General features: G+C 39.7%; 1 protein-coding gene across 1 annotated transcript; it reads left to right on the top strand.

The window, feature by feature from the left end:
* Positions 1 to 18,367: 18,367 nt before the first annotated feature.
* GABRB3 (gamma-aminobutyric acid type A receptor subunit beta3) lies at positions 18,368 to 105,222 on the top strand. Its single transcript, XM_053455183.1, has 9 exons — positions 18,368 to 18,512; positions 18,851 to 18,942; positions 19,200 to 19,267; positions 78,957 to 79,177; positions 83,207 to 83,289; positions 85,543 to 85,680; positions 102,541 to 102,693; positions 103,471 to 103,715; positions 104,114 to 105,222. The coding sequence occupies exons 1-9, from the start codon at positions 18,421 to 18,423 to the stop codon at positions 104,462 to 104,464; spliced, it is 1,443 nt and encodes a 480-aa protein (XP_053311158.1). The 5' UTR covers positions 18,368 to 18,420; the 3' UTR covers positions 104,465 to 105,222.
* The last annotated feature ends 15,654 nt before the right edge of the window (positions 105,223 to 120,876 follow it).

Genomic DNA, 120,876 nt, shown 5'->3' with positions numbered 1-120,876 from the left:
CAAAATTGATTGGTTGGAAGTTGCAAAGAGCCCTTATTAGGAAAACTGCTAATTAATACATCTTTGCAAGAACTGGGGACACTTATTAACAAAAACATCGTTTTAAGTTAATTAATAAAGTAGATGAAATTATGGTTAATCTTCTCGCAATTTGTATGTGGGTAATTTAATAATCTTGGTTATGCCACATTATGTAAATATTTTATGTGAGTAACTACATGGACAGAATGCTTTCACTCTATTAACCACACTGAATTTTAAACACACTAATAATTTCAGAGGAACTCTGAATATTTAAAGTTCCAATAATCTGAAACTTCTACAGTTAATGAAAAAAATCCATATTTATTTCATTACTTTTAGGGGAACAGTAAAGAGAATAATGTATAATCTGAAGCCCTGGGGTCTTGTAATATAATTCTAAATATTTTTGTAGTTGTTAAATGTCCCCCTTAAGGACATACGTTTCTAATAAATATTAATAGTAAAAAAATAGAATCAAAGATCATTTCCAGGCATACATCAAACGTGAAGACTATAATTTTAGGAAAAAGTACTAGAAATATGCATTAGACAGCAGAATAGGATATCAAATATCAGTGTGATTTCCTTATGTGGGAGTGCAGTACAATTTATTATTAAACACAAATCTCATGTCAGCATTTTCTATCCTTTGGATAATTTTTTAAAGGAAAGCAATATGATAATACACCAGTAGAGGGCACTGCGGTTACACGAGGAAATTGAATGATACAGTCAATGGTTTGAAAGGTTGTCGTTTCTATTTGAAAATGTTAATACCTTGTCAGCTGGTGGAGCAATCAGACTATAGCATTAAATATAAAGTGGTAGGATTTCCAATCCTGTCTGTTACAACCTTTGACCTCTGAGGTGTGACATGCAAGAATGTAAAATGAACATTACCACAGCACAAAACATAGGTTTTAGGAAATTCTGCCATATTTCAATCACCTACCTAATATGCAATATTCATGGTTGGGATCAAAATATTACATTTTCCCCCAAATCAACTTCTGATTTATTAGACCCCGAGATTATGAAATACACTGTTAATTAATTAACTGACCTTGGGCTAGAGCTGGATTACCCTACAAGTCTAAAAAAATTGGTTCTCTAAGTGACTTTGCAAAGACAAAATGAGGACCCACTGATGGACCTCAGCTTTGGTTTCGATTTTATCTTTGTAAGAAGTGCTAAAGCAGTCACCAGTCTTCAGCCTACCTGATTTCATCCAAACTTATTTTTCACATCCAGGTTTCACTTTATATTAAGTAAGTAATGACTTAAATACCCTACTGGAACCATGAGGTCTAAATCCTTGAATAATAAATGGTTAAAAATAACAACTGTAATTTCAGTTCAGGAGAGCAAGAGTACAGAATAAAAGCACATTCCAAGTGTTTCATTTCCTCAACTTGAGTTCTCTATGGATTTTAACCATTCAGAGGCTGGTAAAGCCTTGGTGCATTGAGATGTACTGATTTGATTTTTGTTGAATCAAATAGAAGGTCACAATAAAACAATAAAGGGTTAAGCACTGTTCATAAAACTGTGTACATGGTCACAGGCAAGAGGGAAAGATAGCAAAAAAAAATCAAAAAGATTATGGCCCCACTCCTAATTCACATCAGGAATCCAATCAGCACAAATGTCAAGAGTCACTAGGGCTACAAGATCTAAGCTCCAGGGCATACTTAGTGATTTTTTATTTTACGGGAGCTGATGTCAATCTTCTGTTACAGGTGATTTGTGCATACTTCAATTGATTATCTCATAGTTTATTGATACACACTATTGAAGGCTAAAATTTACAGTCCAGGAAAATCACACTGAAGCCTCTGAATAGTCACACGCAACAATAAACCATAGTGTTTGTTAATTATAGCACGCAAAAAAGCGTGTACACTCAATGATTATAAATGTTTGGATTTTACTGAGCAGGCATACACTATTGTTTTTTTTTTAAAATACTGTTTACAGTAATGTTATTGTAACCATTACATTGTGACAACCTTCTAATGGTTGGAATCAAAGTATTTATATTCAAAGAAAGGTATCTTGTTTCATTCATTTATTCTAATACAATGTATTTCACATTAAGAAATCTGCAAAATATTATCTTTTCCCTGTCAACGATCAAAAAAAAAAACCACGCAAAGCACAATAGAGTAAAGTAGAAATGTATAGATAGTTGTTTTGAGCTGGTGGGACAACAATTCTAGAATTCATGTTCATTCAGTTGCTTTACTCCAATCAAAGTAAGTGTCTAGATCCGAAAAACATTCCACCTATGTCCCTCTTGGAGGATTACCTTCCTGAAGACAAATACAATCAATAATCATAAATTTGACAATTTGTCGTCTATGCTGACTATACAAGATGATTTAGCCTCTTTAGATTTTCTAAAACAAAAAAGTCCCATGTCTTCTGAATATGAGTTGTTAGAAGATGTTTAGGCAGAGACAAATGTACCTGGTCCGGTCTAAGTTTCCGCACTCACAGCCACCATCATCACTCCTGAGCGCCAGGAAATGACATCATAACCTGGCCCTTCATACATTCACTGCTTCTTATGGGGGCTATGTTGGCTTGGCACGGTCCTTCATTGTGTAAATGGGCCAGTTGGGAATAGTTTTGTGGCAGAGGAAACAAATAAAATTATATATATAAACTCATTAGGAAAAAATATAACCAGCAAATGTCTATAAATAAATTCAGTTCATTTGTTCAAATGTTCTGGTGCAAATAAAATATTATATTGTTTTAATCTACTGTTATTGTGGATAAAATTGTTTCTTGAAGTAGTTACCTAACTTACAGGTAGCATACACCAGGAGTTTTTTCTTTACAAAAAGCTGTCATCTAACATATAAACACTTGGTTGCCCAATACATACTTCTACGGGAACAAGGAGAACATGACAATTACATTATCTAGCACACGGAGATTTGCTTTTGATCATTATGGCTATATTACATGGCGCTAAATATCTCATTCTTAGATATAAATAGGGTCTATATATATATATATATCTATATATATATATATATATATATATATATAGATATATATATATATATCTATATATATATATATATATATATATATATATATATATATAGTGTCAGGAAAGAAGGGATGTGACATAATTATTTTTATACATTCCTCTTGTTACATTGACTAACTTTTAATATTTCCTCTGTAGCGCCCATCATTGGTCACGGGTCCACAAATGTAATGGGTTTAGGAAGACAAAAAGGATAGGCTTTAACCAGTAGGATTTTTGTTGTTGCTACAAAATACAGCCCTAACTAATTGTTTCATGTCTTACTAGTGTATTAGTAGAGAGTCAGTAATGCAACAGCCATCTTTTGACCTATGTTTATTTTTTACTTATACATCTTCCTTAAAATGTAGTCTATCAAACAAGCCAAGTCAGCAAAACTGACTCTAGGATTCAGCTAAACATTGTACTTATATAAGACTATCATACAGTTGACATATATAACAGAAAGCATTTCCAAGACAGATTCCCTTCTGGTGTTTCTGCCAACACAGCATTATCCCGACACAGTGTAGAATCTTTGCATTGTCAATCAGAGTTCTGTACTTTGACTCTTAACGTGTTGTAACTCTCTTAGGATGCCGTTGAATAAAAAAGATGCTTAAGGTAGAATCCCCATGTTCATTGAACAGCATTTTCTTTTCTCTAATGCTTTTTGATGTAACACATTACATACTGCTTCCAGTCTTGCAAATCCAAATGTAATTTAGGAACATCAAATTCCATGAATAAGAGGCTTGAGAGTTTAGTCAACACACTTAGCAAAATGATTGGATTATTGGATTATAGTTCATTATTTATAATATGTCATGATTAACAATGGAGTAGTTCCTCTGGTACAAGACTAAATGTGACAACAGAGACAGCAAATCCTCAGGCTATGTGAGTGAGTGGCCAAATTACCTGAAGTAAAAAATCTACATGACAAGTGTATCTTTGTCTTACAACATCACACACATATTCATTTTGTGGCAAGGACCCTCTCAGTAGTCATCATTTTTGTGTCAATAGGACAGGTCTTCATAATTCGTTTTAATGTGATATGTTAAGTTAAATGGTTTCTTTACACATACATTATGTGTATATTTCAGCATTTTGTTTCCTTGCCAGAATGCTAGATTTTTTTTATGTTTGTCTTAAACCACCAAACTGATACAGATAACATCTTTTCATCATGGAATGTTCAAGCATGGGGCGATCCACCCCTTGTGTTTTTTCCAGGCAAAAACCAACTAAATTACAAGAAAAACTCTGTGAAGAATTGCCAAATGAACATTTATAGACTATTTATAATCATATGCTCCTCACAGGGAAGATAGATGGTTAAGTCTTCAAAGTTTGTGCCCCTAGAGACATGGAAGTGGCTGAAGCCTGAAGGCATTAACACTGAATGCCAGAAGGGTAAGCATAGGGTTACAACATATTTTTATATATATATATATATATATATATATATATATATATATATATATATATATACAGGTGGTTAGGCATTTAATTTTTTCATGGCTGAAACATTTTAATTTATATTCGGTTACCTTAAAAATGTAACATTTCTAGTAAATGGCAGCGTCTGTGTTTTCATTTTATTGCAAATTTAGCATATGTTGCTATGGCACATTCCCTGCACTGTTAGAACATCAACATCAAAACAGTGCACAATAATTCAATATGAACCAAATTCTTAAATTTGGATTGGTAATTAAAAAAATCCAACACATTTGTTAAGATGCTTTAAAGCTATTTCAGGACAGTACTAACACAAAGCTTAGCAACCCTTAAGATATCCTGCAAAAATAAAGAATACTCTTATTGACATAGGTTACATTTTGGTTTATTTTATTTTTATGTGTTTATGAACAGATTAGTGGCACATATTGGACACACTGAACTATATGTCTGCATTTAAATGGATGTCATCTAGATAAGTGGTTCTTATGTTTTGTGTATGGGGTCCACTAGAAAAATACAAAGCAAAACGTAATATGCCACCTCATATTCTGCTTAGCAATTAATTTCTTATGCATCTGTATCTTTGATCACACTTTCTACATATAATCACAAGAGCCAGCTGGGTTCTTGCTGTAAACTGGCTGAAAGTATAGTTTCATTTCGTATCTCATTTTGTATTTACTCACTAAAGGAGTACCTATGGGGGCTTCCATCCTAGGGCTGACACAGGGTAGCACCCCCATTCCTACCATCCTGAGGGGCTCATTCCCTCTGCCCTTGTCCTTCTTCAACATGTTGAGTGTGTTGGATATGATAAAAAAAATCCTTATGCTCTGCCTTGAGGTACTGCACAGAACTCCATGGTATAAATGGGGCAGTTTCAAGAGGGATCCCTGGTCTGCCCAACCAGCCCATTTAGAGCTGCAGTATGCTAGGGAGGATAGTCATTGCAGTAAGGCATCTGTCACTGGTTAAGCAGCTCAGGCTATGGTGTGCCCCAGACCTGCTGCCCTAGGCCTACGTCTAGACACCCACTCAACAATATGCCTCTGGGTGAAGCAACACACATTTTGTGCAAAAGTCCACCGAATGATCTGACATAACCTAAATCCAATATATAAAAAGGCATATTTCATGAAAGGTGATGCACTTTATTGGGTGAACAGAAATATGTAGATTTACATAAACGTTTACAAATGTAATGTCTCTTTTTTATGCAAAACAACTTATATGGATGCCAACTGGCAGATAAGAGACCAACAATTTTGTCTTTTTGATGGCCTACCTATATTTGTGTGTGTGATGCTGGCAACGGAGACAGGTTTCCAAATTGCTTCAAATCTATCTTCTTCATTATCTATGTTTATGTTATTTTTATTTGCCTCTTATTAGCCTAATGAGCCCTGCCCCCCCTTGTGTTGTCCATCCCACTCATCTGCATTACTGAAAGTTGAGGTCATATGTCAATCTATGCGAGCAATTTCATCGGGAGTCGTGCATTTCTTGTGAGATCTTTCTAGGAGAGGAAAGTGCCAATTTCTGTCCTTAATCGGATATGTGCAAAAGAACATCTGATCTCTATAAGTGGAGTGTTTCACGCCACCTAACTGTTGTTGGACTAGGTGACGTGAGAGTGAAGTGAGTGGTTTATTTTTTTAGTCTCCCTTGCTGTGAGTGAAAAGGACTTTTGCATAAACTCATGCACCAATTTACCTCTATGCAAGGGACATAAGTAGCATTAAGAGTGCAAAGATAATCCAGTATTTAATAAAGCATATGTTTCCAGCAGTTTTTCTGTGTCCGTTTATTATATTTACTGTAACATTTTTAAAAGTCCCTTCACATTCTCTTCTGCTTGTTTTCTTTGAAAGAAATATGACATGAGACATATTGTGAGCACTAACAAGCAGCACAAATGGTAATTAATCCATTGAGGCTTTCAAATTCCACCTGAAAAATGTTGCTGTCATTCAGAATAGTCGGTGTCTTCCAAACAGGCCTTTATTTGATGAAAAATAAAAAGACTCATTTTTCAGGGGTGCTATGCGTTACTTCAGTGTACAAAAACATTTTTCAAAAAGTAACTTAAAATAGAGCATATTATTTGTTTTATTGTTATTTGTTTTATTGTTCTGCATACAATATATACAAAGTGATTTTATGTATGAAAAAGAACTGAAAACAACGTTGTTTTTACAGGGTTCATAGAACATTGAGTTTTTAAAAAAAAAGAATGAATACCTTTGTGTTTGTTTTATGAGTTTTAGAAAAGAATATCACTGGACAGGCTTGATATCAATCATGGAAGGTGCATGTGACACAGGGAGATAAATAGCAAGAAATCAAAACTATATATTGGATGTATGACCAGTACTACACAGCATAAGACGACTAAATAGCCCCAAATAGCATTCAATTGGTTAAAAGTAGTGGGCACAACTAAACCCGTGCCCCATAGAAAGAGTGACCCGGAGGGCAGGGAAAGCAGTGCTTCGCCCAGAGACTCTGGCTTAAACCAAAAGAGTTACCAGGAATGCATATAGTATACATCCGGTCTGAAATACATTTTGTCTAAATACTTTAGATAAATAAATATATATATTACTCCATCACTAACGCAAATCTTTTTTTATGCCTTTTGTTCTTAGGTCATATGTTTTTTAGTCTGACTCAGTTCTTTATTCTCTCTTTCCAACTTTTTTCCAGGAATGCCGTTGAAGAAAACAAAAGACTCTATGCAATTTATGACACAAGGTAGGACTTATACACTAACTAATATATATATATATATACGTATATTCCATTAGACACTAAAAGAATCTGTATGTATGTAGCTAATTCGCTAAAGCCATGCTGTTCTAAGGTGAGACGAAGTCTAATGCTTTAACATAATAAAGCCATTAGGAGTTCTGGAGCAGATTGTCAGCCCAAGAAAAGTGTTTCCTAACTGAATTATTTAAACTATTTCCCAGCATAAATACATTGATATCATAAAAACAGCACATCCTCTGTTGTACAATTACTTAGTCAATTAGAACTACTGCATATACTGCTAGCCTTAAAAAAGGAACTGTTATATAATAGTGATAATGTTCCATAAAACATAAATTGTCTATGTTATGTTAATAGCAATGGTTCAGTAATTTTCCAGATAGGTTTAATAAAAGATTGATGTCAACATTTCCATCGCACAATAGAACCCCTGTTGTTAACTGGTCTTTTATGTAGAATATTTGTCGATATATTTGTAATTTGTATGACAACTGATACATTCAGAAGAGTTGATGTGTACCTCTTGTGCCTTTGTATAATGTGGTGGTACAATGTATTAATAACATTAAAACATTTAGTACAGAGGTTATAGCTTGTTGTGTTTGTTTGTATTACACATTTTAAGACAAGATCTAAACTTTGAGTGTGTTCTTTGGTGGATGTCAAGTGCTTATAGATGACATTTATTCTTTAAAGCGATAGCCTACTGCCCCAAACAACACAAATCAACAATGAATGCATATTGAAGTACCAGTACCTAGTATATATATATATATATATATATATATATGTATTATACTAAATATATTGCTTACCTGCAGTGGCGTCGGCAGGGGGGGGCCAGAGGGGGCCATGGCCCCCCCTACATTATGCTGTGCCCCCCAGTGTGCCCCCCCAATTGACCCGGCTCACCGCCGGGAAACCGGGACATTTCCCGGTGTGCCGGCACATTGAGCTGCTGTAAAACCGAAGGGGGGGGACCGATAATAGAGAAATCCCCCCCAGGGCTGTAAGTGGTGCTGCCCGATCAGCAGCTGCAGCGTGCAGGACTGGTTGGGGAGATCCGTGTGCTCTCTGTCACTGAGCGCCGGGCGATGGGATATGACGTTTATATCCCAGCCCCGGCGCTCAGCATAAACAGAGTGAGCGGCAAACCAGAAGATGGAGGAAGAGAAAGCAGAAAGGAAGAAGAGAAAGCAGAAAGGAAGAAGAGAAAGGTAAGAGATGTGAAGAACGAGGGGGGGGGTTTGAAGTGGAAAACGAGGGGGGGTCTGATGTGCAAAACGAGGGGGGGTCTGATGTGCAAAACGAGGGGGGGTCTGATGTGCAAAACGAGGCGGGGTCTGATGTGCAAAACGAGGGGGGGTCTGATGTGCAAAACGAGGGGGGGTCTGATGGTAGATATGTGTGTGTGCATATACAAATGGTGAGGCATGTATTCGGGCAATGTTTATGAATGTGTATGGGCACTTGGGCAGGTGTGTATATGTGCATGTATGGGCACGCGCATATATGGGCACTGTATGTGCATACGTGTGTATGGGCAGTGTATATGTGTACGTCTGTATAGGCAGTGTATATGTGTACGTCTGTATGGGCTGTGTATATGTGTACGTCTGTATGGGCAGTGTATATGTGTACGTGTGTATGGGCAGTGTGTATGGGTACGTCTGTATGGGCAGTGTATATGTGTACGTCTGTATGGGCAGTGTATATGTGTATGTGTGTATGGGCAGTGTATATGTGTACGTGTGTATAGGCAGTGTGTATGGGTACGTCTGTATGGGCAGTGTATATGTGTGTATGGGCAGTGTGTATGTGTGTATATAAGGAGTGTATTTGTCTTATAGTGTATATGTCTGTGTAAGTATGTGCAAGGGCAGTGTATATTTATGGGGAGGCGTGTGTGTGTGAGCAGATTATGTATGTTTGGGCAGGCGTGTATAAGGGTAGTGCATATGTGTGAGTACTGGCAAGTGTGTATGTGCAGGCAATTGCAGCGTATACGTGTGTTTTTGTGGGCAGGCATGCGTAAGAGCAGTGCATATGTGTGTATGAGCAGGCATGTCGTACTTAAAGGGAAGATTATGATTCCCTGTAACACGTTTAACCCATTGTGTTTGTGTACGTAAGTGTGTGCATGCGTGTGCGTGTTATTCAAGTGTCTAAGTGTGTGGATATGTTCCTGTGTGCATGACGTGTTAGGAGTCTTAGATGGTTCCTTCAATACATCATAGTAGTCTCTGTGGCCGTGTCCAGCGGGGTCCATCTGTGGTTGTAAGATTTTTCTGTTTCTGTGGGAATTTTCTCCCATTCATCTAGTAGAACGTTTCATGAGCTGAAGGTGATAAACCAAGACATTTTGGACAACACTATGCTTCTAACTTTGTGGGAACAGTTTTGGGGAAGGTCCTTTTCTATTCCATCATGACTGTGCCCCAGTGTGCAAAACAAGGTCCATAAAGGCATGGTTGCAAAAATTCCCCACAGAAACTCTCCAAAATCTTGTGGAAATCGTTCCCAGAAGAGTGGAAGCCGTTATATCTGCAAAGGGGGACCAACGACATATTAATCTCTATGTATTTATAATGCAATGTCATAAAAGTCCCTGTTGGTGAAATGGTCAGGTATACCCTACCAGTAAAAATGCTACCCCCCCCCAGATTTTTAGGGGTTCCTACGCCCATGCATGCTAGGGAGCGTTGAGCGGGGCCCAAGAAAATGCTTGGGTAGGGTCCAATATTTTCACTATAAAATATATTGGCAGCAGGGTAAATATCTATATATGTTTTGGCAGCAGGGTCTAATATTAATATATATTTGCTGCAGGGGCTAATATTAATATATATCGGAAGCCGGGACTAATAATATATACCGGCAGCAGGGTCTAATATTAATATATATCAGCAGCAGGAGCTAATATTAATATATATCGGAAGCAGGGGCTAATATTTATATATATATATATATATATATATATATATATATTGGCAGCAGGGTCTAGTATTTATATTCATATTGGCTGCAGGGCCTATTATCAATAAATATTGGTTGCAGGGGCTAATATTTATATATATTGGCTGCAGGGACTAATAATATATATCAGCAGTAGGGGCTAATATTAATATATGTTGGCAGCAGGGTATAATTTTTATGTATATCGGCAGCAGGGTATAATATAAGTATGTATCCGCAGCAGGGGCTAATATTAATATATATCCACAGCAGGGGTTAATATTAATATATATCGGAAGCAGGGTCTAATATTTATATATATTGTCAGCAGGGGCTAATATTAAAGAATGAGAAATAACTGTCACTTTAGCTGTTATTTTGAAATCATATTTCAATCACGGTCTTTACTTCAAAGTGATAAGTGCATATTATGTAGTTAAAAATGCACGTCTAACGTGTGTGTGTGTATATATGTATATATATATATATATATGTGTGTAAATGTACTGTTTTATAATTGGCCCCCCTACTTTGGTCCCAGGCCCCCCATGTGCCCCCCCTAAATATGAAAGCTGGAGACGCCACTGCTTACCTGAAAAGTAAGCTTGGAGTCATATTAGTAGTAGAAAAATATGATATTTGATATACTAGATATTTAACTACTGAGTACTGGTACTTCAATATACAATATGTTGTTTGGGGCAGTAGGCTATTGCTTTAAATAATAAATGTCATCTATAAGCACTTGACATTAACCAAAGTACTCAAACTTTAGATTTTGTGCTAAGGTTTGTACAGAAAGGTTTAAATGTTATTAATACAATATATTTGCATTTTCACCATAAACTCTTTATTGATTCTGTCTTTTTGAGTGAACTGACCTTTTAGTTTTCTCAACCTTTTTGTTTTAGTAAGGCATCACTTTATGTTTTAATTAGGTAAATAATCAAATATTCACAATGTAATTATGCTGTATGAAAGCCACCATTAGGTGATATCTGATTTACCAAGCACAAAAGTGAAAAAATGCAACGTTAATTTAGAGTAATGCAACGCTATCTCTGTTTTGTCCATTGTCACCAAAATTGGGAACATTAGTTTACATCCAGTACCAAAGACAAGGCTAGGACAGTACAGTCCAAGTTGAAAAACAACAGCAACTATGGGATCTAGTAACTCCTTAGTCACTTAAAAGTTGTAGTGTTGGAAATGTGAGTTTTACCACCGTTATTCAATTCCTCAATAGGAGCCCCAGGAAAACGCAAGGCAGCTCTCATTTTTCACATTAAAAAATTATTTTGTATGCAAATGCAAATTGCAGGTAGCTGGAAGTAACAGGAGCTGAATTAATGAATATACAAGTGCATGAAAGGTAAGTTATGCCAGTTGAGTTAACACCTTAAAGCTACTGATGACTACACATTTTAGTGACCACACCAAAGAGGGACAAAATGTACACTATATGACCAAAAGTATGTGGACATCTATATAACCTTGTTGGACATCCCCTTCAAAAACCATAGGCATTAATATGGAGTTGTCCCCCCCCTATGTGGCTATAACAGCCTCCACTCTTCTGATTTTGGAGAGTGTCTGTGGGAATTTGTGCCCATAGAGAATTTGTGAGGTCAGGCACTGATGTTTGACCAGAAGGCCTGGCAAACTTTCCGATCGGTAGCATTTTCCTGGCACTTGCCAAAGCCAGATTTAACTATCACACTTCCTTATAGTGCTGCTCCGTGGCATCATGCTTTACATCACTTCACTTCATCCACTACATCCACTTCACAATAATAGCCAACAATGTCACATTTAACGTTTTGGAGCTCTTCAGTATGACACATTCTACTGCCAATATTTGCCTATGGAGATGGATCTAAACTGAATAATTAAATGAAACTCAATAAGTAGGAGGAGTGTCCACATAGTTTTGGCCATATAGTGCAGTGCTCCTCAGCCCTCTCCTCAAGGAGTTAGGTATTACTCAGGTGTGTCTAAGGTGTTGCAATTTTTTTTAAAACACCTTAAACACTTTTGACACACCAGAGTTATACCTAAATTCTGAACAAAAAGCAGAGGCTCAGCACTCAAATAGTAAGGTGATTTTATTTCACACGGGCCTTACTATTTGAGTGCTGAGCTTCTGCTTGTTTTTTTCGATATATTGAAGGGCTTGGTGGTGCCCTGGCTCGTGCATCATCTTACAACTGAGTGCTGTATCCCAACCTTTGTTTCTGTGTATACCTAAATTCTGGACTGTTAGGTGTGCCTTGAGGAGAGCGTTGAGGAGCATTGATATAATGTGTATGGGTATAAATAACATAATGGAAACATTTTTTCCAGCCTAAACATTTTAACATAGGACATATGTATTATTATTATTATTATTATACTTTATTTATAAAGCGCCAACAGATTCTGCCGCGCTATGTATTCATTATTAAACATTTTATATTTTAGACGTTACACTAAATTACACATTGGCCTTAGGGAGTATTTAAGCTACTTTATAGTTGTAAAATATTACGTTTAAGATTACCAATTGAACATTTGTCACACTCAGTTTGTTTAAAATATTTATATTATGATCTATGGATCTCAACAGTGATACACTTATTTTGGATGAACTCTGATCGCAGCTAGCCAATTATTAGAATTCTGCAGGTTATAAATCAATGGCTATGTTATGCAAAGTTATATTTGTTAAGTATAGTTTTAGTAAGCAAAACATGTCTGTATTTTAATGTTAAACCACTACTCTAGCATTATTTTTGTTAACCCCTTAAGGACAATGGGCGGTCCCAAAACCCATTGAAAACAGTGCATTTGAGCCCATACACGGATGGGCTTTGTCATTAAGGGGTTAAATTTATATTGGAGCATTTAGCATGGACTCCAGTGCATTTTACTGCATGAACATTGGAGCGGGCATTCTTTAGTTATTAGAACTCAAAGAAATTATTGAACACTTTGCTAGCATACATGCATTTGGCTGCTTATTATATGACTTCAATTAGCATCCTATTAAACATGTACAATTAGTGCACGTTAACTCTTCCTGATTTAAATAAAGGTAGCCGGCGGATGACATAAATGAGATTGAAATCTCATTTTTTAACTCCAGTAATTAAACATTGCACGTCCTGTTATGCAGCAAAATACATTAAAGGCCATGTAAAATAGATTCCCAAAACATATACAAATATAACATATTGAAGAATAGATCATCATTTTTTTATTTTAGTTTTTTTGGTTTATTTCCAAATTTGGTTTTAAAAATGTCTTAAATAAGAAAGCGGGAAATTACTCATATTTGACAAGCTATAACAAAAGAAGCTACAACCATCTTCTTTCTATCCTGCCCTTATGGTTACCATTTTGTACCTCTCCTGGCCTGTGACATAAACTTATACTCTTAAATTTAACCTGAACACATAAACCTAAAAAGTATGTAAAGCTCCAGTGGTCTCCCCGGCCAAGTTACACCAAGTTAACCCCTGACGGTGAACCTATGGATTTCCGCTCCCGTTATCTATGCAGCATTGCAGGGGTGAACGGGAGCGGAAATCTGTAGGTTCGCCGTCAGGAGTTAAAAAGGCTGTGCAAGTGAACCTATTGGTTGCCTGCAGAGTCGTTCGCATAGCCCCTTGACCCCTGACGGCGAACCTATGGATTTCCGCTTCCATGAACCCCTGCGATGCTGCGTAGATAAGGTAGGCCAGATGGGGAAGGGACCAGGGAGATTAGTGTGTCTTCGTCTACGTTTTGCCGCCGCCACCGATTGGCATTGTGCATAGAGATCTTCGGGTTGTGTGCAGATACTTGGCCATTTTATAACATACATAGAAATACATTTTGGACAATGCTTTGCTTTCAACTTTGTGGGAACAGTTTGGGGAAAGCCCTTTTCTATTACAGCGTGACTGTGACCCAGTTCACAAAGCAAGATCCATAAAGACACGGATGGATGAGTTTGGTGTGGAAGAACCAGAAACACTAAAAACTCTTGCGGAAAGCCTTCCCAGAAGAGTGGAAGCTGTTATAGCTGCAAACGGGGGGCCAACTTCTTATTAATGTCTATGTATTTAGAATGCGATGTCGTAAATCTCCCTGTTAGTTTAATGGTGTGGTGTCCCAATACTTTTGTCCATATAGTGTATGTAGGATACAGAACAATAATACTAAGGGGGGATCTGAGATTGGTAGACACTGGTAGACACTACATAATGAGCAAATTACAATATGCTACTCTTGTTTATTTTTAATTAGGCTCAGACAAACATTGGTTGATTTGTCAACAATGTTATTAGACTAAAGCTGGCTTCATTTCTGTCACTAGTCTTATTTTTTGTGTATTTTAGGATGTATTAATAATTAATGTGCAGTACGGACAGTCCAAGTGTCAGTATTCCTACTGTAACAAAAATGCTTACCAAATAAAAGTCACTGAACCATCCTTCAAACCCATTTCACTGGTAGACTGCATTCAACAGAGTAAACCCCTATGGGAGAATGACGAGATAAAGCCAGAGGTACCTTTTTTTATAGGTAATAGCATCCGGCCCATAATGAGATTTCATTAGGAAAATCTCCCAGGAATATATTATCCAGTGTTTGAAAATACGCTATCCTAGCAAAAGAGAGGTCAATAGTTACAATGTAATGATCACTGGCAGAGAGAATCCGCCTGACTTGTCAGGTTTTTTACATATCTATCCATTTCTCTAACTCTATCCTGAAAAGTGAAAAAAGACATAAATCAGTAAAAGATACAGTTTTCGCGATCCAGGATGTGGGTTTTAACATGCCTTGAAAAGTGGCCAGGGGCGAAATATCATCTTCAATAATCACAGCTGTGTGTCACTAACAAGTAAGTCTCTACATGCAGGTGCACGTGACACATTATCTGTATAATATTACTATGAGTGCATGCAGTACTGTTTAAACTTAATGAACAAGCAAATAATATTCAATTATTGTAGAACTGGTAGGCATTGCTGATTTTGCAATATCTATTTTTTTCCTGTTCTTTAAATACAAAGATTTAGGATAGGACATTTTTAAATGTCTTAAAATGGGTTTTCCCACTTATATAGAGGAAGGCTACACCTGACTGAAAATGACCTTTCACCATTAGTGAACTGTAAAAGAAGCCATATGTGCATCTCCTCACCTTGCAGAAAGGTATGGGAGGATTTGTTAGGAATGAACTAATACAACATTGAAATACTTTCACTTTGGTGCCTAGTGCGCCTTATGTGGAACACAAACATGAGTAGCGATTTTGCAAAATTTTGCATCCTCTTCTATCATAGAACCAACACCAACCCCCATATTATCTAACTTCCACCAGATCACCCTGCAGTATCCTCTGTATTGTTCCCAATTTGCCCCAGTCATGATCCCCTAAGCCTCTACCATGTCCCCATCAGACTCTGCCATGTCCACCCCTGCCACATCCACCCCAGCTCCTGCCATGTCCACTCCAGCTTCTGCCATGTCCACCCCCAGCTTCTGCCATGTCCACTCCAGCTTCTGTCACCCCCCCTCGGGCCCTGTCAACTCCCTCCCAGCCCCATGTCATGTGCCCCACTAGCCTCTGTCATGTCCCCATTTTCCCCTGCCATGTCTCCACCAGCCCATTTAGTCCCCATCAGCACCTAGAACCCCACCCACACTTGTCTACCTTTTTTCCGTGAGAGGGGTGCCATTCCTTGGTCACCATAGTCTGGTGTGAAATCACTTTAGGCGCATCTAATATATAGCCATGCAGGACCTGCTGGGGCCTAGCAGATTTGCACTTCTAAAATAAAGTGTGTAGGTTAATGGAGATCTCATGCTCACCTGGCCTCTTGGGGGGCTGCGGGTTCTGTAGTGCACCCTTGCTAAGTGAATGTCTGGGTGCAGTGCACCCGCCATAGCATGCCCCTGGAACTGGGCACTGTCCTCTGTCTGTACCAATATGTCTTACAGTGACTTAATGTGATTACCTATTGTGTATATTGCCAATTTTAACATTGTTAGTTTTCACTTTTATAATGGCATCATGTAATCTACTGGCACTCCATAAATAAAATTAAGTGCATACAATAATTAAAAAAGACTACATAGCAATAAGCAAGAAATAATGGCTTATAAACAAAAGTGTAAAATATGTGTCACTTTATTAATGCACGTCGTTCCAGGACCATGAATAAATTGACAAAATATACAAGCCCATGGCATAAACTCCATTTTAGGATACTGTGCATTGTAGTTGACCATCCTCTGCACTTTAGAAGCAAGCGATTAAGAAAATTGTACAGAAGTATTTCATTCAGGCCACAGACTCATGGCATAACACAGCAGTAATATGTTCCAGAAAGGCAGACTGTGCTGAGGTCAGTCATACTACAGAATATAGGAAGATTAGCCATCTTCAATTAGGAAAATCCTTCTTGATCTGTACACAGATTTATCTTGTGGGTTTTTAAGGAAGGCAGCGGTAATAGACATAAATCCTATACAAATGCGTTGGGTACCATGGAACTGGTGGTTAGCCATCCTGCTTATTTTTCAGATTAACCTTTTTTTCTCCAAATACCAAAATGAACACGCTCTAAAAATAATGTAACATTTTTGTAACAACAAAATACAACTTCCTTCCGTTTCTAAAAATATTATGGTTACAAAAACAATTCTGCTGACATATTTTCCAGAGTGCTTCTGTTCGATTTGTTTCAATTTGTTCCCATCTGATACGGAGATTGATTCCATGTCTGCCTGTGAATTGTGTTGTCCTTGTTGCCGTTGTCTTATCTCCATGGTATCTCTAATAGTATATGGTCATGGTGGGTTAATAGAATCCAATTCGCAGCGTTCAAGATACTGCAGCCCCCCTCTGGTTCTCTATAGAATAAGCAGCTCGATGTTCCTGCTACTGCATCCCAGCTCCAGATGGCCTCTTCATTAGTATTTCAGCCGTTTTAGCAGCCAATTGAACACAGATCTGCAGAAGATAATGCCGCCAGAGGTCCTGCACTCTCTGCCCCTTGTGCCATGTGGACAGTTAGGTTAAGCCCTGCACCTATTTGTTAGATTTTATTCAGTAGCTTTGCTACGTGTATACCAGATGCAGAGCCCCGGGTGCTTCTGAGGGAGGGAGATCCTGGGTTTCCCAGCCGTCACTTACACACGTGTTGTCCTCAGCGCCAGCACTCTGTCAGAGGAAGCCTTGACAGACAAGGAGATGGATAAGGAGTGCGCATAGGATAAGCAGGATTATTTATCCAGTCGAAGACGCTGCCCAGGTTGTCCTGATCCTCAATCCCACAAGGGGGAGGGTGCAGATCATCAAGGGTTACCGCAGCCCCCCATCTGGTTTGTGATGACTATGAGCCGCTTCCATCAGAGCGTAAGCTTCTCCATCATGGTCACAGATGGGCTATGTGATCTGCACCGCTGTGGGTAGCCGCTGCCATGCTGCAGATCTCCTCTTCTCCAAAAGGACTTCCGAGAGCCAGGGGACCCCGTTATTCTCTGCCACGCACTGTTACATTCCAGTCAGCGCTCGTTATGCTCTAAAACTTGCCGCACGGTAGCTGGATGCTGATTGCAGATCTTCCCCCATCCATCCCTGGTACTCGGTGTTGACTGCTGCTGCAGGGATGAAGCAGGAGCCAGCAAGAAGAAAGGATCACGCGAGCAGCCCCTTTATTTCTTCACGTAAGACCTATCTCCACGGTGCGATCTTAGGAGAGGAAATCCAGATCTAGCAGCTGGACTGAGGAAGACTGGATCGGAACGTTTAATGGTGGTAAAGGCACGCTATGATTTGCATTTTACACCTGCTGTGCAAACGTTACCATACTGGACAGAAAGGGTCACCCCACTCCCCCTCCCCCATCCATATTTACACCCTAATTGCCCTCCTCTTTGCATAGTTATCTCCTCCCTCGGCACGCTCTCAGCGCTCCCCGGCTGCTCTCTTCTGGTGGGATAGTAGGGAGTCCCCATGACCGCCGTCTGATGCCGCTTCAGGAAATCTGGTCTCATCTCTAAACCCTGTTTTGGATGTAAGGAACAAAGTGGGGAGAACGATTTGTATTTAAGGGGTGGGTGCAGTTGGTGATTTTTCACCATTTGCCCCCAGCCGGTGCCGCTTCTTGCTGCGAAGCATGTCTGGAGGAATGTGGAGCTCTCTGGGACGACGCCTGCTGAGGTTGATCTCTGCTCCCGTGCTGGTGGCTGTGATGTGCTGCGCTCAGAGGTAAGTCTGCGGCTCACTTCAACATCTCCAGAAGCCCTTTCTCTCTATGTGGTCCTCTTACCGCAGTCATAAAGACCTGCCAAAATAAGTAAGGATTGCATGGAGTCTTATGCGATTTCTAGGACAATGCGAAGCTCTGCCAAAGACGCCTAGCTAGAAAGTTCCTGTGTCATGAGTGCAGACTACTGCAAAATGTCATGGTGGTGGTGTCATGGAGAAGGCTGGTTGTGTTACCCTCTTGTCCCAAAATCAAACTTCAAATATGTGTTTGATTTCTATAATGTCAAATGTGAGGATGAAGATGTGATCTTTTCCTCTTTCTTTTAATGTCTCAACAGTGTGAATGACCCTGGTAACATGTCCTTTGTGAAAGAAACGGTGGACAAATTGTTAAAAGGCTATGATATTCGTCTTCGACCAGACTTTGGAGGTACATTATCTTTATTTTATAGATGTGTAACTGTTTCCTCCATCCCCATCTTACCTTTCTTGTTATGTTTGGTACTTCTCAATTACCTATAATGATAAGGAAGATAATGTGTAGAGCCTGCTTTTTTTGTAGTATGGCTGCTTAATAATTGGCAGCTTTTAGTAGACTAAGAGAATTATTTATAGGCTCCCTGGATTTCCCGGACATACATTTTTCAGAATAAAGCCTCACACTGATCTCTATTGATTTCTTTTCAGGTTCTCCTGTGTCTGTTGGCATGAACATAGACATTGCTAGCATTGACATGGTGTCTGAGGTCAACATGGTGAGTTTTCACATACTTCTTTGTTTTTTACCATGAGCAGATCCTGGCTCCTTTTACTATTTATGTTCAGATATAAGCGGTCAATTTCTTTACTGCATAGTTGTGTTCTAGAGTTTGGCAAGTGTAACTATTGGTTTGAAAACATTATGGGATTTGTTCACTAAAGAAAGAGTTGTCAGGACAGTTTGCAAGACACTTATGGATTCAACCCCATGACTTCACTATAAATGATGAAGGTACAAAGCCTTACACGTTGAATTGTGTATTATACAGGGCCAGCTTAGCCCTTCACAACTTAGGCAGTGTTTGGCAGTGTTTGCCCTTTTGTAATGAATAGCTAAGGTAGGATGTTAAAATCACTACTGTCCTACAAACTCTGTGACAACTTTTTTATTTGTAAATAAACCCTTGAAAATATGAGAATGTAGCTGTCCCTGGTGCTGAAACCCTTCGGCTTGTTGTCAGTGTTCCTGTTTTTGCTGATATTTGACAGTGTTCCAAAAAGCAGAATAGCAAGCTTGCCCATACCAGTGCCAGTTCTAGCATTACTATTTAGCATCATTTCAAAGCAATCACAAAGTGCTCCATGGGTTAAACATAATTTTGGTCTGAAACTAATGATGAGGTCATGCTAGTGAATTAACCTTTTTCTCATTGCCATTCATGGTATGTTTTTGTTAATTTTACCTAAAATACATATTCATAAACTTTCTCACTGTTTCAAAATGGATTTCTACTTTTCATGAATAAATTAACACTTGGAGTGTATGAGTGATGTGATTTGTTGTGAATGTACTAAATAATTTAAGCAGGTTTACAAAATGTTTAGTGTTAGCCAACCAGTATATGGCGTTATTTACAGTTGTAAATAGTTTTTTTTTATGTCCTGCTAACCTATTATGTCACAATAAAAAGCAAGATCAAAGGTTACTAGTAATCAATCATGTAATAAGCTATAAAATAAAAGTGAATCATAGACATTACTCGCACATGGTTAGTAACCTGTGAAAAACGCGAATATAATTTGTTTCCTTTTTTTAGAAGATACACTGTTATTTATGAATCATCCTTACATAGTAACATAGTAACATAGTTCATAAGGTTGAAAAAAGACCAAAGTCCATCAAGTTCAACCTATATACATATTGTGTCCCTACTGTGTTGATCCAGAGGAAGGCAAAAAACCCTTATGAAGCAGATGCCAATTGCCCCATACCAGGGGGAAAATTCCTTCCCGACTCCAAATATGGCAATCAGAATAAATCCCTGGATCAACGTTCTGTCCCTATTAATCTAATATCCATAACTTGTGATATTATTGCTTTCAAGAAACACGTCCAGGCTCCTTTTAAACTCTTTTATTGAGTTTACCATTACCACTTCCTCTGGCAGATTGTGATTATATGTGGATTAAGATATTTTCAAGTGCAAAATTGTCCTATCACTAATGAGCTAGCAAGAAGAAGAAAAATGCTCAGATTTCTTGAAATCCTTTTTTTTGTATTTCATATTTGAAATATGTCATTTAATAAATATAGGAATAGGGAGACTAAGGCATATAAGTGGTACATTCCTTTATAATGTATGTCATTACATATGTTGACCAAAACTCCACTCATTATAAAGTATAGGTACCCTATGTGTTTTCACAGAACATTTTATTCCTATTCATAATTTTTTATATTTATATGGTAAAGTAGCACATCTTGATAATATATTTACTTTTTAGTACATCACAAAAATGCTGAAATGGCTTGGGATTGTATTAAGTATGATTTGAGTTGTATATGTTTTAACAGCTTTTTTTAAAAAAATATTGGGAAATAGTAATTTTGACACTCTTATGTTCTAGTTTTCTTCGTTTGTGCTTTTTATACTCAGATATCATGATGATAAATGTATGTTTTTCCTTTGTGTTTATTGTATTTAATTTACTTTAGTGACTTTCTTTCAGTTGATTCAAAGTTCATTGTTGAGAACTACAACAAAAACTTTTTTAGGATATGTAGTGTAAACCTTGCAGTTTTTTTTTGAAGTATCAAAAGTGATCTTATTACCATAGCAACTAATGGAATGTTTTTCTGATTGGTCCATTCCATTGGTTGCTTTGGGGTGATTGGTCCATTCTATTGGCTGCTTTGGGGATAAGATTCCTTTTTTTTTCTTTGCAACAGCACACAATTTTACACACACAGCTAAATATATATGCGGAGCCTGTTTTTCATTAAGTAGGTACTTCAGATTTTTACATATTACAAAAATACCCCCACATCATTGCTTATTCCCTTTTATCATGCTGCACATTGACTTACTTTTATACCATCATCGCTCACAGTTTTCATAGCTTATATATTCACAAATGCAGTAGGAAACCCACATAAACCCAAGCTTACGTATATTTTATAAAGTATTGCTTAACTGCACTTGCGGTAAATTGAAGATCATTCGCTGATTGCGCTTCTCAACTTGTCATATCTGACAATATAATAATTTTAGGGAAAATAGTTTTACAAAATGATTTACTAGAAATGGCACTGGTACTGAATGTGCTTCTCTCCTGATGTATTACTCTTGATATTATTTACCAAATTAGGTTCAAGCATGTGCAGCATGGCAAGATTTGCCTAGGTTTGCCAGTGCCAGTGTGCATGGTTCAGTGATACTTTGCATCTTTTTACTTGCTCAATGTAATCGTAATGTTGAAGAGATGGGCGTTACAGCTCTAAGCTAACTTAGTTTAACAAAGTCTGATATACAGCATAAAAGAAAATAGAACATTTCTAGTATCCAATTTGCTATTGGCTACTATTTCATATCACAAGAAGAAGGATGAGAGGCTTATAGTTCACAAAGTAAAAATAATATTTATATGAATATTTAGTAAATGTGTATTTAAATATATATATATATATATATATATATATATATATATATATATATATATACATACACACTGTATATAGCAGAATATTAGAAACATATGATAGAAGGCCTATTACTATTTAACACATTATCATAGTGGCACTAGGCAGTTTGCATCTGTTTACATGTTTTACAACTGGAAAAACATGGGCTGAAGGGTTCTTTTCTGCTTTCAAATTATGTATTTCTATGAAATAGTTGCTTTATAATTAGCTTTGGTGTTATAAAAAATATCTGCTTTCCAAAGGTTAAATCCATATTTGTTTAATTTGTTCTTTTATTAAATGTGGTTAAACTATTTTAATTTTTACCCTCAAAACAGCTCTTCATTGTTTCATATTCAACATATAACCATTAAGGCTTGCTATCAAGTATACAACAATTCATTTTTTAAAAAATCAATGCTTTTTGGGCCCAAATTAGAATCAATTAAACCAGTACCATATTGTATAAAGTATTTATTTTATATAAATACAGTGAAGGAATGAACTTGATAGATTTGTATACATTTCATTGTAATTATAAAATGTATCAAGCAGGGATTGCTGAATAAGTTTTTATTTTGCAAATGTTTATTCAAAATAAATAACCAAAACCATTGTAAGAAGGCCTGTCATTCTTTATAAAGCTACCAAAGTGGCACAAGGCAGTTTGTACATTTATGCTAGAACACAACTTCTTATGCAAGAATCAATGCAGTCCTGTTCCAGAATACACTCCTGATCCAGTAGATTGATTATTCTTTACCATGTTACAAACTTTAACATACAGTTACAAAACCTCCCACAGCTATGTGTACCGGCACATTAGCAGCATTATCAGGAAATAGTTTCAGTCTGTAACCAGAATGCAGAAAAAACTGTGAAAACCCCCAAATTGCATATCTCGATGAAATAGACAGCCAAATAGTGACATTTACCCATGACAAATGCCATTATATACCAAGTTATGAGAACAATGATGCTTTCATAGATTTACAAATAAATATATAAACCACTTAAAGTATTATTAAATAAATTAATATGGTAATATTATTGCATTGCTCGACCTGTGCCTACCTGGTTGAGGCACAAATGTATAACCTGTTATTTTACCCTCTAGAGTGAAAAGTTAAGTGCTCCTGTGTCCATTGAAGACTAATGCATTATAAGGGCATTAAGATATTTATTGCGTCAAAAAAGATTTCATGCAAATGCCTGTAAATGTATATGTGATATATCTTAAAAAGGAAATAAAACAATAACGATCTGCTTTTTTCAAGTTATTTTTAATGGAAAAAACATCAATTTTGGAACAACATCCTGACACTTTTTTTGCTGTAATATTAATGTAAGTTTCTTTGATTTAAAATTGTATTTTGTTGGCACCTTTTACTTTATTGGCTTCTTAGATTGCAGAATAGATTAAGATAACATTACTGAAACATTTGTAGCTTGGAGGACAAATAGAGACCAGGATGTCTTGAAGGATGTCAAGGGGAGGAAGGCCATATGGTTTACTAATATCTCTAACTACTTCAGCCCACACTCAACTGTTCAGCCATGATAGCACCAATTCATGAACACGACTCAAACATCTTTGTGAAAGCACTTCTCAGTTCTTGTCTGTGACCAATGTTAAAGGTTTTATGTATTTGAAAGATTTTTCAGGGACATCAATAATCTTCTGCCTCGGCACAACTGTGATAGAAATCTGACCAAGTGACCTTTGAAAAAGAGGCCAATATTTTATATTCTTGCCTCTAAAATGAACTCAAGTACTCTATAGGCATCTTTTTGCCTTTTGACTCAGTATAGGTGTGATGTAATTACCTAAACAAGCTACCATTTGACAGTCATGTCAAATATATATTTATAAACACGCAGAGCAATGCAACTGTACATCATAAATGAAATAATATAGCCACGACTTGCTATGCCACGCTATACCTTCATACTCTACAGCTCCCAGGAGTGACTTCTCAATGGGCATTGCCAGCTCAGGGATTTATTTTAAATCGCTGACTATGTTGTGCACATATCGCTTGGATGCTCATATTATAAACCATCTGCTGAAAGTTTTCCAGTGGTGGGATCATTTGTTTATTTTTTTCTGAAAAGACAAATAACTGCGTTAGAGTTATGGAATGCGAAGACCCTCCTTTTTAGGTGATCCTTGGGAGGTTTGTTAGCCTTTTTTCTTACTTGACGGATATTTAGGGCATGTTTTGCTGATTGGTTTTTATTATTCCTCACAAGTGGATTTAAATTTGAAGTATTGTGAGATTATTCTATTTGCTGTTTTAATTCATTGATGGCAATGTAGAGCAATTAGCAGGTATTTGAATTAAGGTGATCCTGGTATTAGCTTTTTTTCAGTAGAATTTGTTAATTCAATAAAATATTAAAAGTATCATTTGGAGTTCATCTTATTAATTTTAGAACCTAATACTTGTATTTGCTTTAGTAGTAGAAAAGTACAATAATAACTGGAGCATCAATGGAATGTCTCTTGTCTGACTGCACCTCATTAGGCATTTTATTGATGAACTGCTTGGATTGTACCTTGAGAATTATGTCCCAATGCATTTTTTGGAGATTTTGGCTGTGGAAAAAGACAGAATATTTAAGACTTGTTTTGGAACAGCAAACAAAAAACAATGTTTTGTTTTATTTCTGCTGACTTGTGATTTATGTTCATTTGTTTTTTAATCAGTGGTGCAATTATCTCAGACATTCTCAAGGAACAACTTAAAAAGTAGATTTCAACATAAAGGAGGATTTCTATAAACTGGTAATAGCTTATTACAACTCCGAGTAAATTTTTATATAGCAGTATAAGTCAGAATTTAAGTATCCTTTTAATAATATTATATATAAAGATTCTGTCTTATTCCATATTTTCCAAATTTCAGCTATATTATTTAAAAATAACATATCAGCAGCAACGTTATGTTACTAAGCAGTTACTTATAGCCCCCATTGATCTGACGACCTTTCCTCATGGGATCTAGGAGGGATGAGTTACAGATTTATCACTAGGCAATATAACTGATATAAAACAAGCTTGTATTTTATTTAGTACATTATGTACAATCATTGGTATTATTTTGCTTAGGGCTTCTAAAAAACTAGATTTGCCCCTGTTACAACAGCAAAAGGGCAGAAAAATCTGTTCCTATGTATAATATTATATTACAATAAAGTACTGTATGTTGATCATATTCTTGCAAGGTATAGCAGCAAAATGCATTTTATCCTTTAGGGTCTCACCATACACATGACAAGGGGTAACAGTAGTATATCCTTGGATAATAACCATCTGGCCATTTTATTAGGCTCTAATTTGTTGTGCCCAGCAGTGCCTTCCCTCTACTTTAGCATTCATCCACGCTATGACTCTGTCTTCAATAGTGAGATGAAAGCTGCATGTCTGAAAAAAAAAGATTTTAATTATTGCATATCAACAAGAAGGTTGTTCTGTTTAGACTCATTTGCTAAAAGAACGCTGTATTTTATTGACAGGCTATACAAACTATTGCTCACATTCAGTGTTTTAGAGTCATCACTAAGTATTGCACCTCTATGGAGTTTTCTTCACTTGTCTCCCTGTTCCTTTTTATACCCAGACAGGTCTCTATATAATACCCAGACATGTCTTTATATTAAATTGCACTGCACATTTTGGTGTCACAGAATGCAATGTCATGGAATTCCATGATCACAAAAGATACTTTGTTTTTTTGTGGTTGTGTCCTTAGCATAGTCAAACATATATTTTTATATACACACACATTTCAGGAAACCAGCTAAAAATCTAAATATTTTCTTAATGAAATATATATATACACTAGGATCAGAAGTTCTGTTCATCAACAGAGTCTAGCTAGACTGTGAAAAGTAGAGAATTGTTCAAATGTATGTGTTTTGTAAACCCTATTATAAATTGTACTAATAAAGTAAAACAGGTCATAACGTTTGAACAACATATGAACAACAATGGGCCTTTACTATAGAATTTTGTAGTAATAGAGATGCTTATTATATTAGGTTTTGAATTACATGTCTTGCTTCATGATGCTCACATCATGAAGCAAGGCTCAAGGAGTTTAAGGGGAAAGGGAGAGTAATATCCAAAGGGATCAATAAAAAAACGTTAGATGTTAACAATAAAAGTAATAGCCACCTGTACAACCTTATTCAAAAAGAAAATGTGGAAGTAAAGTCCAGGGCTGAACTGGCATACTAGGATAACGTGAAATTTTGTGGTAGGCCGCCAGCTCCGGGGCTTCTCTTGAGGCTGTCCATCCATTGGCAGGCTGACCCATAAAGCGCTCCTGGTGGTGGGACTGCGGGGATGCATGGCTACAAAGTGCAGCTGCTCATACACAATGTATGAGGAGCTGAAAGAAACCCTGGGAAGCTAAATAGGAAGAGAGGAGGGAGGTGTTGGGTATGCATATGTGTTAGAGTGAATGTGCATGCATTAGGATGAGTATGGAAGTGTTTATGTGTTAGCATGAGTGTGTATGTATAAGGATATTTGTTAGCATGAGGGAGAGTGTGTTAGCCTGAATGTATTCTGAACAACAAAATTATTAGGACTGTGACCCCACACAGGGGTGTAACTAAAACCCACAGGGGCCCGGGGCCCCCCAACTTCACACCTAGCCTGTGCCATCATTGCCCCCAAACAATTGTCTGTGCCCCCCCCCGCTTCCAACATACACTCTGGCACACATATGTAAACACACTTACTCATACTCACTAACACACACGTACACATTCATTCTAACACACACGCCAACTCACCCACCTAGGCATCCATGCTCAGACATTACACATACATGCTCACACACACAATTACACATACATACTCACACACACAATTACACATACATGCTCACACAATTACACTTCCATGCACACACACAGTTACACATCAATGCTCTTACACACACACGTCCAGGCTCACATACATGCATACATACACATATACAACCACATATACCTACATAACCCACCTCCCGCCTGCCTACGCTTACCTCTCACCGCTCCTGCAGCTTTCTCTCCGGCCGGTTCAAAATAGTTTAGTAAGGGCCCTCCCAACCTAAACCAACCCCTGTAGTTACACCGCTGACCCCACATATGTGTTGTGTGCACAATAATGGCACCATGAAACATTGAACTTGTATTCCGTTATTTCTGGTGCTGCTATTCAGTTATTTCCAGGGCTGGTTTTTATTCCCTGTGTGGCAGCGGCTATGTATGTGCAAATTAATACTTTTCTTATGTCATATTATTTTTTTCCCCAACCTTTTGTAAACTAAGGTAAGTCTAGCCACAATATATAGGTTTTTGACAGAGAAACGCACTGTGCAGTACAGGTTGCAACAGCAATATATAACAAATTACAACAATTACAAGTCAAATAATGTTCATTGAATTCATTATCATCATTAACCCCTTAAGGACAATGGGCGGTCCCTAAACCAATTGAAAACAATGCATTTTGAGCCCGTACATGTACGGGCTTTGTCATGAAGGGGTTAATTGTAAAGCACAGGGACATATTTATTATCAACGTACAACGCGGTACAATTGTGCTTGCTAGTTAGGTTTCTTTCTAAAGCTTCATTTTCCGTATCACTCTTTATCTTTTTTCCAATCCCCCATTACGTGGGGTATGTTTGTTTTCAGATGAATAGACTAAATTAAATATAAGAAGATTATAAGATTAGCACCATTTCAATGCAGTAATAAAAGAAAGGCAAACCATATGCAATCTTGTAAAATATCTAAATAAATTACCAGTATTTTCTTAAACTTGCACTCGGCAATCAATCATTATCTAGTGGAAGTCTGGTAATGTTTAGTATTAAGGATGTCTGCTGACCTTAAAGAGCAAATCTATATTTTTCCCCAACATGCCACTGTATTTAAGAATTCAATAAGCGAACAGATAATCAATCTTTTTAATCAAGTTTCACACTTTTGGATTAATTTGTTGCTGGAAAATACGATTAATAATTATATTTCTACAAAACACTGTGAAGCCATTATTCATGGGGAAATGTGTTTATCCGCCAATGACCAACGTGTTTTTGATGCTATTTTTGGTTTTGAATTAAATTTAGAATATTTTTTTGGAAGATGAGCAGAGGGAAACAGCTGTGGCTAGATTAAGTTTTTGGCTTTTGTAATTGACATTTTTGTTACTTAATTACAGTGTTTATTTTTGTTAAGGAAGAATTGACACAGGCTAATTTAGTGAAAATTCTTTTGGCTGATGTATATCAAGAATTTACATATGGTTATCTTGCGCATGAATTCCCTATAGTACTAAGCAGTAACATGAAATAGTTACAGACTACAAGGATAATGTCTTAATGTATATATATATATATATATATATATATATATATATATATATATATATATATATATATATATACATAAATGGGTTTAGCAGTATAAGTCCAGTAGCAATACTCTTCAGACCTGATGAAGAGAGGATAACTCTCGAAAGCTTGTCTTTTAATTATTATGTTAACATAATATAAATGAGAGGTTTTGGTTATATGAATTGGCCAAAGCATAATTAAGCTCACCCGCCACGTCAAGGCACACTCTCAATAGGGTGAGAACCTACTCTCACCTCCTACATAGTGGGCACACAAAGCAGTTTATACTGCTACCAAAACCTTATTAATGTGTTGGGGGAGGTGCAATTAAACCTCCTCCCTATTAACCCCTGGACAGCAAGCTGCAACCAGACTGATGAGGAGCCAACAACCTCAAATATGTGCAAACAGGGAAAAGAAAAAATGTCGGTGCGCTAAGCTAGTCACAGGCTCAAATAATACAAATGTGTAATACGAGGCCTTCCAAACAGGTGTAAGCATGCTGCAAGAAACAGTGTATTGGCTGTACAATGTATACAAGAAACAAAAACTGTCTGCGCTTCTTACCCTAATAAAGTTGGCAACGAATATATAAACATAATATAAATGAGAGGTTTTGGTTATATGAATTGGCCAAAGCATAATTAAGCTCACCCGCCACGTCAAGGCACACTCTCAATAGGGTGAGAACCTACTCTCACCTCCTACATAGTGGGCACACAAAGCAGTTTATACTGCTACCAAAACCTTATTAATGTGTTGGGGGAGGTGCAATTAAACCTCCTCCCTATTAACCCCTGGACAGCAAGCTGCAACCAGACTGATGAGGAGCCAACAACCTCAAATATGTGCAAACAGGGAAAAGAAAAAATGTCGGTGCGCTAAGCTAGTCACAGGCTCAAATAATACAAATGTGTAATACGAGGCCTTCCAAACAGGTGTAAGCATGCTGCAAGAAACAGTGTATTGGCTGTACAATGTATACAAGAAACAAAAACTGTCTGCGCTTCTTACCCTAATAAAGTTGGCAACGAATATATAAACATAATATAAATGAGAGGTTTTGGTTATATGAATTGGCCAAAGCATAATTAAGCTCACCCGCCACGTCAAGGCACACTCTCAATAGGGTGAGAACCTACTCTCACCTCCTACATAGTGGGCACACAAAGCAGTTTATACTGCTACCAAAACCTTATTAATGTGTTGGGGGAGGTGCAATTAAACCTCCTCCCTATTAACCCCTGGACAGCAAGCTGCAACCAGACTGATGAGGAGCCAACAACCTCAAATATGTGCAAACAGGGAAAAGAAAAAATGTCGGTGCGCTAAGCTAGTCACAGGCTCAAATAATACAAATGTGTAATACGAGGCCTTCCAAACAGGTGTAAGCATGCTGCAAGAAACAGTGTATTGGCTGTACAATGTATACAAGAAACAAAAACTGTCTGCGCTTCTTACCCTAATAAAGTTGGCAACGAATATATAAACATAATATAAATGAGAGGTTTTGGTTATATGAATTGGCCAAAGCATAATTAAGCTCACCCGCCACGTCAAGGCACACTCTCAATAGGGTGAGAACCTACTCTCACCTCCTACATAGTGGGCACACAAAGCAGTTTATACTGCTACCAAAACCTTATTAATGTGTTGGGGGAGGTGCAATTAAACCTCCTCCCTATTAACCCCTGGACAGCAAGCTGCAACCAGACTGATGAGGAGCCAACAACCTCAAATATGTGCAAACAGGGAAAAGAAAAAATGTCGGTGCGCTAAGCTAGTCACAGGCTCAAATAATACAAATGTGTAATACGAGGCCTTCCAAACAGGTGTAAGCATGCTGCAAGAAACAGTGTATTGGCTGTACAATGTATACAAGAAACAAAAACTGTCTGCGCTTCTTACCCTAATAAAGTTGGCAACGAATATATAAACATAATATAAATGAGAGGTTTTGGTTATATGAATTGGCCAAAGCATAATTAAGCTCACCCGCCACGTCAAGGCACACTCTCAATAGGGTGAGAACCTACTCTCACCTCCTACATAGTGGGCACACAAAGCAGTTTATACTGCTACCAAAACCTTATTAATGTGTTGGGGGAGGTGCAATTAAACCTCCTCCCTATTAACCCCTGGACAGCAAGCTGCAACCAGACTGATGAGGAGCCAACAACCTCAAATATGTGCAAACAGGGAAAAGAAAAAATGTCGGTGCGCTAAGCTAGTCACAGGCTCAAATAATACAAATGTGTAATACGAGGCCTTCCAAACAGGTGTAAGCATGCTGCAAGAAACAGTGTATTGGCTGTACAATGTATACAAGAAACAAAAACTGTCTGCGCTTCTTACCCTAATAAAGTTGGCAACGAATATATAAACATAATATAAATGAGAGGTTTTGGTTATATGAATTGGCCAAAGCATAATTAAGCTCACCCGCCACGTCAAGGCACACTCTCAATAGGGTGAGAACCTACTCTCACCTCCTACATAGTGGGCACACAAAGCAGTTTATACTGCTACCAAAACCTTATTAATGTGTTGGGGGAGGTGCAATTAAACCTCCTCCCTATTAACCCCTGGACAGCAAGCTGCAACCAGACTGATGAGGAGCCAACAACCTCAAATATGTGCAAACAGGGAAAAGAAAAAATGTCGGTGCGCTAAGCTAGTCACAGGCTCAAATTAATTATTATAAAAGCTTAATTATGCTTTGGCCAATTCATATAACCAAAACCTCTCATTTATATTATGTTTATATATTCGTTGCCAACTTTATTAGGGTAAGAAGCGCAGACAGTTTTTGTTTCTTGTATACATTGTACAGCCAATACACTGTTTCTTGCAGCATGCTTACACCTGTTTGGAAGGCCTCGTATTACACATTTGTATTTTTTGAGCCTGTGACTAGCTTAGCGCACCGACATTTTTTCTTTTCCCTGTTTGCACATATTTGAGGTTGTTGGCTCCTCATCAGTCTGGTTGCAGCTTGCTGTCCAGGGGTTAATAGGGAGGAGGTTTAATTGCACCTCCCCCAACACATTAATAAGGTTTTGGTAGCAGTATAAACTGCTTTGTGTGCCCACTATGTAGGAGGTGAGAGTAGGTTCTCACCCTATTGAGAGTGTGCCTTGACGTGGCGGGTGAGCTTAATTATGCTTTGGCCAATTCATATAACCAAAACCTCTCATTTATATTATGTTTATATATTCGTTGCCAACTTTATTAGGGTAAGAAGCGCAGACAGTTTTTGTTTCTTGTATACATTGTACAGCCAATACACTGTTTCTTGCAGCATGCTTACACCTGTTTGGAAGGCCTCGTATTACACATTTGTATTATTTGAGCCTGTGACTAGCTTAGCGCACCGACATTTTTTCTTTTCCCTAATTATTATGTTAGTCCAATAAAAAAGCATACTGCAATGCTTTTTTGACATCATATATATATATATATATTATATAAAATATATATGCTGAACTATACTATTTATAGTAACTGAAGAGCAGAGGTGGGCTAGTTGGCCAGTTGCACAACATGATCTGAGAAGGGGCAATCACAACCCAAGGCTTGGCATATTGAATCAGATTCATACAATCAGGGACCAAAATATTAAATGGAAGGAAGAGTGTGAGCTGGCCCAGCGCTTGCTTGCACTTTTCTATTCTTGACAGACTGTCAGTGGTGATGCAAGCCTGTGCCTCCTTGTCAAGCTATAATGGAAAGCAAACATGTCTGCTTTCAAATGGTGAATGCAAATACTTCATAGAGCAGATACACTATATGGACTAAAGTATTGGGACAAGTGACTATTACACCACCAGGGACTTTGATGACATTGCATTCTAAATACATTGATATGAAGTTGTTCCCTCCTTTGCAGCTATAACAGCTACAACTCTTCTGGGGAGGCTTTTTACAAGTCTTTGAAGTGTTTTTGTGGGAATTTGTCCCCATTCATCCAGTACAGCATTTGTGAGGTCAGGCACTGATGTATAACAAAGGTGCACCACACTAAACTCATCTGACCATATCTTTAATTCAAAAATGAAATTTGTAAATTTGTTGTCTCTCGCCCTTGCTCAGTCTCTCATACCCTCACTCACTCTATTTCAATCTCTCTTATACTTTCTATCACACTCTCTTTCTCTTGCAAATTCTCTCGCAGTATTAGTTACCTTCTCACGATTTATCACTATTTCTCTTGAATGAAGTGGAGATGCGGAAAAGGAGACAGGGACACTGTAGCGGTTGGAAGAGCAGGTAGGGAGACATTGAGGGAGAATGTGACAGAGTTTGAGTCAGAAAGTGTGAGTCTGATAAAAACCAACAAAATTTAAACTAAAATTCTGAGCTCTCTGCCTTGTTGTTGGTTTTATCTTTGGGGTCCTTCCTCGTTTTCACACATTCGCACAAATGTATGAATCCAAATGCTCAAGTGCATATATTGTCAATTTATTTTTTGACACAACTTTGTGGCAAACATATCATAAATATAGGATAAATATAGAATGAGTTTCTAAAATGATTAGCTGTGTAATATTGAATTTAACCTTTCTGTGAGTTATGAATGCTATCTCGGTTTGTTCAGTTTATGGAGAGTTGAAAGTCCTGCTTTCCCTGAGTTTATTTAGGAAAGGGCATAGCTGCTAAAGTATGACAGCAAGAACAGTGGTGTATGTGGTCTTTCTGTGCAAGATGAGAGGCAGTGGAGGAGGTTCTCTTTTGCTTTGTAGTTCTGGCCTAGGGCAGTGACCCCTGTAAATATCTAACTAGCCAAGAACGAACAGGAATCATAATTATTAGACTTGGGCACCAGGGGGCTCTTCGTGTTCGTCTTCGTGCTCGTCTTCGGGGAAAAAAAAATCTTCGTATTCCGCGAATATTCGCCCGTTCCTGTCTTCTCTTCGGGCGAATATTCGCGGACATTCTTCGTGCTCGTTTAATCTTCGTTTTCTTCCTGGTTGCCTAGCAGGGGTTAATACGGGGTTAATAACACATCACAGCAGCAGCAGCTGCCGTGAAGGTACGTGTGTGCAGCTCTATTGGTCGTTTCGGCAGGGGGCTGGTCTGGCATCAACGAGTGAATTGCAGAACTGCAGAATGCACTTCATTCGTTGATGGCAGGCGAGCCCCCTGCCGAAACGACCAATAGAGTTGCACACACATACCGAGGTGTACTGTCCATAGATGTTTAATAAAAGAATAGGGAATATTTTACATTTTTAAATTGATTTTGGACCACTTTACATGCCTAACATTTGCTACCTATTTACAATGGCATACTTTGCAACAACCCAACTTACTTATTGGACAGGACTGGAAAATAGCAGGACTGTCCACCAAAATCTTGGGTGTGTTGGCAGGTATGCTGATGGAAAAATGTTGGACAAGAACTAAAAAATAGCTTAGGGTTAATGTACGGTTATGTTTAAGATTAGTAGCAGTGCACTGGTTTGGTTAAAGATGGATTATGTCTAAATAATAATAATTTAATTTTAATGTTTTTTTTTAAAAAAAAATAGGGGTTTATTTAAATGTATTTTAAAGTTAGATTTATTATTTAGTACTTGATTATATTTATTAAATGTTTATAGTAGCGTTACCTACCGAGCTATACCTACCTATGTGTATTTGCATTTTGCATACCTAGTTTAGCTAAATTAGATGGGACAGGACTGGAAAAAAGCAGGACTGTCCCTGAAAAAGTTGGGTCTGTTGGCAGGTATGTGGATGGAAAAATGTTATAGGGTGAAGTGTGAGTTATAGTGTTAATGTGAGTGAAGGCCAGGGCAAATAACAAGGAAAAGGTCCTTGTGTTTTGTGCATTGTAAGTGTGTGTGTATGTGTGTTATGTGTGATGTCACTGTGTGTTATATGTGTTATATGTGTTATTGTGTGTGTTATGTTTGGTTGGTTGTGTATCAGAAGGAAAATAATGAAATGGAAAAGGAAATGGGAAAGGCAAATGAGTGGGCAATTGGCGACCCGCTCACCTGTTTCACCCCAGGGCAAAGCACCCAAACACTGTCAGTCTTAGACGTTTGGCAGCAGACTTCCAGAGCTCAGACACAAGGCCCTAGCGTAAGCTGGCCACTCCGGCGGAGGTAGCAGGCGTTGCCACACCGCAAACAGAGGCAGCCAGGGGGGAGAAACTGCCCTTACCATTAGGGACATTTTGGGCATGACTCTAGCCAGGAAGCGAACTGGCAGAGAAGAGATGCTGGCACCACCACCAGCAGCAGCATTGAAAAATGGGAAAGGCGAATGAGTGGGCAATTGGCGACCCACTCACCTGTTTCACCCCAGGGCAAAGCACCCAAACACTGTCAGTCTTAGACGTTTGGCAGCAGACTTCCAGAGCTCAGACACAAGGCCCTAGCGTAAGCTGGCCACTCCGGCGGAGGTAGCAGGCGTTGCCACACCGCAAACAGAGGCAGCCAGGGGGGAGAAACTGCCCTTACCATTAGGGACATTTTGGGCATGACTCTAGCCAGGAAGCGAACTGGCAGAGAAGAGATGCTGGCACCACCACCAGCAGCAGCATTGAAAACTGAAAAGGCGAATGAGTGGGCAATTGGCGACCCACTCACCTGTTTCACCCCAGGGCAAAGCACCCAAACACTGTCAGTCTTAAACGTTTGGCAGCAGACTTCCAGAGCTCAGACACAAGGCCCTAGCGTAAGCTGGCCACTCCGGCGGAGGTAGCAGGCGTTGCCACACCGCAGACAGAGGCAGCCAGGGGGGAGAAACTGCCCTTACCATTAGGGACATTTGATTCATGACACTAGCCAGGAAGCGAACTGGCATCGAAGAGACACTGGCACCACCACCAGCAGCAGCAGCAGCAGCAGAATTGGGAAAGGCGAATGAGTGGGCAATTGGCGACCCACTCACCTGTTTCACCCCAGGGCAAAGCACCCAAACACTGTCAGTCTTAAACGTTTGGCAGCAGACTTCCAGAGCTCAGACACAAGGCCCTAGCGTAAGCTGGCCACTCCGGCGGAGGTAGCAGGCGTTGCCACACCGCAGACAGAGGCAGCCAGGGGGGAGAAACTGCCCTTACCATTAGGGACATTTGATTCATGACACTAGCCAGGAAGCGAACTGGCAGAGAAGAGACACTGGCACCACCACCAGCAGCAGCAGCAGAATTGGGAAAGGCGAATGAGTGGGCAATTGGCGACCCACTCACCTGTTTCACCCCAGGGCAAAGCACCCAAACACTGTCAGTCTTAGACGTTTGGCAGCAGACTTCCAGAGCTCAGACACAAGGCCCTAGCGTAAGCTGGCCACTCCGGCGGAGGTAGCAGGCGTTGCCACACCGCAGACAGAGGCAGCCAGGGGGGAGAAACTGCCCTTACAATTAGGGACATTTTGGGCATGACTCTAGCCAGGAAGCGAACTGGCAGAGAAGAGATGCTGGCACCACCACCACCACCACCAGCAGCATTGAAAAATTGGAAAGGCGAATGAGTGGGCAATTGGCGACCCACTCACCTGTTTCACCCCAGGGCAAAGCACCCAAACACTGTCAGTCTTAGACGTTTGGCAGCAGACTTCCAGAGCTCAGACACTAGGCCCTAGCGTAAGCTGGCCACTCCGGCGGAGGTAGCAGGCGTTGCCACACCGCAGACAGAGGCAGCCAGGGGGGAGAAACTGCCCTTACCATTAGGGACATTTGATTCATGACACTAGCCAGGAAGCGAACTGGCATCGAAGAGACACTGGCACCACCACCAGCAGCAGCAGCAGCAGCAGAATTGGGAAAGGCGAATGAGTGGGCAATTGGCGACCCACTCACCTGTTTCACCCCAGGGCAAAGCACCCAAACACTGTCAGTCTTAGACGTTTGGCAGCAGACTTCCAGAGCTCAGACACTAGGCCCTAGCGTAAGCTGGCCACTCCGGCGGAGGTAGCAGGCGTTGCCACACCGCAGACAGAGGCAGCCAGGGGGGAGAAACTGCCCTTACCATTAGGGACATTTGATTCATGACACTAGCCAGGAAGCGAACTGGCATCGAAGAGACACTGGCACCACCAGCAGCAGCAGCAGCAGCAGAATTGGGAAAGGCGAATGAGTGGGCAATTGGCGACCCACTCACCTGTTTCACCCCAGGGCAAAGCACCCAAACACTGTCAGTCTTAGACGTTTGGCAGCAGACTTCCAGAGCTCAGACACTAGGCCCTAGCGTAAGCTGGCCACTCCGGCGGAGGTAGCAGGCGTTGCCACACCGCAGACAGAGGCAGCCAGGGGGGAGAAACTGCCCTTACCATTAGGGACATTTGATTCATGACACTAGCCAGGAAGCGAACTGGCATCGAAGAGACACTGGCACCACCAGCAGCAGCAGCAGCAGCAGAATTGGGAAAGGCGAATGAGTGGGCAATTGGCGACCCACTCACCTGTTTCACCCCAGGGCAAAGCACCCAAACACTGTCAGTCTTAGACGTTTGGCAGCAGACTTCCAGAGCTCAGACACTAGGCCCTAGCGTAAGCTGGCCACTCCGGCGGAGGTAGCAGGCGTTGCCACACCGCAGACAGACGCAGCCAGAGGGGAGAAACTGCCCTTACCACTAGGGACATTTTGGGCATGACTCTAGCCAGGAAGCGAACTGGCAGAGAAGAGATGCTGGCACCACCACCAGCAGCAGCATTGAAAAGGCGAATGAGTGGGCAATTGGCGACCCACTCACCTGTTTCACCCCAGGGCAAAGCATCCAAACACTGTCAGTCCTTGGCGTTTGGGAGCGGACTTCCAGAGCTCAGACACAAGGCCCTAGCGTAAGCTGGCCACTCCGGCGGAGGTAGCAGGCGTTGCCACACCGCAAACAGAGGCAGCCAGGGGGGAGAAACTGCCCTTACCATAAGGGACAATTAAGGCATGACACTAGCCAGGAAGCGAACTGGCAGAGAAGAGATGCTGGCACCACCAGCAGCAGCAGCAGCAGCAGCAGCAGCAGCATTGGAAAAGGCAAATGAGTGGGCAATTGACAACCCGCTCACCTGTTTCACCCCAGGGCAAAGCATCCAAAGACTGTCAGTCCTTGGCGTTTGGGAGCGGACTTCCAGAGCTCAGACACAAGGCCCTAGCGTAAGCTGGCTACATTGGCGGAGGTAGCAGGCGTTGCCACACCGCAGCAAGTGCAACCAGGGGGGAGAAACTGCCCTTACCATAAGGGACATTTGAGGCATGACACTAGCCAGGAAGCGAACTGGCAGAGAAGAGACACTGGCACCACCACCAGCAGCAGCATTGGAAAAGGCGAATGAGTGGGCAATTGACGACCCGCTCACCTGTTTCACCCCAGGGCAAAGCATCCAAACACTGTCAGTCCTTGGCGTTTGGGAGCGGACTTCCAGAACTCAGACACAAGGCCCTAGCGTAAGCTGGCTACATTGGCGGAGGTAGCAGGCGTTGCCACACCGCAGCAAGTGCAACCAGGGGGGAGAAACTGCCCTTACCATAAGGGACATTTGAGGCATGACACTAGCCAGGAAGCGAACTGGCATCGAAGAGACACTGGCACCACCACCAGCAGCAGCAGCAGCAGCAGAATTGGAAAAGGCGAATGAGTGGGCAATTGACGACCCGCTCACCTGTTTCACCCCAGGGCAAAGCATCCAAAGACTGTCAGTCCTTGGCGTTTGGGAGCGGACTTCCAGAACTCAGACACAAGGCCCTAGCGTAAGCTGGCTACACCGGCGGAGGTAGCAGGCGTTGCCACACCGCAGCAAGTGCAACCAGGGGGGAGAAACTACCCTCACCATCAGGGACATTCGAGGCATGACACTAGCCAGGAAGCGAACTGGCATTGAAGAGAGACACTGGCACCACCACCAGCAGCAGCAGAATTGGGAAAGGCGAATGAGTGGGCAATTGACGACCCGCTCACCTGTTTCACCCCAGGGCAAAGCATCCAAACACTGTCAGTCCTTGGCGTTTGGGAGCGGACTTCCAGAGCTCAGACACAAGGCCCTAGCGTAAGCTGGCTACATTGGCGGAGGTAGCAGGCGTTGCCACACCGCAGCAAGTGCAACCAGGGGGGAGAAACTACCCTCACCATCAGGGACATTCGAGGCATGACACTAGCCAGGAAGCGAACTGGCATTGAAGAGAGACACTGGCACCACCACCAGCAGCAGCAGAATTGGGAAAGGCGAATGAGTGGGCAATTGACGACCCGCTCACCTGTTTCACCCCAGGGCAAAGCATCCAAACACTGTCAGTCCTTGGCGTTTGGGAGCGGACTTCCAGAGCTCAGACACAAGGCCCTAGCGTAAGCTGGCTACATTGGCGGAGGTAGCAGGCGTTGCCACACCGCAGCAAGTGCAACCAGGGGGGAGAAACTACCCTCACCATCAGGGACATTCGAGGCATGACACTAGCCAGGAAGCGAACTGGCATTGAAGAGAGACACTGGCACCACCACCAGCAGCAGCAGAATTGGGAAAGGCGAATGAGTGGGCAATTGACGACCCGCTCACCTGTTTCACCCCAGGGCAAAGCATCCAAGCACTGTCAGTCCTTGGCGTTTGGGAGCAGACCTACAGAACTCAGACACAAGGCCCTAGCATAAGCTAGCTACACCGGCGGAGGTAGCAGGCGTTGCCACACCGCAGCAAGTGCAACCAGGGGGGAGAAACTACCCTTTCCATTAGGGACATCTGAGGCATGATTTCAGCCAGGAAGCGAACTGGCAAAAGATACTGGCACCACCACCAGCAGCAGCGTTGGAAACGGAAAAAGGTGAATGAGTGGGCAATTGACGACCCACTCACCTGTTTCACCCCAGGGCAAAGCATCCAAAGACTGTCAGTCCTAGGCGTTTGGGAGCGGACTTACAGAGCTCAGACACTAGGCCCTAGCGTAAATTGGCTACACCAGCGGAGGTAGCAGGCATTGCCACACCGCAGCAAGTGCAACCAGGGGGAGAAACTACCTTAAACATTAGAGAGAAAAAATTTAACTTTCCAAGCTAAGAGCTGGGTAACCCAATTTGGGCAGATTGAATTTAAGAAAGGCAATCTGCTCCATGAGATGAGGTGCCATGCGTGAGCGCTGTGGACTCAGTATGTTTCCAGTCATAGAAAACACGCGCTCACTTTGAACAGTGGTTGGCGGACATGATAGAAGCTGCTGCGCAACCCATGAGAGTGCAGGCCACACACTCTTCTTTTCATCCCAGTAGCTAAGAGGATCAACATTAGGAGCAGAAGGAACTTCACAGAGGTAAAGTTTGACCATTTCAGCAGCACTACTCTCCTTTCTGCTGCTAGCTCTGTCAGATGGTCCAACTATACTGCCAAGTGCCTCTTCCCAAAACGCAGCTGCTCCACTCAGCTGTGTTGTGCTGCTTGTGGCACTGCTGCTGATGCTGCTGCTAGGGGTAGCAGACCACATCATCTCTTCCTCCTCCTGCACCTCACCCTCCTCGGACAGCATTCCCATTTTACGCTGCCAGTCACGCACCTTGTTGACCAATTGCTCCCGGTAGCTACTGAGAACATTGAATTTCAAAGCTAGCTTTCCCTTAATTCTTGGATCACAAAGGCACGCTAGCATCATTTCGGGACTCTCTTCCATTCGCTTGCGAAGGTGTACTTTTAGCAGATCCTTCAGCTTCCTGACTATGGCTGCTACGTCAGGATGTAGAGTGCCACCTTGAACAGCCTCACGGTTTCCAAGGAACACATCCATCTTGCTGCCTAGATGGGAGAACACTGGGATTACCTGGGCCAGACTGGCAGTGTTTGAGCTTAAATTTTCTGTGGCATCCCTGAATGGTTTAAGGACTGCCACTAGCTGGGCGATCACTGTCCAATCCTCCCTATTCAATGGAGAGGTAATCCCTATATTGTGCTCTGAGGCAAGATTATGGATTGCCCTCTGCTGCTCCAAAATCCTCTCTAGCATGTCTAACGTGGAGTTCCACCGTGTACTGACATCCTGACGTAGGCAGTGTACGGGAAGACCTGACCTCTCTTGCTCTTCCCTCAAAAGTTGGCTAGCCTTAACACTATGGTGAAAGTGCCCAGCGATCTTTCTGCAGCGGGACAGAACTACTGCTGCCACATTAGTTCCTTCTGACATTGCTGCCTTCACTACAAGATGGATGATGTGGGCTGCACAGCGCACACCAACAATATGACCATCTCGCAGCGCTTTCACCATATTGGCACCTCCGTCAGTTACCACAAAACCAACTTCAACATTGGTGCCCGCCTCTGCTCCCACCCAAAGGCTAAACATTTTCCTAATCGCATGCAGAATATTTTGGGAAGTGTGCTTTTCATCCATCACTTCTGCATGGAGAAGGAATGATCGGTAGCCTGCTGCAGCAACTTCCTTAGACACACCGGGCTGCCACCAGTGTGCTGTCAAAGAAAGAAAGGCATGCTGGGCGCTAGGTGCACTCCACAAATCTGTAGTGAAATGAACACACTGACCAGCAGCCTTGGAAAGCTCCTCTTTCACTGCTGCAACACAGGACCGATACAGCGAGGGGACAATGTTCCTGCTGAAAGTGGAACGTGACGGAACTGTGTATTGTGGAGCCACAGCCGCCATCAATTGTTTGAAAGGCTCCCCTTCAATCATGGAGAAGGATGCCCCTCCAACAGCAATGAACTGACCAATAAGTCGCGTTACTTTATTGGCCTGCTGTTTGGGCATCGTTCTCTTGGAGTGGAATGCCCCAAATTCTTCCAGGGTGGGCTGGGCATGCAGTGCTCCAACCTGCCTTGGTCTCTGGCTGCCAGCACTAGTTGCTGCTGCTGCTGCTGCTGCTGCTATTGGCTCAGAAGAAGAAGCTGTTGGGGTTTTTCCACGGCCACCAGCTATGCTGCCTGCACTAAGTTTTACCTCTGCATCTTTCCCCAATAGCACAGCGTTGTGTTGAGTGCTGAGGTGATGCTTCATGCTAGCACTGGTAAAATGGCCAGACACTTTCCCTCTGCTTATTAGCTTCCCACAATGTTTGCACTTTCCATAGCGCCCTTCTTCAACATTTTCAAAGTGCTCCCAAATTGGGGCGCGCATAGCCTTGGAGTGTGCCTTGGGTGCTGCTCTTACTGCTCGGGGTGGATGAACAGAGGCAGAACTAGTGGTGGTGGGACTGGTGGTAACAGTACTGGCCATAGTGGGACTGCTAATTGCTTTAGATTTGCTAGGTTTTGCTGCTGCTGCTGGTGGTGGTGATGGTGATGATCGTAGCGGAGAAGGTGGAGGCTCAGGGGAAAATTGTGCACTAGTCATTTGGACACTGCTCCCTGAGGAATCTGATTCCTGACCACTCATCTCCTCTACTTCCTCTGGCTCATAGTCTAGCTCTTCATTAGCCAGATCGAATGGAATTCCTGCTAGGCTGGAGCTAAGACTGATATCGTCGTGAGACTCGTGACTAGTAGTAGTGCGAGCAGGAAGAATAGACTCTGCACTTGGCCTCTCAGTCTCAGGCTCCTCTGCTACCTCGCTAGGTGGAGTTCCACTATGTGTAGCCCTCTCTCTAACTGTCTTTACAAAAATTTTGTAAGGACTTGGTGGCTTGCTAGAGGTACTAGGAGGACATGGCGTGGCGGTACCAGTGGGAACAGTAGGCGCAGCACTAGTGGTGGTAGAGGCGGTAGAGGTGGGGGTGGTGGTGGTGGTTTTCCCTACAAAGGAATGAGATCGCTTTGGTTTGGGACCCCTCTGAGTCTTGCTGCTAATTTGGCTCTGCTTGGTACCTTGCATGCTGCTGGTGGATGGGGAAGATGCTGCTTGGGGCAAAAGGCACTTCTTTTTAGTCACTGGGCTGGTACTACTTGTGCTACCCTTTAACTTTGAACGTGCTTCTGGTGCTTTAGGCTTTCCGTAAAAAACCATAGAGCTTGTGGGCCTAGCCGCACTACTACTGCCTGCTTTTGGTGCCTTTCCTTTACTTGATGATCCTTCAAGCAATGCTTCCCCAAATGATAAGCGAGAGCTTGGCCTACTTGGCCGACTAGACTGACGCAAAGGCTGCATCTTAGAACTGGTGGTGGTGCTGGTGGTGGTGCTGGTGGTGGTGGTGGTGGTGGTAGATGGAGCTTGTCCCTCCTTAGTCCCAAAAGGAGGATCCATTTCAAATTTTGTGTTGTGTGTGTAGTGTAGTGTAGTGTAGTGTAGTGTAGTGTAGTGTTTAAAAAACTATAAAAAAAAAATAAAAAAATAAAAATAAAAAAAAGGAAAAACGAATTAAAGACAAAAAAATTAGAGGAAGTTCTCTTCAGTGCTACTGCTTAAAAAGTAAAACTATGCACTACTGCACTGTGCTGTGTGCAATCTGCCAAAATCCTAAAGTTATTTAAATTATTAACTCAAGATTAACTATTTAATAACTAGCAGTATTTTATTTTTAATTTGAATTTACACGGGCCTAAGAGCTTAGCCTACTACTATGCTAGCCTAAAGCTATATTTCCTTACTATAAGTCTACCTCTAGGCAGACGCTCTCAAACCCACTAAGCTAAAGTGAGGTTAAATCAGATTCAGTATATGATTTATTAATTAATATTAAGTTATATAATATTAATAGATTAGAACTAATTTACTTATATATTATGTATTATAGATAGAAGAATATAGATTATGAATTAGAATTTAGAATTAGAATTACTTATATTATAGATTATGAATTAGAATATTATTATTTATAATATATTATAGATTAAGATTAAAGAAGATTAGAATTATTTTAGTACTACAGCTAGTAGCTTGAAGCTTTGCTTAGTACAGCTCGTCACAGTCAATTTTTCTTGAAAAGAATTAGAAATAAAATAAAATGTCACAGCAAAACAGTTATCTTCACTGCTTGCTGCACTCACTAGCCCAACAAGTTCACTTCACTGATGGACTGAGGTGAGCAAAACACTAAGGGTACTTTTAATAAAATTGAAATAAAATGTAAAATAAATGAGAAAATCTTTGCAAAACAGTTAACGTCACTGCTTGCTGATCAAAAAAAAACACAGCACTTATGCGGCTGCACTCACTAGCCCAACAAGTTCACTTCACTGATGGACTGAGGTGAGCAAAACAAATGAAATAAAATGAAAGATTAATTAAGAAAAATTGACTTGGTCTCTTACTGTTGCTAAAACAAAGCACAAACTATAGAGCTGCAGCACCAGTACTAATAAGATTAGCTGAACTATACGCTAGTAGTAATTAATTAATATTATTACTTTTATTTATAGCTAATTTAATTAACTATTAAGATAAGAAAGAATTAGAGAATTATTGATATTACTGATTTTAGATTAGACACTAGTAGATGTTCTGAATGTCTACAGTACACTCTACACTAGTATACTATTACTAACTATAACTGACAAATATATATATTTTATAATGAATTCAATTATTAATTATATTAATTAATATTACTGATTTTAAATTAGACACTAGTAGATGAATGTCTACAGTACACTCTACACTAGTATACTATAGTATATATATATATATGACTGACAAATATATATATATATATAATATTATAATGAACTATTAAATTATAGATTCTATTAAATTGTAATTTATAAATTCTATTTAATTTATTTAAGCAGGACAGGCAATAGGCACTAGTGCCAGCCCAGGGCAAGGGCACCCCAGTGCCACTGAGGCACTGGGTGCACTGTCAACTCAACAGCACTTACACTAAAGTTGATGACAAATTAATTTTAAAAAAATTAAATTAATCAAATTATTATTATTAAATATATTAATTAAGTAGCACTGAAGTGAGGATGAAGTACACAGTGAGAAATGGCAGGCTAAGGCTTACCAGTCTCACACAGAACAGAACAATCTCTCTCTGTAACGCTCGGATGCAGCACAGCAGTGTTGCCAAAGCAGTCACAGCGAAAAATGAATGGATCTCTCAGGCAAGCTCTGGTCTTATAAAGGCGCCTTCAGAATTCAAAAAACAGCAGCACAGGCATTGGACGAGACCCTTAGCGTTACGTCACAAGAGTGAGCTGATTGGACAGACGAGGATCAGCTCACTCCTGTTTGAAATTTTGGCGGTTGCGCGGCAAAAACGAAGACGATCACGAAGAATCTTCGATTCTTCGTGATTGTGAGTCTTCGTCTTCGCCTACGGTTTGCCGGCACTGTATTCTGTTCTACGTTCCTTCGGAACGAACAAAAAAACGGCCTCTTCGTGCTCGTTTTCATGTTCGCCCGAAGACGAATGCACAAGTCTAATAATTATACATAGATGACATTTGTATCTGTTGGCAATGAAAGAAAAAGTATCAGTCACTTGCTATTTAAAATCCTTATGTATCAGGGAAGGCAAGATTATCAATTAGCTTGTGGCATTGAATGCTTAACCCGATCCATGTAAAGTTAATTGCAGATTGATCTTCTGTGCAAAATGAACATGAGACAGCCATTAGAGATCACTACCAGGATTATGTAAAACTCCCACAACCTAATTCAACCTGCATGCATCTCAAATATCTGTTAGACTACAAGGTGTCCGTCAAATCTAGCCAATGCAAGTCCACCTAACATTTGCCTAAGTACGTTTTGCATTTAAGAATATAATCACCTCCTGCATTGTCTTAATGATTTGTGGAAATCATGAATTTTTGGAAGGCACCTTTATTAGTCATCCGGAAATAGCCATCACAAATATAGACCATGTTGGCTCAGACTGATAAATAATGCTTTATAATAGTTTGAATAGGAGCCTAATTTTGCATGCAGTGCAGTCCGCTTTCCGCCTTCCACACCGTGACACAGATATAAAATAACTTTATTATAATACAAAATACCGTATTTGCTCGATTATAAGACGACCCTGATTATAAGACGACCCCCCAAAATCTGAATATTAACTTAGGAAAAAAAGAAAAAGCCTGAATATAAGACGACCCTAAAGGAAAAAAGTTTTACCAGTAAATGTTAATTCATGTAAACTATTTTTTTTAATAAAAGCTATGATTGAGAAAAATATTTTTTTTTTGTTTTTATTTCTCGTATTTTCCAACCTGTCCCCCAGTTACACACATCTGCCCCCAGGCTTGCCACACCAATATGGCACTGTGGCCCATGATATGCCTTTTAACCCTCTATATGCCACTGTGCCCCATGGTATGCCTTTTGACCCCCTATGTGCCACTCTGCCTCCAGAAATGCCTTATACCCCTATATCCCATTCTGGCATTTAGGGGGTTAAAATGCATATTATGGGGCAGAGTGGCATATAGGGAGGTATAAGGCATTCCAGGAGGCAGAGTGGCATTAAGGGAGTTAAAAGGCATTATATAGAGCACTCTGCCTCCAGAAATGCCTTATACCCCTATATGCCACTCTGGCATTTAGGGGGTTAAAAGGCATATAATGGGGCAGAGTGGCATATAGGGAGGTATAAGGCATTTCAGGAGGCAGAGTGCACTATTAAATGCCCCCTTAACGCCACTCTGCCTCCTGAAATGCCTTATACCTCCCTATATGCCACTCTGCCCCATAATATGCCTTTTAACCCCCTAAGTGCCAGAGTGGCATATAGGGGTGTAAGGCATTCCAGAAATGCCCTACACACACACACACACACACACACACACACACACACACACACACTCTCTCTCTCTCTCTCTCTTACTTACCGGTGCTTCCAATTTCCTGCTGTATTGCCGGGGCAGCGGGTTGACGTCTCATTCCGCGGCAGCCGGAAGGAGGTGGAGTTGGCAGCGGGGGTTTGTATGCGTCCGTCGCAAATACCTTCCCCAGCTGTCAGACATCAGGAACTCTGGAACTCTGATCTCTGACAGTCGGGGAAGGTATTTGCGACGGACGCATACAAACCCCCGCTGCCAACTTCACCTCCGGAAGCACCGGTAAGTGTGTGTGTGTGGGGGGGGGGGGCGACGACAGGAGGATCCAGGTCCCCTGCAGCGGTGCGGGGGATCTGGATCTTAGTCTCCTAATCAGACCTCTATTTGAGGTCTGATTAGAAGACGACCCCGATTGTAAGACGAGGGGTATTTTTCAGAGCATTTGCTCTGAAAAAAACCTCGTCTTATAATCGAGCAAATACGGTACAATATTTGAAAACACATGAAAAACATGAAACAATCTGGCAATGCCCGTGCCGCACCACCTGACCCACTTGTAAACACGTGCAAGCCCTGAAATATAACTATAAAGATTTAATTGTTAAAACACGACTTAATAACCGTAAACTACACCGAACCAGCTGGCACAGGCGTAAAACTGTAACACTGTAGAGAACACCGGCGTCCCATGCACGGCAGCCCTTGTCACGACTGGATTCACTCAGTCACAAGTCCAAAGAGTGTCCTGCACTAAAGCCGAGGGCCTGTGCACCACGAGTTAAACCACACCTAAAGGTGGTTAACCCTTGCTCTATGCCAGCCCAAGAACCAACTGCAAGTACCAGAAAATTACCAGAAAAAAGGGGAGGGAGGGAAAAGTAAAGTGAATGACCTAAGCGCGGTGGGACCTCCACCCACTAGCTCAGGCTGTCAATCATTTCCTGACTGACAGCCCACCATGACTAGGCAGAAAATCTTTAACAACAGGAAAAGGAGGGAGGGCTGCCTATCGTCCCCTCAGTCATGTGCCCCTCCTGCTCCATACTCTCGCCCAGGGCTTTCTTTGCTGATATAAAATCTGTGAAATCCCTGAGATGCTCAAAAAGCAGTTAGGTTATCCCCACAGGATGCCTTTACAGCCTCTAAAATTCCTTCATAAATCACCAAAAACCTTAGGCTGTGGAAGTTGATGATACTCCTGCAGGGTTAGGTGGCTGCTGGACATTCTAAGGATCCTTAGAGATTATGAATACCATTAACTTGGCAGTTGTCAAGGGCACATTAGCAATGGGGTAAAAGGGGTATTTTCCTGGTGGCAGGAGGCCCCTCATTCATTTGGCAGGAGGCTATTTTATTTGTATATTTGCCTGTAGTGGACATTTGGAACATAGTTGTGTGAGGGGCCCAAATAAGTGACCATTTGATGCTCAGAGCGAGCTTCTAACTTCATGTGGCAGGATTAAGCTCCTTCTGTCACATAAATAAATATGCAGGAATGTTTATCTTATGATTCAAATGGAATACAAATATCTTATTTTACATACATGTATAGTCTGAAACTAGGGCTGCCATATCGGCCAGAAGTATAAACTTTATTAAGTAATTTATTTACTTTTGTGAGTTTATACATGTCACATATTGCATGGTAGCTTTTCCTGGGAAATGGCCTACCTGGCAATCCTACTTAAAACAGAGCAAAACTGATGGATCCTGCATAAAATAAACATGTAATATAAATCCAGGTGCATCCTGGATAACCACATAGTTTCACTTTGTGGATGAGCCCTGGGTCCTACAAGACTAATTATTTTTCTACAAATAACCTGCCACTGGCTATTCTGCCTGTGCGTTTTCAATCTAGTAGTGTCAAAGCAGGGATAAGTGGTCTTTTGGACCCAAAGTGATGTTCTATATGATAGGCCTACGTTGTTTCAAATATAAAATATTCATGTTGCCTTGTTTAAATGTAAACATTAGTAGTAAAAATATATTTTTCACCAATTACACCATAAAATAGCTAAATAATTTATACTTGCTGATAATAGTAATGATCCAGGCAAAATATTTTATATAAATGACGCTACAATAAAATGTAAAAACTGTATAGTTTGATATTCTGCGAATTGGGAAAAGTATTTCTTGAAAACATTTGGCATTTTGTTTAGCTATATCTCATTGTCCTTGGATTATATTGAGAGATGCGTTCTGTTAGCAAGGAGGACATCTGTGGTTTCCATGCTGCACAGCCCAGACAGCATTACATACGGTAATGGTTCTTTGTTCTGTAGAATATGTGATGAGTATGCAGTTTTATAGAAGCCAGCCCTTAACTTTCACAAATGTAAGCTTTCTCAATAAGTAACAGGTATTGAGCACTATCCAAGATATCTAAATGTCAGATGCCTTCTATCCTGAGTGAATGACAGTAGGTGAAATAACAAAGGAAGGAAGTTTAAAGCATCAAATGGGTCAGCTATTCCAATGAAAATTTGTTTATTTTGTATGTACACGTCACAACATTTGTTTGGTCGACCATGTGGACACAACCCAACCTTTGAGGCTAGTGAAAATATGATCAAACTGGCCTTCCCCCTTCTTTTTTTGGGTACTCAGGAGTTTCCGGGAGTAATGTGCAATATCTGGAGTGCAAATCTTTGGCCTGGGTTTGGTCCAGGCATGGCATGTGCCCTGCCACATTGGGCACACCCACCTCTTAGAAAACATAATCACAAAAAAACTGCTAAAGCTCAGGAGACGCAAAAGAACAGTCCGTATCATGGTGTTGCTTCATCCTTAGTGAAAAGATATCATAAATCAGGGAGTCAGATATTATCTTACAGTATAAGCCAGTTCTAGGTCTGGTCTATTACATTATAGACAGTAGTCTTTGTGACATTATACCAGCAGTGTCATCATATTAAGCATTTTGTTTTCCAAAATTAGCTTCCTCTGTAACCCCCATTAAAGGGACATTTTGGTTTTCTTGCCAGTCCTTCTAAAGAAGAATGCAAATTAAACTATTCAATACATTGTTCAGAAAGGAAAATAAATTAAACACTTACCTGAGGTCTGTGGTCTGACTTTTTTTGCCACTGAATCAGTGGCAGGAAAGCACTCATTGGGGGTACTTTCCATGTATGTTCACAGGGATCTGAACCCACAGTGTTCACCGAGTTTATCATGTGCATGAAGATGTGTTCTGTTTCTTGAGAAGCCACAAATCTAACATATACATGAAAGTCCATATGATGACTTGAGTCCCCCTATAATATATTCATGTTAAGATTAAAACTACTTTAAAAATAACATATTGCAGCACCAAATAGTTTTGCTGAGTAACCATAATTTATGTTGTTTTATCCCATAAAATTGTACACAAAATCATTTTAAGTGAGATATAAGATAATGCTTTTGCACATTAATAACTTTTATATAAAGAGGAAACACAATGATACTCTGATACTCATTGGCGTAAGTACAGGGCCCGGTGCGACCCCTGAGACCCCTTCTTCCTCTCTCCTCATACCGGTTCAAAATAGTTTAGAAAGGGCCCTTCTGACCTGGACCACACCTTTAGCTAGACAGCCCTTTTTGTGTTGCCTGCTTACCTTTAAGTTCTCAGAAATAATGTCACTGATAAAACAGTGCCCCAAATGCTATATTCTGCCTTCAGACTTTTACATCCCAACTGCATTATCTTACATTTATCAACATTAAACTGCAGCTGCCACTCTTTTGATCATTCTTCTTATTTACTTAAATCACTTGCTATTTGGTATGTTTCACCAGGAATGCCAGAGCTTTGTATCATCTGCCCAAATACACATCTTACCACCTTACATTTTGTAATATCACTGATAAAAATATTAAAAAGGGTGGGCCCCAATACTGATCTTTGAGGTACCCCACTAGCATACCTGGGAACTTTATGCTAATGCCTGGAGATTTCCTGATGAAGCTCCGGTTCTCCGGGTCAAGACCCGAATCCTCGGGGTCACGGGAGCAGGGTCTTGACACGCCCCCGCTGTCACGGGACCACCCGCTGACGTCAGTGGGCAGTCCTGGCCACGTCCCGCAAGGGAAGGCTCCGGCTAGCCGGAGCCCAGAAGTTCCCAGGTATGCCCACTAGTAATAAGACTTTCTCTTTTATATACACCATTAGCTACAACCTTCTGCCTCTTCTCACTCAACACAACCATTGTGTTAACTACTTTAACATACCTACAGAAATCAAGATATATATCTACTGCTCCTCCCCATTCCAAATAACTGTGGTCTCTTAACCTACTGCCAGACATTAATTTATTATATTATCTATGTACACAAAACTTGTAGGGAACCTATACGGATCGCCAAAAAGTAGATCTCCAAAAGACTCAGCCAAATATATACCTGAAACAATTGCAGATTTCACAAATGCGTTTAAGGTTAATACAAAGAAGCCTTCAGGCTCCAGAATTAATCACTGGGGATGTACAGAGTACACAGGGTCATCACTTAAGACTTGAAAAGAAGATTTCATCGTCAACGGAAAGTCTAACATTCTATAGAAACAGCAGATAAATATGATGTCTGTAAATATCTGACAGGCATAAATGAATACCTCTTTAGTAAAGGAGTAAGCAAATTTTATATTTACACAAAACCGAGAGAGAGGCAGAAATGATGAAGTAATAAGTTACAAAAGTTACATTTATCTTGCATTTGCATTTTTGTTTTTTGCTGTTTTAATGTTTTTTGGAGGGTAACAATATGTTTAGTTGACCATTATAATAATGGAACAAGAGGTAAGGACACATACTTACCTCAGAGGAGGAGGAAGAGAATTTTAGGATGGGAAAATTGATTAGACATGTTAGTTTTGTCACCTTACTCCAAAATATGTACACAATATAGGTTGTGTTGATAAATGAATATTGTTATATTAAAGAAGTAGAGGCAGGGTACTAAATAAGCCACTTTAATGTTGCTTTCTGTACTTTTAAACAACAAAATTAATGATTTTTTTTCTACTTTACTAAATGAGCATACCTGGGAACCGCTTCTCCAATTCTCGGGGGGGATCACCCAAATTCCGTGGGTCCTGACACACCTCACTGTCCCCACATTTCCTCTTTAAATGGGGGTGTTTCCCGCAATGACTTCGTCGGGGGCATTCCCGTTGATTGCAGTGGTCGCCCCCCCCTGCTGTCAGTGAACGATCCTTCAGGCCTTTATTAATGAAGAAATGCAAAAAAGGGCCAGTGTTTTCCCTCCATAATGAATAGTGAGGTGAGAGAGTAACAACCAAAACTCTTTTGCCAACTGTCCCTTTAGTGACTAAACTCCAGTGTGTAGGTCCAGTCCCTATATGCACCTACTGCAAAATTAGCTTGTCATATACGATGTGTAATGAAATCAGTGAAATTTCATTAAAAAAACCATCATGATTTAATTACGCATTACACAGGACCAGCTCAGTCCTTCTCATAGGAGAAACTTGTCAGGTATGGAATTTCAAAGTACATGATGAACATACCTAGGAACTTCTGGGCTCCGGCTACCCGGAGCCTTCCCTTGCGGGGCGCGACCAGGACTGCCCCCTAATATCAGCGGGTGGTCCCGCGATGTTGGTGGGAGTTCCCACTGATGTCAGTGGGAGGTCCCGTGACGTTAGTGGTAGTTGCCGCTGACGTCGGTGGCGTTCCCGCTGACTTTGGGAGCATTCCCGCTGAAGTCGAGGGCGTTCTCGCTAACAGCAGCGGGAAACACCCACATTTAAAGGGAAAACGGGCAGGCAACGGGGCGTGTCAAGACCCCGCTCCTGCCACCCAGAGGATTCGGGTCTTGACCCGGAGTACCAGAGAAGCGGTGCTTCACCCGACAATCTCCGGGTCAAACATGGAGAGTTCCCAGGTATGATGATGAATCCATTGAGTTGAAACCACAACTCTAATGCAATTCTGGACAACAATGATAGGCACTTGTGCAACAGTGTTATGACATGATAACCCAGCACCAGACTGTCAACCCCCGACCACTTCTGTGTATGGAAATGAACATGAGATGGGGAGTTGAGAAGCACTGGGAGCGTTAAAATAATTCAAACAAGAGCACTCTACTACTTAATAACTCAACGGCGCCTGGAACCAACGACCTGATCTTCCTGATTTGCAGGGTTCTTAAAAAAATATGTGAGAACTGGAGGGTAAAAGAGCAGCATTTCCTAAAGTAACGGCGTTCAAATCTCTGTAACAAGAAGATTTACAGTTCTTCAGTAAATGTAGCCCTACACGAATGATTTGCATAATTTTTTTAACTTGTTAATGCTGTACAAAAAACAATGTGGATTAGGAAATAACACATTTCTTGTTCTCACTGTGCAGATAGTTTGCTGTCATGGTTACTGCAGGATCACAAAAAATGGCTTGAGACAGAAATGTGCATGTAGATAGCATCTCATTAGAAAGGCAGATTATGATAACAGCATGTAGAATTAAATAATGCAACATTGACAGCTTCTGTGTTATTTCTCAAACCATAGTGTCTGGTTACACATGCAGTTTATTAAAATAAATGTACACTACTTGACAGCATGTTCAGTTTGGTCATTTTTATTAGAAAAAAATATGTTTGGAAGTATTTTTCTTTTAACAACAATGCAATTTCCCTACTTAACACAATAGCATGATAATCCAGGAACACACACTAGGCAATGTCATAAATAGTTTATACAGTGCTGAGAAAAAAGCATTTGCCCCCCTTATATTAAAATTAGTTGGACGATCTGGAGCAAAAATAGAGGAAATCAGCAAATACTTTTCCACAGGTCAAATCAGTAATACTTATTAAGAGTACTTAGCTCCGGGAAAGGCCAGTCAACTTATATCCAAGTAACCGTGCCCAACCATTTTCATGCCTCACACTTCCGCCCATCCGTCCTGTTATGTTGGCAGGTGTTTTTTCTTTGTCACAGCTCTAGGGTGAGTGGAGGTTGGAGGGTGATGGTACAGTCAATTTCTGGACTATTATGGAAATTATCTTTGAGCTATGGTGGTAGCTGGCCAGAAGTTGGGTGTGATGACAGTATGTTGGTGTGGTTTATATTTCAGTTTACCTTTTACTTTAACTACTGTTGTTTAACTACTGGTAATAAATATGTAGTCATCTTAATCTAAACTTGTGTGTTTATTAAGGATTTAATGTAAGGAGGAAGGGAGTGACTTGACTATGCCCGGGTAATGAATATGGTTATATATATTTATGCGTTACTAGGCAAATTCCAAATAGTTGCTGTTTTGAGGTTGTACAACCATGACATTCATGTGGTTAGGGGCTTTTACACCTAAACAGAGCTTGCAAGGTACCAATGGAAACTTTTTATTTGTTTCACAGTGGTTGAAGCTTCTAGAAACTTAAGAAAAGATCAGAATGTTAACGAAAAACAAGCTTGGCTAATTGTGAGACATGAACAAAATGTGTAGCCACCACACAGAGCTGTAAGCTGACTTGTACCCTAACTCATTCCAGGTCTGTCTGAAAAAAAAAAGAAAAATTGGAGGAATATGGTCAAAATTGGCACTGTAGAAAAATGCCAATTGCCTGTCTAAGGAAAAATCCTGCAGTGTTTGCAAAGGGGTTGGGGAGACAGTGGTGGCTACTGATTTAATTAAATCACACTATCACATTATGCAGGGCTCCTGTTGCTTGTGAAAATGATGCCAAAATGCTTCTTTAACTGGACAGATTTGTATGGTTTGGCAATACAATAAAATGTGAGTTGCTTTGGAACCTTTAGCATGCATGTGTCTGACTCTTCTCAATTGATTACTGAATATTTTAATGAATAAACTCCAAAATAATTTAATGAAAATGAATCTTTACTTGTAATCATTAGTATCTGTATATAAATATAAATAAAAAGTGGTTCGTGGCATTTTTGTTTGTGCAGTATTATAAAATGCAGGTTTTTGGGAGACTGGGGATTAGAGTCATAATGAACATGGTGCCTCCACATAATGTATTAAAAGGAGTGGTGGGCACCAAGATATGACTTTATATCCCTGTGCTCAGAAGAAGCAAGTGGTATGGAGATGGTAGCTGGTGGTGCTACCCTGGCATCTGCCTAGGGCATTGCCAAAGATAATTACACCATTGTGCAATCAGTTAACATTCATGATGTGGCATTTTTAAAGCTCTTGATATGATAAACAGAGTTTGACAAACCAGGCTATGCTTCTGAATGATATAGGGCCCTTCATCTAAAAAAGCTGGAATGTGTCTTGGAAGAGTTGTTGTGCCTGCATGGGAGAAAAATGAAATTCCCTTATGTTGCTCTTGTTCAGAATTCAAGTGACTGTAGTTTTGCTTCTAAAAAAAATCCAAAATACGTTTCCAGTGGTGTTGCATTAAGGGTATTATTTCAAATACCAGTTCCAGTCAAAATTTGGGGAAATAAGATTTAAAGGAACTTCAGCATTCAAATGTAACAGTTAAAGTCATCCCAAGTCCAATGAAGAAAAAAATGGCAAAAAGGGGTCTGATAAATGTGTAGTCGTTATTAATCCGTGGTGTACTTTAATCACATTAGTTTAAAGGAGGATACTTTGAGTAAATATCACATTGTTGCGAATTCAACACTGGATTGTGAGTGGGATGTTCTAACTGGTATTGTTTGAATTACGTAAAGAGGGCCCTGCTCGCAAGCTTACATTATTACAGGTTACAAACAGATGCACGATTAGGATGGCGCGGGATCAATGAAACCACTCAAATAAAACGTAACTCTATAGTGTAATATGTCAATAAATTAAAAAAAAAAAACACTGTATTGTATTAATAATGCACTCACAAAAAAGTGTAGTAAAGAAGCCTTTCAAAATAGCAGCAGTTTGGTTCAGGTCTTTTTAGACTCAATGTGTAATAAAGTCTAAGAAATATAAAAAACAAAAACACACAGTGTAGAATTGACTGCAATGGAGAATCCCCCTGATACTAGAGTCACTCGTGGGATTTTATTGCACCCTTAAATCAAGTACTGCATTTGTGACAGTTTTAAAATTATAAAACTCCAGTAGGCAGCAGCAAATAGTAGCAAATGGGGGAAGATCAAAGAGTACAAGAGAGTATTTACAGACTCTTGAGGCGTTTTAACCGGAACAGTTCATGGCTTCATCAAAAGGAATTAGCATTAATACAGGTTACACGAAAACTGTATATGTGTGCTTCTTATAATATTTTCACAATCCATGCGTACCACCTACAAAGCATTCTGTTAAAAAAAATGGGGTGCAAATATGCCCTGTGAAGTATGGTCTTATAATGGAGTTATCTACCTTTGTCATGTATAAACAAAGGTACATATAGACAAAGGTGGGACCAATCACATCCCCGAAAGGTTATGTCCGCAAAGATGCACACAAAGATAGAAGATAGAAGAGAAGATAGAAGATGAAGAAAATGCAAAATCGGAAGTGGTTGGCAGAAGTGGAAGTGGTCAGCAGAGAAAGTAGGGAAACATTTAGATTGTGAGAGACTGTGAGAGAGTGTGTGTGCGAGTGAATGTGAGTATGTTAACTTCAGCATACCAAGACATTTTGGACAATGCTATGCTTCCGACTTTCTAGGAACAGTTTGGGGAAGGCCATTTTCTATTCCAGCATGACTGTGCCCCAGAGCACAAAGCAAAGACGTGGTTGGTTGAGGTTGGTATGGAAGAACTTGACTTGCCCTGAGTTTAGCTCCATCGAACACTTTTGGGATGAACTGGAACTAGATTGGGAGACAGGCCTTCTCATCCAACATCAGTGCCTGGCCTCACACATGCTCTACTGAATGAATAGGCAAAAATTCCCAAAGAGAAACTCCAATATCTTGTGGAAAGCCTTCCCAGAAGAATGAAAGCTGTTATCTGTTATAGCTGCAAAGGGGAGACCAACTACATATTAATGTCTAGGTATTTAGAATGTGATGTCATAAAAATCCCTGATGGTGTAATGGTAAGATGCCCCAATACGTTTCTTCATATACACTACGTGTACATGACATGTACACTACTGTTCAAAAGTGTCAGGTTACTTTGGAGGTCACAATTTTTTTTTTGCTCCATCTTATTTAATTTTTCATATGAAGGGTGCTGAATTAAGAAAAGCACTATCAAATCAATTAACGTTATGATAGGGTACTTGTAAATCACTTGTTTTCCCTTTAAGCTTTATATTCTTTAATCCACTTAGCTTACTGTGGTGTCTTCATTTTTTGATATTAAGGGGACTGTATTTAGAATTACAAAATCAATTCACTTCATGATGAGAGGTGTTAAAACATCTGCTTGTTTTCGGGGGGTTTTGTCTCTCAAGTTCTTGTGTACTGAGTTGAGAATCGCATTATGAAACTAACCCACTATATGATAAAGGTAGTAGATACAGCTGCAGTATACCTCAATAATGGAATTAGCTCTATTTTTTTCTCAATTTCTTTCTTTTTTCACCAAATAATACACACTTTAATAAAATGACTTATTATGCTTAGACACTTTAGATTTTACTTACTATAGTTTCCTGAGAATAAAATCATAAATGTACTCTGATGTCTAAGGATTAGATCTTTCTCATTATGAGCCTGTTTTAGAGTAAGGTAGATTGGAACTAATGGAACTTACTATGAATTATTAATGAACTAAAATTAATTTTAATCCGCTAATAGATTTCATTTGGTTTTGAATAATGGAGGTTAAAGTGTAGAAATAGAAAAGATAAGACAGTTTATTTTTCCTACGGACTTTATACACTTTATATTTTTTATGTTGAAAATATCTGAGTGAGTTATATGATGGGAAATACATAATCTTTTTTAAAAAAAACAGCTTCTATTAACTTATAGGGCTTGAATTCTCCAAAGAAAAGAGCTTACCTTTATAACTTGTTACTTGATGATATTTGCTTTACACAAGAAACGGGTTAAAAAAGGAGTGAGGCTATCCAGACATCTTTAGACTTCATGAGATCTGGTTTTTTTTCTCTCATATTTTCTGGCCTGTGATTATAAGAGAGAGAGAACCTTTGGATGACATCAGATTGAGAATTAGAATTGTGGTAAAATTGTATTCAGTCAATCCTAATATTATTAAAATTTAGTGGGTTTGGCCCCATAGTTAATGATTTTTTGAAAGCTATGCTTGAATTAAAAAAAAATAAAAATAAACATGTAAACTGCTAATTTTCTCACTTGCTTTATTCCAATCAAAGTCCTAAACATTTCAGTCCATCATATAGACATAAGGAACTGGTCCTCTGGGACCAAGGCTTTATCAGACATTTATTTAAACTCAGAGATTATGCTGTTCAATTTCATAAAAGCTAAATTTAAACTTGGCAACTCTGAATATTTAAGAATTATAATATTTTGGCAGCTAAACCACTTTATTGGTAGTTACAATAAAACCAATCTTATTTCCAAATGCAATCCTTTTTACTAAATACTGGATCTGTAGATCTGTGATTATTAAATGGGAGCATGATCTAGGGACTTCCTTTCCATCGGAATGTTGTCATATTCGGGTGAGACTGTTCATTGTCTACATCAAGTATTTTACAAGCTTCTTCATAGATGTTATCTACTCCTCTCCAGACTCTATAGATTCCATCTAAACTCTTCAAACCTATGCTGGCGCTGTGGTATCGAAGAGGGCACCACATATGTGGTGGGCATGAATCTCACTACACCCTGTGAAGATTAAGATTTTTCTGATTCTTTCTTATATATTTATTATTACTACTCTACTCTCCCCCCAAAACATCTTATTCCATATAAATCTCAAGAAGCCAGGTAATATTAACCTTGCTATACTCTATACTCTAGGATCATTGTTTCTTTTCAAGGTATTCGTTCTCCATGGGAAAATGAAATCCAACAAGGCCTCTAGATAAAACCCTTTTAGTAAGTTTTTACAAGACTCATCATGTCTCTTGCTCAATATTAGAACTTAAACTATGAATCAGATTTATTTTCTCCTATTTTCCTTAGTAGGCTCTCTCCTATATGTGTGTGTTTTAAATATGTATTATATTTATTATTGTTATGTATGCATATTAGGATTTTGGTACCGCATGTATTTTTGTATTTATGTACTTCTTTGACAATAATATAAATATTAATTTAAAATAACATCAAAAGGATCAGAAATAAAGTGCAGACATTGTTAAAGTTGTAAATGACTATTATAGCTGGAAACAGCTAATTTTAAATGGAATATCCTCATAGGGTACAGAGGCCCATTATCAGCAACAATCACTCCTGTGTTCCAATGACACATTGTGTTAGCTAATTCAACTTGATCATTTTAGAAGGCCAATTGATCATTAGAAACCCCTTTACAATAATGTCAGAAATGTTCTTAATTTCCATGAAAACAGCTAGCTATGGTAAGTGACCCCAAACTTTTAAAAGGTAGTGTGTCTAGAATGATTTTCATTAATAAAATGTCATCAAAGAAACTGTAATCCTACAAATATGTATTTTAGCGAACAATTTTTTTAGATATAGTTCTAATTTTAATATCTATCATAGATTCAAACATAAATGACCGCATTTCTAAAGAACAATTTATCAGCAAAGTTATTAATTTGGAACTCTTACCACGGAAACTAATGGAATTTTCCTTTCCCATTGTTCCACATCGAGCTCAATTCATCAGAATTGCCTTTTATTAATATGGACCAAGGTGTTTGACAACCACACACATATGAGTAGACAATAGATAATCGAAAGCCACCAAATGAATGCAGTTGTGTAATCTCTGTAGACCGGGTTAAGACAGTAGACATGTATCTTCACAAGCACAACAAATAATTGCTCCTTTATCACAAAAAAAGCATTCTGCTTATTTGGTGCAATGTCAGCATTTTTTACAGTCAAACCTGCTTTTGATATAAGGACTAATATAACAGAAGGACATAACTGATTATTGCAATTTTATTAAATAAAACTATTTCTGGCTAAAGGTCCCATTTTGCACCACTGACAGATATTCTCTCACTGAAAAATTGGTTTCCTTGTATAATACCATGCATATAATCTACACTCTCAAGTATTAACAACAAAGAAGCAAGTTCAGCTATTTTTGCCTAATTTATTTATCAGAAACAAATAAACAAGGCAGCACTTAAGTACATTGGGAGGCAACATAAGAAAACCAAATTTAAACTAATTAATATAAAATAATAATTCCATAAATGAATAATAACTAAGGTTATTGATATATTAAGCACTAGAGCAAAATCTCCTCAACTAAAAATATTACTAATATCTTCAATAAATGCTGTGACTTCTCAAGAGAAGGAAATTCTTAAATGAACAATCAAGAAAAACGGAGGGGTTCAATAACAATACTATAATAACACATATTATTTAATAACTAATTAAATAAAATAAGTAGCCTTAAACTAAATAAGAGTACACTTTTCATTCTAAATCATTCTTTTCATGTATGTATACTTTTGTGATGTATTTTTGTCTTTTTAAAAAAGGAAAAAAAAAGAAATAAAGATTATTAAAATAAAAAAAATAAAAAAAATCGAAAATTGCTCCTGGGCCTCCAACATCACTAAGCAAAATGTCCCACAGTGCCACTTTTGTCCCAAAAGCTTATCAGTGCCATCCTAACCCCAAACAGCCTGTTTGCCCCAGCTTGTCAGTGCCCAAAGCAGGTTATCTGTGCCAGCATTCCCTTAAAACAGCTTGTCTATGCCATCATTACCCCAAAGAGCCTGTCTTTACCCCTTGCCCCACCTAACATACGCTCTGCCACACATACTGTATGTAACACACAAACACTTATACATACACATCTATGCTTACATACACTTACACATACACATCGATGCTAACACACACATCACATCTATGCTAACACACATTCATGCTTGCAGTCAAGGTCAGAAAGGGCCCTTTTGGACAATTTTGAAGCAGCCCGAGGAGACAGTAGCAAGCGGTCGAAGGGGTCACCAGTGCCTCCGTCGCAGTTGCAACCCCTGTAGTTACTCCACTGATCATATAAATTACTTCGTAACCCTTTCCAGCTTTATGCAAATCAACAATTCTTAATTGCAGGTCTTCTGATATTTCTTCTGTGTGAGGCATGGTTCACATAACCAGACACTTCTTGAGAATAGCAAACTCAAAATGTTTGAGTATTGTTTAATGTCAAAGTAGCTCTAAAACACACAAAAGAGACAGGCAGAAAGCAGAGAAAAAATGGTGGGGAAAAAAAGGTTGCTAAAGGCGGAACGTTTCTATGTAATTGCTCCAGGGCTCCTTAACCTGGCCTTACAGACAGGGCACTTTTTTTGCCTAGGCATAGGGTGGCACTTCCAGGGAGATGGCAGCCCCTCTGCCACACAACCAGGTAAAAATTTCTACTGCTGTTTACTCTAAATAATGTGACTTTGTGAAGGTACCTATGTAACAAGACGCTACGAAACTGAAAACACTAAACATATTACACAGGTTGTTGAAAACCAGTCTAGCTCTAGTTAAGTACATTGTCCCATTTGTTTTTTACATTTTAAATTAACTTTTAAATCCACCTACAGTATGCATACCATGGAATCGTGTGGGCTAATCCTTCTCCTCCACACACACACACACTAATGCTTAGCTGGTATCTGGCACCAATAGGTAACTGATTAACTCACCCACGAGATGAGTGGGTTCACTATGTTGCCTCTAACTCTCAAACTGTTATTATTTGTTGACGGAATGCTAGCAGCAGAGGTATGTTCTGGGCAGAATGTCTGATTTTTCCAAGAAATCTAAACAGTAGCCATCTGAGTTTACGGGCTTAGTGAGCTTGTCTAACTGCGATCTGTCCAGTAGCACTTCTCGTACTGAAATCATTCCAGGATCCACTTGTTTCTTGTTTGCTCTTTATGTTTCCTGTTAAAGGGAGACAATGAATTTAATAATGAATGAAGCAAAATCAATGAAGTGTGGTGGAAAATCATGTTGTAATTTACTCTAGCAATGGCAATATCGAAGATGTTCTTGTTCCATTGCAAGCTTACAGCTTCATTTTTTTTTATGAAAGTCTTATTTTACTTAAATAATTACTTTCTTAATTGTTTACGCCACAAAAGAACATCGTGACCCAATTATTCATTGACACTTAAAAATAATGTTTACCATATCTAAAACATCGAAAACAATTAAATTAAGTGTACTTTCATTTTTTTTAACTCATTTTACTTGTTTCTTATTGGCGTGTTGGCATTATAAGCTAATATAAAAAATGTAACTCAACATGCAGGAGCTGCGCTCTTTTAGACAATAACCCCAAAACTGGTATAATATCATATCAGCCATGCAAGATCATGTTAAATTAATTTGAAGGGGAAACATTCTAATCATTACAACCCAGAGGGCAATTACCCCCTGCCCAATAACACTTTTGAGCTCCTTCTGTGGTTCACTAAAGTTTTAGATATTACTGTGCTGCCCTAGGCCTCACTAAGGGCAGTGCGCTCAAGAATGGTCTGATATTGCTTGGACTACAAGTCCCAGCATTCTTCTTCAGTGATACTGCAATGTTATGTGACAAATAGGCCCACTACAGTTGCATTTAAGGTTCCAGACCTTTAGTTTGTGTTAACCATGCTAGTAGAATTCAGAGAGATATGCAGCGTGGTTTTTTTTTATAGTTTTCTCTCTGTGCAATGATGTGTGCAGCTTTCTCACTCTTCTCAACATTTTTATTACTGCTGGTGATGTAATAAAATAGGCAAATTAATTTAAACTGGAAAATATTACTGCCTAGTTGCAGGTCTGCATCCATGCACTCCCGTTTAGCATATTTTTGTGATTGAATATCTTTGTCAATAAATCTGTCGCAGATAGCACTGTTCCTGCTTCCATGAAGCTGATTAACCCTTTTAAGCTAGTTGCATAGATGTAACAGTTTCTTACAGGCTTTTATTTATTTTATAATTTATCTAATAACTCCATCTTTAAGTCTATTTCTAATTCATGCATATACAGTCAGTTCTAAGAACTTGCTTTTCCTACATTTCATACCTGCGATATGTGCATAGGTCCATTAACGGTATAGTTTGTTTTTAGTGTGAAGGGTACCAGTATGTTTGTGCCAATGGCCCTTATCTACCATTCCCCTTGGTTATGCCTTGAAGTGTTATATCCTGGGGCTTACCTTTGATTTACCTATTATACGCGGGGATACAAGAATGAGATATCCTCTTCAATTCTAGGACTCTAGCTATACATTCAATTATTTAGTATGCTTTGTGGCAGCAGCTTAATATATAGATGCATAGTAAACTAAACACTTTGTTTTTGTAACCAACCATACCTCATCAAATGCAAGCACGTTATCTACTATATTTTTATTTAATTCCATTTATTTATTACTAATTATACATTTTATTCCCACACATATATTCCCAACTTGCTTATTAAGAGTTTGTAATTAGTACAGTAATGATTCATCAACTCTCTGGATTGTACTCTGCTTTTATAAACACTGTTTTTTTTATTATTCAATTATTGGACTATAGGGTATTAAAATCAAATTAACAATTTGAAAGCAATAACAAATGTTTGAAATTGTGTGACCTCTGTATAATAACATATCATAGAAAAGTCAAGAGCAAAGAAAGAATAAATGTTAAGTGACAGTGTTTATATCCAATGGCTACATTTATTGTGAGATTGATACTTAATATTTTCTTTAATTTAATTTAACTTAAAAGCATTGTAAAAACAAGGTAGAAAATGCATTATTTCATACATAACTTTTCTATAAAAGAGTCTAATCCATATACAAGTCTCTACGTCTGGTATAAGATCTTATTGTAACAAAATAATCGAAATAATATCAGTCAGCAATCACTAATAGGGTGTTGATAACAAAAGTGCTGCACGTGCACACTAAAATACAGTAATTTCCAGAATCTTGTTTTTATATTACCTATGACTGCAGAAAGATATAGTGAGTCTGTTTGCAATCAACTGGTTTAATGGGCATTTTCAGAAAATTTAACAAGATTAATAATTCAGTTCTGATACAAAGTTTTTAGAATGTTTCTAAATTGTTTATGATCGTAAGTGTTGTGCAAAAGTAGTAACATATGTTTCTGTTCCACTGCTGTCGTTTACATTCTACTCTGTTTAACCACTGCATTCTAGACTCTGCATCTCTTGTACAGCCAGTGAGCATTTATTCATATCATTTTGAATAAGTATCGTTACCACAAGGCAACAGAAACAAATATTGAGAGTATAATTTTGGTTTCATATAAGGCAATAGAACGTACACATTTTGGCACATTCTAATATACAAAGACATCTATTCGGGTAATTATACACACAATTATGGGATTTTTGTTGCTGTGAAGAAATGAAAATCTGAATAGCAAAAAAGCAGAACTCATTAAATAAACCATTGTCAAAACAGTCATATAAAGGCACACATAAAGCCATCTAGAAGATGTTAAATAGCTGGCATTCCTTTATCAGGTAGATTTTCCTACAATAATATGGAGTGTCTGTTAGTTGATTTCTGGCTAATCTTGCCTCAATTAATAGTAGATTTGTGTGCAACACACACTTCTTGGAGTCGGTAGAACTCAAGGTTCTGCATGAAATATATTCTCTGAAGGACCTTGCATATGCTGCATCATCTTAATTGAAATTATGCCTTATGCTTTTGTTTACAATATGTAGAGCCAAAGGATCAGGCACCTGTCGTCCCAGTTATCAATTTTTGAATTCATCAAATATGTTTTGTCCTGGACACCGTCTTTGCCAATATATAGACTTGTGTAAGATTTGTGTAAGGTATATGTGAGGCATATTGACAGCACATTAACTCATTTACAAGTTACTCAGATTGGAGAGAGGCTTTTTTAATACTCTATTTTAAAAAGAATTATGGTCAATGAGAGCACGTCTTGTGTGCTAGTGATAGTTTAGTGAATTTGATTAACAATTATTTGTTTTTCTTTGATATGAATGCACTTCTTTTTTGTAAATTTCCTTTGCAGGTCAATGGTGACTTCATTTGCTGCCATGCCTGCAGGTCAATCAGGGGTGCAGAGTTTATTTTTGCTAGATCTCAGGATTTAACAGCGATAATAGAGTACAGCCATTAAAGCCTAATTTCAAAATAATGGTAGCAGAGTTCTAATACCTCCTCCCAGGCAAAGTTTTTTAAAAAAAAAAATGGCATGTCATGTTACTTCTTGTTTAATGTAAATCATGTTATTCGGACAGCTCATTTAAACAGGAATTATGCCATATTGTATTTGACTACTGTGTGCGTAATATAAGCTGATTAAGTTGTCTCAGACAGGACATAAAGTGGAGATAAGTGAGAGTTAAGCAGGTGATAAACATAGAAATATAGATTATAACTGCAGATAAGCACCAGATGGCCTTTCTAGTCTTCTAAGTTAGGGGCTTTGTCATACCTGGCAGAGTTATAGTTTAATTCTGTTTATTGTTTCTGTGTGTATTTGTGTGTTGTGCTCAAAATAAATATGCAGGTTAAGACAGTGAGTCCCCTTACCAAGTCTAACATATCAGATTTCAGATTCCTGTACCTTGATGTTTGACGATTGTCCTCATTCATTCTCTCACACTCTCATTCACTCTCTCTCTCACGCTTTCTCAGTTTTTCTGTGATTTCTCTTCTGACCACTTCTGCTTCTGCTGATCACTTACGCTTCCACATCTTCTTCATATTCTATCTTTTATTTTCTCCCTTCTCTTCTGTCTTCTAGCTTCAAGAAGTTAGCCTTTAGTAAATACAAAACAAGGATTAGTTAGATTAAAACAAGTAAAACAAGGATTAGTTAGATTAAAAACAAAAAGACTTATCATTAAACTGCAATTTCTGAGTTTAGATCCCAATGTTGGTGAATGGATTAGGGAGTGGCTGGGTGTCAGAAAACAGAGTTTTGTATTCAATGGCGTATATTCAGAGCAAGGTCTTGTTATCAGTGGGGTACCTCAGGGATCTGTACTTGGACCCATTCTCTTTAATATTATTATTAGTGATATTGCAGATGGTCTTGACAAAAAGGTATGTCTTTTTGCTGACGACACAAAAATAATAATAATAAAATAGATGAATGCAAAGTAATGCACCTGGGGCATAAAAACCCAAGGGCAGAGTATAGACTATTTGGTACGGTCCTAACCACAACGTGTGAGGAAAGGGATTTAAGGGTAATTATTTCTGAGGATTTAAAGGTAGGTAGACAATGCAGTAGAGCAGCAGGTAATGCTAGCAGAATGCTTGGTTGTATAGCGAGAGGTATTAGCAGTAGTAGCAGTGCTCATGCCGCTGTACAGATCACTGGAGAGACCTCACTTGGAGTATTGTGTACAGTACTGGAGACCGGATCTCCAGAAGGATATAGAAATGTTGGAGAAGGTTCAATAAAGAGCTACTAAACTGGTTCATGGATTACAGGATAAAATTTACCAGTTTAAAGGATTTTACTATATATATATATATATATATATATATATATATATATATATATATATAGCCTGGAAGAAAGATGTGACAGGGGGGATAAGATAGAAACATTTAAATAATTAAAAGGGAATCAACACTATAAAGGAAGATTTTATTTAAAAGGAGAAATACTACCACAGCAAGAGGGGCAAAGGTTTAAAGGTAACATCAGGAAATATTACTTTAAGGAAAGGGTAGTGGATGCATGGAATAGCCTTCCAGTAGAAGTGGTAGATGTTAATACAATGAAGACATTTAAGCAAGCATGGGATAGGCATAAGGCTAAGCTAGAAATAGGATAAGGTCAGGTACTAAGGAGAGTAGTCAGAGGTTGGGCAGACCGGATGGGCCAAATGGTTCTTATCTGCCGTCACTTTCAATGCTTCTACGTTTCAGTCTGATATCTTCAATTTTCTATCGCTGTCCCCATCTCCATGGACATAACCCACCTAAATGATGGTGCTGAGTTCAATTGTGAGTCCATTGCCGCTTAAGTTAATTGCGCCATTTGCACATGAAACATGTGATTAGCTAATGGATAGGACCATACATATACTGCGTGTTGTATGTCAGGCAATACAGATATTTATATTGCATTTAATTATGACATGTGCAGGATAGGTCACTAACCACATGTCTTAGGCTCCCATCCCCATTCTCTGCTATGTGATATAAAGGGTGTTGTTTGGCCCCAAGGTATATGCATAGTGTGCTTTTGACACACATCTGATATGCTTAATTTAAATGAATACTACATAATATATAGTTAAACTATATTATTCTTTGTATGAATTTAAAGAGCAATACTGGAATTGTACAGTGCAACATTGTAGTTATATTATACTTTTCTTTCGACAAGGAACTCTTCTATATCATATTATATATGATGGTGTAAGATAATAAGGTGTTGGGGAAAAAAAAAGGTCCATACCCTTGATAATAATAGGAAAGTATAATTAAGTATAATTAATTATTTGTGAATCTTATAACAAATAAATGTTTTAATTAAGTAGTGTTTGTGACCACTTCAAAAATATATATTTCATAGAAATGGGAAGTAGGGGGAGCAAATAATCAATTATATCCTAAACATATAGTAATACATAGATATCTGCAGTTTTCATAAAAATTGATAGTTCACACCATTAGTTACTAATTGCTGCTTCAATATATAGTTATAACGTTTGATTCATTGTAATATCCTGATTAATATTGGATAGTGTTTATAGCAAGGAAACTTTGCATATAGAATGTGCTGTCATGGCACCAATATTTAAAATTATATTGTGGCATAAAAATGTTCAGTTCCTCAGGGATTGAAAACCCCTTTTAGTCCCTGGTAAAGCCAAGAGCAGGAAACATATAGGATAAGAATGGTTTAGGCAGGCTGTTTATCTCACATCATTAGACTATTTTGGACAAGATATTCATTTAGTCTGAATAGAATTATTCTTATAGTATTGCAGCCAGCAAACTATATTATATTAAAAAGAACTTTAATTATGCTGATATCACAGCAAATGTGCCTGCTGGCACAAAACATCACTTAGAAGAACAGTGTAGGTGGGAAATAAAAAATACGCCTTGAATTTGGCATGTGATAAAAAATAGGCTGTATCACTAGCACCTTGTTATGCATTTTAGTAACACACATGCAAATTCTGTATTTTTTAGTTAACATTTTTAAAGCTATGGGTTGAATACTAACAGTTCAGTAGAAAGTTACTATTTGCACTAAAATAAATATATATTTTAAATGTGCTTAGCAGAGACACTAACAAACCTAGTCTACTACATAGTAGAGGCCCATGAATCTTGTTAGCTCAATGGGAATTTTGTCCCAACAGGGTGTTACTTATTTACACTGGACTGGACAAATTCAACCCCTCAATGTGATTTAAAATGAAATCAGATACACTTCAGAAAGCACCCCAGTGAAGTGCAATCTTCCAAAGAGAAAACCCTATTTTTTCCACAACCAGGAGCAGAGCTGGTGCAAAGATTTTTGTCACTCTAGGCAAAAGCTTATGTTTCCACCATATTGGCTCTGCCCTTTGTATACCACCCTTGGGGGCGGAGTCATTTAAGCACATCCCTCTGCGTTGACGGCACCTACATTTCAGCAATAGATCACAGGTCGCAAAGGCCAGCCCTGGCACCCATATTGCAAGCATAGCACTTGCCCAGCACTCAGATTACACTCATAGGTCTTGCCCTAGCACCGAGATTGCATGCACAGAACTGCCCAGTGCTCATATTGTACACATAGGACCTGCCCAGCACCCAGATTGCACACATAGGATTGGCCCCAGCAACCAGATGGCACACATAAGACTTGCTCCAGCTCCCAGATCTCCTCCTGTCTCTCTTTATCTTTCATTTTCCCCTTTTATCTTTCCCACGTGTAAGGATCTGAGCAACTTTAACCAGGGACAAATTGTGATGGCTGATCGTTGTGTATATATATGTATATATATATACATGTGTGTGTGTACTGATGATCTATAAGCGGTAGGTAAAAGCACAGGTGTCTTATTTATAATCCATGTAGTTCATTATTATCACTTAAAGGAAATGGGACCTCCACATACGTTATTCCAGCTGGATCCACTATGTATAATTCTCCTGACAGAAAATGAGATAAACAGGCATACAAAACTTTAAGGATGCTTCTATTTTACTTGTTATTACCCCATCACTTGTCAGGAATGCATTATTGGTTATTGTATACCAACGTAAGAAGATATTGCATACAGGTAAAACATTAGCCTGATGTAGGCCTACGTTCTAAAATGACATAACCGAATCAGACAAAGCTTTCTTCAAAATGGCAGCATAGCAGATGTTTTGCAACTAAAGCCTCCAGCTAAAATATTTCTATATTGGGCTTTAAACATGCCCTAGTTAAATTTCACCTACAGACAACTACCTTAAAGTTACTGTTCGAGTTAGAGAAAAGAATAATTGTGCTATCTAGCACAAAAACCATCTTAACCTTAACTGATCGATCATTTTATTAATTCTTCCAAGGGTTTAAGCACATATAAACAACAAAGAAACTGAGCCAAGATTTAACAAGATTATTGCAGGGAATTGTTTAGTCATCCAAAAGTACCAAGAATTATGTTTCTGATGCAGTATTCATTTATAAAAATGTTGAATTCAGCAGAGTAGGTAAAATAGCACCTTGAATTAGATGCCGGAGTTGTCTATAGATATCCCAAACATCTGTATTTAAGATATATATATATATCGTACAAAAATCTACATTTTTACCTAAAATGTGGTAAGCATCAATCATTGTGTAAATTTATCACAGATTCATTTCCATTCACTTGAGATTATATCAATATCAGTTCAGTCAGCTCAGGGCATCTTGAAGCACAGCTCTGGAATGAAGTTTTCTTATTCCAATGACTCAGAACCATAACAAATCATAAATCTGAACTTTGATTAACATCTGATGGAAATTTAGGATAGTTGTGGTGTTTCAATTTTTTTTCTTCACTTACTTTTCTTGTTTCTTTTTCATCTTCATTTTCTGTAAAGTCTTTTTTCATATCAACTTAATTGGACATTGGAGATATATTATCTTTTAGCAATCTATGCACTGGGCTTTGCACAATATCCTCCATCCCCTTTTTATGACATAGGACCAGGGTTAGATTAACGTCTGAGGCAGGTTATGATTATAGGGACCCCTAAACATTCAAGTATAGATCACATACAAAAATACAGACTAAGTACTTGATCACTGCAGAAATATAGTCTATGTAGACAGATGAACTGATCATCGCTTTTTCTGAAGAAATTAAGACATGCATTCATACAGAAAATAAATTCACATATGCTGTTCTGTTTGCTGTCTTTATTCTGTTTCCTTCTTCTGTTTTTCCATTTCTTTCTTACTCTCTCCACTAGCTTCCCTCCCCAGACCTTTATTGTCTCATTTATTATTATTATTATAATTGTTATTGTTGTCATTTTTTTTACTATTATTATATATTTGTGCCATCATATTCCACATTGCTGTACAACGAGTAGAGCATTCTAGAGGATGGTGCAACCCTTGAGAAATCTTGCAAGCATACACAGGAACTAAAATCAGAGAAGAGGACCAACAGAGATCATTGGATGAGACCGTTAGTGGTGTATTTAGACATAAGTGATGAGATGTAAGTAGGGGAACAACTATGACTCTGTAGTGTAATTTTTCCCTAGCTTTGTAGACAGATAACATTAAAAATATTAAAATATAGTTCAGCATTATCTGTACCATTATATGTGTTGGTGCAAACTCAGCCATGGCAATGTGGTTTTCCTGCCACGGATACTTTATCAAGACGTTAGTCAAGAAAACCACCAATATTCTAACAACATATATGCCAATTTAATCAATGAAAAATCAGCACCTGCAGTTATGACACATGACTTGCATCCACTAATTTAGATAAGCCCTTTTTTCCAGATACATCTGAATTATTGTTGTTCCGTGGTAGACTTTCTTTGTTACTTATCAGTTTGCATGGCCGTCTAAAATAGTACATCTTGGATTTTTTGCATTGGGAGATCTCCCTGCCAATGAATGCAAAATGTTCTGCTGACAGTCTTGACTCATTGTGAGCGCTGGTACACTTATTTTGTTTGAGTGTCCTTTCTTACATATGGGTATTTCCTTTATGGGCAATTCAGTGATCACCACCAGAAGCATTGATTAGTAGAGACACAGAAGGATCTGTACAGGCTCTCTGTTGACCCATCTACAACAGGAGTACAAGACTGCAGGACTGCAAAGCCCTTCTTCTTGCTCACTGTGTGACCAGTTAAAGTGGATATTACAGTAAAACTTAAAAAATAAAAAGTAATAATAAATAAAAATGGAAATGAAAAATAATTAGAGCCCTCAGTCACGTCATGTTGACATCATCAGTGGTAACATTCCGATAGAAGGGAGATCCCCAGGGTGATTTATCAACAGTGCTAAAGGGAAAAAAAGTCTTGCCTCTAGCCACAGATAAACAAAACGTTCTTTGTTAACATCAGATGATGTGCAGGTCATTGGACTTCTTTTTTATCCGAGGTCTCGCAGTGTAATAGGCTGTGTGTACTACACCGAGTTTTTGTGATAAAGGAAATAACCAAGCTGTTTAACACAGAAAAAAATGGTAGATATTCCAGAGAACTATAATCAGCTTTTGAGCCACTGGAGGAAAACGGCATTTAACTTGTCTTACCGAAATGCTCTTATAACAACAAGCCTTTAAGGCATTTGAATATCTTTTTCCACCAGCTTCTGATGCAATCACAGGAGTCACACAGCTGCAGATACATGTTTGCATTTATTTTCAGGAAACAGCAATACTGTTTCTTCTGTTGCCTTCTTCAGCTCTGTACAACATATTCAGTGAAAATATTACTAAAATGCCCAAATAAAAGCTTTGGTTTACTATTTAATTCCTAAGTGCATTGTACAAAGTAGCAAACAATTCATGTATTATTAGACTATAAACATTAAAACATTGCAAGACAACCCTCTATTTTGAGCTAAACATCCTTTTTTCCTAATTTTAATATAACCGAAAAATGGATATACAGTATAACAGTATACAAAGAGACAGGTAATATACTCAAATTAACACATTTAATATTTAGCAAATCCATTTTGAATTATTTTGATTCGACTAATTGCATTTGTAAGCACTAATGAATTGAAATCACTAAGAACTGCACATTACTGCCTATTCTATGTATCCAGATGCATATCATTTGTATCCTTCAACTCTATTTCTCACGTATCCAACAGTCAATGCATTAAAGTCACCACGGCCTCGGCAGGCAGTGAACCAAGAGGGAGTAAAACAGGGTCAAGCTGGCAATGGCGAGGCGCCCCTGGCACTTTACGTTTTTATGCTCATGTAGCATGTGGCAGGGCATATCCAGCCAGTGGCCGCACCGTACATTTGTGCCAGATGGCCAGTCCAAGCCTGGACCAGAACATACGCTTCACAAACATGTGTCTCCACTGCTAGCTGGGAGAAAGTATACAAGCATTAGATCGGAGCTGCTGTACTTCCTTAATTCATGCACATCAGCCAATAAATATAATATGCTCCCATAAAACATATGTATGAATTAACCAAGCCTGCCGTTTGTTTTACCCGCTTGCCCCCTGAATATATTCATTGACATCGATGTATTATAAATGTAGTTTATATTGCACTCAGCAAAACAAAAGATTAACAAGTCAAATTTTAGCTTTGCTTCAACAGTGTACAAAATCATTTTCACCAGGAAATTGACATGATGTTAACACAAGTGTTAGCATGAAATCGATTGTTCATTATTTCTGCCTGTTGGGCTATCCTTACCTTGAAACTTATGAGCAGGAATAATGTTTAATCTTTAGTTATTAACTATTAATGCGGAATCTCTGGTGCACTTAATGTAGGAGCTTGTTGTAAAGTGCTTTGTGACTTCCATCTTCCCTTTCGCAATATCTGATAATACTGTGGTTCTGGCTGTTACATTGGATACTATGGCTTTTAAAACCTGATCCATTGAGAGGATTTATTATTCTAACTCAATGCGGCATTAGCTGTGCCTTTTTGTTTGCTTTTATTGTTGGCCAGATTTCTTCTTGGTGTATTACTACCTAGTTCATTATTACAAGTGAACTGTTATTAACTAAATAACTAAATCAAATAATAAAACCTATGGCTTGTGCTTTTTGTGTATTTCTTTTGGAGACTCATATATGCTGAAACTGGCATCATGTAGAAAAGCAAACATCAAATCAGTGTACTATCTTGAAGTTCTCCGCTTTCTCTTCACCCATCCTTACAACGTATGTGTGAACCAATGAATTTAGTAACAGGGCATACATAAGAAAGTATGGAGGAACCGATCCTCTTTAACTATATGTTCCTTAACTAGAATGCATAAGATTAACCAAAATCTCTTTTAAAATAAAATGTTTCAGTATTTATAATACATATAAAATGGTTTTACAAAAATGACCAATCTTTTACAGAATACCTCATATGTTGTGTTAGTTCTTCATACTGATAACAATACTAATAATTATAACAACAATAATAATATAATATAATTCACACATGAATTATTACGGTTCAGTTGAGAAAGTTTAGCAGCTTGCCAGGTTTACATACATTCACTTAAGAAAACCTGATTGAGTTCATTCATAATGCTTCCATCATGGAGAATGAAGCCTTTGGTTATTCTTTTTTCCCATATAGACCCTTCTTAAGCCTACTTTTAAAAAATATTTCAAACATAGCTCTGAATATATTTGAATATTTTCAAATATATTTTCAATATATATATTCATGTTTGACCCTGTAGAGTGCATAGTTTAATTGATGATAGTCTTGAAAATCACCTTACCGATCATAAGGTTTAGAAACAACTCATGTCTTGCGAGGCAAGGTAACCAAACCTGGACACAGATTTGAATAAAAGATGGTTAGGGAAAACATTCATGGCAGTCAGAAAAACTTAATAACTTAAAATATTAAGAGGAAAAAATGTTAAATTACAATATGGACATTCCCTGTGGCATTTAGAATCGTTTGCCAGTGTAAAACATATAGTAAGAATGGGCATCAACACATATTGTAGAACATTTATTTCCATTTTCTGTGACCGCTAAGAGAATAATTCCTTAGGGCTGTCCCCTGCCATATTTGCTGAATGTTCACTTTAGGGATCCTGGGCTCAGAGCAGCTGATTTCAGCATTCAGATATTAGCACAAAGTACACTACAGCTTTCTAAAATGTTTGCTCAGCAAGGGACAACCACCCAGAGTATGATTTGCCATATTTTAGAAAACATATCTAGCTCTGTGACTTTGTGAATACAATGTGTTGTATGTATTGTATTAATTGATGTCATTATTCAAGTTGTCTATAAATCAATGAGATTGGTTACAAGTTTCAAATTTGCAATCTGCAGACAAGTTAATGCCTTTTTGAGGTCATGTTATACTTGAGTTCTAACTAGAATATTGTTGAATGCATCTCACATTAACCATGTGGAACACACTCTCCACCACTGACAAAATTGAAAAGGATGTCTCAGGACTCCTATTAAGTTTTACCAAGAAAGCATTTCTAAAACTGTGTGCAGGGGATGTTGTATCCCAGTGAAGGGGGGACATCTAACCAAAGCACACCCTATGTAATAGTTTTATGTTTTTTTTAGGCAGAGGAGTTGTTCTAACTGATTTGCTGTTACTAGCAGCTTTGGGTTTAATGAGTTGTTCTAGAAGGCAGTGATGTATTCTGGCCTAGGTCGACTAGGTCTAGGGCAGCAGGTCTAAGCTCCCAGTACAACCACTGTTTAGCATGCTGATCTCCCAATCCAGCCCATTAACACTATGGCACAGCCTCGATAGTTCACTTCCGCCCAGCACCGCACATCCTTAAAATATGGAGTGCCTGGATATGACTTCAAGGAAACATGGAGGGGGCGACCGGGGGAGCTGCCTGATTTAGGTAGAAAGAACAGTAGCAGGGGCAGTAGCAAATGTGCAAGTTGGAAATTGTACTTATTTGACTGCCAGCTTAACTGTACTTGATGAAAAAAATATATATCTTGAACACATATTGAACACAATTTCCTGTTTAATACAAAGGGCACTTGATGACAAGAAGGCATGCACATGCTAAAAATGCTTGATCGTGTACCTACTTTAGACAAGGCAAGAATTCAGCGCACACCCAGCGTATACCATTCAAAAACACATATCTAAGTCATCATTTTTTAATGTTGTTCGCTGGGTATGTGGTGAATTCTTGTTTTGTGTACTTACTGGTCACTATTATTCTAACAGCAATCCAGGAATCTGTTATGCTTTTTTAGGTTGTAAGCTCTCCTTTCTGTATATTTTTTTGATGTACCAACATTAGATACATAACTCAGGAGGTAATTTTACATTGCACATCCAGGGCATCATTTTGCTCTTCAAATTTGTTGCGTTACTGTTGAAAACCATGAGTATGCAGCAGATATGACTCTAAAAACAGGCTTAAAGGAGAAATGTTGTTTTTTTTCTGTGTGTTCAGCACGAGATTATTGAATAATAGATAGAGAAGGTACCAGGCTAATATGATATACTGAATGATGGGAAGCAGCAGGTTAATTGAAAGAAAGATGCTGGGGGATGATGCTTTTTAGTTTTGTAACGAGCCTTTGAATAGTGGAAGATGGGGTAAAACCGTATGTGTATACATTATGATGGAGATTTGGGAAGGGTACAAACTAGAACATTTGTGCTGTTTTGCAAGTCTGTGAGGTTTCTGTTAATTGGCAGTAACTGCCATGTACTTTCATCCCCCTATGTTCCTGTTAAGCCAGGGGGTCCTCATTAGTGAGGTAGGATGCCACTCTTCACAAGAGAAGAGGAAAAACAGGTCAAGCTAATATCCTGTCTTCATTAACAAACAGCGGACTCACAGATGCTAGATAAGAGTGCAAATATGTCCTTCTTTGTAATTTTGTTGAAGGTGAAACGCTTTACATAGGGTCAGTGTTCTGCATTGTCAGTAAGAGTGGCGCTTGGAGAGTTGGTCAAAATAGTAAGGTTCCATTAGTTAATCATTAAAATGTATGCACCTCCTGAAAATGATGTTCTTTATTTTCTTACCACTTGCAGAAAGGTATTATTTAACACCTTATTGATACACAGTCATCTTTTTTCACTTGTATTTGAGAGTTCTGTACTGTGTGGATTTAGGGGTGTTTACTGAGACTTTGCCATACCACGGTAATCTAGAGCAGGTAGAATACATGATTTCGCGGTTACTTGATATGGAAAATACATACAGAACGTGGCAGTGGTTCAGGATCGTCTTTGACTGGTTTGGCATCCTTGTTTTAATTAGCTGTTTCTGCATTTTGGGCTATTCAGATGATAGCAATGGCTAATGCCAGTAGGTCATTTTCCAGTGATTTGTTGTGATGCACTGTGATTTTTTGCGATGCATATGTTTTTTCTGCCAAGTCAATACTGATGCTTCCAGAAGGGTGCCTTATATTTGTTTTTATTTTGTCTGTGCGGGTTTACTATGTTGCATTTTTATTCTAGACAGCTTGGTGGTGCTGCAGCTTCAATGGAAGCCTGGTGTTCAAGGTTGTGTGATTATCTGCTGCTTAAAGTGATTACTAGGAGTTTTGTCACTTCATAGTCTATGTACATACTCTTTAGGTGTCATGTATTCAGTTTTGAATGGCTGACCCTCTTACATCTTTGGTGCAGGAATATAAATTTCAAGAATCCATTACTATAGCTGGGATTGAAAAGGGATGGTTGGAAACATGGAGCAAATGGCTGCCTCCGTTCATTCTAGAGGTTGTGTAGACTTTGATGGTGTCCTGTAGCAGCTTGGAATCTGTGGGTTGGTATGGGGGTAGTTCATGGGAGTAAATTAAGTAAGGTAAAAAGGTATTACAGATATTCAGGGTAATATTGATTATAAGATGGCATGTGGCTCATGCATGGTGAATTTTGTAGATATGTTTGGGGAAGTGCAAAGCCCTGCCTCTTGCTTGTCCATGATTCCAGTAAGAAGATAACTTTGTTAAAAATTATAGAAATTAACAAATTTCTGTTTATTTACAAGTACAGATTTCCTCACTTGCTTAGCATAATGATGGATGCTGCCAGAATTCATCTTCTGAGTGAGCAGAGGAAAGCTCTGCAATGGATCTCTTCCTCATACTTCCTTTGTCCATTATATGGCTTGAGGCTTGCAAGCTCAGTAGTTAGGTAAAGCATTTGGCATAGCTAATTTAATTAGTGGCTATTAATTTTATTAGGGCATCCTCCCTATTGACGCATACTTGATCCTTGGTTACATGAATGTAATGCAAAATAATGAGGACAATTTTATTTCTCAATAGTAATCTGTATTCTACTTCAATTAGGTTTTTGAGTTCAATTATTTCAGCATTCTGGATAAAAAACGGCAACATATAAATATCTTACTGAGTTCTTTTACACAAAGATTACAGGCAAGGTTAAACAAAAAACTGGATTAAACCTGACATTTATATAGTTATGCTTCTATTGGAATGTGTCACACTAGTATACATTAAAATGTGCAAAACCAATATTTTTGCATAAAGTTATTATGTGTGATTTATGATTACATGCTCTTTTTACCGCTGTACATTCTTGACATTGGTTATTTTGTATCTTACTACTTGTCTTTGTATGATAGATGCCATAATAATTTGAAACGTCTTACTGTTGTAATCATATATACAGTATATCCTGGATTTATTACAGTCACAGGATTATGCATTTTTATTTATAGATTTTTTGTGTGTGTATTACATCCATATTGTATTTTCACTGATTTTCAGAAATTAATTTGATTTTGATCAGTGGACTGAATGTTTATTAGTTTTCTGTATCCATGGCGATGTGTATATGTCACACATCTCCATAAAAGGCTGTAAAGCTCCCAGACAGTTGCCTAGCTACAGCACGCCTAGATATGTTAGACATACTACCCGCAGTCCTCTTTCAGATGTGTTATGTAGAAACATGACAATATTTATTTTTGTTGTTTGATAGCAATTTACTTCTCAGTGTCATAAACTAAATTTGATGCATTTTTGGTGCTCTGCAAATATCTGTTATATTTTTAGTCAATAAACATTCAGCAAATATTTGTTATGAAAAGTGACAGATTTGTAATGAATGCACTTTTTTGTGGCATGCACATTGTAAGTTACATATATTATTGATATTTTTAATTAAGATGTATATTAATAAAATTCATCATGCGGAAGAATGAAATAGTGGCTTTTTATATCAATCATAGTCATAGTGGATGGAATACCAGGGAGCGTTTATTTTCCTTTGTGTTTGTCTACAGTGTGTTTGTGACTGGAAACATCTGAGCAATATTTATTTCTATTTATTAAGTACGGGAACAATGAACATAGGGAATTTGGATGGTTATACTTGAAAACATACTGTATATTGTATGTCTCAGTATAAAAGGTATAAAAATATAAACGGGTAAAATCACTATTTGTCCTGTGAAGGACCAACCATTCCATATAAGCAAGCTAAGCAACTAACTAGAAAGCTATACTGGTAGAGGGCAGCACCTTATGTTTTTTCCTATGTGCGTAGTCATGTAGGAAGGGGTGGCTAAGAAGCTGAAAACCCAAGAAACAACTGCATTTTCCACTGTGTGGAAAAAAAAGGTGGCACATACAAGCTATTTGGGGGCAAAAGTGGCACTGTGGGAATTGTTGCTTGTGAAGTTGGGGTGCCCCCGGGCAATTTTCCTACCAGAGCCCTGTGGTTTCTAGTTATGCCATCCGTGTGGCATGTAGGCACATGAGCTCAACCACACAATAAAATAAGGGGCTGGTGTCCAAATATTTCCAAGGGTGCTTTTCATTCCCTGTCTGACACTGCAGTAGAGCCCTGTACGGGACTGCTTTTTTAATCCCGCTCCTGCCTGCTCCCGCTGATTTTTTTGTCCAATCCCACCCACTCCCGCAATGTGTGTGTCCCATCCCGCCCGCTCTCGCCACATATGTGGTCAATTCTGCCCACCCCCTTTGCTCCCTCACAGCGTCTCTTCTCTTGTTCCGCCCAGGAACACAGCAGAGTCACAGGAAGTGATGTAACATCACGTGACTCCGCTGGGTTCCTGGGCGGAGCAAGAGAAGAGACGCTGTGAGGGAGCAGCGCGAAGGCAGCCTTGCGGGACTGCATGGGATTACTGGGACCCTCAGGTACAGGACCCGCAGGACCCGCATCCCAATGCAGTCCTCTACCCTGCAGTAATCTATCGCTTTAAATGGGCTTGCTAAAATTGAGCATATTTTAGAGGTGGAGGTGCAGGCAATAATGGTGGACAAGCTAAGTCAGAACCAAACCAGAGCCTTATCTGTCTTACAGAGCCTCTGTTTGAGGTGAGCAAAGCCTCTTTCAGCTGACTGAGAAGAGTCTGCCTTTAGCGTGGTCATACTTACCTCCTATTGTGAAGTCTGTCCCAGCTAGAGGTGGTTGAAAACTTTCAAAAATGTCCTGTGCTCCATAATATTTGCATACAAATGTACAAAATATATTCATGGATACTCCTCAGTGAAGACAATGTAACTTTCCAATGCTTGGCTCATCATGTAACTGCTTATAGTTCCACTCTTTGGCCTAGTATTGTTCATTAGGAATATGGCATAGTGTTCAGCATCTGTTTATGCTTACTTCATGTTTTATTCTTTTTTTTACAGGATTATACTTTGACAATGTACTTTCAACAGTACTGGAGAGACAAGAGACTAGCTTATAGTGGAATCCCTCTCAACCTCACTCTGGACAATCGAGTAGCAGATCAACTGTGGGTTCCAGACACATATTTTCTTAATGACAAGAAGTCCTTTGTACATGGAGTTACAGTAAAAAATCGTATGATCCGCCTTCATCCAGATGGGACAGTTTTATATGGTCTGAGGTAAAGTTAAATTACTCAGTTTACTGAAGTAACTAAAGTCACATTGTTGTTTTGACAATATTTAATGGTAATCTATCGATAACCAAGTCTTTTTCCGCTTCACTAAGGGAAGATGGTTTTCAGTGCTAAATTCTGTTATGGGTTTCTATGATATATAAAAATGTCCTATTAAAAATTACCTTACTTTATTTTCTGGGAAAAAATAACGATGTCAAATGCACCATTGCAAACTGGTTTCTTGAACATGGCAATGAGTTCACTGTACTCCAATGGCCTCCACAGTCACCAGATCTCAATCCAATAGAGCACCTTTGGGATGTGGTAGAACGGGAAATTCACATTATGGATGTGCATCATGTCCATAAGGACCAAAATCTCTGAGGAATGTTTCCAGCACCGTGTAGAAAGTATGCCACAAAGAATGAAGGCAGTTCTGAAGGCAAAAGGGGTACTAGCAAGGTGTACCTAATAAAGTGGCCAGTGAGTGTATATTTTGCAGGGTCAGCTCACACTTTCTTGCAAGAAACTAACATATGGTGAAATCAGGGAGCTGAAACTTTTAACTAAAAGCAAAGTCCTTCTTTAGTGATGGACTCAATTTAGTTTCCTTTCTTTATTTTCCTAAAAGTATTAGGATACTTTACAATTAACATGTTTAGAAAAGGCTAAATAGATGTGCAAATATGCACAGCAAAACAATATATACAGAAAGAGGAACGTGCGCAACCTAAAATGGATAAAAGGTATACACATTCAGATATGTTTTTGTTTGTATACCCTTATTCCAGTACATTATTTTTCTATGTAAAGCCCAACCTTTTCGCTCCAAAACCAGTTTAATTGACCATTCACAGAATGGTTAAGATGCAGTGCAAAGCCTACCACATTCTCCTTTTCCCTTTTGCTTTTTAAACTGCATTAAACTGAAATATCTACATACATCACTATAAATATCTACCTATCATTTGTAGTTAAAATATTTTTGTTTCTTTCCGTAAAATGTGTTTGAAACATCAAGGGTCAGATAATGCCATTCATTTATTAACATTCTATTTACAGATGCAGAACATAACTACAAAAAAAGCCCCTGTTCTTTCCTTGTGAACTTTACTGTCCTTATAAAACAAACCTATGGATTTGAATGCTTTGGAATTGTTGTTTAAAAATAGGCCTTATTTAGCTTCTCTGTGGGTTCTGTGGTAAAAGGTAATTGAACTTACCTCCAGCAGCTATTCTACATTTTTCTGTCAAAAATAAATCAATGAATCATGTTGTCGACACTTTTTTCTCTTCACTATAAATAGCGTATTAACCAAATGAAAGACTCGGTATCAGATTTAAAAAACAGAAAGAGGTGTAAATGCAAATTGTGTATTATTGGTGGCATTTACTCAAGTCAGTGCAGCAGATTACATTGTGCAAATGTGTACTATTCCACTGCTAATTGACATCAAATATCTAAAACAGATGACCTGTTTTTACATTCGATTCTAGTCACAAAAAAGAAAACTGGTCATGCAAGTCAATTTGTTCCACTATAGCCAATGGAGGATTGATGGAGCCTCTAACCACTTGGGGGAGTATATACAGTGCCTTGCAAAAGTACTCACCCACCTTGGCCTTGCTGCATTACAACCTGGATTTTAAAAGTATTTGTTGGGGGTTGTGTCATTTGAACTACACAACATGCCTACCACTTGCAACATATTTTTTATTGTGAAACAAAGAGCATAAATATTCACCTCCTAAAGTCAATACTTTTGTTGAGCCACCTTTTGCAGGAATTCCAGCTGCAGGTCTCTTGGGTGCGTCTCTGTAAGCTTGGCACATCTAGCCACTGGGATTTTTGCCCATTCTTCAAGGCAAAACTGCTCTAGCTCCTTAAAGTTTTATGGGTTCCGTTGGTGTCCAGCAATCTTTAGGTCATTCTTAATTGGATTGAGGTCTGGGCTTTGACTAGTGCATTCTCAGACATTTAAATATTTCCCCTTAAACCACTCGAGTATTGCTTTAGCTTTATTGCCCTGCTGGAAGGTAAAATGTCATAGTCTCAAATCTCTGGAAGACTGACACAGGTTTCCTTCAAGAATTTCCCCACATTTAGTGCTATCCATCATTCCTTCAATCCTGACCAGTTTCCCAGTCCCTAGTCAGGGGGGTGAGAGATGTTGTGTTTTGCCAGACCTAGCATTTTTCTTGATGGCCAAATAGCTCAATTTTAGTCTCATCTGACCAGTACATTCTTCCACATATTGGGGAAGTTTCCCACATGCCTTTTGGCGAACAGCAAACGGGTTTTCTTTTTTTTCTTTTTAAGCAATGTTTTTCTGGCCACTCTAATATAAAGCCCAGCTCTGTGGAATGTATGGCTTAAAGTGGTCCTATCTCAGCTGTGGAAGTTTTGTAGCTCCTTCAGAGTTATCTTTGGTCTCTTTGTTGCCTCTCTGATTAATGCCCACCTTGCCTGGTCTGTGGGTTTTGGTGGGCGGCCATCTCTTGGCAGGTTTGGTGCCATATTCTTTCCATTTCTTAATAATGGATTTAATGGTGCTCCATGGAATGTTTAAAGTTTCAGATTTTTATAACCCATCCCTGATCTGTACTTCTCCACAACTTTGTCCCTGGCCTGTCTTCATGGTGCCACTTGCTTGGTGGTGCCCCTTTCAGAACAGGTGAATATACACTGAGATCATGTGACAGATCATCATTTCACTTTAACAATTTGGACTATTTTGTGTATGTCCATTATATGAAATCCAAATACAAATCCATTTTAATTCCAGGTTGTAATGCAACAAAATAGGAAAAATGCCAAGGGGGGTGAATACTTTTGCAAGGCACTGTAAATGGACTCACCTCATGTTATGAAAGAGATCCATGTTTATACAAATTTTGGTGCACAAAGTATAGTATATTGTGCAATCTTACATGTATAATCATTTTCACAAACTAATTACTCAGTGATAATATGTTGAGTTGATTAAATATACTGTTTTTTCATCCTCTTTTTGGACTGCTTAGATCAATTAGAGCCAATGCAGGATATATTTGATTCACCCACGTATGCATGTTTGTAAAATTCTATAAGAATGCAAAAAAACAGAATGTTGCAGAATCTTGTAATACCTTTTTTATACCCCAAACTACTGTAAAATTCTATAGATCAATGCAGTTCAATGCATTTATTCTTATTCTATGAATACAGTTCATTCAACAGTAATGTATGTTGGGTTTAGGAGATTGTGCTTTTAAGGTGGCTTTTATCCTGTTATAATAATGCGCTTGCTTATTTGCCCATGTTCCAATTCTGGCTGATATGTACATGAACACATATTAACTGGGGCTTCAAGGCATTATTTGAACAATATCCACCTCAGGCAGTCTGACTTCCTTATAACCCATGAGAAAACAAAAATTAAAGAGGTTATTCTAAAACCTGACCTTTATCAGTAATAGATAAAAAAACTGAAATTATGGAGGAATGTCAGGTCCTCTGGACAGAGTAGTCTATCTATCAGTAATGGGAGTTAAGTGTTGTATAATACTCCAATACTCTACTAGTGTCTTCAGTATTGCTATCCATTATGCTCTCTCCCTAAATAAGTAAGCCTGCCCTTTGAAAACACAGACTAGGAAATGTATATCTCAATAACCCTATTTTATTAAATAAGTCCCTAGCTGTGAATCAAAAGAGAAAATAAAACCCCAACGTCCCTTAATTACAGTCGGTTTGGTCAGGGAAGCAAACGTCAATGGGATCCAAAGCAAAGATTTAGAAGTCCCTAAATTACTGTTTATTGGTTTCTTCAAAAGGGGCTCGTTAACACTGTTAACATCAATGTTACAACTTGTGCACACTGCACATGCGTTATAAAAAGTTGTAGTGCCCACCCCCCTTTCAATCCTAAAGTTGTTAGAGGGTTGGAACATTTATATTTATAGAGGAGACACAGATTTTTGATGGGTGCTGGTTTACTTTAATATATACAAATGCATCAGATTGTCAACCTTTTTTTTAATTTTCTGTAGGATCACTACAACAGCTGCCTGCATGATGGATTTAAGAAGATACCCTTTAGATGAGCAGAATTGTACTCTTGAAATAGAAAGCTGTAAGTATAATCTAATGCATTCAGCATCTGGAAAATATCTATTGATTTAAAAATTTTTAATTTAAAAAAAAGATGGCCATGAATACTGATAATCAGAAAAAACATATTAATTCATTAAAATATCCACTTTAAATTCTACTGTACCTATTAACTTATTATTACCCAGATCTGGCAGGAGCATCCGCCACTGCCGTCCTGGGTTTAATGATCATATGATCAGGAAAGACTATTTCCTCAACATGTATAAGTTGGAGAAAAAAGAGCCATTTAAATACCTTATAGAGTAGAGTTTGGAAGAATATTTCAAAGATGGAGAAATTGTTAAATTCCTAAATGTTCAGAGGCTGGCAACATGTAATTTTATAAAGTTTTTCTTCACTGGGAACTGGTGTGAAGTGGAACCGCCTTTCAGTAGATCCTGTAGAGAATACTGCAGTGTGGGAGTTTAAGCATGTATGGAATAATATTGTGAGACTGTGGACATAGGACAAGGCCAAGAAGGTGAATTGTGACATAGTAACAAATATTATCGTATGATGTATCAAGGTTCCCCACATCCATCACTCATGTCTTTACAGTTGGGCAACATATAGGACAAAGATGGCACAGGTAGCGTGTTTATGGGACCAAGATGGCACAGGGCAGGCTGTCTGGTGACAAAGTTGACTCATGCTAGGCTGTTGGGACAAAGATGGCAAGTCCTATGTGTGTAATTTGGGTGCTGGTCATGTGGATCTATGCTGGCAATGTGGATGCCAGGGCTGGCCTTTGGGGTGTGCAACCTGTGATCTGGTAATTGAGGGGCTTTTATCTATACCTTTAATGCTGAGTTTTTGTGTGAATTCCAGTTGATCTATACCTGCAAAGCTGGGTGTTGTGTTATTCTGTTGGTCCATATCTGTTATGCTATGTCTCCATACATTATTTATGTATACCTGCAAATATAGGGTTTGTATGTCTTATTCAGTTGATCAATACCTGCAGTGCTGTTTCTGTGTGTTGTTTATTTTATCTATATCCTTAGTGCTGAGTTTACATGTGATTTCCAGTTCATCTATACCTACAATGCTGGGTTTGTTTGTTCTGTTCATCTATACCTGCAAAGCTATGTTTCCATACATTATTTATGTATACCTGCAAATACAGAGTTTTTAATGTCTTATTCAGTTGATCTATACATGCAAGTGCTGTTTACATGTGTTGTTTATTTGATCTATACCTGAACTACAGGGAGTAAGTAAAAGAGACGTGTGGTTTAGTGAATGAGGGGACATAGGGGCTCTGGGGATGAGCCCCTTTCTAATCTACGGTCAGTGTGGCAAATATTTTTTTTTGTGTGGTAGCGGAGGGAGTGATTGCATGCTAGGGATTGTGGAGCGGGGCCCAAGGAAATGCTTTCCTGGGTCCAATATTTTTCAATATAAAGTTTATTGGCAACAGGGTCTAATATTTATATATATCGGCAGCAGGGGCTGATATTTATATATATTGTCAGCAGGGGGTAATATTAATATATATATATATATATTGTCAGCAGGGGCTAATAGTAATATATATCGGCAGCAGGGTCTAATATTTATATATATTGGCAGCAGGGTCTAATATTTAAATATATCGGCAGGAGGGGCTAATATATATTGGCAGCAGGGGCTAATATATATATATATATATATATATATATATATATATTGTCAGCAGGGGGTAATATTAATTATATATTGGCAGCAGGGTCTAATATTTATATATATTGGCATCATGGTCTAATATTTATATGTATATTGGCATATTTCACATAATCATATTTCAATCATGGTCTTTACTTCAAAGAGATAAGTACATATTATGTAGTGAAAAATGCATGTATATCTAAATATATATATATAGATATATATATATATATATATATATATATATATATATATCTATATATATAGTGTATAGTCGGCAATCTACTTACAGATTCCAAAATGGTCACTCGAGGAATTTTGCAATTTTGTAATTGGATAAAGAACTCCCTGCCCTTCACCAGTTCTGTGGCTACCATAGAAACGATTAACCTCAGGCCTTTAAACGCCACGACAAAGCCATTTAGCATGGAAGTGTATAATACAATTAAAAAGATTTATTCCTCATTGGAAATATTTTTTTCTCAAATGTTTTGTCAAAAACATACAGAAACATATGTATGAACTGTATGAACTGAAAACATATATATGTGAAGCGACATTACAATTTACTTCTCTTCCTTTGCAGATGGATACACAACAGATGACATTCAGTTTTACTGGAGAGGAGGTGATAATGCTGTCACTGGTGTTGAGAGGATTGAACTTCCACAGTTTTCCATAATGGATCATAGACTGGTGTCAAAAAATGTTGACTTTGCCACAGGTAAACTGCTTATTTAATATTAAGTTATGTGTATATTAACTTCTGTATTAATAACTTAAAGGGACACTCCAGCCATCTCATGCACTTTAATGTATAAGATAGCCGTGTGTCCGATTTTCTTTTGCCCCCCTCACCCTTGCAAATGCAAGGAGAGATTTGCTCTTCATGCATTTGCCTCTTTCCGTGCCCCCCAGCTGAACATATCTCCTGCTGCCTGCGCAAATGCCAGGTGTAGCATTGGCTATGCAAGAGTCCTGGGAGATATTTAACAAGATTCCCTGTGCAAATGCAAAGAAAGCTTTCATTGATTTCAATGTGAGAGCTTTCATGGTATTTATAGACTGCAATAAATTAAAAACAATAAAGCAAAAATGTGACCACTGATGGAGTGTTGTGCTGCAGCTCCGGGTCTGCAGCTTCTCCTAGATGTAACTTAGCAATTGAGGCATGTGGGGCAAAAAATAATGGCTTTATAGGTACCAAACCACAATAAAGCAAGACAAGAAATAGAACATGGAGTAGCTAAATACGTTATATTGCCTCTCCAATCACGGGCCAGCAAATATTTCTGCATCAAACTAAAAACAACATAAAATACATACTAACACATACACACACCCTTTTGTAAAATTTCACTAACAAGTGGGTGTGTGATATAAACACAAATTATACATGAACACACGTATATATACACTAATCAACCATAACGTTATGACTACTGACAGGTGAAGTAAGTAACATTGAGTATTATGGCACCCTTCAGTGGGTGGGATATATTAGGCAGCAAGTGAACATTTTGTCCCCAAAGTTGATGTGTTAGAAGCAGGAAAAATGGGCAAGAGTAAGAATTTGAGCGACCTTGACAAGGGCCAAATTGTGATTGCTAGATGACTGCAGCTCTTTTGGGTTGTTTCAAAAGTGGAAAAAAGAAAAAATGGTGAGCCGGTGTCAGGGTCACAGGGGCCGGTTCCAAATTTTTGCTTCCTTGGACCACTTTTGATAGGTACTGACGACTGCAGACCGGGAAACAACCAAAAAGAGCTGCAGTCTTCTAGCAATCACAATTTGGCCCTTGTTATTGACTCACATGATGGGCAAAGGCTGGCCCATGGTGTCAAGTCCAACAGACGAGCTACTGTAGCTCACATTGTTGAAAAAGTAATGATCAGTCAGGGTTCGCCCTCTGACCTCTGTGTACTGCCAAAAGTGCCTACAATGGGCACGTGAGCATAAGAACTGGACCACGGAGCAATGGAAGAAAGTGGCCTGGTCTGATGAATCACATTTTCCTTTATATCACATGGAGAGCCAGGTGCATGTGCGTCACTTACCTTGAGAACATATGGCACCAGGATGCACTATGGGAAGAACGCAAGTCGGTGAAGGCAGTTTGATGCTTTGAGCAATTTCTCCTAGGAAACTTTGGGTCCTACCATTCATGTGGATCTTACTTTGACGTGTACCACCTACATAAACATTGTTGCAGATCATGTACATGCTTTCATGGACACAGTATTTCCTGATGGTATTGGCCTTTTTTTATCAAGGTAAAGCACCCTGCCAGAAAGCAAAAATGTTTCAGGAATGGTTTGAGGAACACAACGAGTTCAAGGTGTTGACTTGACCTCCAAATTCCCCAGATCTCAATCCAATCGAGCATCTGGTCTATGGAGGCCCCACCTTGCAATTTACAGGATTTTAAGGATCTGCTGCTAGCGTCTTGGTGCCAGATAACACAGCTCACCTTCAGACCTCTAGTGGAGTCCATGCCTCAACAGGTCAGGGCTGTTTTGATGGCAAAAGGGGGACCTACACAATATTAAGCAAGTGATCATAATGTTATGGCTGATCGGTATAGATCATATAGATGCATACACAAGAATATTTCGTTGCATAATGGGAAAATTGTCCACAGAAATCACATCACCTGGATTGTAGAGAGATAATGTAGTGTGTCATATTACAATATATTTTGGCACAACACATTATTATCTGAACTACTGGCCAATATTGCTTTTGTTGTACAATTTTATCCAAGTTACACTGACACTGCAAATTCCTTGATCAGCTTGTGGAATCCCTTAATGAACCTTCAATTAGACTCACCAAAGTCCAGTAAGTAATTAAGTGACCCACAGCTATTTTTTAATTTCTCCATTGACAATGAGAGTAGTTGATATTGTGAAATGGAACAAGTAATTAGAAGTCGGGTGAATTGAGCGCTTCGAGGGAATTTACTGAACAAGGATCCAACAGAAATTAGAGCAGAGGACTTGAGTCCGGGAGTTGCTAAGTGAGGAATACTTTACACTGGAAAAATAATCACTGCAAAGTATAATTTAATGAAGCAACATTAGGAGCAATAGACACAGCTGAATATGAACAGTCTTGCACTTTTCAGGACATAATGGTTTGAGCCATTTTCAAATTCAGTTTAAAAAATTTGTGATCTGTACACTTAATCGTCTGTCACTCCTGGTATTTTGAAGGTATTGTTTATTAAAGTTTATTCATGCTCTTTTTTTGTATACCCTGCAAAGACTATTTTTTCTTTTTAAAAGAGGCAACTGCGCTAAGCACCAAGACCGTAGGTGTACACTAGTAAAAATAAGACTTGTGCATTCGTATTCGGGCGAACATGTAAACGAACATGAAGGGTGCGAATGCCGAAGAAAGGAACATGATGATGGCAAAACATACACGAAGACACACAACACGAAGAATCTTCGTGTTCGTCTTCGCTAATCTACTAATCTCCCTGCTCCCTTCCCCATCTAGCTTACCTCTCTATGCAGCATCGCAGGGGTTAACAGGAGCGGAAAAAGTCTGTACGAGCAACTCTGTTGGTCACCAGCAGGTGGCTCGTCTGCCATAAACCAATGAAGTGCAGGTACAGAGGAGGCCTCTGCCGGCGACCAATAGAGTTGCTCGTTTGGATCTTTAAAATCCTGATGCCAAAACTGCTTCATAGTGCGTACCGCGTTAACCCGAATTAACCCCGTTAAAAACGAAGAAAAAAAACCAACACGAAGAATGTACATGGATATTCACCTGAACCAAACACAGGAACAGGTGAATATTCGTGGAATACGAAGATTTATTTTCCCACGAAGACGAACATGAAGAGTTGTCCAGCGCCCAAGTCTAGTAAAAATTGATTTACAATTTCAATCTGGAAAAAAAACTAACAATACTTTTTACAGGGATAAGTGCTTTTTCACAAATCTTTAGACAATTTCACACAAGCAGGATTTGCCCACTCAGAGACAAAAGGATGTTTCTCATACCAGCTGTTCTATTTATCCACACTGGTTTTTCTGCTTAATTTCACCATTTGCTCTCCCTCATCTTGCATAAAAATCTAGAGGTTAAGTTTGGGTTTGACTAAATGAGTGAGAAAAAAGAGACAACATTTTTTTCATGGACCATTTTCTATGAATTATTACAATGAATGTTGTAAATATTTATTTTTGCTTAACAAATAAGCAAACAAACTTTGTTTAATGCCCCCACTACATGCCAGAGAATTTGAATAATAGATGATTCTTGAAGACACTACATGGAAACCATAGCATTTGTGCCAGAATAGACTGCAGTAGATCATCCAACAAATGCTATGTGATTAAATATTTACCTGGGGGGGGGCGTGTCTGACCGCCGAGAGAGATGGCCGCATGAGCTAGTTGCTCCGCCGCCGCTCGCCTACTATCCTTCGACATCTAACCGCTACACCAGCATGGGACGAAATAAAAAGACAGTCTCTGACCCCTCACCGGCTGGGGATCGCCGCCGGTCCACTTCGGCCTCTCTCCGCGAGTATTTCGGGACCCCGGCAGACTTGGCGTCGCAGGCCTCGGAGGACCACGTGGCTGTTTCTCCCGCCAGCTCTTCCTCGGCTGAGGAATCGGCCTCCACCTCGCGCCTGCCTCCACCTTCCCACCCTCCAGAGGTTGTGCAGCTCTTCTCCTCGGCTCCGTGGAAGGCGGACTTTACCCTCCTCATTGCCGAACTCAAGCAGGTGGTCCGGGATGAGGTGTCGGCCCTGCGTACCGACCTGTCGGCCCTGGAGCACCGGGTCCTGGCCTTGGAGGGTTCGGAGACCCAGCATCAGCTCGCTGTCGCCGCTGCACAGCGCCTGGGTGACCGCCACACTCATTGCCTCAGGGAGCTGCGTCGGCGGGTTGAAGACCTGGACAACCGCGGCCGGAGGCAGAATGTGCGGATCAGAGGGGTCCCTGAGGCGGATGCGTCGGAGGATGTCATCGGTCTCCTGGGGGAGATCTTCAACGGCCTCCTGGGGCGCCCGTTGGACACTCCGGTGCCCGCGGACAGGGCTCATCGCGCTTTGCGCCCTCGTGGAGACGCAGGGTCCCCTCCTCGGGACATAATTTGTCACCTAACAGACTTCCGCCTGAAAGAAAGCATCATGGCCCGCGCCAGGGAGGTCGGTGAGTGGTCCTTCCGAGGACACCCAATTTCCTTCTACCAGGATCTCTCTGACCTGACGCTTCAGGCGAGGCGGGCACTGCGTCCCTTACTAGCAGAGCTACGGCGGCTCCGCATCCCGTACCGCTGGGGCTTCCCGTTTGCCTTGGTTATCAGGCATGGTACCAGGTCCCTGACTATTTCGCACCACCACGACATCCCTGATGTGCTACGCCTCTTGGCCCTGCCAGATCTCCAGATCTCTGACTGGGTGGATGTTGCTGCCCTTCCTGGCCGAGCTCTCAACCCGCTACCCAGGCCGCGTGGACCCCGGCGCCCTGACTCCATGAGGCGAAGCTCTCCACCCGACCCTTCTGCGCACTCCCCTGCTATGCTGGCCTCTCGCCGTTTGGGCCCCATTGAGGAGTAGTGGACTTTCGTCGCTCGTTGCCTGCTCCGCCGTTGTGGTAACGCCGTTTCTTGTTTTTATTTATTTACTGCTTTGTTTTGTTATTACCCCTCGGCTCCACTGTCCTTTCTCGCAATGGTCTACGTGGGGACCTTCACTGCCTCGCTGTTGATCGCCGGGGTGTAATGTAATGCTATGGGAGGACACTGTCCCTATTCTGGGACTGGTACACTCTTTGCCCATGTTGTTTTTATTGCAATTTATTTTTCATTCCGTTCTTACACACACGCGCTTACACATACTCATATCTGTCTTTATATGTGCACGCACCACTTCTATTTTTATTATTCTGTGTACTGGGGGCCCCTCACTTTCGGTGCTATTATGTGCGCACTGGTTGTCTCATCCCTGAAGCCTCCGCACTTCGCCTGTACCTGCGGGCCCTGCGCGCACCACATCACACATATCCCCCCCCCCTTTTTTTTTTTTTTTTTTTTTTTTTTTTTTATTTTTTGCACTGCCGCAACGGTTGGGGGGCACCTTCCCGTGTGCGCACTGGTTGCCTCATCCCTAACGCCTCCGAGCGGGGGACGGCTCTGCACCTTGCCTGTTCCTGCAGGTCATGCTCGCACCACACCACACCACACTTTTCTCTGTCACTAAGTATCTATCTATATATATGTTTTTTGGGTGCACCGCGGCTGAGGGGTGCCCTGTTCCTGGCGCTGCTACATGCGCAATGGTAGCCTTGCCCCTGCGCCTCAGAGCAGGTGCCGCCTCTACCCTATGCTTGTTCCTCTGCTCCTATGGGCCTCATACGCGCCGCACCATATCTGTCTATATATATGTTACTGTATATATGGTTTATGCCTCACTGTATTTTCAAATATTTTTTTTTTTTTTTTTTTTTTTTTTTTTTTTTTGCACTGCTGCAACGGTTGGGGGGCACCTTGCTTTCAGCGCTCCTGTGTGCGCACTGGTTGCCTCATTCCTAACGCCTCCGAGCGGGGGATGGCTCTGCACCTCGCCTGTTCCTGCAGGCCATGCTCGCACCACATCATACCACACTTCTCTCTGTCGCTATGTATCTATATAAATATATCTATTTTATTTATTTTTATATATATATATATATATATATATATATATATATATATTTATTTTTATTTTTATTTTTTTATTTTTTTTTTTTTTTGTTTTGTTTTGTTTTGTTTTGTTTTTTGTTTTTGTTGTGTGTGCACTGCGGCTGGGGGTGCCTTGTTCCTGGCGCTGCTGCATGCGCGATGGTTGCCTTGCTCCCGGCGTTGATACATGCGCATTGGTTGCCTTGCCTTTGCGCCTCGGAGCAGGTGCTGCCTCTACCCCATGCCTGCTCCTCTTTTCATATAGGCCTCACACGCACCACATCACATCTGTCTGTGTTACTATATATATGGCTTATGTCTCACTGTATTTTCATTTTTTGCACTGCCGCGACGGCTAGGGGGCACCTTGCTTGCTTTCAGCGCTCCTGTGTGCGCACTGGTTGCCTCATCCCTACCGCCTCTGGGCGGGTGATGACTCGCCTGTTGTTACGGGCCACGCCCGTGCCACAACACACTTCTCTTTATTGTTTATTTATTTATTTCTTATATTTTCTTTCTTCGATCTGCTGCGATGGCAGGGGGCTACCCTGCTTTCAGCGCTACTGTGTGCGTTCTGGTTGCCTCATCCCTAGCGCCTCCGAGCAGGGGATGGCTCTGCACCTCGCCTGTTCCTGCAGGCCATGCTCGCACCGCACCACACCACACTTCTCTCTGTCACTATATATCTATATATTCCCCCCCCCCTTTTTTTTTTTTTTTTTTTTTTTCTTTTTCTCTTTCCTCTATTTATTTTTCCACACGGCGTTCGGCCTCTCTATCCTCCATTGGTACCATTAGAGGCTTTCTGTTTCCTTCCTATTGTTGGGTTCTGACTCGCACAGCGGTCTTCTGATCGTCGATACCGCTATTAATGTTTTATCTTGTTCTCTCACTTTTGTGTTTCTTTTCTGTTCTGTTTTTTGAATTTCGTGGTTCCACCTTTTCTCGCGGTCTCGTCTGTTCCCCTACACAGAGACGCCCTGTTGTTGTCGGGTGAATAGCACCCGTCGGGCGTAGTTGGTGTTTTTTCCCCTTTTTTGTTCCTTGCCCTTCTGGGCCTCCCCCCCGCTTCTCCTTCCTTATCTTCTCCACCTCGATCCCGCTTCTATTCTACCCCTCCCTTTCTTTTCTTTCTTTTCCCCCCTCCCCTCCACTTTTTTTTTTTTTTTTTTTTTTTTTTTTTCTTTCTTTTTCCCCCCCTCTTCTTTCCCTCACTTCTCCCATGTCGCCTCCCCATACGCGTGGGCTCAACCTCCTCTCGCTCAATGTCAAGGGTCTTAATACCCCTGAGAAGCGCTCCTCCCTCTTCCGAGATCTCCGCAGGGGTCGGGTAGACATCGCCTTTATACAGGAAACTCACTTCCTGGGGCTTCGTGCTCCTCGGCTCTCCAGCCGCTCTTACCCCACCAGTTTTTTCAGTAATAACCCGACGGCGAAAACTAAAGGAGTAGCGATTATTTTTTCTGTCCAAGTCCCTTTCAAAGCCTTAGACGTTGTAGCGGACCCCGAGGGGAGGTTCTTATTGGTCAAGGGCACGATCGCGGATCAACTGTACACATTGGTGAATGTCTACCTCCCTAACCGAGGTCAGCATATCACTCTTCGTTCTGTCCTGCAAAAGCTCACTGGCTTTCAGGAGGGGATTCTGGTCCTAGGGGGGGATTTTAATGTGGCGCTATACCCGGCCTTGGACACCTCTTCCGGGACTACGCGGACTCCTCGCCATGTCCTCCGCAGGATCCATTCCCTCCTCACTGCGCACAGGCTAGTCGATTGTTGGAGGGCTCTTCATCCCAGCGTGCGGGACTACACTTTCTATTCCGCACCTCATAACTCGTATTCCCGCATTGACTTTTTCTTTCTTCCCTGCCACCTTGCCCATCTTCTTCGCCGTTCCGCCATTGGGTCGGCAACCTGGTCGGACCATGCTCCTTTATCTCTCTCCCTGGCTTCCCCCCTCCCCCGTCCCACTGGGGGCTCATGGCGCCTCAATGAATCTGTTCTATCTGATGTGTTGGCTCGCTCTGAATCGCTCGAAGTCCTCCGCTGTTATTTTCGGGAGAACTTACTCCAAGGTACCTCTGAATTAATGGTCTGGGAGGCGCACAAATGTGTGATTAGGGGACATTTTATCAAGGAGTGCTCTAGGCGCAAGCGCGCGGAGCGGGAGAGGATGGACAAGCTCTATACTGACATAGCTTTGGCAGAACAGGCCCACAAATCCTCCGTGTCGGCAGGTGACCTGCAGCTCCTCCTGTCTCTTCGGGGTGAGCTGGCCTCGATTCTCAACCGCAGACTGCACAACTCCTTTCTGAAGACTAGGGCACTGTACTACGAGCATGGCAATAAGCCGGGTAAACACCTGGCTCGGGCTCTGCGGGCTGTACGTAAACCTACCTATGTGCCCAGGATCCGCTCCTCGAGCGGTCTCCTTCACTCGCACCCCTCCGATATCTCCCGTTGCTTTCAGAATTACTACGAGGGCCTATACAACCTCCGCACGTCTCCTCCGGGCACCTCCCTTCCCAGTCAGTCAGCAGACATTCGGTCGTATTTAGATAGGACTATTAAACGGACTATCTCGGCAGACGACGCAGCCTCGCTAGACTCCCCGATCACACTATCTGAGTTTTTATTGGCCCTTAAGTCTTCTCCGGCAGGGAAATGCCCCGGCCCTGATGGGCTTCCTCTGCGTTATTACTCGGAATTTAAAGAAATTTTGGGGCCTCACTTTGTGAGTGCCTTCAACTCTATTTTAGCTGGCGCTAGTATTCCGGATCACACTCTGTCGGCCTCGATTACCCTGATCCCCAAGGAGGGTAAAGACCCAGAGCAATGCAGCAGCTATAGGCCTATCTCGCTCCTGAATGCTGATCTGAAGCTGTTGGCCAAGATCCTGGCTAACCGTATTAAGCCCTTTATGCCCTCTCTGGTTCACCCGGATCAAACTGGCTTCGTCCCTGGGCGGGAGGCTAGGGATAGTACTATCAGGGCCCTTACGCTTATGCACTACGCCAAGCACACCGCGACTCCGACTATGTTGCTTTCCACGGACGCAGAGAAGGCCTTCGACAGGGTGGACTGGCCTTTCATGCTATCCACCCTGACGTGCATGGGTTTCGGTCCCGGTCTGCTGACCTGGATTCGGTCCCTGTATTCTACTCCCTCGGCTCGTGTCCGGGTTAATGGCTCTCTTTCGGATTCCTTCGCTATTCGGAACGGGACCCGGCAGGGCTGCCCGCTGTCCCCTCTGCTCTTCGTGCTCTCTGTCGAGCCCTTCCTCCAAGCAGTCCGGATGAACCCTGACATCTGTGGGTTGCGGGTCGGGGGCACTGATCATAAAATTTTGGGTTATGCAGACGACCTCCTCTTTGTTGTCACCCGCCCACAGATCACTCTCCCGAACATCCTTCGGGAGTTCTCTACATACGGTGCCCTCACCAACTTCAAACTCAACGCCTCCAAGTCCGAAATCCTGAATGTGAACCTACCTCGGGAGGTGGTCTGTCCCCTGAGGGCCTCCTTTCCTTTTACCTGGTGTAGCTCTAAATTCAAGTACCTGGGGACTTGGTTGACGTCGGACTTCTCCCAACTGTTCCACTATAATTTCTCCCCTTTACTGTCCACTATCCGGTCAGACCTGCTGTCCTGGAAGTCGTTGACGATCTCCTGGCTGGGTCGTATCAATGTGCTTAAGATGAACGTCATGCCTCGTATCCTATACCTGTTCCAGACCCTCCCAGTTGCTATCCCCCCCTCTTTCTTTGCCTCCCTGCGTGCAGTTTTCCTGCGATTTGTCTGGGGCTCTCGGGCCCCTAGGGTGCGCCTGGCTACGCTGATTCTCCCCAAATCTAGAGGCGGCCTGGCGTTGCCCTGTCCCCGCACTTATTATAGAGCGTGCCATCTGCTCCGTGTAATGGAATGGTCCCATAGCCCTGCTCATAAACAATGGGTGGCCGTGGATTCCGCATTGATTGGCCTTCCTGTGTCCTCTTTACCATGGCTCCTGTCCCCCACTGCTCGGGGTGTGGCTTCACCTCACCCCTTCATACGGGCTACCCTTACGGTCTGGTCCCAGGTTCTGAGGAGGACACGGCTATCCTCTGTGCCCTCGCCTCTGACTCCAGTTAGGTGTAACCCTGATTTTCCTCCGGGGATGAGTGGTGTCTTCCTCTCGCCTGCGTCTGGGAGGTCGGAAATCCGCGCTTACCTCTCTGGGGCTGGTCTTAAGCCTCTGGATCAACTTTCTCGCCATACACCCCCTTCTTTTCTGGACGTGTTCCGCTATGCCCAACTCCGCAACTTTGTGCGGTCGCTGCCCCGAAGGCACACTCTGTCACGTGCGCTCACTGTGTTCGAGGACCTCTGTGTTGCTGATGAGCTTCCGCCCCATGGCATCTCACGGCTCTATGGTCTACTTCTTGAGGAATCTAACCCGGTACCTCCTACGTTTATGGGACGGTGGGAATCTGAGCTGCAGGTTGTTTTTACGGCGGAGCAATGGGAAAAGATATGCATCCTTACTCACTGTTGTTCCGTGAGTACTGCTGACCGGGAAATGTCTTACAAGCTCCTGGCTTTGTGGTACCGACCCCCGGCATTAACATCCCTTTATCGCCCTGATGTGCCGAACCGGTGTTGGAGATGCGATGCCTCCCCGGGCTCTCTCCTGCACTTATGGTGGCAGTGCCCTCGTATAATCCCATTCTGGAAATCCGTACACGCTCAGCTGCGAAGCCTCACAGACAGCAAGGTTCCGTTCACTCCTGAGTTCTGCCTCCTTTTTCATACCTCCTTCTCGGAACGATGGTTCCGCAGGTCTATCACTCGCCACCTCCTTACGGCGGCTAAGGCTCTCATCCCATTGCATTGGGGTGACCCTGCTCCGCCTACCTTCAAGGAGTGGGTCCTCCGGGTTGAGCGAACGAGGGTCTTGGAGGAATTACGTTTACTCGCCACAGGTGCGGAGGCACGATACCAGAAGACCTGGTTTTACTGGCTGGAGTTCGTCTCCGGCCCTACTATTCGTCCCCTGCTGGATTAGACGCCCTGAGACGCGTTTCCCCTAGGTAGAGTCGGGGAGGTTGGAAGGCGTGTACTTTCTTTCCCTTATTCACCTCAAACCCCCCCCCCCCTTTTTTTTTTTTTTTTTTTTTTTTTTTTTTTTTTTTTACTTTACCTCCCCCTTTCTCTCCTGTGCTCCCACTTCCTCCGCCCTGTCCTCGTCAGCTATACTGTCTTGTGTTCCTCCCGGTCTTTCCCTTTGCTTCCCGCTTTCCGTCTTTCCCCTTTTTCCTTCTCTCCTCCACATACCTCTTCTCTCCCCTCTCTTTTCTTTTAACCGTCCTTGTCGATTTCCTCGCCTTAGAAGGCGTTAGCATGGGGCCCTCTTCCATAGCCGCGCTTGTGCTTACGCGGTGGAGTATGTTGTGTGCTCCACTGTGTGGGCACGGTGGGCTGTACTTGTGCAACATGTCCTTTATATGATGCGGCGTGTTTCTTCGGGTCTTTCACGGCGATGCTCTCTGTATCTTCCTGTTTTTGCCTCTTATCTCCTTTTCGTTCTGTACCCCCCCCCCTTTTTTTTTTTTTTTTTTTTTTTTTTTTTTCTCTCCTCTTTCTTTCCTTCTTTCTCTCTCAACACTGAGGCATTTGATTTCCTCTTAAAATTACATGTTGCCGAAGGAAACATTTGCTGCCCCTCCCCACAAAACCATGGCCTGTTTCACCATACACTGTACATTGACATTGAAATTATTGCAACCATTCTCTGTGTGACCTACGCCTGGTCCCATGGTTCGTTTCTATATATCGTGTGCCATCATGTGGGGTGCGCTCTCTCTCTCGTCGTTGCTCCCTTTATTTTTACCATTGCCTTTTGTTTTTTCTTTTGCGCAACGATGTGTTGGATGTTGCTGATGTACTTCACTGCACTGTTCCTTGACCCCCCCCTCCCCCCCCCCTTTTTTCCTTTCTGTATCCCTCCCCAAAACATTTGGAAAACAATAAAATTTGATTTACCCTAAATATTTACCTGGCATACACGTAATAAAAGATAAATAATAAAAAAGATAAATTCAGATTACATTCTACAATTATAAATAATACATGACTAAACCCAGAATCAATCTCCCTGTTTCCTTTCCATTTATACTAAATAGGGGATGTTGTATTCAGACACTACAATTCCAAGTGTATATGATCTGTTATATTATCTTAATCTGTAGTAGCTTTTTATATGGCATACATTTCATGTAACACTTGTTTCTAAGCTCAATCATTGTTTTGTTTTGTTTTTTCTAATTGAGGTTTTTGGTGAGTCAGTTGTAGGTGTAGGAACATATAACAGTGAGTCAATATAAGGGTGTGTTTCAACCCAAAGATGACCAGCGTGTTGTGACCTGCATTGGTAAGAATGAGGTCACAATATATACTTTCCCGTTCTGTAAACTAAATCTCACTTTTATTATTATTATTATTATTATTATTATTATTATTATATGTTGATTTATCTAGCACCATCATATTCTGCACCACTATACATTGGGTAAACAGGTCATAACAAGTAGTGCATCACATAACAATTTGAACATACAAAAACAAAAGGTGAAGAGATCACAATGTAGAAGGAGGTGGTGACCAAGCCACACATGGGTATTTCAGCATAAACCATGATTCAACAAATAATACACTTGTGCATTTGGATTAATACAAAATGAAACAAAAGGAAACAAAAACAAAGGAGAAAGCTGAGAATTTTTGTTTTACATTTTTTACGTTCCTTCACTCTCTCTTACTTCTGCTTTCCTCTGCTTTTTCATCTCCTTCTCCACAGCTCTACTTCTTATTCTACACAGCTTTGCTCTTCTTTCCTTCCATTTTGCTTCTAGTTCCTCTCTTTCTTTCTCTGTTTTTTTCTATTCTCATTTCTTCCCCCCTTCTTCTCTATCTTTTCTCACATCTCCTTTCACTATTTTTGTTTTCTCTCCTCTAATTTCCCTCTTGCCTTTCTTGTCTTTCAATCCTCTCACATTATTATCTCTCCTCTCTTCTACCCTTTTTCTTTCCTGTATTTTCTCTCTCTTCACTAAATAAAGCATTTTAGCTATCATCGGTAACCCACGCCCATGGCCAGAACCATAACCATGCTCTATCCACACCTTAGACACAACCTCTCAAATAATGTCCTGGAAACTACCCAGCAAAAGGTGGCAACCCTAAGCAGGACTGAGGCTAGGTAAGGTGAGACAGTGATAGGTGAGGCACATTAACATGTCAATTGACAGGCTTCGCTGAAGAAGTGGGTCTTACAGGATTTTATAAAGAGTGTAGACAAGGGGAGAGTCAGATAAGCCAGGGAAAGGCATTCCAAAGGATGGGCTTGCCCTAGAGAAGTCTTGTATACTTGCTTGAGAAATAGAAGCCAGAGCAGCACTCAAACAAGGATCATATAATGAGTAGAGAGGGTAAGTAAGAACATATTTGGAGACACGTAAGGAAATGTAGGTAGTACAGCTGCTATGGAAAGATTTGTGGGTGAGAGTTAGAATTTTACATTTTATCCTGGAGTGTAACGGCTGCCAGTGAGAAAATAGAGGGCAGAGATGTCAGTAGAGCAATGGGTACGGAAGATAAGCCTGGCAGTAGAAGTCATGATGGATTGTGAGAGTGAAAGCTGGGTAAGACGGAGGATAGCTAAGACCAAGTTGCGCTAGTGAAGGTAGTAGGTAATAAGTGTACAAACAAAAGCTTTAATTGCTAGCCCAAGCAGTCCAAATATGTCATATCAAGACTGGTTTAAACATGTGAAGCAGAACAGTACAAAGATTTTTTTTTAAATCGCCCACAGATTCGGTAGCACTGTTATAATTAGCGGGAGAATTTAAAGTCACACACAATAACAAACTGGTACAAAAGGGGAAGGGCCCTGCTCTTGCAAGCTAAACATTGACAAAAAGGGGTGCTTTTCATCTATGGTCCTATAAAGCACACCTGCCGGGCCAGGAATGCTTAGCCCCCTGCTCTTTAATGTTGAACATGGCCATGGAGTGTCTGTGTCTTTGACAACGTGCCTCCAAACACTTCCCAAAAATATAAAAAATATAGACTGATTTAACATTCACTTCAGTAAGTTGAATGGGGGCAGGAGCATTGCTGACGGGCAGCTCACAAGATAAATTAGACAGAATCAAAGCATACTGTAGAAAAATGATGCTGGACATTTTATAATAGTTTTTCAAAACAATCCATGCGAACTATGAGTCATCAAAAGAATGCCTGGTGTTAAAACATCTTGCCTAATCTGTGTTTGTTTACAGTTTCCACATACATTTTAGGAATTAGGTTAATCCTCATTTAATTAAATTTGATTAACAGAATAAGAAGTTAATTGAACTGTGATGTCTGAGCATTCTAGATGTTATTCACCACAGGTTTGCATGGGATGTCTAGAAACAACATTGTTCCACAATTGACCCGAGGGAAATGAAACCCTATGGCATTCAGGAGGAGTAATTAAATATTTACTTTAATGGACATTTTAGGCTGATGTTGTTAACTTTTTTGCAGTCATGTCCCTCTTGAGAGCTGATATTACTATGTGAAGGTATGATTCATACCACCAGAGATATGATGTTGTCTTTATTGAATCACTACATATTTGATTTCATTTCCTGTTGTAAATATCCAAATTAAACTCTACATCTGCAAACTACCTAGTGGTACATTGAGTGGACCCGGACTAATGACATCAAGACAGCTCTGACACTTTAAGTTTAGTGGCCGCCTGATGACGTAGGTGACAGAAGGCTGGATATGCACAGCTGCATGCTACGATTTTATGCTCACATAGCATAAACACAGCAATACTTGATCTCCTTCTGAAGCGTATGTGGAGCACTGTCGGCCACTGGCCTACTGGGCTTTGCCCGACGTGCCAGATGGTCATTCAAGTCCTAACACTGAGTAATGCAGATTTAAGAAAAAAAAACTTACAAAGTTCGAAACCACAGACATATTACTCATGTTTTTTACTACACCAGAAGCTCCTACAGCTGCTATCACAGCAGAAAAACAACACTTCTTAGTAAAGTGGCACTTTCTAGCAAAATTAAATAGCATTTTCTTAAGTATTCAAAATGAAAAAGCAAACAAAAAGGATTAATCATTACTCCAGCCCTTATTGTGTTTTTCTGGCAGACAGACACATAATTAGGTAGATAATATACTGCTCACTAGACATGTGCAAATGAGCCAAAGTTGATTTGGACAAATTTTTGGTTTGTTTTTTGCCCATTCATTTTCGGGCAGCAAATTTTGGCCCCTGCATTTTTAATTCAGGAACAAAATTTGTTGCCCTGTGTCCGCATTCACTGTCATTCAGTCTCACCCACTCCCTTATACAGTCACTGCTTATTGTTTACTCCCTCTCTCACGCTCTGTAAATGTTTCCCTATAGTCTCTGCCGATCACTTCTGCATCTTCTTTCTTCTATCCCCCCCTTATCTTCTACATTCTATCTTCAATCCTTAATCTGGTATCTACATCTCCTCAGACATAATCCAGCAATTTCCACCAAAATGGCGGCGCTGCGGTGACTATACTCTTCCCCTATTCTCTAATCAGGGAAGAGGATGTCACCAAAAGAGCCAACAGAGGGCAATATAGAGGATGGCAGAGGACGTCACCACAATGCTGCCATTTTGTCTGAAATTGTCGGGTTATGTCTACGGAGATTGAAGATAGAATGGAGAACAGAAAAGAGAAGGGAGAAGATAGAAGATACAGAAGAAGATGAGGAAGCTGAAATGGTCGGCAGAAGTGGTCATCACAGAAGGTAGTGAAACATTCAGAGAGTGTGAGAGAGAGAGTGAATGGGAATGCGAATGTGTGTGAGAGATTGTGGGAGAATGCAGAGCCACAAATTTCAGATGAAAATTCTGAGCTTTTTGTTTGTTTTTCTTCGAATTCGTTTTCGGGGCTTTGTACGAATCGCCGAATTCAGTAAATTTGCAGTTTGTACGAATTCGAATGCACAAGTCTATTGCTTGGTAAATGTTTATGGCATTGTTAATTACAGTAAAAATACCATAAAATTATAGTCAAACACTATCAAATATTACTTGAGATTGTTGCTTGCTCTGTTTTCTGTTAATGTAAGAATTTAGATTTGGCTAATAGGTACTGTATAGATATTGATTTGTAAATAATTTATGTGAATCGTTCCAGCATACTAAAATAGAGTGAATACAAAGCCTGAACATGTATGGGGTCACAATTCATTGCCATTAATGGGTTTAAGGATACCCCGTTGTCATGAAAAGTTATTTTTCCCTCCTAAACCATACCGTATATGATAAGAAATGTAGGTATTACCCCAATGCACATTGGGTCATCGCTGCCTGGTCAGTTTTTAGGAAATATGATGTTGAAAGGAGGTTCTCTGACAACATTTGTATTTTTAATGTATTTTTACACACATACTTTTATGGAAGTCTGTATTGCTCATAATATCTGTTTTTTTGAGATTTAATAGATGTTTTTTGAAGCATCACTTGGTTTTTTGGCTGAAAGTCTAATCTTTCCTTGTGTGAGCAGGCTGGCACAAAATATAATAGAAAAGACTGCGTGTATACTACAGACATTTATCACCTTCTTAAGTGCTGTTAACTTGAAGAATGGTAGAAGATGAGTCGGTGTGACAGGCACTCCATATAGATAACTAATTTCAGGATCTCATCTAGAAATATTTGTTCATACACATTGTTAAAATACATATTTCTTTGCTCTGAAGATATAGTTATGATGTAATAACTCTTATACAACGCTTACATTTTGTTACCTGTGTGTAAATTGTCTGTTTGTTATTAAACCTCCTAATTCTTCTCCACTTTTTTATTTCAGGCTCCTATCCCAGGCTCTCCCTAAGCTTTAAGCTTAAAAGAAATATTGGATACTTCATACTCCAGACCTATATGCCATCCATATTGATCACTATCTTATCTTGGGTGTCATTTTGGATTAACTATGATGCGTCTGCAGCTAGAGTTGCTCTCGGTATGTAATATCCAGCTGTGAAATACTGTTCATAATCTGTATTGATATGATAGTATATATATATATATATATATATATATATATACATACACACACACACATACAATACCATTCTCAACATTTAATTATAGCTTATGTTTATAGTTATACGTAATCAAAAATTAATTGATGTGAAAGATATGCCTAAAATATCCACTGCTGTGTGCATTAAAGACTGAACTTCTGATGTAATGCCTGCATCTAACTACTTCCAAGTGGAATTGACATATATGTATATAGATTAGCAAACAGCTAATTTAGAAAAGCTCTATTAACACTGTATGTCATTTTCTGTACCAGGTCACCTGCCCATATCATATAGTAATTCAATCTCAGTACAACAATGTTTCTGACTCATCTTAAAGTGTAATTATAGATTAATAATATCCAAAGAAGGGACATTTCTGACATTTTAAATATGTACTGTATATGATTCTACAGCTTACTGTATGAACATCGGTCCGTAAACTTCGTTGGGCTTCCCTCATCCTGACATGCACCATAATCTGATGTGTTTTTAATTTTTAAAATGCTGTAATATGTTTTGTAAGAATACTCTTTAAAATGTTTCAAGTAATGTGAGGTGGGAAAGAGATTTCTTGGGAATTATACACCTTTTTAGTAATTAGAATGATCTTTATTTCTCAGTCTAGATGAGTTTTATTGTAAATTATTCAAAACAGAAAAAAGGCCATTTCTTTTTATTTACACTCTTACCCTGTTACTGTTTATTTTTAGGGATAACAACTGTGCTGACAATGACTACAATAAATACTCATCTTCGGGAGACATTGCCTAAAATCCCTTATGTAAAAGCCATAGATATGTACTTGATGGGGTGTTTTGTATTTGTGTTCCTGGCCCTACTGGAATATGCCTTTGTCAACTACATCTTCTTTGGAAGAGGACCACAATTGCAAAAGAAGCTTGCAGAGAAGACAGCAAAGGCAAACAATGATCGCTCCAAATTTGAAAGCAACAGAGTATGATCATTCATGTTTATTTTTATAACACCATTATTGTGTTCACATAGCCTTGTAATTTCTCATTTGCTGTTGTTCGTGAACCTGTTTACAGTGTATTTACATCGTCAACCAGAGTAGGAGGACCTGTAGATGGTTTGGGAAAGTCATTTGGTGTGTATGAGTAATTAAATGAAACAATATTTCCCTAGTCATTCATACAGGCTAAAACCTAATGAAAAACTAAGGTTAATGATAATGTGCCTCTCTTACACCTCATGATTCCCTAGAACTCCAAAAAAGGTCATCAGCATAATTATAAACTTGGAAAAGGAAGTGGCACCAAAATAGAAAAGAGGTTCATAGAGATTTTATGTAGCATGGATCATATTTTAAGTAAGAATGTGCTTTCATTTCAGGTGGATTCTCATGGAAACATTCTACTGACAACACTTGAAATCCACAATGAAGTGACTGGCAACGAAATAACCACAAGTGTCACCGATGTTAGAAACTCAACTACATCCTTTGATAACTCAGGAATTCAGTACAGAAAACAAAGCATGACACGAGACGGATTTGGGCGCAGGGCAATGGACCGAACTGCTCCCCACAACAAGAAAAATCATTTGAGAAGACGATCCTCTCAGTTAAAAATTAAGATCCCCGATCTTACCGACGTAAATGCCATAGATAGATGGTCGAGAATGATTTTCCCAATCACCTTTTCTCTCTTCAATCTAATCTACTGGTTATACTATGTCAACTGACAGACTATGCCTACAAGGACACTCTGTAGTCAAACAATAACTAGCCTGTCCATTGTATGCAATTAAAGAGGAAAACAAATATTCACCTGCATACAATGCTGATATGAATGTATGGGCAAGCACATGTCAGTGCTTACATATGTTCATACTAACATGATTTCCTCGACTAGGGGTCATTTTTCAAGATACAATGAAATGAACGATTTTTAAACTTTGAATAATGCTGATCTTCTTAGATAAACTACATGCCTTTGGAACATCTGAAATACAACTTGATATAAATCTATTGAATTCTTACACTCATATTCCAAGAATTAGAACAACAATCATTGTCTCGTTGCTTCTACATATCTTAAAAATGTCAAGCGATACAATTGTTATCACTAGTGCAGTGATGATGCTTACTAAGAACGATTTATAACATTCTGTTGGTTTGTTTACGCATGCAAAACTACTTTAACTTTTTTTTTGCTTTTCATTTGCCTAATGTACTTATAACACCTGACGCTTATTATTGTTTATGCTACCAATGTTCAGTGATACATTCTTAAAGCACTGAACTTGAACAAACTGTTGAATTCCATTTGTACGCCCTACAGAATAATGTACAGTATATTTTTTCACTTATAGACGTTCTAATCATCTTGTGAAAACCCACCCATGCAGCACTTTTTAGAACGTATTATTCATTGTCACTTTCTAGATCTAATGTAGATTTCTTTACCCACATGGTATAAGAAAAACAATGAAAAATAGAAGTCGTCTCAGGATATTTGCTATTCTAACACAGGAATATCTTAATTTATTTTTCTTTTAAGCTATGACTCAATTACATAGTCTTACTTCACTGCATGCTGACATATACATTTGTTCATCTATTGCATATATATATATATATATATATATATATATATGTATTTTTTTTCACCCACTTGCTTTTTGACTTTGTGCTTGCATCTATGACAGCATGCTGTGTCATAGTCTTCTGTCACATTAAAAGCTTTGTAAAAAAAAAAAATAGACACATTTTCCAGATACAATATAAATATATATATGCATTTAGTCACTATATACATTAATGTTATCAAATAATAAGCCCTGATACATGTAGCATGATACAGTCACAAATGATAATTTAGAGCACAAGGCACACATGCCCAACAACATTCTGTATGCAAAAAGCTTCCAGATCACAAATGTATTGGCCATTATTTTAAAACATACCCTTTCCTACATTCAATTGTCACATTTTTAAAACTGGTAATTACAATTGAAACTGCATCAATTTCTGAAACAATTATATAATTTACTTTTTATCTAAACTAGCAATTTCTTAAAAGAAAATATATATTTTTTGTAAGCCACATTTATATCACATACATCCAATACAAATTGGTGTTCTCTATTGTACAAGTGACTTTTTTTGTTTATGTACTGTGGCTAAATGTTTTTTCACAATTTTGTATTATTATTTCAAGGTGTGGTCCGACTCAAAACAATCTGAAAACATTTTGTATGCGCTGTAAGCGGATATCATTTTTGTAAAAACAACTAACATCAATGGCAGGGGTTACTGTGTGTCATGGTTGGATTTAAATTAATTATATAGAAATGTCCTTTAATGACATCACCGTCTGTATAAATGAAAGTCACATATGTATGGTATGTGACGCTCACACTTTAAGATGCAGGGCTTGTTTTTCTATATATAAAAAAAAATGAAGCCACTGATCAGGGTTCCACAGGAGACCTGGCAAAGTAACATATACAAAAAATCTAATTTGGTATGTTGAATGGGCGCTTTAGTATTTGTGCATTCATTATCTAAATTTCCTCCTCTAATCCTGTAGCATTACATGTTTGTATTTGTTATAGCAATTTTAAAGAAAATTTTTAGACATTTTTGACCCTGCTCTAATGATTTTACTCAAAAGACATTGGATCACACCTTTACGAAGTGGTGTCCCTTTTTTTTTTATTATATTTACGTTTAGTTATACGTTTGAGAGATTTTGCAGAAGATGGAGAAATTGTCAGTTATGGATGCAGAATTTTGTTTTGTTTTGCTAGTTATAATTAAAATGTATTTCACCATCAAGTTACGTTCCATTGTAAATAGAATAATAGAACTACTCATTTTGGCTAGGAAACACATATCTATTTTTCAGTATTCTTTGTCATTGGAAAAAAAGAACACAGACAAAATCCTAAATATCAAACAATTGAATGACTTTTTTAAATTAAAAACTATTATATATATAAATATAAAATACCAGGATGTGTATGTTTTATTGTGTCTTCTCATTCTCAGGTACCCCGGTATGACAAGATGTTTTATTATACAGACTACTCATTTAAAATTGTAGCTTTTTCTTTTGCTTTCCATATTGGACGGGCACATAAACAAAATCCGTCAGGGGAGAGCAGGCAAGAGTGGCAATGGTACAATTGCCCCCCGGCGGCTGATTTGAACATTTTTACTCAAAAGTCTTTTGAGTGTGTTTTACCTGCACTTCCACATAAAGCCACAAGGGAGTCTAGACCAGGACTTTAGGCAGTAGATTGGACCAAAAATGATTCAGACAAATTTTTCTTTTGTTTTTGGTTTGCTAATTTAGTTTCCTGCCCTTTCAGTTCAGACAAAATATGGAGGTCTTTTTCTAATTTGAAACCAAATTAGTTGTCACTCACTCATACTCTCTCATGCTCTCTCTCTCTCAATGTCTCCTTACCTTCCTCGCTGTTTTGTGACCCTGTCTCCTCTTCCGCAGCTCCACTTTCTCTCTTGCTCTCTTCCTGTTCTTCTGTCTTATTTCTTTGTCCACTTCTAGCTGGTATCAGCTCTGTTATCCAGGTACTTCTGCAAAAGGGAGGAGCCTCCCAGCACACCCTCTCCCCTGAGCGTTGTGGCTCTGCCCTTTTTCGGACGTACTACAAGAGGCCAGAGTATAGGAGACAGATTTGCAGAGAAATGTTTATGCACCTCTCTTTCTCTGCAAATCTGTCTGAAATATTCTGTTTTACTTCTGAAAAAGGGCCACTGTGCACACCATGGTGACAGCCTCTCCTCTGTTCCTACAATTGGTGGTGAGGATGTGCACAGAAGCTCTGTCCTTTTGTGGAAGTACCTGGATAATGGAGCTTATACCTGGGAGAAGTCAGAATAACAAGAAAAGGCAAGAGAAGAAGCAGAGCTGAGGAAAAGGAGACAGCGACACAGAAGTGGTTGATGAAGAAGGTAGGGAGATACATAGAACACGTGAGAGAGTGTGAGAAAGGGTGAATGAGAGTATGATAGAGTAAGTATGAAAGAGATTGCATAATAGTGTGACAGAGCATGAATGAGTAAGAGTGTGAGAGTGAGCAACAAAATGCCAATGAGAATTTGCTTCAATGGGGCTCCCTTCTCATTTTCAGACATTCGTATGAATTAACGAAATTGGGAAACACCATTGAAATTAAAATTTGTACAAATTCGAACGCACAAGCCTATCAGGCAGCATATACACCCTAACTGTACCATCCCTGTTCTACCATTATGCAGTATATTTTCTCAAATATCTAAAAGGCAGGACTGGATTGTGCACATTCAGAATTGTTGCTCTGTCCTTTCTTAGCCAAATGATTTGAGTCACTGTATAATTGCGCTTGGGTTTTTCTTTGAACTTGATGGTTCCTTCCCTCCCCTGTAACGGCATGACCCGACCCCCTTCCGCCCTAAGATCGATGCTTGTATGTTTGGACATATCATTTTGTGTTTGTCATTATAGGTATGATTTTGTTAGCATCAATGATATTTACATATTAATAAGAATATTTCATTATTTCTACTTATGAGTGTGTCGGTGTATGTGCTTGTCCACTGCATACATCATGCATATATATCACACACAAAGGGGGCATCTTTTTTGGAGTATCGTCCATAAATATTAATTCGAAATACTAAAACTGGAGTCAAAGCACCTTACCCCATCCTATCTAACTTATTTCATCTTTGATAATTAACAAAGATATTAATTAGAAATACTGAAACTAAGGTCACTCTGCCTTTCCCCTTTCTATCCATAGTCCAGTTATGTATTTCCCAAGGGGCAAGCCTAACTAACTGGCCAAGTATTACAGTGGTGCAAAACAGACATTCATATGCACATCAATTAGCCTTATATCAACATCTTCAAATGGGGCTGAATTGAAAATACGTTAAAGATTCACAAGTGTTGTAAATGTTGCCTAATGTCGTAGTTACTCTGGACAAAAGAAGACTATGGAAGTGTCCCATAATCTCATCACAGTGGCCCAAGGGGCAGTTGCCTCCTGTATTTGCCAGGCTTCCCTGCTAGGGAACCATATCCTATATCATATCACAGTTTCTGAGATAAACCATTAAAACTGTGATTATGAACAACGTTAGTGGGCACAAAGTCCTACACACCCCTTCCCTTGCTGCCTTGCTTAGATTAGCTACTTTGTTGTAGAGATTACGAACAGCAGATCCAAGAAAGTTTCAGTTGGTTTCTTGATGCAAATCAATGAATCCCATGAAGTTTTCAACTTTTTTCCACTTTTTTCTTACATGCTTATTTTGTGCAGCAACAAAGAGAATTTAAACAGGGTTTAAAATATTTCTGTATGTAAAACTAAAAGAGGATAATGGACATCTGAAATAAACCAAATAAGACAGAAGAATGCTTTTGGAAATTGGAAATTTTTGGACTAAGAACTAAGATTCAGAATGTGTTTTCCAATATATCTGATGAACACTCCATGAGTTGTTGAGAAAAAGAAGTTTCACCTAAATTTAGTACATTTAACATTTTTACGATGGAATGACGCATTAGAAACAAATTCTGTCTATTGTAGAAAAAGCAGAGTGCATTATGTTATATAAGGAAATTAGTTGTAGAAAAGGAGTAACTGGAATTTTAAGTGTTGGAGAACAAAATGAAATGTGTACAAAATTAGATTTAGTGATACAATTTCCATAAGCTGAGCTCAGCTTTCCTTACCTAATGTCCAAACACACTGACGTGAAAAACTGAAATAATTTAATTGATACATTATTCATACCATTGTCCAGGAAAATATGTTTTCTTGGCATTAAAGGCCTAGCTGGTGTTGCTTTGTTTTTTTATTATTATTATTCCAGTAATCCTAAAAACTCTTGCTATGTTGAACTGCATTTTCCATGATCCCGATCAAGTATTTGGCTGACATACTGCTGGCTAAGCATTATTGGAATTAAATTTCAACAACTGTTTGCAGGGGCGTAACTAGAAACCTCAGGGCCCCGGTGCGAGAATCTGTTAAGGGTCCCCCCACCCCAACCCGATCTACCCACTCCCCCCTTCTCACGATCTACCCACTCCCCCCCACTCCCCCCCTTCTCACGATCTACCCACTCCCCCCTACCCCCCTTCTCACGATCTACCCACCCCCCCCCACTCCCCCCTTCTCACGATCTACCCACTCCCCCCCTACCCCCCTTCTCACGATCTACCCACTCCCCCCCTACCCACTCCCTCCCTAAACCCCCCCCGGGTGCCGGCGCTTCACTCCTGAGCGCCGGCATATGACGTCTCCCAACACTGCACTCTGGGCAGCGCTGAGGCAGGTAGCGGCTGCGACGACGATGCCGGCGACGACGGAGGCAGCAGCGGCTGGGAGCAGAGGTATCCTGGATTTCTGTCAGCCAGGGAGGCCCAAGAGTTGCCGAGCGGTCGTTTTCAGCAACCGCTCAGCACCCCTTGGGCCCCCCTGACTGGCAGAACTCCAGGGCCCGGTCGCAGTCGCTACCCCTGCGACCCCGGTAGTTCCGCCACTGACTGTTTGTGCAGCCACCTTATAAGCTGCCTGTATATTACATATTCTCGATCTAAGTATATGCATAGGGATGGAGCACTTGTAATAATTTAATTGATACATTATTCATACCATTGTCCAGGAAAATGTTTTCTTGGCATTAAAGGCCTAGCTGGTGTTGCTTTGTTTTTTTATTATTATTATTTCAGTAATCCTAAAAACTCTTGCTATGTTGAACTGCATTTTCCATGATCCCGATCAAGTATTTGGCTGACATACTGCTGGCTAAGTATTATTGGAGTTAAATTTCAACAACTGTTTGCAGGGGCGTAACTAGAAACCTCAGGGCCCCGGTGCGAGAATCTGTTAAGGGTCCCCCCACCCCAACCCATCTATCCCCTTCTCATAATCTCCCCTCTCCCTCCCTACCCCCCTTCTCACAATCTCCCCTCTCCCTCCCTACCCCCTCTTCTCACAGTCTCCCCTCTCCCTCCCTAACCCCCCTTCTCACAATCTACCCTCTCCCTACCCCCTTCTCACAATCTACCCTCTCCCTCCCTAACCCCCTTCTCACAATCTACCCTCTCCCTACCCCCCTTCTCACAATCTACCCTCTCCCTCCCTACCCCCCCTTTCTCACGATCTACCCTCTCCCTCCCTACCCCCTTCTCACGATCTACCCACTCCCCCCTACCCCCCCTTCTCACGATCTACCCACTCCCCCCCACTCCCCCCTTCTCACGATCTACCCACTCCCCCCTACCCCCCTTCTCACGATCTACCCACTCCCCCCACTCCCCCCTTCTCACGATCTACCCACTCCCCCCCTACCCCCCTTCTCACGATCTACCCACTCCCCCCCTACCCACTCCCTCCCTAAACCCCTCCCGGGTGCCGGCGCTTCACTCCTGAGCGCCGGCATATGACGTCTCCCAACACTGCACTCTGGGCAGCGCTGAGGCAGGTAGCGGCTGCGACGACGACGCCGGCGACGACGGAGGCAGCAGCGGCTGGGAGCAGAGGCATCCTGGATTTCTGTCAGCCAGGGAGGCCCAAGAGTTGCCGAGCGGTCGTTTTCAGCAACCGCTCAGCACCCCTTGGGCCCCCCTGACTGGCAGAACTCCAGGGCCCGGTCGCAGTCGCTACCCCTGCGACCCCGGTAGTTCCGCCACTGACTGTTTGTGCAGCCACCTTATAAGCTGCCTGTATATTACATATTCTCGATCTAAGTATATGCATAGGGATGGAGCACTTGCAGGTTTTAATCATACAATACAATATTAATACACACTAAAATTGTTACTACACAAACAAAGCACATTTGTCATTTTATATTCTACTTAATACTTCTTACCGTAATATAGTCTTTAGTACACAAATCTGCCACATGCTGGCAGCTACTTTCATAACAGATGAACAAGCCTATCCGGAACTTACATTTTCTCATGACTAGCAACATAACTCATTGAGTGTAGTAAAGAATTAATTTAATTATAGCCCGACAAAGGCTACAGCAGAAGGACATCAACCCAGCCAGAAATAAATACATGCTCTTCATATGCATGTGGCATACATGAACAAGCATTGAACCTGTACCTAGTTAACTCGGTGAACAAATTTCACCTCTGGATCTCTTTCTTTACATTTTGTACTGGATCTGTTCTCCATTCTCCCTGGATTGTAATATTGCAAGCAGGTCCTTCTATTTCTTATGAACTCACTTCCATAGCCATTAAAGCCATTAAGGATGGACATGGGGAGCAAATTTGTTTAGATTTCCTTACCTAGTTTGAATAGGAGAATATAGACCAAATACAAATAAAGATATCAAATCTCACCATAGCCATTAAGGATGGACATGGGGACCGAATTTGTTCAGATTTCCTTACCTGATGTGAATAAAAGTCTATTCACAATAATTTTGGAGGTTGCCAAAAGTTTACATTTCAGATATCGTCTGTTAACCTAATGTGTAGAGGAAATAGTATATTAGTATATTTTGTTATACTAATACAAAAAATATAAAACATTCAATAAGCTGTTCTAAAATGTCCTCATTATAGACACATACATATGAGCAGAGCAAGTAAAGGGTTGTTTTGGGGATTTAATGGCGAGCAATCAACTCACTTTTATTGTACTGGTACATTAACACTGTTTTTGGCTTAGCTAATGCATTACTTGGCAAGCAGTTGCCTTTTATAGATGATCTGTTCTCACTTAAGTGTGCTAATGGCAAAATGGGGAAAGTTTGTGACCCTTGTAAAGCAATTTGACTCTGCAGATATCATCAGGAGCATGCATCACTACAAGACACGGCCAAAAAAGAAATGCATTAAATTTACTTTTTTTAAGTTTTATTTTGTTCATTCTTTCAGTTTATATAAACCATATTATTTCTAAGCATCTCTTTTGCACTTAATGAAAACAAACATTTTTATTTATGAATATAAGGTGATTAGTCTTTTTCGACACACAAAAAAATAAATGTTTTTGTAAAAAATTGATTACAGAGAATATCACATTCTAGAATTATTAGAAAAAACATAAACAGACAGAGACAGACCAACAGACAAAAAGTTAGCTACATTAACAAATATCTCTTTAACCAAACAATCCAAATTTAAAGTGACATTTCTACTCTCTATATGTAGTAAGAGCTGAGTGTATCTATTTTTTTAACGGCAGGTTTGATTTGTACTGATGGATGTTCCCTTATTATCTTCACATAAATTGCATTTGAGTAACATTCTGGATTGTGGTATAGATTTGTACTATATGAGATGTAGGAAGGGAAAGAGCACATTCGGCAAAGATGATACATTTATTGGCCAACTGGAAGCTTTCACTACTATTTAGGTCTCAAAAAATAAGCCTTAAGAAGAGACCTACGTAGGCTTGAAAGCTTGCAATCTATTATACTTTGGTTTGCCAATAAGGGCATCATCTTTACCAAATTCAGGTTTGATAAACATGTCACAACCACGTAAAAATCTAATCTTTAAAAAAGTATATTGTTTAAGTAATAAGATATCTCTCGAAACTAAAAAAAAAGTTATTGCAAGGATGCACTATTGGTACAAATGATGTACACAATATTTGCTACAAGAACAATATTTCAGCTAAATTAAGGCATTATGACCTGCTGAATTTACTATAAAATGCTGTCCTCAATGTGATCATATTGATTTTGACCTTGACATTGAACAGCTAATTGCTTCCTTTGAGAATTAACCCTGGGTTAGTTACCACAAAGAGGTAGATGCATGTATTTTACATTCAACAAATGTTACTATTATTGAGTCAATTTACAGAAGCTTAAATACAGTCCAATACCTCAATGATTCAGGCGTCTGGAGTGAAGTGGGTGGGGTAGCACTATATTTGGCAGGTTCTTGTCCCTTCTGCCATGTTTCGTGGCATGGTATACTACTCACATGGTAGGAAGATTACAAATTGTGCCATGTCTCCACCCATGTCCTATATTGTGGGTTTGGAGAACGTTTGTAATGTATGTAACATAACAGCAGATTAGGAAAGAAAACAACCTACTAAACATGATAATAAAAATAGCAAAAAATATACCTAACTCATCCTATCTGTAACTAGCTGAAATGTTAAGAGAAGACAATTAGGCCCCTTATTTGTCGGGGGGCAGACAATGAAAAGCATGTTACCTCATTTTCCAGAGTTTCTGTGTCAATTATGTATCCCCAGAGGTTTGACGTTATCTCATGCTTCTGTGTAAACCTGGATAAAACTATAATAAATAAAAAAAACAAAAAAAAACAAACTAGGATTGCAGCAAAATCAGAAATTTTTATTTATAGATATACATAACATATAAAAAATAATCTAAGTTTCATTTAAACCTCAAAGGCCACCTTATCAAATAGGTAAAGCTTCAATTTAAATTTTCAGTACTGAGATTTCTTGGAAAAAAGAACAGAATAAGGGGGTTTTACAATGTATGCTTCTGAGAGATTCATATACTAATCAAAAGAACCACAATTAACAGGAAGAAAATAGGTCAACAAATTGTAAGGATAGAAATCACTACATGAAAATGTTGAGTAAGCACTATTCAATACAATACTCACAAACACAGTCTATTATTTTTCTTCATTATTTTTTTCTTCCAAACACTGAGGCCTTTTCGGACACGAGTGCATTGATGCTAACAGCTTAATTGGAATGAACTGTTGTAATGGTCTCAGAGAGTCTAATATCAATAATTTACTGCTGAATTTAACTTTACCTGGCTGAAGATATCATTCATCATCCCAACCAAGGAGCATATTACTGTTAACTACACAGTCCTCAGAGACTTCAAATTTCTTTATTAATGTTTACACTTCAGGTTTTTCAATTAATACTATAGAAGTTAAATTAAATCTTTTTTTTTTCATTCAGCTATACTTACATTTGGTGTTTAACGTTTCGAACTTATATGGCACTTAAGTCCATAGATATAAAAATTACTAATCAATTTTAATAAAAAATACTAATGGTCATTTTTTTTATTCTGCAATTGAACATCTAATATTTTACATTCTAAAAGCAGTTTGAATGATGCTATTGAGATGAAAAAGTTGTTAAAATTTAGGACTACAGTGATTGGACAGTGATCTAGAATACGTCTTCTTTTTCTTCCTGATATAGTTTTGAAAGTATGCATTGAATGAGTATTTCTTACACTAATTCAAATCATAATCAGGAATCAATAAAAGAAATCTAGGATGAAATCTACAAATATTTTCCACAAGAATAATGAGGCCCAAATTGTCATCAACCTAGTAAAATAAGTGGAATGGTAATATATTAGTAGCTGCTAAAGCACCTAAACAAACAACAACATTTTGATAAGCGAATCAGTCAGCCCACTGCAGTCACCCACCTAATGGTCCTTTGTGATTTAAATATGGATTTTCAAAACTACTGGTGAACAGTAAAGTCACTCATATATCACATGACTGACAACAGCGGAAGCACATTCAGAAAGGTCATTGGAACAAAATCAGGTAAAACCAGTTTTTTCAATTGTATCTTATGCTCAAGGAGATTTTACCATGGCACGTCAAAAAAAAGTCCTTAAACATTTCATTAAATGTCCAATAATTTCCACAAGCATTGTCATTTTGTAAATAGGTCTGAATTTTGGAAGAGACAGATACCATTGTTTATGATTATGTATAGATCGAACTTCAATAGTATAATCTATTTTTTGTTTGATACTAGTAATAAAAAATTATAGAAGTTCCACTTTAATGGCTCTAAAATGAACATTTACAACTGTTAGGGATATTAAAAATATCTGACACAACTCATGGCTGATCAGATGTCTAGAAGTTTGATATATTGCATTCACCACATGTATAAAGTTGATAATTGATAGGGCATTCTAGACTTGTGTATTTGGATTTTCACAAACTTGGTTTTTAGCAAAAATCGGATGTTTCGTGGGTTTGTGTATAGTGTTTAGTGTATAGTAGTGGTTGAAAAAAGACTTCAGTCCATCAAGTTCAACCTTTTACATATACCTAGTTCTAAAGTTGATCCAAAAGAAGGCAAACAACCCTACTTGAGGCAATTACCAATTATGCCACAACAGGGAAAACATTCTATATCAGATTACTCCCTGGATCAACTTGCTAATACTACTGTCCTTTTAACAGTTGTAGCCCTTTCTGTTATGCATAACCAGTTCTTAAAAATATCCTTTTTAGCTAATCCTTAGGCAGAGAGTTCCATATTCTTTTTGTTCTTACTGTGAAGAACCCTTTCCTATGCTGATGCTGAAATCTTCTTTCATCAAGTCTCAACTGATGACCCCATGTCTTTTGTAGAGACCTCTTGGTGGAACACTAGAGAGCTGTTTATACTGACATTGTATGCATACAATTCTCCATTTCTCTAATTAACTTTGTAGCCCACCTCTCCAGCTCTATAACATCCTTCTTAAAACTGGTGCCCAAAATGGCACTGCATATTCAAGGTGAGGCCTCACCATTGTTTTATATTAATATAAATATTTATAACATTATATTTTCATCTGGTGATGTAATACTCCTCTTTATGCATGCCAATACCTTACTGGCTTTTGCAACTGCTGACTGGCACTGCACTTTTTTGCAGTCTACAATTATATCTAAGTCTTTCTTATTTTCTGCTTTTCCCAATTCAATGCCCTGAAGAGTGTAAGGTGCATGCATGATTTTTTGTGCCAAAGTGCATTACCTTACCTATATTGAATCTCATCTGCCACTTATTTGCCCAGTCCCCTAGTTTATCCAAATTATTCTGAAGAGACGCTACATCCAGGTCAGACTTTATAACCTTACCTAATTTTGTGTCATCAGCAAACACAGACAAGTGACTTCCATTATCTATTTCAAGATCCTGAATAAATAAGTTAAAGAGAACTGGACCCAAGACAGAACCCGGAGGCACCCCACTTACCACAGCTGTCCAGCTTGAGAATTTACCATTAACAACAACACTTTGTACCCTGTCACTAAGCCAATTTCTAATCCAAACACAGACATTTTCTCCAAGACCTATTTGTCCCAGCTTATACAATGTGGAAGAGTGTCAAATACTTTTACAAAATCTAAATAGACAACATCTACAGCAACACCCTGATCTATGCGTTTACTTACAACATCATAAAATGCAATTAAATTGGTCTGGCATGATCCGTGCTGACTCCTACTGATGATATCATTGTTCACAATATATTCCTGTATGCCATCTCTTAATAAACTCTCAAACAATTTCCCCACCACAGGTATTAAGTTTATAGGTCTGTAGTCCCCAGGCTCAGATTTGGATCCTTTTTTAAAAATGGGAACCACATCAGCTTTCCACCAATCCTTTGGTATAATTCCCCCCCCCAGTTCCACCACTACAGACATTTACCCCGGAACTGATTTTGACCAGTAAGATATAGTGGAGGTTGGGACCCCATTGTATTGTTAATCCCTTTACTGTTCCCTGTTGTCTATGGGAGGCAGATTAAGGGGGCGGTTGTGTACCTATTGTATCCCAATATCTTGGTTTATGTTAATGTGTGCTTTGCTGGCTATATCCAGCCATGTGTGTAAAAAATAAAGTAGTCTTCATTTTGGTTATACCCTACACTGAGTCTCGGCTAGTGACTGGGAAACTGAGGAAAGAGTGTGTTGTCCCAAGCTAAGGGAGCACAAGTCAGCGGAGGTAGTCATTCGGACTATCCAGCTCTGTGACAAAGACTTTGTTACATTAAATAAAAGTACACATCTCAGGGGTTCTGTGGACCTTAAACTTCTTCTGTTGTGAGGCTGTTCCATCACCCCATCAGTAAAGTAAAACTTCCTTGCATTAAGTGAGACTTTATTACATTAAGTAAAAGTATAAATCTCAGGCATTCTTCAGACTTCAAACCTCTTCTGCTAGAAGGATGTTCCATACATCCACCACCCTCTCAGTAAAGTAAATCTTCCTTAAGGTAAATAAGAATGTATTACATTAACAAAGAATTAAATTCTCAAGGGTTTTTTGAACCCAGTAGCATACCTAGCGGGGGGCGGGGGGCGGTCCGCACCGGGTGCCGCTCATCAGGGGGGTGCCAACTTGCCGGCACCCGGCACCCCTCCAGAGACGGACAGTAATGTCCGCCGCTGGAGGAGCAGGCTCGCAAGGGAGAGGTATCGGAGGTCTTTAACAGACCACCGGCTCCCTTGAGTGATTTTAACCCGGGTTAAGGATTTCCCTTGAACCCGGCTTAAAATCACTCAAGGGAGCCGGAGGTCTTTAACAGACATACCGCTCCCTTGCGATCCGCGCGGCACAGCTGTTGTGCGCCGGGGTTTGTTGTCAGATCCCGGCGCACAACACTGAAGCCGCGCCCACCGCTGTGCGTGCCCTCTGAACCCTGTGCCCTCGGAAGAAGACAGAAGAACTGAAGAAGAAGAGGAGCGAAGAGCAGGAAAAGGAGCTGTAAGGAGAAAAGAGGAAAGGTAGGAAAGCATACAGTGAGAGTGGATTGGTGTATGTGTGGATTGGTATGTGTGTGGATTAGTATATGTGTGGATTGGTATGTGTGTGGATTGGTGTATGTGTGTGGATTGGTATATGTGTGGATTGGTATGTGTGTGGATTGGTATGTGTGTGTGGATTGGTATGTGTGTGGATTGGTATGTGTGTGTGGATTGGTATGTGTGTGGATTGGTGTATATGTGTGGATTGGTGTATGTGTGTGGATTGGTGTATGTGTGTGGATTGGTATGTGTGTGGATTGGTATGTGTGTGGATTGGTATGTGTGTGGATTGGTATGTGTGTGGATTAGTATATGTGTGTGGAGTGGTATGTGTTTGTGGATTGGTATGCGTGTGGATTGGTATGTGTAGATTGGTAAGTGTGTGAGAGTGATGGGTGTTATGCTGTACCATTTCCAATGTATTTTTCATTATATAATTATGCTCTAAAGTACATCATAACTCCCATCACTCTATACTGTTCCATACAGTGGCAGAGCTGGGAGACAGAGGCCTTGCACCCCCACCGCAGGACTCCTGAAAGGTAAGTGAACTTCAAAGAGGGAGAGGGTAGATAGTTAGGAGGGGTAGATAGGGAGAAGGGAGTGAGAAGGGGTAGATAGGGCAGAAGGGAGCAAGAAGGGGTAGATAGGGCAATCATACTCCTATCATGCCAAGTCTGCGAGTGCTTCCTGGAATCTGGCTATGCCTGGGCATGATAGGAATGTGATTGCTGTTAACAATTATATATATATATATATATATATATATATATATATATTGTTATTTAATTGTTTTGTCCTATTTTGGTGTGTTACTTACTTTAAATAAAAGTGTTAGATTTTTTTATGTTGTGTGTTGGGGGTCATATTCAGTTTCGGCCAGGTAGTTTTAAATTGTGTGTGTGGGAGGGGTGCCACATACAGGATCCGCCCCGGGTGCCAAATACTCTAGGTACGCCCCTGTTTGAACCTCAAGCTTTTTTAGCTATGATGCTATTCCACATATCCAGCACCCCTCAGTAAACTAAATCTGGAGCCCTGTGGACCTCAAGCTTCTTCTGTTGGTAGGTTGTTCCATATTTCCACCACTCCCTTCGTTATGAAAATTGTCTGTACATTAAGAAAAAATTAATTACATTAAATAAAAATACACATCTCTTCTTCTGTTGGGAGGCTATTCCACACATCCACCACCCTCTCAGTAAAGTAAATATTCCTTACATTAAATAAGACTTTTTCACGTAGCCACCAACCCCTAAATAAAGTACTGTATTTGCTTGATTATAAGACAACCCTGATTATAAGATGACCCCCCAAATCTGAATATTAATTTAGGAAAAAAAGAAAAAGCCTGAATATAAGATGACCCTATAGGAAAAAAGTTTTACCAGTAAATGTTAATTCATCTTTTTTTTTTTTTTTTTTAATAAAAGCTATGATTGAGAAAAATATTTTGGTTTTATTTCCTTCTGTTTTCCAACCGCACCGGTGCGAGGAACTCTGATCTCTGACAGCCGGGGAAGGTCTGCACGATGGACGCATACAACTCCCCCTGCTAGCCACACCTCCTTCCTGCTGCAGCGGAAGTTGTCTACGCGAATTGCGTAGACATCTACACGCTGCCCCAGCTACACACCGGGGACTCAGAAGTACCGGTAAGTGGGGCGGGGGGGAGACAGGAGGATTCAGGTCCTCTGCAGCTGCGGGGGATCTGGATCTTAGTTGTCTCATAGTCAGACCTATTTGAGGTCTGATTATAAGACGACCCCGATTGTAAGACGAGGGGGGGTGGTTCAGAGCATTTGCTCTGAAAAAAACCTCGTCTTAGAATCGAGCAAATACGGTATATCTTCCTTATATTAAGGAAAAATGTATTACATTAAAAAAAAAAAATCTCAGTGGTCCTGTGGACTTCATGCTTCTTCTGCTGGGAAGCTATTCCACATATCCAGCACCCCTCAATAAAATAAATCTTTACACTAAGTAAGACTTTATTGCATTAAAGTACAAATCTCAGGGGCCCTGTGGATCTCAAGCCTATTCTGCTGGCAGGCTATTAAACATATCCACCACCCCTCAGTAAATTAAATCTTTCTTAGATTTAGTAAGACTTCATTACATTAAAACAAAAGTAACAATCTCAGGGGTGCATAATTCATATGCAAATAACAATTAACCATTTCAGCGCCTGTAAGGAAAGCTTTGGATTTTTGTACCTCTAAAAACAAGAAAGACTCATAATTTAGAGCAACTTCTGTTGTAGGCACTTTATGTGCATTTCCCTTTCTTCTGTCATTTGTTTTAGCAGCAGGACACTGTCCTACGTACTGACCCCCTCTCCTCTGTTCCCTTGCTCCCCCCTTCCTATCAGCATGTACTTCACATCTGGAGGGCAAGATCAGAAGAGACCAGAAAACTGCTGGGAAAAGGTAAGTGAGCAGGTGGGGGGACAGAAATTCTTACCTTTTAGCATGACAATTATATCAGAATTTGGTTTGTTCCTTTACTAAGAAAATACCAATGTTGAATTATAGATAAACACAAAAGAACTTTTATTTTCAAATTATGACTGATCATTTAAATTCTACAGTTTCT

Source organism: Spea bombifrons, chromosome 2 (assembly GCF_027358695.1).
Source record: "Spea bombifrons isolate aSpeBom1 chromosome 2, aSpeBom1.2.pri, whole genome shotgun sequence".
In the NCBI taxonomy this organism is placed as follows: domain Eukaryota; kingdom Metazoa; phylum Chordata; class Amphibia; order Anura; family Pelobatidae; genus Spea; species Spea bombifrons.
The sequence above is the reverse complement of the archived record's forward strand: the minus strand, read 5'-3'. Positions and strand labels throughout refer to the sequence as shown.

Excerpts from the sequence above, each read along its gene's own strand:
- GABRB3 (XM_053455183.1), top strand. The coding sequence starts at position 18,421 with ATGTCTGGAGGAATGTGGAGCTCTCTGGGACGACGCCTGCTGAGGTTG. Across the intron at positions 19,268-78,956 it reads TGGTGTCTGAGGTCAACATG|GATTATACTTTGACAATGTA; the intron begins GTGAGTTTTCAC and ends TTTTTTTTACAG. Across the intron at positions 83,290-85,542 it reads TACTCTTGAAATAGAAAGCT|ATGGATACACAACAGATGAC; the intron begins GTAAGTATAATC and ends CTTCCTTTGCAG.